This window comes from Myxocyprinus asiaticus, chromosome 1 (assembly GCF_019703515.2).
Source record: "Myxocyprinus asiaticus isolate MX2 ecotype Aquarium Trade chromosome 1, UBuf_Myxa_2, whole genome shotgun sequence".
Taxonomy (NCBI): Eukaryota; Metazoa; Chordata; class Actinopteri; order Cypriniformes; family Catostomidae; genus Myxocyprinus; species Myxocyprinus asiaticus.
In genome coordinates this window covers 39,474,075-39,618,253 of record NC_059344.1, presented here as the reverse complement: position 1 = coordinate 39,618,253, position 144,179 = coordinate 39,474,075, and the positions used below count along the sequence as shown (strand labels likewise).

General features: G+C 37.7%; 3 protein-coding genes and 1 long non-coding RNA gene across 7 annotated transcripts in view; 3 read left to right on the top strand and 1 right to left on the bottom strand.

Annotated features, from left to right (window-relative positions):
* The first annotated feature begins 13,609 nt into the window (after positions 1 to 13,609).
* Positions 13,610 to 18,107, top strand: en2a (engrailed homeobox 2a). The gene is made up of 2 exons (XM_051703846.1): positions 13,610 to 14,425; positions 16,079 to 18,107. The coding sequence occupies exons 1-2, from the start codon at positions 13,945 to 13,947 to the stop codon at positions 16,393 to 16,395; spliced, it is 798 nt and encodes a 265-aa protein (XP_051559806.1). The 5' UTR covers positions 13,610 to 13,944; the 3' UTR covers positions 16,396 to 18,107.
* Positions 18,108 to 48,833: 30,726 nt separating this feature from the next.
* On the top strand, positions 48,834 to 116,407 carry rbm33a (RNA binding motif protein 33a). Of its 4 annotated transcripts, none has more exons than XM_051703581.1 (19): positions 48,834 to 49,015; positions 50,046 to 50,127; positions 50,807 to 50,855; positions 51,062 to 51,135; positions 66,954 to 67,230; positions 80,958 to 81,083; positions 83,163 to 83,349; positions 83,626 to 83,912; positions 87,707 to 88,031; positions 88,523 to 88,584; positions 92,404 to 92,530; positions 93,459 to 93,787; positions 94,591 to 94,884; positions 95,161 to 95,451; positions 97,438 to 98,037; positions 102,845 to 103,012; positions 107,466 to 107,633; positions 110,312 to 110,400; positions 110,893 to 116,407. In XM_051703581.1, the coding sequence occupies exons 1-19, from the start codon at positions 48,997 to 48,999 to the stop codon at positions 110,939 to 110,941; spliced, it is 3,603 nt and encodes a 1,200-aa protein (XP_051559541.1). In that variant the 5' UTR covers positions 48,834 to 48,996; the 3' UTR covers positions 110,942 to 116,407. The 4 variants fall into 4 exon arrangements, with proteins under 4 accessions (XP_051559541.1, XP_051559526.1, XP_051559550.1 ...); XM_051703566.1 differs by having other exon boundaries at positions 93,459 to 93,799; XM_051703574.1 differs by having other exon boundaries at positions 48,835 to 49,015; positions 87,710 to 88,031; positions 93,459 to 93,799.
* A 2,557-nt stretch (positions 116,408 to 118,964) lies between these two features.
* LOC127444417 (sonic hedgehog protein) lies at positions 118,965 to 126,881 on the bottom strand. Its single transcript, XM_051703783.1, has 3 exons — positions 126,295 to 126,881; positions 122,365 to 122,626; positions 118,965 to 120,828 (listed from the first exon to the last, which is right to left on the bottom strand). Exons 1-3 carry the CDS (start codon positions 126,592 to 126,594, stop codon positions 120,134 to 120,136), a joined length of 1,257 nt encoding a protein of 418 aa, XP_051559743.1. The 5' UTR covers positions 126,595 to 126,881; the 3' UTR covers positions 118,965 to 120,133.
* A 6,002-nt stretch (positions 126,882 to 132,883) lies between these two features.
* LOC127444506 (uncharacterized) overlaps positions 132,884 to 144,179 on the top strand; it is a 16,051-nt gene continuing 4,755 nt past the window's right edge. Inside the window, exon 1 of the long non-coding RNA XR_007897835.1 lies at positions 132,884 to 133,024. This is a non-coding gene — a long non-coding RNA (uncharacterized LOC127444506). The remainder of the gene's footprint in view (positions 133,025 to 144,179) is intronic.

Here is a 144,179-nt window from a genome sequence, read left to right as displayed (position 1 = left end):
GACAACATAAATAATGTAGTGGCCTGTTATTAATCATATACTTGGTTCTAAACTGCAAATTGTATAACCTAAGCATAAAAAGTGTTAGGTCAGCTTTTAAAAATGGCCTGTAAAGGCTCACTTTTCACCTTCTAAATCTAGCTCACAGTCAAGCCAAGTTACCTAATAACCTCTGGCTCAGAAGTCTGTTTTCCTTTAAAGGAGAAGTTCACTGAACTTTTTGAATTGTTCCCCACAGCAGTGAGTCAACAACCACCACTGAAAACTGACCATTTTATAGCATTCCAGTTTTTATTTATTTTTAATTTTGGTGATTAATGTTAATGAACGGGAACCTTATTGTAAAGTGTTACCATGATTTTTAATGCCAAAAAGCTTAAAAATAAAATTAAAAAGTCATCTCAATGACAAGCTAATTTTTTTTTTCATCTGTTGAATATTTTTTTCTCCTTCAAAAGGATAAATACTACTGTTTTAAACACATAATTTATATATGCAAAATATTAATTACATTCAAGCAATACTTTTAGCTTTAGCCATATCTAATTACATCAGTATTTACTGTAGATCAGCATATCATGTGTCTTATAAAATATATTGTTTATACTCATTCTTGTATTTATCACACATGTATAAATGCAAATACAAGTGTATACACATATTAAATGATTCATTCCACTTTTGCATAGAACATTTATACAATCAGCACAATTTTTATTACATAGTAGCTTGTTTTATCATGTTTTCTTTCTTCAAAATGTTAAATAATTCCAAGAGATTACTAACATTAAGTTATACAATATTTTGTGTTATGTGAAAATCGTGTCTATTCACATTGCTTTATAAAATAATGTTCACATGAAAAACTTTTTTTTTTTTACAGTGAAAATAGTCTGTGAAAATAAACTGTTTTTATTCTTGTGAGCATTCATTTCTAAAGCAATGTGAGTAGACAAGTTTTTCCCATAACTCAGAATAATGTATAATTTAATGTGTAAGTAATCTCAAAATGGAATTATTTAAATATTTTAAAAAAAGAAAAGAAAAAGAATGATAAAACAAGCTACAATCTAATCAAACTTGTGCTGACTGAATAAATATTCCTTGCAAAAAATGGAATGCATCATTTAATGTGTGTGTGTGTATATATATATATATATATATATATATATATATATATATATATATATATATATATATATATATATACACATACACACAGTTGGCTAAACTTAACATTAATTAACATAAACATTAATCTGAATTTGGTCTCAGATTAAGATTTCAGTCATTGAGGGTACAGCAATAATGACACTGTTCCTCTTTTCTTTTTTTTTTTTTCTTTTTCTTTTTTTGCTTTTGATAACCTCTCGAACAGATTCCTTCCTTCTACTTTTTTTAATCTTCACCCACTTTATCTTTCTGTCTGGACCAACATGAAGGAATCATCTGAGATAACTATTTCCCCTACCCCATTAGGGTTCAACTATATATATACTGTACCGGATTGATGTTGAATATGACCCTGTGTGAATGAGCACTTGGAAAGATGCATGTACTGAAAATCTCAGCCTACTAGATAGTCTGTCAGCAACCCAACTGAATAACTTAAAATCCCTCTTTGAAGAGGCATCTATTCTCTATTGCTATTTAACCTAACACATCAGTGTCACTTTCATCAAAGTCTAGAACAAATATAACCAGTCCTCATGCATGTTAAATAAATGTTAAATAGATTAATCCTAATGGATGACAGAATTAAATGTTTATTCTTGCTGAAGTGTCGTTAACTTGAGAAAAAGGTGTGTCCATCTTTCAGAGCCTGAAAGCTCTGGGTATTAGGTTAAAGTTCTAAATCAGCAACTGTGGTATGTGCTGTTTGGAGAGTTCTCCTTCAGTGGACTCTACAAAATAGCAGAACAAAACACAATTACTTTTCACTCATAAATCAGTAGTGTTACAAATAGTGCATGTTTATTGTAAATTGGTATATGTCTCATCACTGTCATGACTACAATGTTGCTTGGAACTGCACCCAAGACTTTCACCCATTGTTGCACTTGTGTATATGGTTGAGTGACAATAAAGTGATTCGATTTGATTGATTTTGTTTGTTTGGCGTGGATGTGTGGATGACAAATAAATTCATATACCTTTGCATAAACTAGTCAGAGCAGTATTGAGGACAAATGCCCAATACATGTGACTATTTAGAAAAAATTAAGTGTTGCATTGTATCTTGCACTTATTTATTATCTACTGGGTAACTACAATGAGAGGACAGGTTTTGCCCTCCTTTTACCTGGCAAAGAACAGTTTGCTCCAAATTAAATTCAGTAGATGGCAGTATTGCACATTCATTGGGGTACTCCTGGTTTCATGCCTGCTGCTAATCAAACTTCATCAGTGATGGGCATGTCACTGTGCATACAAGCAAACATTATCCTTCAAAGATGAGATGTCCCTCTTCACTTAATATAAAAGGCAGGTAAACATTTCCCTGTGGATGTTTCATAAGTGATCCTGGACTGGGAATCCCCAGTGTTACAGGAAAATGGCTTGTAGCAGTGTTTAACATGCCCCCTGTTTAGGCTTTAAGCATCTGGTGAATGTGCCGCTATTAACCTGGGCTGTCATTGTGCAATTGAGCAAGGCTCTTATAGGTTTCTCTGGGTGGCTGTCCCTGAAAACTGCATATCTGTAAGTTCCTTTACATAAAAGCATTTGCTAAATAACAGGTCACCAATTATTTAGTTAATAGCTCTATAGTACAAAACAAAAACAACAAAATAACAAAATAAATGTTTGTGGATTTTCCATGTGTTTGTATGGCGATGACTTGCAGGGGCTTTAAAAGGCATTGAGGATTTAGATTGCTCTTTGGGCCTGGGTAACGGCCCCCCACTGTTCCTCTAATGGAAGATGATTCAGCCGAACGGACGAGAAGACAGAATCGCAATTACCCAGACTTACTGAACTCACTCCTGACATTTCTTTGGCTTCTGACTGAACTAGCACAGGAGTACAAGAGGACAGGAAAGTAAGGGGGAGAGATGAAGGGGGGATAAAGGAGGAAGAGCAGGAAAGAGAGGGAGAGAAAAGCTAGAATATATTAAAGAAAAAGATATCTGAGACACTAAGAAAATGCAGATTAGAAGTACACAAAAGCTCTTAAAGGTCTTGCACCTGGAAAGATGTAATGTAATGAAATGCAGACAGAGTGAATCACCTTTTCAACAAACAAAATTATCTTAAATTGGACTGCTAAGCTGTGAAATAATTTCTGCCTTAGTCAACACTGTCACTGATTCTAGGGATTGATGTTTGCATGACAAGCTACAATGACAATATCTCTCCACTCAGTATTTCTATCTCTCATTCAAGTCTCTCATCACCATCTCACTCAATCTTTGAGGGTAGCAAGATAATGAATTGAAGAATTTGACCTAATGGGACACAGACCAGCGACAGTGTTACAAGAGGGTGCAAAAAAAAAAAAAAAAAAAACAGAGCACCATTTCAGTCCAAATTGCAAGCAATGCCATTCAAATGCCAGCCTGGCATTTAAACATGTCTTACCCCTCACAACTGACCAGGACTTCCATTCGCCTCAGTCACTCTGATTAAGTCTGTTCTAATTGGTTTATGGATTCCATGGTTAATCACAAGACAAACTCTAACACTTTAAGATGGCACAGGGCTAGTTAGGATGGTCAAGGTCACAGGCCATAGGTGTGGTCACTGTGGTCCAGAAGTACATTTACCCACCTAAATCTGGAGGTTTCACTTTGCAATTTATCAAATTTTGGATTCACATATTAGTCTAAAAATGCCTTGGGTTTGAACTGAAATTTTCTTCCATGCACCACAGGCTACTCACATCTGTTACAATAGACCTTTTGTTCAGTGTAGGACATTTTATGCCAACAACTTGTCAGGTAATGAAGATTAAAACTCCGATATTCCATTGCCACTGTAAAAATGTACAGGTTAAAAATACATCCCTTTCTTGTGAGCAGTGTAATGAATTTTGCAGTTCTGCGACAGCTGCAGTTAGAAAGGAAATATCAGGTAATGATGACACATGAAGCGGCTGATCCCCGCAAATCTTTTACAATGCAAACTAAAAACTCATGGCACTACTGACTTGGATTAACTGTCTGTTTACTGTCGTTTTAGTCCACTATTACAACCTAATCAAGCACGCACTGAGTAAATAGTAGCCTACCCCGTCTGCAAATCCCCGTCGTTCAGTTTGTAAACTCAAGTCTTGGATGTACAACTAACGGATATTGATAAAGACAAAATGAATAGATGAAAGATCAAGAAAATAAACAGGCCTAATCATTTAATCTGTAGGCTGCTATCGACCGTTACGCATTCATGTGAAAACCACAAACGGGACACTAAGTTAGAAGGTTTAAGTTATATATATATATATATATATATATATATATATATATATATATATATATATATATATATATATATATATATATATATATATATATATATATATACAACTTTTCAATTTGGTGACATTACGTTGGTACATTTCCATGTTTTTAAATAAATAATTCCAACTTTTCCGAAATGAGTTGTCCCTGCTGTTGCTTGAAAAAACAGTTATTTGACATTCTTCAGTGTGGGCAATGAAAGTGAGCACTCTGCTACTGAGTCTATTGAGAAATTACGCATGTATCCAAAACAGCCACAATGACGTATGGAGAAGCCGGATAGGCCTACATCTTTTCACATAATTATTAAACGCTGTAATTTAAGGACAGCATACTCTTTCTTCATTATTGGGACTTCAAAATGTTTAAACCTAAAATTAAAGACAAAACTTTCAGCTGGGGGAAAATGAACTAATTGGGTTAGTCTGTTAGTAGGCTATTCACTCTTTTAATTTCCAAAGAAAATGATTCAGAATTAGTAGGCTAACTGATCAGTAGGCTAACTAAAATATTTGTTGAAATCTGAGGTAGCCCTTAGGCCTTTAGCACACGTGCATCGTCCAGACCTATGCTATATTTGATGTATTTTCTTTTTTTAGTGTGTGTTTGCAATACGTTTTCTCTCGGATGTTAAAAGGGCATTTTCTGTAGATGTTTTTGCGACCTTTATCCTGTTATTTAGAATGTATGTAAATCTGCTCTTTTTAAGAAGTTTATCAGATGTTTGTACACAAGAAATAAAATGAGATGCTTTCCAGCTGAAACGCTCTGAAACATCTTGAAGATATGGCCTAACTGTGCTATCTAGGATATTCCCAGCTTTCCAAACTTGGTAAATCAGCCTCCGAAGACCACTTCGAAGGGAAAACAATCATGATAGTCATGTTGTAACATCGCATCAAACTGAATTCCCAATAAATATGACTTAAAAGGTGAGTTCCGAATGACTGTTACTTTGGACAGCTTTCATCCTCAAATGCTCTCCCAGTGCATGGTAAAGACGTTGAAGGGAGCAGGGCATTTTTTTATTAAATTATTGGGAAGCCATTACCGTGTCCATACTCTCTCCAACACATTGCATTTACCTGTAACTTTCACCTTTCATGTGAGTATAGAGGCCACCGAAACAAGAGACACTAGACTCAATGTGTCTATGTGTGACCCATGGGTGCATAACTTAGGCTACCTACCCTTGCTTATAATAGTGCATTATTGAATGTTTATCGGGCCACAGAGTCACACTTCATTGTTGATCCTTCAGTTCAGCTATTCAGAGTAGTCAAAAGATTCATCCTAAAGCAGACCATTCAATTAACGTTATTAGCCTACAATTCTTATGTAAATTTGATGGTGTAAAGTAGCCTAATTCAAAACATTGACATTTGTACAGTGGGCATTTTTCTTCTTTGAATTAACACGTAGTGCTTTGAATTCATCAAAACACTTTATCACTGTCAAAACCCAAAACAGTAACCATCTTACCATAAAATAGAACGAAGAATGGAGAGAAGTGGAAAAACAGGCAACTGGAGATAAAAGATTAGTGAGTGAATCGGTGAAATGACGCATTCCCCATCACAAAGAAGCAGAGCAGCTGTGGATGGAGCAGGTTCTGGTCGAGTACAGACGCACAAAAGAGGACTCAAACTTTCTCAGAGGGGCACTGGAAGGGACACAGGGGTACAGACCATTCTACCCACCCTGAAAATGTCTGAGGTAGAAATTCTGCATTTAAAACTTTAAACTTAATCGAAATAAACGTTCAGTGACCTTTGACCGTATATCTTTGACCAGGTCTAGGCGTTTCACTACGATTGGCAACTGGTAAACGGTCTTTTTCAGTCGGATTTAGGATACCCTCTCAGCTGTGGTCAATACAAATATCTTAGGGGTTAGGTTAAAGGTGGGGCACATGACACACGGAATCAGCCTCTGTGCCAAAACACTCTTCCCTATATATACATTTAAAATCTCAAAATATTAGCTGATGCCACACACGAAGAAAATCCAAGCCCATTTTCTTTCCTCACTTGCATAGAACTACATAATAATAATAATAGTAATAATAATAATAATAATAAACAGGCCAACAAAACAACAAAAACTAAGGACACATAGGCTATATGTTCACATATTGCTGCTTATAAAACTCGTTCAGCTTCTCTTTGATAGCGACGCGTTTTCATCACTGATTAATTGGCCATGTCTGCTCTTTTATGCACAGTGATAATTTTGACAACCTGAACAGTGGCAAATGTGGTCATTATACTCATTTTACAAAACAATATTGCACACTCAAGTGGAAGAAGAAGAAGCAACAAGTGCACAGTAGCGTTGAGGTGGGCAAAGTGTTTAGAGACAAGTGTTTACGGCGCACATGTCATGCGCCACACTTGTCGCGAGAGTCGTTAACAATCACAAGCGCACGAAACAGGTGCTAACGGAATTCAAGGCATCTAAACTCCCGCGAAGTAACTAGTATAGTAAGTACCCTGTAGCCTAAGGACTATGAGCTGTCTAATGATATTTGCTTATATTTGTGAATTTTCAGGGGTGCCAACTGCCAACATCTCAACATCTTATGGATGCTGATTTTCTCTGGGTCCTGTTATGTTCCCATATATGCCCACTCATAACGTCCCCTCCGCTTATGCGGGTGTTTTGGACAGGGACGTAAACCCCTTAAACCTATTGAAGGGTATGGCCATCACGTGGTTTTTATTAGTAGTTGTTACAAGTAAGACGTCTCAAAACGTGAAGTGTCAATTTACCCTCTTATTAGCGGTAGGCTACTTACTATTTGCTGGTGATCTGGCCGTGAAAAATATTCAGGGAGGGACGAATATTCCTAGAGGTCATTCATCGTGCATATGAAAAAAATAAATAAATAGGCTACAATAGCCTAATATATATATATATATATATATATATATATATATATATATATATATATATATATATATATATATATATATAAAGTATTGTACATTGCACAATTAAAGCTAATACTACAAATTTGTAAGGACATTTTAAATGTTATTTAACTTTATTTAGTAAATGATACCTTATTGATTTAAGTTTTTAATAAACACGTCTAATAATTATTGCTAACAGAAATTTAGCAAACATCCAAATATTAGAAAATAAATTAAAAGAAAATAAGTAGGAAGATGATTTCTTTAAAACGACAGCTGTTCAAAATTATCATCTTTGCATTGGTAAAATATGTTGGTCTCGTCAAAGAAACTGGATATGAGAACAGGAAATGGCCCACGTTATTAATAACGAATTATGATCTCAAATGCTGGTTATAGCAATATTATCTCAGCAGAAATTAAATTAAATAAACGATGATTGTTAAATTAATCCCATCAGTAATTTCTAGTGTGAGATAGTATATATATTTCAAAATATTTATTTATTTATTTATTTAAATAAAAATATATATTTAAGTAGGCTAATAATGTTTTCAAATTAGTGGCCGAAAAATTCACTTTTAATATATATTAAAATACCACTTCTAACAAAAACACTTTTACAAATAAAAATACCTTGGTAGAATTTCAACATAATTTATAAAAGGTCATTACAAACCAAAATATGTGATTTGGCGTTTTTCGTTTGAACCCAAAAGGCAAGAGACGCATTCCCGTTAATAACATTTATAATATGATTCCTCATATTTTAGACAAAAAAAATAAAAAAATAAAAAAAATAATAATAATTATGAAGAAGACCGTCAACGAACCTGACGTAAAAGTGTAGAGACCAATTAGACACGGGAATGTTTCACTTTTGCAAAAGTTACTGACAACTGAACAAACCAATTTGAGAAAAATGCGTTTGATCCGTGATGTTAATGAAATATAATTTGGGCTGACGTGTCTGAGAGGCACTCTAAATGCGCGTTTTCACGGTGAGAAAATGCTTGGTATTTGTGAGAGTGAAAATGCACCTGTGGCACTTTATGTCCTCTATTTACAAAGCCAACATTACACCCCTGAAAACATTTTTCAAGCGTCTCCATTATATTTTGTTTAACTTTATAGTAGTTAAAAAGGTCCACTCAACCACGAAAAACCATTTTGTCACTCTGGTTCACTGAAATATGCGAAGTAGGATGCCTGAAGAGAGATACATGGCTAAAGGCTTTGACTGTCAATGAAGGCATTTTCTCCAAAAAGGGTCTCAAGATGGGAGCAGCATTCAATTAGCTTGATCCCATCTAAAGAGCCTTAATTAGGTTTGTGGAAGACGCCGCATGCACGGTGGGTCAGGGACAGCAAGACTGTGTCGACTGAAAGGAGACTTATTTACGCCAGGACGATCAGACGTTTTAGAATTAAGGGCATTTAAACCTATCAACTCTATCCTCCCAGCGTTTTCAAAGTGTCCACTCTGCTAAGACCAGGACCCCGACAGTTCTCTGGCTTTGATGGAGGGATCTGGATTTAAAACAAGACGCATCAGTCAGGCATTTAGACCAATACCCACAGAGGAATTGGTTTCACTTCAAATCGGTCCAAATATTGGGTGGTGGATTATGGATATTGCTAAATGTATTTAGGGGCGGTAATTTTAAGCAATTTTCAGGTAATAAACGACGGCAAATATTGTTAAAAGTGTACATTTAAAGTTCTTTCCAAATCTTTGGGGAAAACATATTTGGATGTCATTTCAAAAGAAGTCCTCCTGTCTGTTATCGCAGATGCAGCTGAATGTTGTAGTTGGCTGTTGGATCCCTGCATGGTGTCAGGACTCATATCACAGGCGTGTTTTGACTGACCGTGTTGGGGGGGGGGGGGGGGGGGCTCCATTCACAAATCGACTCAGCTCCTATTGTTGTGACTGAGCCAATGGCAGATACTGTGACGTGAATCCAAAAGACAGAACCCAAAGACAACACGCCGAGGTTCAAACACTAGGCGTCTCTAGCCTAAACATGTTCATGGCGTCCATTCAAATAAAACTGACCGGTGCAGATCGCATCATTGATATCCTGACTTTATAATTGAAAAGGGAATCATTCATTTTTAAGCAACTCCTGTTAATTTTCCACTAGTTGGTAATAATTTGATTTATTTAAATGAAATAAACTGCAAAAGACCGAGCACTGGACTGTCGAAGTCCATTTTGTGCGTCTGGTTGTTAGATGAACACAGCACAGAGAACACAACAAAAACCGTAAAACACCAAAGCATTTCAACAAGAGTGTAATTGTGATGTGTACCTGTATTTCCTCTGAATCTGTATGTGCATTTGCAGGAATTAAATTGTATGCATTAATTGCGCAATAACCATATTTTAAATTGCCTGTCAAGCAGCCACCACTGATTGCTAGCACATTTGACAGGTTTTGTGTGATCAATATTTCTATTTTCCCTTCAGTAACAAACATGAAAATACTAATTATTCATTTTGCATAACCAAGAGTATATTTTTAATTATGTTAAAAAAAAAATTTAAAAAAAAAATTTTTTTTTTTTTTACAAAGACAGCTTCCATTTATCTAATTTAAATAACATAATGGATGCTGTGTAGTCTACCTTCCAAAGAGATATTTTAATTCGTCTATACAAAAGGAAATAGGGACAACCCTACGCCTGTAAAGAATTTAAATTGAAAATAATAATAATAATAATAATAATAATTATTATTATTATTACATTTACATTTACATTATTATTATTATAAACAAACAAACATTGGTACAACCTTTATTTCAACAACAGCATCAATAACGACAATTAGAATGTAACAAAAAGATGATAATGATGAAAACAAGAATGAACCACTTTGCAACATCTCCACAACATCACTAAGGGTTATAAAAAATAAAAAAATAAGAATGGAATGGAGATGTTGATTAGCTACCCAAAGAACCAAAGCCATTGCTTAACCACAGTCAAGACAACCACAGCGAGAATATCTGCCTCTGGGTTTACAAACAAGTAAAATTGAGTGCCAAATTAATGGACAATCCAACCCAGTCTCATGAAAATTCGTACAGATTTTATGAGTTGGTTATTTCGTATGATTTCGTATGAGTTTTTTGTATAAATTTGTACGATTTTATCACCTGCAAATGCCCGGATGTTTAATGCGGAAGTAAGCGCGAGTTTCTCGGAGGAGGCCTTAAGGACATACTTATTATTATTATGCCCTTACTCAAACCCCTTATCTAAACTTAACCAATCAGTAGAGTGTGTAAACGTGATAGGAGCTGTTGTGTGTGACAGAAGCAAGTAATTGCTGCATATTAGATGGAAACGATGTCCAGCGAGATCATTGGCTGTAGTGAAATTTGTACAAATTCATACGAATTAGCCAAATTTAGAAAGGGTATGATTCCTTAGGATTTCACCGTGAGAGTGTAGCAACAATCTATGCCTGGGTCCTGATCATTTAAACAGCCTGGCTACACTGTTTGAACATTTCGTAGGTGTAAAGCCAATTGAATTTCTTGTAAATGTATAAAATAATAATAATAATAATAATAATAAAAACGTTTTGTACCCAGGAAAAGGAGTAGAACTACCGAGCAGAGCTCATTGTTTTGTTTGTGGGGATCACGGTGCTGTGAAATGCGTCTTTGATGAATAAGGTGAAGTAAATGAAATGTCACCCATGGCACAGTTGAACGCCTACATACAGACAGAAAGCGCACGTGAACATGCCCTAGACAACACAGTAAAAAAAAAAAAAAAAAGGTGACTAATGTCATAATGACAAAACATCAACCTATGGCCCTATAACCCTATCCACAGGGTTGCATTGTTACCAGTGCAATTATGGCTGCATGATAGAGCAGGAACTCATATGGAGTTGCAAAGTGTGAGGTGAACGTGATATAAACGTGAAATGAAAGACTTGCATTCCTTGAGAAACGAAAACCTTCCATAGGCCTGCGTAAATCAGCATCACCAACGGTTGTACCTATTTTAAAGTTAAATACTCAGGATTTATATTATAAGGATATTTTTATTATTTGTTATTTATTGCATGCATTCAATTACTATTTAGACGGCAGTTGACCGGCTGTAGCCTATGTGCTTTCATTATAGCTTAACCTGTGTTTTGAAACAGAGGGTAGGCCTCATATTGGTTGAGTGAAATCATAGGGTAGCCTATACAGAAGAGGAAAAAGAAGCAGAGGTGGGGGTAAAGGAGGAGGGCGCTTCATTTATAGCATCGGTAATAACACTGATCTGTTACATTGTTATAGGCTTACTGTAAATGTATTTTAATAACCTAAATGCTGACTCTCACGATCCGTATTATGCTGGCATGATGCAAGTATTGTGATGTGCACGTTCGAAAATTAATTTAATTGTAAGAAAAATGAAATAACTGCGTAAAATGCACGCGCGAGCTCAATTCCTCGCCTAAACAAGGCGAACGATTCAGCCCTGTGTAGCAGAAGAGAGACGTGGTTAGAGGGTAGATCTCGGCGCTGTCGATCTGTGAACTGCTTTATTGTCTTTCATCTATTTCACGCATCGAGTCGGTGAATATCTTGCGGGTGATTACTAATCGTCCTGTATCATTATAGCCAAGGCATCCTCGAAGACCTTTCCACTCTTAATGGAAAGACCGGTACAACAGGGCACAAGCTACTGTCCCACTATGACTATTCGAAATGCTTGTTGTTGAGAAATCATCAAGCCAAACAAGCACAACAGGCCAAAATGTATGTAGCAATTAAAAGAAAATGACTAAATCTCTATAGCTATAGGCTATTCCTTGACAACAGAATGACTGTGCAACAATTCCTCAGTTATTGTGCTGCAGTCAAATTACAGAAGGCCTCTGAAAAATCTCTTTTGTTAGAAAAGCCACACAGAACTTTCACTGGGACTAACCATCCATATTGGCAACTCCAACAGAGTAATGCCTTTACAGATGTTACAGGGTATAGTGGTGTCTAAGATCTTAATCAGATCTTTTGAACAAACATAAAGGTCTTTGGGTCATTGTAATATGATGTGTTATACACAGTAAAATCACAAACCAATTATAATCGTAGCAGCATTTTATGGATTTACTATAGGCTAGCTGTTATGTGGTTCGTGGCGATAAAATGCAATAAAAGGTTTAGCTGTTGCCACTGTGCCTGCTTGGACTTATAAACAAGTGATAGAGAGGTCCCTCAAAGCTTCTTTGGTGCCTATTATAATAGGCATATGTTTGAAACTTTAGGTTCTTTTTAAAGAGCCGAAGGTATTTGTCCATATAGCGCAATAAGCATCCAAGCAACAGTATAATCCAATCAATGAAGAAATCTCTCTGTATCTGCTTCTTTTTAGTGCTTATAATGTATCCATACATAGTTAGGGTACATATTTATGATTCTGTAACAAGAATGCTAAATAGGCTCTAACTGCGCAGTCAGAATGTAGCTACAGCATGATCTAAATATCACTACATAACCTTTGTGTAGCTACCATTGTTATATTATACAGTATATGGAGCAGCTTGAATTTCTCTTCATTTACATAGCAAAATAGTTATTAAATGACTGGTTTTGTTTAGTTTGGAAGCAAGAACCCCAGTGCAGAAACCATTTCCCCCTCACACATTTTGGCTTGGCGCACAACCATCCTGTTTTAACATTAAGCTAGCCTACCTGTCTTTACAAATTCACCAAAACAGTGATTTAATAATAGAACATTTTCTCTGCTAAACAAACTTGATAGAAGTTAATCGTACTGCAGTTGTATCGTTAGGGCGAACATTTGCCGCTCTTGATTATGATTTTTAAAATTCGCATCTTAAAATCTGTGGTTTCACGAGCTTGGTTTCAAATTGAGGGCGTTGACGAAATCTTGCTCATGAACGAAAAAGCATCTATAGCAGAAATGGCTGAAGTAAGCTACAAGTAGGCTAAACCTCCATTTTTTGTGCAAATGCATTCTTTATGCAGGCTGCGTTTTTGGCAGTGCCTGAATTTGTATTTTGGTGAAGCACTGTGTCTTTAAAAGCGCAAGGATGCGCGTTGTCTGTTACTCTTGAATCAGGGTCATGTGACTTGCTCTAAACTAATCTATTGGTCAAAGGCACGTGTCTAGGATACTGGAGTGTAACGTCACTGGGGGCTCGTATTAAAAATAAGATCAAGAATCCGGAGTGAAAGTATTTCAGGAGCAGTTAGGAGCCCCACTTCTCTGTACTCAGAGTCACAGAAGCCCTATAGTTGCATTGCGCAGGAAACGAATAGCACCAAATTGGCAAATTACTGATCATCCACCTTAAATTGAGTGCATACCGTAATTGGAACCGCAAGGCGAAACTATGTTTCCCCTTTGTCACCACGGTGCGCAAAGGCTGTTTATTGTTCCCAAAACTCATTGAAAGATTTTCTTGATCAGTTTTACATTTTCCTGAGGTGAACAAAGTGGACGGAGACGCCCGTGGAGTGGGGTGCGACTGCCCGAGTGCGGGAGAGCGATAAAGGGTTAAGGACGGAGAGTGAAAAGTGCGTCTCAGCATGGATGAGAATGAGCAGAGCGCGAGAGACGCGGAACAGCGAGGAGCGGAGGACGAGTCCAACAGTGCCATACGACCCCTTCTGCATGCTCCGGGGAATCTGCAGCTCCCGCACCGAATCACTAACTTCTTCATCGACAACATCCTGCGACCGGACTTTGGCCGTAAGAAAGACGCGAACATCAGGCGCGATGAGAGCAATCACGGCGCGCGGGAGAATCACAGCCCTACGGGTCCTAGCACGGGACAGGTGGGAAGTACGGTACCAGCAGAGGGAAGTTCCACAACGCATACGAGCAGCGGGGGAAAGAAGACCGAGATAGTGAGCGAAGAGCCCTTGAAGACTCGTGGAGAGAATGTGGATCAGTTCCTGAGTTCAGAAACGGATAGTTCACAGGCCAATTCAAACGGACACTCTGCCCAGCCTATGCTGTGGCCCGCTTGGGTTTACTGCACACGGTACTCGGACAGGCCATCGTCAGGTAGGCTTTCCTTTGCAGCATGCGCCAGGAAATCTGCTGTTAAATGTATGCAAACCCTAAGCACTACATTGAACGATTTTTTTATCACATAGCCTACATCTCAAATTTAAAGGGCCATTGTAATTTTTAAACAAACCCAAAGTTGAAAAAAGCGCCAAAGTCTGAAAATGTGAACAATTCACAAAATAAATGCTCTAAATTCTTGCACTTACACTGAAAAAATAAAGGTCGGATTATAATCTATAAGCAAAACAAAGTTCCAAAAACGACCAAACACAAGCGTAGGTTGCTTTTAAAATGTTCTGAAAAGCATACAAGTTGTTTATACAGAATTTACGTAAATACGTCCGATACGTATGGTTCCAAAGTAATTCTTTAGATATTTGAAAAGTATTTAATTACCATTCATACCACTGGCTTTTGGTTGCTAGTCCAAATGATAAAGTGGTTTTTCTGTTTTTGAGGAGGGATAGAATCGAGTAGAACAGGGTCGATATGGTTCCACTTTAATAAAGAAGAGCAGAAAAATGTATACAAACGCTATTAAATGCTGAATAGTTGTAAATGAGAGCTTTTGCCCTCTAAGCCTTCCGTCTTAGTTGATATTTCATTAGCATATTTTTGACAATGGAGCAGGCCTCGCATCTGCGATAGTTGCCCATGAGTGTTTCTGTGTAGCCTTAAAGTAGCCTGCATTTTATACCTCGAGTATTTTAGTAAAACTGCATGGTTTCGCTAGGAAATCAATATTTCATAACAGAGCACAATGTGCATATTCATTACAACAGTGGTCATTTACTATTGAAAATGTTTGTGTTGTGTGAATTTGGCTTTTTAATGCAGGCTTTCCATTGGAAATATTCGGATCCGTTTTTGGCACCGCATTCCTCATCTCGCAACTGGTAAACTGCTTGAACTAGTCGAGTGCCAGGGTTGACAGTCTTTTCGCAAGAGTGTATTTCATGCCATAACGTGTATACAATTTTCTTTTCAACCAATCTTTCCATTTCCTATATTGTGAGGTAATAATGAAGTCACCAGCATTCGAATTCGCGTTGAAAATGTGCATTGAAAGTCAACGTCTTTTCGTAATGTTAACGGTGTGATGACGTTTTGTAAAGACACATACTCATGAAATTATAGAGCAAAGATTAGAAAGTGTCTGTGCGTTTTTCAGCTTGGTACAGTTAATTTTGTGTTGCGTTTTTTTATTTTATTTTTTAGAGTGCTCTAAACTAGAGCCTCAAACAGACATGATCCTGAATGAGTTAATACCGCGTATGCTCGCCATATAACTATGCCCATGCCATTTCGAGGCTTGAGAATAGAGAGGAAAAAAAAATGTAACCAAGAAATGTTGAAATTGGAGCTAGCCGTGAATCCCTCATCAATATTCTGCTTCTTTGAGGTTTCCCGCATTACCTAATAGGGGCAAACTAGCGCAGGCCTACTGCTCTCACCCAAATGTGACGCAAAATAATAAATAAATAAATAAATAAAGCATACGTAAAACAGATTCATAAATTACAACATTTCCTTGAACTTGTTTACGCCCCCCTTACTCCAGACCCCTAAACATAAACAGATTACACACTGGGCCTGATTGTGCTTCGTTCTCAAACGAATTCTTGTTGTGTTATTTCTTCCACGCAGGTCCCAGATCTCGTAAACCAAAGAAGAAAAACGACAGTAAAGAGGACAAACGACCACGCACAGCCTTCACTGCGGAGCAGCTTCAGAGGCTCAAGGCCGAGTTCCAAACCAACCGCTACCTGACCGAGCAGCGACGGCAGAGTCTGGCGCAGGAACTCGGCCTCAACGAATCTCAGATCAAAATCTGGTTCCAGAACAAGCGGGCCAAAATTAAAAAAGCCAGCGGCACCAAGAACAGTCTGGCATTGCACCTGATGGCGCAGGGACTGTACAATCACAGCACCACGTCAAAGGAAGACAAATCAGATAGTGACTGAGACACAGAAAGCGGGAGGGGTGGAGGTGGTGATGGTGGGGTGGGACAAGGATATATTTACAATGCAATAAGAATAAAAGAATAAATATACCAGCATTAGCCTACTGAAGTTAAATATAGGCCCTACTGAATTATGTCAAAAATACATTTATTGAATTCTCCTATGAAATAATGGTCGAGTTGTTTCAAACGGCTGTTATCGGTGCCGGTTTTTTATGCACTAAGCAGAGGATTTCTTTTGAGAAACAAACGTTTCTATTGCGCTTCTTTTCATGCCGTTACCAGAACCAAGCGTTACATAGGGTCTATAAGTGGAAAAAATGCGAAAAATCTTGCTTAAGTCCAAAGAGTCTTTCTGCTGCATCCAGGCAACTGTGAATTGTATCAATTGCATTAGAGTCGTTTTATTTCCACCATTGTTGTTTTATTTGATTTGATATTTGATACAAATTGGACGCAGCAGTCGTCGGATCTCAGAATATGATTTTTTAAAAATATTCCTTTTTATTGTAAATAAGTTCAAAGTCTTTGCCTGCCTAATTTCAATGAGTGAATTGGAAAAAAAAATAAAAAATAGCGATGGACTATATAAATCGCAAGAACTTCTTTTACTGTGCATTACAAAATAGGTTATATGCTTGAACTATGTGTAATAGCCTAACATGCGTAATAACAATGGATGAACCTTCATTGCCTGGTCAAAGCATTTCAACTAGGTGCGCTAAATAAATAAATAAATGTACCGACGCGTCTTAAATCGCATTCATAGTTTTTTATAAAAGAGCAATATAATCATGTTTTGTAGCAAAGTATGTTTTAATCATTTTAATGCTGCCTATAAACGTGTAGCACACTGACAATGATTTACTCTTATACGCACTCTTGATAATAGCCAGGGTAAGCGCCACAACACATTACACACTGAAATATAAATATATAACTATATATAAACACAATATCAAACAAACTATCAAGTAAAAAAAATAAGCAAACCAGCTGTTTACTGTATTACAGATGTTAAAATACTGTTTTATTGTTGACTTCATATTTGTTATGTATTTATATAGATTATATTAAGGAAAAACTTTATCCAATGACCGGTGTTGCTTTTTATGTGAGAGTAGATTTCTAAAGTGTTACAATTGCTTATTTATATTGCAATAATTCTTTATGTGAATGAAGCAGTATTGGGGCCTTTGCATGAAAGCTGCAAATTGTCATTTTAGGGCATATTTACGCGTGTTTAGAAAGTAAAAAAAAAAAAAAGTATGATCGAGATTTAAGTTGCAGACTGTCCATATACCAAATTGTGGAGTTTTTACTTTTTTAAAATCTTATTTGTTTTATATCTGAAAAGAGTGTGTGACATAAAGCCACCAAACTTAACACACTTTGCCTTACAAGTTCAAGTGCGAACTTAATAACATAGAACTGTGCCGAATCAGATAACCAGTGTTAGTTCAATTGCATATGAATTATGGCCTTCTATCTGGTATACGACCTAATGAATTTACTCATCAGCGGAGATCTATCTATAAAAAATCTATGTTGAAAGCTAAAATGACAAAAGATGTGTAATACAATGCTATTTTTATTTTGTGTTTACAAGTACTGTTTGTTACTTGTGTAAATAATTTGTATCACGTACGTATTAATTGTGAAATTAACTGCCTCCTGAAATCTTGATAAAAAATAAATAAACAATAAAAATAATCATTTTCAATGTCTTATTAGTTTCCCCTTTTTTGGTTCGTCTCTAAGGTTTAATAACTCTTTAAGGATTATTAAGGTTTTAATATTCTCAAACGGCAGCCTTATCTGCCTCTTAGGTTGAAAAGAACGTGCCACCCTCTCATTAAACCGGAGCTGAGCCCAGCGGATCTGACGTCACGGCGCTGGCACACAAAGCTTTACCAAATCAGGAGTGAGTCGGTAATGCACCATCAGCAATAAGGCATTTGAGGAGCACTGCAGATATCAGATGTTATACAATAAACACCATACCACGCCAAATGCGTGTTTGTTATACTTATGAATCCTCTGTTTAGACTAAATTTGGTTGTAAAGAACTACACTGGTCCCTGACTGGGACGACAGAGACATTACCATATGCGCTGGATAGTTTACAAGTGATTTTAATCCATAACTGAATAGACTCACCAACAGTATCGGTTCCAAATTGATCAGAAATATCAGTGTGGCAATTATATGCTAATGTTTGCTTGTAACTTGCAGAAATGTATGCCTAAGTGTTCACAAACGTACGTTTACGCCAGAAAACAGTAGCTCACGGTCATGCTTATCCGTAAAAATACTTGTAGCTTATAATTATATAATTACAGGCTACTACTAAATAAGTAAATAAATAAATAAATGCATCAATAAACGGAATCTATTAACGAATTCACCACATGTTGAGGACCGGGGTAAACATGACGACTTTTCGAGCAGAAGGATAAAGTGAACCTATTTGTTCGGGGTCTAATTATCTTCATTTGGAATATAAGTCCCAAATAATCACATGCCAATTATAATTACTCGTTGTACAGGCTAAACCAGGGAAGAAACAAATAGCCTAATGACTATGGACCTTAAAAAAAAAAAAAAAAAAAAAAGACTAATGATTTTACAAACATATAAATGATTTAACCATCAGTGATTTCATTGTTTATTTTATGTTTTTTAAATCCCCCCAGAAAAATGTACAACTTCATACTTTCTTATAAACAGTTAAAACTTTAAACAGAATAAATTGTATATCTTAATTCACTTTCTGCTAACAATGTTCAACAAAATTCATAAAATCAATTCATAATCACAAAATTATGCAGATCATCAAAAGTCACAACCATCACCTTAACAGCCTTAAGCTCTGGTCATTCATATTTCGGTCTTCTGTTTATAGCCTAATTACTGCAAGCTTTAGTCAAGAGTTAAGTAGCACTAATATGTATAAATGTGCTATATTGTGCCTATTTATTTCAAACAGAAAAAAGTATTAAGCAGTTAAAAATAGGCATGTAAAATCTGGAAAAATCTACTGGGGTAAAAATGAACACAACAAACTTCATACAAATATTATAGGCAATTTAATACAATGCCTGCAGTATTAATAGGTCAACAGTTATTTATATATAAAGTGTTAATGCTAGCACGAAACATTGTCTGTCTATAAACAGACAAAGTGAGCTAACAAACTTTCAGTTGCATTTTATGTGTAAAACTGTTGGCTGTTGGAAAACTCAGTGAGCCAACAAGACTCAAACTAAATTACATCTTATTACATATCTCAACAGATGTTGTCTTTATTGGTATCAGTTATGTGAGCCACTCAAACAATAACTTGACTTTCCTCAAGAACATAGAAATGATCTTAAGTTAATAAATAAATAAATAAATAATCTACCTGTCCTCTGGGGGAGGTGAAGGGGGGCACAGACAACTGGCGTTTCCCATGCACTGACCTGCTCAATGACAATGGCTCATCTACATTTCTTTTCTAGCACCCCTTGTATGAGGAAGTGATGACCAATGGTTGAGGGGAGAGGTCCCTGACTGGCTCCTTTCTATAGAGCAAAAGTATGTGTGTATGTGTGCAAAGTAATGAGAGAGGCAGACAGAGAGAGATTTAGAGACAGAGAGAGAGGGAAAAAGAAACCCCAAAGAAGGTCAAAACCTCCTGTCATGGCTGCAGGTGGCTCATTTCATTTGCAAGGAGCAGTCCCCAATCCTTCCCACTCCCCATTTAGCTTTCACTCTCTCTATCTTACACCCTCATTTAACTTTTTTACACATCACCCAGCACAAAAGTTTTTCTTTCATAGGGTAAGAGTGCACATTTTCAGCACATGAATCATGCTCAAAGGTCTTGAACAAGAACACTACTGTCTGTGATTGCATAAAATAGTGCAAAAATCCAATATTTAAACTACTGTATGAACCTTCAACATTGAGATTATGCTTTTCTGGTCATTAATTCATTTAGACTGTCCAGTCTATTAAAAACACCTAACATATGTAGTGTAAAAAAAAAGCAGTCTAAAAAAAAATTATCAAATTTAACTTTGTCTGAATCTTCTGAAAGCCACGATACCATTCAAACAAGAGAAAAGCTTGAGGTGGAGGGAAAGTATCAGAATACGGATGTCTACTCATCTGCTATCCACACAAAAGATCCACACTCTCAAACTACACCCCCCCCCCAAACTCCAAACACTCCCACTGTGCTTTTCTGCCTAGAGTTTTCCAAACGCTTCCTATGGACCAGTGAGGAATGCGCCTGCGAGGTTCGGAAGCATCATTAAAAGGAGTGAGGGATGCAAATGGAGGACAATAGGGATGACATCAGGCCGATTTCACACCAGGCCCTTGGATGGCCAGACCCAAGCCAGGGTCCTTACTACGCACGGCAGATCAAAAAGACTCCTGCACATATGTAGACCAGTCCAGCAAAGGAACGAAAAGGATGGTAAAGAATGCAAATCCGCAGGACAAATATATTTTAATCTTGTTAGAATACAAGTTAATGCTGCAGCTAGATGATGGGAATAAGTTGAAGAAAAGGGATGGATGCATTCACCATCTCATACCCTACCTCAACACTATCTATCTACCATCTATCTATCTATCTATCTATCTATCTATCTATCTATCTATCTATCTATCTATCTATCTGTCCGTCCGTCCGTCCGTTCATCCGTCTGTCTATCTATTTATCTGTCTGTCTCTTTACAATTACACTGTTTTCAAACAAGAAAGATACACACAAGTACATACAAACTCAGGGGTTGGTTTTTTCATTTAGGAGAAAGCTCCACTGGTGGTGTCAGTGACCTCTACTGAAATCCCAGCAGGGCTCTGACATGCAAAGGAAATGAGTCTGAGTGAATGTGTCTGTGTCTATCTTCTGAGCACCTTGGTAACTCTTGATCTCTCATGTATGGATCTCCAGCAATGGCTCCTTAGAAGTCAACTCAGAGGACAAAAGGAAGCAGAGGCATTGACACTCCAGTCTTTTGCTTTTTCTCACTCTGTCTCTCTAAGTTTCTCACACACATACCATTGCAACCATGAATTAGTTTAATTTAAAGAAAATCTTAATGACCATGAGCTTAAATGCTAGTACTTGAAACATACACCTGTTAACATGTCAACTCTTACATAGTGTTTTAAAATAATTGGCTTTTGATGCATTGTGAAATCTGTACTCTGAAGACTAAAACCACAAAGACCACAAAATAAATATTTTGGGTGTCTTTAAAAAAGCAGTACAAATTCTTCAAATTCTAACTTATTAAACATTCAAAGACAATTAAGAAAAAAAAATGTTTAAAAAAGTATAAAAGCTCATGGATGATGTCACATTTCATGCATGAGAATATCTAGCATTTAAAGGTGTGAAGTGATATCTGATTGCATGTACTCCTCGAGTTACTTTCACGATAACAAGTTTTCCTGACTGCCAGTGAAATATATATACAGTATATATACCAATTCTTGATTACAATAATAATACAAAAAAACAAACAAAATAACAACACCATCACAATGCAAAAATCTGATCTAACTGTGTCAACATCCAGTACACCAGAAGCTGCTGAATCATCAAAGCGGGTGTTATTGTGGGTTGAAGAGTTGTCTTTACATTCAGAAGTGTGCTCAGTATCAAGTACAACATTCTGAAATTCAAATTAAAATAGCCACACATTAAAACTAATGAACTATCTGCTCGAAAGCTAAAAAAAAAAAAAAAAAAAAATGGAAAAAAAACTACTGTCCATATTTTGAAGTCTTAATGGACAGCCCTCACTGAGAACATTTGGATGAAGTTTCTCATTACACTGGGAGATCTACTACTGGAAACAAACAGAGTGGCTGACCTTTCCAGAATGGTTTGTGTCACCTTTTTATTATAGAACAGCGACTTCTGACCTTATACTGTACAACATTTGCAGACATAATTGGCTGTGGCCCCCACTAACCATGAGCAGGACAAAAATAACCATTTAAAACATTAATTTCAGCTTAAAGGTCTACAAATATTAAGCAAGTGGTGTGTGTATGAGCCAGCTCCTATTTGTTATGAAAACTTGAATATATGTCTATACATATTTAAATTTAGTTTCAATAAACATTAAAGTCTAAAACTAAAAGCAGAGACAGTTTATATTACAGTGTCTGTGTTAAACATTTAACATGTTACTATTATTTGTGTATTATTATTAATTATTATTAAAGTATTACTTTGGTAAAATGGTCAATGTGACACTTTTTTTTTTTTTTTTGTCTGAATCTATAATGTTATTAAAAATCCAAAACAATTACTTGAATACACTTACACTAAAATCTTTTCCATTTTTGTTTTCAAAGTAATTTTGATATTTTTTCTGGGGTTAAAGTGAGAAATGTGGTGTAAACTTCTATAGTAAAATAAACAAATCAATCAATTTAAAAGTATAAAATCTTGAAAAACAAACAAACAAATTTGTCCTTAGTTTGGAATACTCTTTTATTATTGTCTTAAAATAAGCAGTGAAACAATTTTGTAATTAATATTTGAAAACATTTTGTCCACCACATCAAAGTCGGTAGTGTAACCTGCATGCAGGTAGCCATTCCTGCACAAAAAACAGAGAGGACCCCTTTAGACCCTCATGACTGTTAAATAATAAAAAAAATATATAAAATGGAGTAACCCTAAGAAAACTTCTTGATATTCATGACTCAAAAATTCACGATATTTGTAAAGTTTGTAAATAAGTTTGAAAAAATATGTTTGAAAACGTAAAAAAAATTAATGATAAAGTTGTGTACATGTATTCGAAAAGCAAGAAAAGTTTTTAATACCATTTACTTGATGGTTACACCACTTGACATTTTTAAAGAATTTGTTTATTTATTTATTTTTTAGAAAATACTACAAATGTTTTCCAAAAATGTATGAAACCAACACGGACACAAAGATTACATTTATACAAAGTTGATGAATGTGTTTTAAACTAGATTTGAGAAGATTTCTTATTTTTATTACTTATTCACAGTAACGTGAATACTGTAAAATAGAGTGTGACCCTAAAGGTCTGCAGATATCATTTATGAACACACCTGCACTAAAAGCACTACTGTTCAATAAAATCAGTATAAGGTAACTGCATCTTAAATGGCATAAGATTACATGCAGTTGTTGCACACAATGTAATGGTACTTAATGCATCAATATGTGGTTTATGTATAAGTATTTTAAGCTGTTGTCACGTGTGGTGCCATTTTAAAAAGCAGCCATATGGATGAGCCTTCAGGTAATGATGAAAGGACTTGGATAAACTGAATACAAGCTAAATACTAATTTATCTAACTTTAGACTCAATTCGTTTTTGATATGTTTTTTGGATAATGACAACAAATAACAGGTGACATGACATATGCACAATGTGGAATAAACGCATGTAACATGTTAAAAATACTTGAAAGAGCTTACTATATTTTTTAGTAGTTTGTCATCACCCTATGATGTAAGCTATATTTGTATTGATTGTATGAAAGCAGTTAATAACAGTTTTGCATTCACAGGAATTAAGGAAATAGTGACAGAAAGAAAATGAGAGTAGAGTGGAATGCAGTAAAGAGAGATATACAGTACATACAATTACTTGAATAGTATGCCCGTTTTATCTCAGCAGGCACATCATCTCTGTTACATTTTGCTATCCTGTGAAAAAAAAACACAGACAATTTCACAAAGGAAGCATTTTAGTGAAAGCAAGTTAATGTAATATATATATATATATATATATATATATATATATATATATATATATATATATATATATATATATACACACACACACACACATACTGCCTGGCCAAAAAGTTAAGATACTTAAGAGCCTATGATTGGATCATTATTGCAGTGATTAATATGTTTCATCTGGCAACAATTCTTTTAACCCTAACTGATGCAGTGTGTAGCTTCTCATTTCTTAAACAACCATGTTGGAAGACATATCCTGTGGTTGTGGAAAAGATGTTACTGTGTTTCAGAAGGGGCAAATTATTGGCCTGCATCAAGCAAAGAAAACAACTAAGAAGATTTCTGAAATCACTGGAATTGGCATTATTAAAACCTGGAAGGATAGTGGTGAACCGTCAGATTTGCGGAAGAAATGTGGTCAGAAAAAATTCTTGAATGATCCTGATTGGAGATCACTAAAACAATTGGTGAAGTCACATCATAAAAAAATCGACAGTAGAGCTCACAGCTATGTTTAATTGTGAAGTAAGAGCATTTCCACAAGCACAATGTGACAAAAAATTGGGACTAAACAGCTGTGGCCACAAGAAAGCCAATTGTAAGTGAGGCTAATCAGAAAAATACTTCAATTTGCTAGGGAGCATAAAGATTGGACTGTGGAGAATGGTAAAAGGTCATGTGGTCTGACGAGTCCAGATTTACCCTATTCCAAAGTGATGGGCGCCTCAGGGTATGAAGGAAAGCACATGAAGCGATGCACTCATCATGCATAGTGCCCCCTGTACAAGCCTCTGGAGGCAGTGTTATGATCTAGGGTTGCTTCAAATGGTCAGGTCTAGGCTCAGCATCTAGGCAGAAAAAAGTTATGTGGCAGTAAAATGAAGTCAGCTGACTACCTGAATGTACTGAATGACCAGGTTATCTCATCAATGGATTTTTTCTTCCCTGATGACACGGGCATATTCCAGGACGACAATGCCAAGATTCATTGGGCTCAAACTGTGAAAGAGTGGTTCAGGGAGCAGGAATCATTTTCACACATGAATTGGCCACCACGGAGTCCTTACTTGAACCCCACTGAAAGTCTTTGGGATGTGCTGGAGAAGAATTTACAGAGTGGTCCGACTCTCCCGTCATTAATACAAGATCTTGGCCAAAAATTAATGCAACTCTGGATGGAAATAAATGTTGTGACTTTGCATAAGGTGGTCAGAAAAAATGCCACGACAAATGCGTGCCGTAATCAAGGCTAAAGGTGGTCCAACTTTCTTTTTTGGCCAGACAGTGTGTGTGTATATATATATATATATATATATATATATATACTGTATATAAAAATTGCAGGCTTTATATTTAAAGGCACCATCTGAAAGTATGGCATTCAAGAATACAGAGTGTAATTGTGAGTCTGACATGTAATGATCTATTCATTTGAACTGCCGAGCTCAATTTTATGATCAACTCAAACTGGAAAATAGGGAGGGTCACATGTTTTCAATAGAATAACCTTGACATAGTCTCCTTACATGCTCACATACACAAACACATCCAAAGAGAGAGGGCATACGCGCTCCACTGTAATATATTCAGGGAGGGCAATTTTACGTCCTTCGTGGAACTTTGGTGTGTTGGCAAAGCCAAACACAAGATAGGCAAACAAACTGGGTCATTGTTTGACCGTTTCTTGGTAACAATTATTTAATCAGACACTTCAGTATGTTAAACTTGCTATGACTGTCAAAAAAAGCTTACTTTGGACTAGAAATGTAAAAACACATTATTAAGCTGTATCTGGATTTCGGAATCTATAAGCAACTTCATGGAAAAGGCCACACTTGTGCGATTAAGGCAGAAATTCAAAGATTCTGCAAATGTTCATGGTATCAGTAGTGCGAACATCTAGTATTTTATGCAAATTCACAAACTTCACATGTGTATTTTCTATAAATGCTAAATAATATACATGCACTAAATTTGGTAGTACAACAGTCCAGGTTTAAATAGACTCAAAAAAAAAAATCACAATCAGTAAGCTTAAGATGTTCAAAGAATGGAGACTTAGCCCACTGCAAACACCTGAGTGTTTTCCAATCATTTGTCATGTGAGAGTACAGCAGCAACAAACCCTGACAACATCCATTCATCAGAAATGAGATACATATGACAGCATTCATTAAAACATTCATGAGGTTTTGACTGCCATAAAATGAATTTACTGGAGGATACTCCATATGAGGCCAAATTAGTCATAATACATTCTTCATGGTTATGTGCTGCAGAGTATAAATTGAGAAGAAGTGTCTATGTGCAAGGATAGGCATGACCGAGAGATAACAGCTACTTCATTTTCTCTAATAAACTGCTACCTGTGCAGTATGTTCAGTCTTCGTACACAAGTCTCTAGATGGTATTCAAAACATGGGCATGAGATGTGATAGTGGCAAAGAATATTTTGAAGCAGTAGAGTGTTAATAGCATCAATGCGAAAAGGTTGAGACATTCAGACTGCAGAGGACAAAATAATCTAATTCATTTGACCACATAAGTGACAAAATTTTGGAGAAGGAAAGGGGGGGGACGGGACTGGGGAAATGGAGAGGTGGGTGGAGAATCAGTGTTCTCTTGGCAGCTCACTGCAGCTGCCATTTTCTTGGCTCTGAGTGGCTGGTTAGAGGGCGGGGCAGGAGCAGCCACACAGAGTATTCCATAACAACTCCCACCACCCTGCCTGATCTATGAACCACCTTTAAAAAGGCGTTCTCTTAAGACTGTTCCAGGGTCAGATTTATGTAAACCAGTCAGAAACACCATTGACAGAACACTCGACTTTTACAGATTCTAGGTCTGTTGTGGATTCTGCTGCTGCATGACACTGGAAGGAACCGGCAAAGCAGCAGTAGTAGTGCGGGCACCCCCACACACAGGAACAACATCAACGGCACTTCCTGCAGTTTCAGTGAGAAAACGATGCCTACAGCCATTCATAATGAAAGGGAAACCACTGTCTACACAATATTCACAGCAGCATTTCTGAAATATTTTGAAATTGCAATATTCTTGCGACCAAATATTTCACCTGTCATCAGGTTTTGTGTATCTAACTCCCAAAAGGTGCAATCATCATATTTTACCAGAGCCCTTGACTCAGCATAATACAAGCAAGTACAGTGATGTAGTTTTAAGATTCAGTAGCTTCCACATTATGTGTAGCAATTAAAAAACATTACAAGAACATTATTCTATTTTGCTGGGGTTTGTATCTAATGATTACTCTATGCATGTGGAAATTCGTTTAGACTAATAATGAAATTAACATATATGCAATGCAGAAGAAACATAATACTTGATGTTATACCTTACTACCATACTGTATGTCTGTCAATCGATGTATTACACATACAAAATGACATTCCAGAAGTTCATTTAAAACGTCTGCTTGATCATGATTTAGAATCAATACAAAAAGCAAAGAAAGGCTAGAAAGGCTACATAATTAGAGTCATCAATTTGGTTATTAAAAAAAAATACTTACAGTACATGTGGAGTTTTCTGACATGTGAGGTAAATGTCAAGAAAATTCACTGGGAATTAACCCAGTTTAAAAGTTTAGAAGAAAAAAAATCAGAATACTTCTAAACTCCTCAAACTACAGTGTAATTTTTGACCTTTGTTATCTCGAATACAAAAGAGAGAGCAGAGACTCTACATCAGCAACATTAAAAAAGTCGCATTATCCATTTGTTAACAGCAGAGTCTAGACAGGTCAAGGTGCAGGATGTTCCTTGCAAAATGCCCTCTCTCAATATCTCCGTCCCCCTCACATGATACTCTTTGGAAGGAGGGGTCAGCAGTGGCCAAGTGCAGGCTAATCAGGGCAGAGGGTAGTGTGACCCCCCAGTGTCTTCACTTGGCTAATCAAAGCCGCTAGTGCTGGGTGTCAGGCTCTGGGCTGCAGAGGCCAATGGGGACAAAGATGATGGGGGAGTTGTGTCCACTCTTCTTTGTCTCCTTTCAAACACAGAGACAAGCTTCCAATCAAACGGATGACATCGGGGCAGGGTTCTTTCACTAAGGACGCCCCTGATTCCAGAATGAAAGTGTAGACAGATGAACAGACAGACAGAGAGAGGCAGACAAACAGACACACACACACTTACGTATAAACACACGCACACACACAAAGCTGCTTTCACACCCCTACACCATCTGGGGCCTTCGTATCCCAAAAGGGCTGAGGAGGGAAACCAGGGTTTAGCACAACTCCTCTTTTCTCCCTCCCTCCTTCCTTCCTTCCTTCATTCCGTCTTCTGTTCTTCATTACTCGGGCCTGTTTAAACAGACAGCCAGGACAGACACGGCAAACATACTGAAAAGCTCCTCGAAATCCTCATGCAAATCACAAGGCAATCTGTGTAGAGAGAGACAGAGGCATTTTGGATGGAAATAATTAACTCCCTTTTCTTTGCTATTTCCACCAGACAGGGCTCTTCCAGATGAGTCTGTAAGGCCCGTGCTGTGTGGAGGGTACATCCAAGTTTTCTATGCTAAATCTGGTTTTATTAACTTATTACAGGACATGGAAGAAGACTTATATATATATATATATATATATTTTTTTTTTTTGTGGAAAAGCATTACTGAATCACTCTGATGTTAATCTAGGAGTATGCAAACATAAGTTTTAACATAAATTTTCTTGCACACCATCAAAACACTAAACCTATTACTGCATAAGTAGACAGAATTTTCATCACATTACTTTCACTGTAACATTTTGTCACTCTTTTTTCCCATGGCTAACACATTTCTTGCACAAACGTTCAGTTTAAGCTGATACACTTTAAAAAATAAAAAATAATAATCAAAGTCTATATGAACTAGTCACAGATTATAAAACATTGGAATTATTACATCCCTGCTAAAAAGAAAACTTGTAATACGCTAAATTAAACCATTATTATCTTGTTCATTACGTTTCTATGAAAATCATTAATAAATAATGGAAAAATAAAAAACAATTATATTGATATCTAAGCAAATTTGCAGAATTGGATCAGTTTGTATATTCTCTGAATGAAGTGTGTTGTGATGAATTTTAAAAAATGATTATAATTACAAAAACAAGTGTCTGTTTTCTCTGTTTAGTCCAGGACCTGCAAACTTGTACTAATGTAAAAGGGACATTTATTGATATTACAATATTTATTTTATTGATAAGTGTTTAGTTAGCCATTAAAAATGCATTTGCAACCCCTAGTTTTAAAACAAAACGATGCAAAATTAAGACAAAGGACTACAGTTTACTCAAACAACACGAGTTCACATTTTGCACTTTATTGTACTACCAAACCATACAAATAAACACTGAAATGCCCAATTTGATAATTTTTATGACTTTCTTTACACTGATGACTATGAAGTACAGCTGATTAAAAGATGCTTTAGTTTTTTTCCCATCATGTCAAAGCTCTGTCAAGTAAATTACATTGTCTCTTTTGAAGTTTAAAAAAACATTGCAGGGTTTGATGGACATGCACACAGCTAGAAGGCCAGAGACAGTGTGTGTGTGTTTTCTTCCTGCATGTTTGCCTGAAGCACCCAGTTAATGAAAGTCTGCGCAGCATCTTTATTAAAAGGAGTGGAGAGGGAAAATTACTTGCGAACATGAAGAGAAGTAGTGTGCAAAAAACATCATAAAACTACTAACATTATTTTTTAATATGCTATCTGACGTCAGATCTTAAAAAAGAATCTAAGGCTGAAGCATGTAATGTGTATTTGACATTGAGTTACATGTTTCAGCTTCCATAAGTACATATTGTAATAATTCTGAAGAAACTGAACAGCCTTTCATTCTAATATGCTTGCACAAAAATGAAAGGTTCTGTTTGGCTACAAGGGATTGCATCATTTCAAGGGCGGTGCCCTTAAAGTCCTTGAAATATACATCACAGCACTTAAACACTCTCTGACATTACAGAGAGCAAAAACATTTAAAGGAATATTTCACCCAAAAATGAAAATTTGCTGATAATTTACTCACCCTCAGGCCATCCAAGATGTATCTGAGTTTCTTTCTTCATCAAAACAGAATGTAAGATTTTTAGGATTTCATTTCAGGCCTCCTCCTTCAAACAACGCAAGTGAATGTACTCCATTTATTGACGGTCCAAAATACATATTTAGGGTGCATCAAAATAATCCACACGACTCCAGTCGACAAATAAATTTCTTCTGAACCCAAACGATTGATTATTTTTAGAAACAAAATACTACTTATACACTTTTTAACTACAAATGTTCGCTTCCATAAATCTCTGTGACGCGCGCTCATAAGAGGGATTACGTAAGCTCGTTGGTAAGGTCACGCGTCACGTGGAGGAGGAGGCAAGAAACACGTCATTACATTTTTTTATTTTGGTTTGGAATGAAATGAGGAAGAGTAAATGATGATAAAATTCTCATTCACTGGCGAACTATGCCTTTAATATTGGACAACGTTTGTTTTCTCAAAGAGAGGCCCTAAATTCCTTCTTATCTTAATAAACTTTGATAAAATAAGTCAAGCTAAATAAGGTAACTATAAGATGACACAAGAGAGGTGAGGTGTCCAAGTCACATCAGCTACTTACTGGGGTACCTCAGGGATCAGTGCTTGGGCCACTTCTCTTCTCTATATACAACATCACTGGGACCCATCATTCAGGCACATGGTTTCTCTTACCACTGCTACGCCGATGACACACAGCTCTACTTGTCTTTCCAGCCCAACAACACCACGGTGACTGCTCGAATCTCTGCCTGTTTGGCAGACATCTCAGGCTGGAGGAAGAAACACCACCTCCAACTTAACCCAGACAAGACTGAACTCCTTGTCTTTCCAGCCAACCCTGCTCTTGAACACAACATCACTGTGCAGCTGGGTTCAACTACGTCTTCCAAAATGGTCAGAAATCTAGGGGTAACCATCGATAACCAACTAAATTTGAGACCACATCTCAAAGACAGCACAATAATGTAGATTTACACTCTACAATATCAAGAAGATAATACCCTTACACTCTGAACATGCCACACAACTTCTTGTTCAGTCACTTGTCATAACTAGAATGGACTACTGTAACGCTCTCATTGCAGGCCTCACTGCATGCGCAATTAGACCCCTGCAAATGATCCAGAATGCAGCAGCACGTCTGCTCTTTAATGAACCAAAGAGAATGCATGTTACACCACTCCTTGTCTCTCTTCACTGGCTGCCGGTTGATGCACGTATCAAATTCAAGGCTCTGATGCTGGCATACAGAACAGTCACTGGGTCTGCTCCAGCATACTTAAAATAATTTCTGCAGAGCTACGTTCTCACCAGAAGCCTGCGGTCAGCTAAGGAATGGCATCTTGTTGTACCAACACAAAGAGGCACCAAAACACTTTCCCAGACTTTCGGTTTCATCGTACCATGTTAGTGGAATGACCTTCCCAACTCCATCCATGAAGCTGACTCACTTTCTGTCTTCAAAAAACAGCTAAAAACACTTCTTTTCCATGAGCACTTAACCAGTCACTAAATAAAATAATAATAATAATAATAAATAAATAAATAATAATAATAATAAAAACAAATTCTTGTTGCACTTTAATCTGTCTTGAATACTACTATTCTGATGCTAGTGAAACTTTGTAATACTGCACTTTTCGTACCACTGTCTCCTTAAGATGATTCGCTTATAATGTATTCCTCTTTTGTAAGTCGTTTGGGATAAAAGCGTCTGCCAAATGAATAAATGTAAATGACACAAAAATGATCTGATATTATGTACATTGACCTTTTCAGTCAATAAAGTCAATAAGCAATCTTATTATCTTAATCTTAATTAATACTATTAAAAGAATTAAGCTCTATCTTTCACTTAAATAAAAAATAAATAACATTGAGTCTTCCCATTTACATTTTGCAAAAGAGACATCATCACAAAAACACTAGACAATACTGGTATGTTTCATTAATTTTAGATGTGTCAGTTGATAAGTGACTGAGCCCCTAATCCATTGTGGTGCATCCAATAATTAACTTGTTTGGAAAATGTAACAGATAAACTATACCACTGAACTAAAAGCAAACACACACACACACACACACACACACACAAAACCTACAGAATATCAATGTCAGTACCCACCTTAAATAAGGGTTGAATAACTATATATTAGACTTCATTTGTAAAGATTTATAGCTTTCACTGCTAGTAATCTGATGTTGTTATATATTGATCTTCATCAGCTTTAGCTATTATAAACATTTTTGCTGCATTTTCAGTTAGTTCTCGTTGTACCTTTTATAGAAATTATAAAAAGTTAAATGATTTTTCTCAATTGATTTTTTCATTCAATTGAAATTTCCCATGGTAACCCGATAATAGAAAACAATCTTCTGCATTTTTATTCACTTATGAAACACTTCTGATAAATGCTGAATATATTCAATAAACACACACACACACACACACACATTACAAAACGGTCAGAATCACCTACAAAGCATGTCAAAAAGCATGTTGAAAGTTAGAGGTGCATTTTCCTCTCAAATGCAAAGGATAGTTGCAAGCTTATATGTAAGACTACTGATTGTTAGGTAGGACTATAGATTTAGTGGCTGAATTTTGGTAGCATTTTATTCTGAAAAAATAAAAATGCAAAAAATTGAGGTCCAAATATAACACTGTTAATTATTTTATGAGCCATGCGCTGCTGTCAGCACACTAGCACACCAATGAAAGACACAACGTTCTGCTTCATAGAGAGTAAATATTCTGTGCTCTACCAATGTTCCATGAATTCGTCTTCTTGGTCTTTTACAATTTCAGTTAAAAATGGGGAACATCTCTGCTACTCTATTGATAGGGCCATTTGGTATTATAATCTTTCCTGTCAATCAACAATTATTATGTATTCACACTATCTACTCAAAATTAAGGATTTAAATGGAGCTCAATTCCAACCTAATCTTCCTGGTACACAGAAAATAAGAACATATTTCCAACTTGTTGCAGAGAACATCCATGTTAGATACTGTTCTTCTGTTTTAAAAAATACTGACAGCCAAGAGAAATTACAAGTGTTCTTTTCCCCAGGGCGTGCTGAGTGACTCCAGCCAGGTCTCCTAAGCAATCAAATTGGCCCAGTTGCTAGGGAGGGTAGAGTCACATGGGGTAACCTCCTCGTGGTCACTATAATGTGGTTTGTTCTCGGTGGGGCGCATGGTGAATTGAGCGTGGTTGCCGCGGTGGATGGCGTGAAGCCTCCACACGCGCTATGTCTCCGTGGCAATGCGCTCAACAAGCCACGTGATAAGATGCGCGGGTTGACTGTCTCAGACGCGGAGGCAACTGGGATTCGTCCTCCGCCACCCGGACTGAGGCGAATCACTATGCGACCACGAGGACTTAGAGTGCATTGGGAATTGGGCATTCCAAATTGGGAGAAAAAGGGGAAAAATCCCCCCCAAAAAAACAAGTGTTCTTTTCTTTACTGGAACACAAACTTAATGGAGTTTTGCCTGGAACATGTTGTTCTTCATGAACTATTTGCACCCATCTGCCTAGAGGTCAATTCTGAACACACAAATGCATTTTTACAAATAAAGGTTTATAGGAATTGTAATTTAACTACTTGACCAAACTGCTCTTATCCATACAATTAAACAGGATTCCTATTTTTATTGTCAAGCTCCAAAATTTACAAAAAAAGGATGATGTATTCCATGGCTTCCAAGCAACTTATACCTTTGTGTGAGGAAAAGACAGAAATGTAATCTTGCCTTCCAACTGCTCAAATCATGATGATATTGACATACAGCCGGAAGTGAATCGCACTCGACACCATATAAGGAGAATACATTATTAACTTCACTGGCTCTTGTCTTGTGACATGTCAGGTCCGAATGTGTGCAAGTGTGAATGAGATTTGAAAGCTAGGGAAGAAGGCAATGTTTTTGGTGAATAACTTGAACTTCGGTCTGTTTCATACACAAAGTTTAGATGGTTTTACAAGGCTTGGAATATTGCACATTCATCGTATGGACCACTATTATGGTGTTTTTGTTATGTTACGTTTGGCCTTTTTGGAACTTGGCAGTGTAAACAACCATCTGTTTTTATAGTATGGAAATAGCAGCCTGGACGATTTGCTAAATATCTGATTTTTGCATTCCACAGAAGTAAAATATCATGAAGGTGTGCAGATGATATATTTTCTTTTTTGGGGTGAACTATCGCTTTAAAGCTGAAGTGTGTCATTTCTGCACCACTAGCGTCACTAAATGATAAAAAAAAAAATCACTTTTCTAACTGATTCTACAAAACAATTCCCCCGTTTTGCATTGGTTGAACAAACAGATAGACCCACCCCAAACTGAAACCACTGATCGAGTCAGTGGTGCTGTGTGTGGATGGACGGGCCCGCTCATACGAACAGAGGAATGTTTTACTAGCGCTATAGACTCTGCATATGAAGCTGGCATATGAGAAAGAATTTAAACATCGAAGAATCAGCTTTATAGGCCTCTATACAAACTAGCAAACAGTAATGAAGAATTTTTTCTATCTTTACACTTTCTGCAATTGTTCCATTTAAACTGCAGAGGCAAGCCTGTCAAAACTGAAAATTACTTATAGTCAGGCCTTCTTGTCGTTATTGTTATAAAATCTAACTTTTCTTGAGGAATACAGAAGTTTTACTACAAGACCAGTACAAGATCATGAATGTAAAATAAGGTCAGCTGCAGTTTATTCCCTGATTGCCGCTACACACCAGTATTAGTCAGACTCAAACTGTGAGTTTCATTCTGCTGGCCTTGTTTTAAGAGAAATACTGTCAACACTGAACACATTGCTGATTCACTCTCACCTGAACAATGCCAGCATACACCCCACAGCATGACTTATCATCTAATATCTCACCATCCTTCCCAAAGACACTCATGATAACATGTCTACAAAAACTCTCAACATATCAGTCTACTTCCCCTATTAAACAGTGAATACATAAAAAAGACAGACAGAGAGTCAGCGCAAAAGGGAGAGAGAGAGGTCATCACTAATGAGGGAAGCAGGTGACCCCTGCAATTCAGCAGATGCACACATTGATCATATCTACTTCCTCTGTGTTGGAGGGGTTAATCCTCTTTAGGCACTAATTGATAGGAGATAACATGATACTATTGCCAAGGCCCTGTTTGATCTAACCCTTGCACTCTCACACCTAGTGTGTCAGTGGGAGATGAGATGTGAAATTGATATTTGGGAAGTTTGTGTGCTTAAGCACGGCTCTTTCTTATCGAAGAGTCACAGTGTTCATTTAGTACTTATGTCACAGACCCTTTGCTGGGATTAACCACTTGGCCTTTAATCACTGTGACCAGTTCATTTGGTTTTCAACCCATCAACACAAGCTTTAGCAGACTGGCATCAAAAACGAAATTCACTCCCATTATTGTTAATGAGTCAGAAATCTTTGACAGTTTGGCGAGCCCCAACACCTTACAAAATAAACATGGGGCAAAGTTAAATCTGAGTTGTGGATCAATTTAAATCCATTTAGGAAAAATCTACAACAACTGCGGAAGACATGGAAAGAACAAAACAGAACTGCAGTATAATATATCTAAATGAAGATTGGTTATTGCAATTTTTAACAAAATATTGCTAGCATATAAATCAATTGTTGGCATATCTGCAGTCACAGATAGGGATGGAGAGATCATGTTTGAGCACATCAGCGATTTAGTGTCAAATAGTGGCATACGGGAACTTATCCGCACAGTTCAGATTAATTAAAAGGCCATTGGGTGAACAGCAGCTGTGAAAAAGGAAACAGGGCTGAGAAAGAGAAAAGAGACAAGAGTATCAGAAAAAAAGAGATGAGATTTCATTAAAATAAAATGCCTTAAGGGATGGTGGAATGAATAAACCTTCAACAAATCATTGAAAACTTGATGAAATATTCAAACAACTTAGGTAGAATGCCTATAACAAAAAATAAAATATAAAAGAGTGAAACATAACAAACATAACTGGAAAGATGTTTGCAGTCAAAAAAGGAAGCAAAACGTATCCAATTTTTCAGTTCTACAAAATCGGTGCCATGCGTGAACAATACCACAAATACCACCAGCAAATTTGGAAATCAAAGGGAGAACGTTGTTCTCTGTCCACTCTTGATGACTGGCATTTTACCTAATATATATATATATATATATATATATAAACTTAAGAGTTTGAAAAAGAATCAGAGACATTTAGACCTTTACACATCTATTTGAACCGCCTTAAAGAGTTTAATGTAAATACCTGAAAATCACTGAAAATACAAAATCAGTAATAACACTCACTGAAGCTAAATATCTTCGCAGCAAAAAATAAAAATAAAAACATGAATGAAAACAAAGAGTGCTTAGTGGTAATCTATTAAGAGTTGGGAAATTATGCCAAGGGAAACATTCTTTCTATTAATATAAAGAATAGCCAGAAATAAAATAGCCTGGAATCTGCATGAAATGATTAAAAAAAATTCCTGAACAAAAGTGCATGTGCCACTTGCATCGGTCCAACTTTGTGTTTAGAATAACCTGTGCCACATTGACAATTTTCAGTGAAACTTCACATGACTTAGAACTTCTGCAACACTGAAACAAGGTCGTTCTTCTTTTTTTAACCATTCTTTATTTGCCATTCCCTGTCTTTAAATGTAAGCCCCAAAAGCCTTAAGTGTACAATGTTACATAATGTGTAACTGCCAGTCCTATTAAAAAAAAGTAACATTTATACATTTATCTGCTAGGGCTGACAAAAACCATAACTGTCGATCATTTCCCTTGATACTGTAGTCACAATAATTAATTTTGATTAATAGAATTAATTAGAATACTAATGTATTTCTCATTATGTTTGGAGCAAATGCAAACCATGGTCTTTATGTAAGCTACACTTCCAAAAACAAGCTAAGAACTGTTTTCCTAAATTCCTTCATTGCTATTATATTGTTATATTACAATGGGAGTGTTCTAGTTCTGTTGCACTTTGAGGACTCTCCATAGACATAATGATTTTTAAACTGTACAAACTATAGATTCTATCCCCTAACCCTAACCGTACCCCTAAACCTAACCCTCACAAAAAACTTTATGCATTTTTTCATTTAAAAAAAAAAAACAACCTAGTTTAGTAAGCAATTTGAATTATGGGGACACTAGAAATGTCCTCATAAACCACATTTATAGCATAATACCCTTGTAATTACCAGTTTGTAACCTAAAACAAAAGTCCTCGTAAACCACTTAAACCTGCCCACACACACACACACAGTCAATGGCACTGGTTTTAGCAGCTCATACACCATCTACACTCCAAACCAGTCTCACTCATATTTAGCATAGTTTCGACTTACATTGGGCATGTAACACATGAATCCATCTTTTATTTATTTTTTTATCAATACAAGCAGACCCTGTTATATAAAGCAATTTAAAAGATTATTTTATTACAATTACAACTATAATTATTATAATTCTACTCACACAACTATGTTTTACTGTTCGGGTTATTGTAAAATTATGTTAAAAATAACATTAATTTAAGCATATATTGTTTTATCAGAGCAACTTAAAATAGTTTTTAATTGCATTTACACAAACTGATAAAACAATGCCATTTAACATTTATGAATTTCCATGATTTAAAAAAAGAACAAAAAAAGCAACAGTTTTTTGTGTGTGTGTAATTTTTATTTACCTCGATGAACGTTTGATTCAAAATCTGTGCACATTTTCATTGTATTCTATACAACATAAATATTGCAACATAATGAAACACAATTACTGAATAAAGCAATGACATATCTTCTTCAAAATGGCACATGGAATAATGACACAAAAATCAAACGAACAAGTATAAACAAACAATCATAAATAAACGCTTACATGTACAACAAAAGACAGAATCTTTAGAGTGAACTTTGAATTAACGTTGTATTTTTGCTTGAATCTTGCAAAAGAAACGTGCGAGGTAAAACATTTCATCGGTCATGTTATCTGCCAAATGTGCAACTATGGAGGTAAAGCAAAATATACCATAGTTTACTGCTTGGGCAATATAGAATAAAATAAGACAAATAAAATTTCACAGCAGATTAGAAAACATAACTATTTAACTGTGAAATCCTGAGGGCCTGAGGGCACCATTATATGGGCTTTTTGCTTTGTAATATCACTTACAATTTCAATTCCAGAAATATGTTTTAAAAGCCAATTAAAATCTGTCAGTATGTACATCCAAACAAAACAAGCTCTTTAAGAGTGTCGAAGTAGCAGCTGCAGAAAGCAAAAAGAAGTGTAAAGCAAAAAGACAAATTCTTAAACTGGTAAGCTATGCACCAAAAGCATGCTTCGTAGTGTTACAACTGCAAATATTTTAATAACTTTTATTAAACTTTCTTATATAACACCACAAGAGCACCTGAATCGCAATTGGGAGTTAACTGGTTACAATCGAATAACAACTAAACACTACAATTACAATTAAAAAAATGTAAAATCCAGCTTCGGATAAAAGCGTCTCCTGAATGACAAAATGTAAAAACATAGCAAAATAAGCACAGACGTTGCCACAAGTCAGAACTGACTCGTGTTGCAAATTTTGGTACTGTAAAAAGGGTATCCATCTTCCTCTGCAAACTTCCTCCCTAAAATGGAGGCAGCTGTCCTAACACATCCAACGTCTCGCTTCAGCACTTGGGCAAAGCTTTGAGAAGAGTCAGACGTTACACTGCCATTAGCACAAGGACATGAGTAAAAGGAAGAAAGCGAGAAAGCCAGGACAGCCACAGAAAGAGGAGAGGTTAGAGGAAGAAGAGAGGCTGTAGGTTTCTGGCTGCCTGCCAGTGATCCCTTAAAATGCCATTGTGGCTTTGATATTGAATATATGCACGCAAAGCAAGAGAGTGAGAACCTTGTTCTGTCACACAGATACTCCAGAAGTTCACTCCATAAGAGCTTGAGAGAGACCTAGGTGGCGCTGTTGGGCTTAGTGCATCTTGTAATACTAACATTACAACAAACATGGCCACCATCTTCATTTTGCAATAGCTTATTTCTCACCAAAAAAAAAATTCTCTAAATAGATATGGGTTTAAATGCAAGCCAGAAATTACTGCAGCTTTTCAACTGCCTTAATCTCACAAACAATTTGTAAATAATCTTCCTGTAACCTTTTACATTTAAATTCAGCAATAGCCTCTCTTTATGCAAGACTGCCTGAACAATATATTTTTAGTAACTGATCTATCTTTCAAATCATGGTGTTCAATGAAGAAATCAGTAAGATACTCTTATAAGAAGTGAGTACTGGAAAAGATTGGTGCACCAAGCTGAAGATGCGATTACTCAGCAACATTTCAAATGTCACATCTGACAAAGAAAACAGTGACTCATTTCGGTTAGCATTAGCCTCACTGATGCTCACTCATTAGCCTGCAGGCTTTCATAATCGCACCTTTGCACACCTCTCTGCATTCCTGCCATTCCTGCTATCTTTCTCTCCATGACAGGCCTAAATGTGCTTCACAGAGTACAGGGTAGGAAATGCCCATTTAAACCTACCGTCAGTACAGCAGCACAACTCCAGAACATGGATATCACCTTTTAGTGTTGCTGATTCTGTGATAGCACCAAGAGGTCATCACAAGGTACCAGAATGTCATTCTTCTTGCCTGTAAAGAAAGACCAATTACAAAGAATTAAACTGAATAAATACATTTAAAATATATTTTAAAAAGAAACATCAATGGAAGCAGTGCTACTCAATACCACTTGTTGTCCAGATGCATATTTTCATATAATTGCCAATCAACAAACAAAAAATAACTGGAAGTTATAAGAATGCTTCTTCTCCTCATATTGAGATATAGTTAGAGATTTATTATATTTACAGTTTTTTACATTTAATATCACACACAATGAAATAAAAAAATGCTATTAATGTAAAATAAATGTAAAACATTTTGGAAGGCTATAAGACATTTAATAACTTTGTGCAAGCATAAAATGTCAAATAAAATTTCACCTGGATTGCCACCTTGACATTTTTATGAAAGACCAATTTAAAGCAAAGCCACTTGAAGACGAAATTTATTTATTCCACGCCAAACCGAGGAGTATAATTTTACTAACAGGTTGTATTGTAGAGTACTTTTACAAACAAATGTTTTACAGGCCTGTGGGCTGAATAGACATGCACGCACACACACACACACACACCCACGCACACACACAGATGCCTTGACCAGTTGAAACTTGACATGGAGTACTGAGGTTGGACACTTAATAGGCCTGTAAGGTGAACTGATATACAGAGGTGTTCAATGGAGCATTTATAATACCATCAAACATTACAGTAATGAAAACCTTGAGTCAAGAACGAGGGAAAACACACGACTTCTACACTCACTGAGCAGCTCAAATTGGCTGAAAATATCTGTCCATCAGTTTGTGCTGCATGCAACAAAAATGCCCAAACCGACAGATAGCAAATTTCTCTCATTAATTGGCCGACGTACGCCAAAATGTAATGCATTTTGTTTACAAAATACTAAGGCTAGCAATAAAGTAAAAGCTTATTTCAATGTAATAAACAATAGGATACTTTTAATATTAGGGTCATTCAGTGCTCAGTTTAACTAGTTTTGAGCAAAAATACTGCGACATGCAAGAATTTAAATTCTGCATACTTATTAATGTAGCTGGTTGTAATGGAGGTTTGAGAAACATCCACAGCACAGTACGCCTAAAAATAGAATATTTTGCAATTCAACAGTGCACGGGTACACATTTAACTTTTTTGTCTGCCACTACAGAATGGATTGCAAATAAAAAATGTTTTGCTATAACCTTGTGTGACCGTCGCAGATTATAAAAATAGTTCATGTTAATTCCTTGTGCTTATTTCATATAATGTCATGTTTGTTTGTTGTTTTTTTTGGATCACACAACACCTTTGGGTCAAGGCATGATATCACCCTGTGAATGCAGGGTTCCAAACTCTTCTTATGCTAAATGAAAACATTTTAACAAGCAAGGACAATGTATACACTTCTGTTTATACAGTAATTGCTTCCTGTGAAGCAGCCATCTTGTTTTGTGTATGGCTGAAAAGCTGAGTCATATATGACTCTGCTGCCTATATGATAACAAAATCAAAGGCAGATGTCTCTTTAAAACTATAAATGCATACGCTTATACAACGTCAAGACACAATGGATTTATGTTGTCTTCTCAAATCTCAGTAAGGACATAAAATAGTTTAGAAAGAGTACAATTTAGAAAATGTAAAGAGCAGAAAAACAGCACTTCTCTGGCTGGGTTGCAAAGACATTTAAGGAAGGAACAAAGACCTAGTCTGTTGCTCTACACCACACTGGATACATGTAAAGGTGTGGTAATTAATGACAAATTTGAAAGACAGCAAGGATGCCTTTTTTAAAATCTGAAATGTTTTAGTCTGCACACCACAAATGCATCCTGAAAGAATGCAGTGCACAGGGTGCAATGAATAATATTCATGATTGTGAATCAAAGACAATTAATGTAAAAATGCAAAGGGTACATTTTATATTAGGCTAGAAAAAAATAAAATACATAAATACATAGTGTTATTATTATTATTATTATTATTATTATTTATATTCTTCCTTTTGGAAATGCCCTCATTATTTTCAGGCACAGTATATAAAAGGACCAAAAAAGTTTTTTTTCCTCTCTCTCAGATGAATAAAGTAAACCAACATATAATTTGATCACAAAATGTTACTTTATCACAAAAGCTAATCAGTAAATTTATTTAACCATTACTAGGTCTAATGCTTTTAATATTGATGTCTTTTGAGGAACAAACCACTTTTATATGCTACCATCAGCTCCAATGACACCAGTTGCGCACTGATCAGAGTCATCATGACTGCAAACAAGTTACACTGTATTTCAGTCAGACGCACAGACGCTTCACAGAATAGACACGTGAGGAGCTTTTAGGGTTTCATTTTATGTGTTAACGCTCCAGATGCCTCTAACATGTTAAGTTCTCTATTTAGACTAACTACCCCTGGCTTTCAAACTCGACATCGGTGCATTGTGTCTATAAAAAAAAAACACAAAAAATAAAACCCAAACCATGATAAAATACGGTGCGTACGATCATGCACCGCATGTGAAAATCTCAACTGAAAGACCTCAAATGGAAAAAAAGAAGGGCTTAAAATGCACGGATAAACAGCAACTGTTCTGACGCATTGCGATGTGCCAGAGTGTATAGTCTTTGCTGTATATCCTCTCCAGACACACTGTAGTCTGTTTTAACATCACGAGGTCATGGGGGTTAACGAGAGAACGTGCTCACGTGAGCACAGGTGCGTCATCTGTCTGAAGACTTGATCGCGATGCTCTAAAACTCTTTCTTCGGACGACCTGCGGTAACATGTCATGTAATCACATTAAAATGACGAGCTGGCGGCGGTGTACATGCGCAGATTTGTTTGCTATTATTAAGCAACATCGCCCGATTTTCACACAATTGAATATATAGGCTATTCATGAACAACACAGTCACCAGAATAATATTAGACAAAAAAGACTTGCGCCCCACCATGATCGTCTTACCTGTAAAATAACGAACTGTCTGATGAAAACATGGAATAAAACTTTGTAATGCGCTACAACAGGATCTAGTTTTACGAGCTACGAAATAGCTATAGTGTTGGATGACTGCAAAATTCCGGTCTGTCTTTCTAATGCATATGAGCGAGACTCTGGAAACTCCATCACCATTTTTATCAGTTTCAGACAGACTCCAGACACTCTCTGGCCACTTGCGTGTCGTGCACTGTCTGCGCAGCGCGTTCACGAGCGTCGGCGCGCCGCAGACTGACAAGCAACAGACCAATAGCGTCACAAATTTTTGCATGATATCCAATAACAACAGCCAGAAAATGATAACCTCTAAATGGTGGTGAAGAATCGAGTCTATCATGCAGACATGTCCCATATTATTATGTATATAAACTCTTGAGCCATGTGAGGGAACAATAACAATGTTACATTTTATAATGGATTCCTTCTGCACGTGTGGCTTTGAATAAATATTGCGTGTATTGCAATTGCGATTGTTTTACATCACCCTAATAGAACTGAAGTCATAAAACTATTCTTAAAATAGTGGAGGCTACTTCACGATTATGCATTACTTTTGATATGTGGATATTAATTGTATTTTTGTATAAAATACAAAATATATAAATATAAAATAAATATATATAATTGACCAGTATAATACCTGTTCTCTATATATGTAATTCAAAAATCAGTAACACTTTACAATAAGGTTTCATTTGTTAACATTAGTTGATGCATTAGATATCATGAACAAACTATGAACAAAATATTTTTACAGCATTTATTAATCTTAATTAATGTTAGTTAATAAAAATACAATTGTTCAATGTTAGTTCATCGTGCATTAACTAACGTTAACTAATACAATTTTTGATTTTAAAAATGTATTAGTATATGTGTTAATTAACATTAACTAAGATTAATAAATGCTATGTTCATTGTTAGTTCATGTTAACTAATGTTAACAAATGGAAACTTATTGTAAAGTGTTAATCAAAAATCTGATATGTAGCCTACTGTTGTTTAATTGCATCAAATAGATGATCTATTACAGCCTAATAAATAAGCCAATCAACAAATTAATAAATAAATAAATCCATGTTGGCATGTTTTGTTTTGCTTCTTATACTGTACTTGAAATAGCCTAACACCACAGAGCACAGTTAAATTTATCAGTGTGTTTATTAAACACTTTTATGTTTTGTTTTGATGTACAGTGCTAATGCAGACCATGGCTGATGAAAGAACTTTGATATTGGAAACTATTGAAACACACAAACCCATTCCACTGACTTGATCAATATCTTTGCTCATTTCTATAAACATTTCATGAGTTTGTGAATATATAAACCTCATGTATATTCACAAATTCTAAAACCTACCTAAAAATGACATAAATAATAATAAAAATAACTGAAAAAATAAAATTAAATACAAGACCAACTCAAAAAAAAACAAAACAAAAAACAAATTCAGTACAAGTCTAAACATAATGGGTTCATGGGTTCTCAAAACAGTGGAGATGATAGTGGACTTCAGGAGAAATCCCCCCACACTCAGCAGTGTGGCAGCAGTGGAGTCATTGAGGATCCTGGGCTCAACCATCTCTCAGGACATGAAGTGGGTCTCTACGATTTACAGTTTCTGATGCTTTTAGGGCAGAAAAAGAATAAGAAACCCAGTACAAATACAGTAGAGTGTTTGGAACCCTAATGATTCATTCCAGAGATTTGCAGATGTATGTTTTGGAAATCCAAACACTAGATATTCGTATTTGACAAACTGAAGAACCACATGTGTTGCTTATTATTAATAATGGTGTATTATTGGACTCTTAAAAATCAAAATGTTGACATTATTGTTTTAATGTGAATAAATAACTTGTACGTTTCTAGTTTTAACATTATTTGTATTTCAGATCTTTGTTTTGTTGGACAAGAAAAAATAGCTTCATACCATGTGATCCACATTTGTTTTTTTGACCATTGAAATATATTTTTTTATTACTTTATTTTCTTTCTTTTTTTTCTTTCTTTTTTTCTTCATTTTTTTGGACTCACGCCATTGGCATATAATGCAACAAGGGGTGCTGAAGTCAAATGATTTTAGTAACAGACCTTCCTATCTCTGTGTAAAATAAAATCATGACATTGTCACCTTACTGAGATTATTTTTTGACCTGTAGTTTTGCTTCTAAATAATAGGTACTATTACTCAGTAAACATTAATCCATGGCATTTAATATTTGCACTTTCATCCTCATTTATGTTTATCTTTCAATAGTAAAAAAAAAAATTTATAATATTTTATAATTATAATATAATTATAATATTATCTCTTCAGGGATGTAATATTAACAAAGTATATATTAAAATATGAATAGGGATCACTTACCCAACATTTCACCCTTCCATCATTCCAAAAAATGTTCTTCTTCTGAGGAACACAAAAGGAGATATTTAGCTGAATGCCCAAGCTGTTTTTACAATGAAAGTGAATTACTGGGGCTGTCCATCTCTGAGCACTGTAGGCTACTCCATATGGCTCATGTACGATAGGTGTGAAGAACAGACCAAAATTGCAAATGTACTGTAAAAATAGTTAAAAAACAACAACAAAAAAAAAAAAAAACAACAACTGTGACTGTTACATACTGACAAGCGCTGAGAAAAGTAACAGTAACAGATATAACGTGACAGGCTGTCAACTTGCCGCTTTATCACAAAAAGCAAACTTATATTTAATGCGATATAAGGCATTGTTTTTTTTTTTTTTTTTTTTTTAAGTATTAAGTTGCATTATAAGCTCCCTGGACGAGGCACCCCTGGGCATGTGCCCAACTCCCTATATGGTTAATGAACTTTAGTGAAATAAGAACAATAGTATCAAATTGAGATGTTTTTAATATATAAATAAATACATAAAATTAATCATAATTTGTGTTTTTTTTTAAACAATTCATTAGGTTAGGGGAGACCCATTACTGTCAAATTTTGGAGAACACTTTGTACCATTTTCTCAAGTTTATTTTTCCCAACCTCTAACTGTTTGAATTATTTTGCCATACCAGATGTTTGTTGAAACAAATTTCAGGAAGAGGAAGATTAGTGAAGATGCCCTCCTTAAGAACAATGTCCATTCACTTTTAATTTGTTACAGCAATACTAATTCAGATTGAATGATTGAACTTAATTGGTCTATAGATCATAATGAATAGTGAAGATGACTGAAATGTACGTAATGCATGGAATTATTAAACAAAAGCCCATATTTATTATAAATATTACATTTATTAATAATGACACCAGAAACAACATGCCACCGGGGGGCTTCTGGCCCAGTTCTGAGGGACTTTTCACTATAAAATACAAATAAAAATCCCACAAATCTAAATGCATTAGCCTGTCCACAAATCCCCATTAACATATAGACATAAAAACATTTAATATTCAACAAAAAAATAATGTCACAGATCACTTTTTCCAATGTCACAAAATTAGATCAATTAACCTCAAAACTGTTCTGATGGAATAAATCTCACAAATGTTGATGTTCAGATGAAGTGTTCAGATTCAAAATAAGCATACCCATTCAATAAATGTGTTGAGATGAGATTTAGTGCCGTTTAGGGTCATCTTCGTTTACATATGTCAAAAATGCATGGGAAAACTCTTTCCAGAGGGATTTGTCTGGAATATTGTCAACAAAAATGTGATTCTGCTTCTGTCAAGGTACACTCTATATTGTTGTGAAAACATAATTCCAACTTGTGTAGTGCAGACAGTCTACCATGAAATGCAATTACTCATAAAATACATATTTTCAGTTTCACACATACATTAAAAATTTGACACGTTCTGTCAGGCAGGCCATTTTACTGATCAGCACGATAATTTCAGGTAATGTTAATATATAAGTATAATCTATCCCAGCAATTGCAATAAACACTATCCAGAAGTTAAACTGCATGCTTTATTAGGTTACTGTGCTGTGCTCTTGATTGAACCTACTGATACCAGAATTGTTATTTTGACCCCCAAACATGTATGACTCTTAGCTTGAAGATGTGTTTGGGCTGTTTAATGCAAACACATCTTCATGCCAAGAGTCATACATTTTATTAAAACTTAGGCTAGCACTACTATGTATGAAACTAACTACAGTATATGTGTGTGTATGTTTGTGTGTGTGTGTGTGTGTGTGTGTGTGTGTGTGTGTATGTGTGTGTGTGTGTGTATGTATGTATGTATATATACTGTCTATAAACTCATAAAAACGAGAACATACAGTATATTTACACTGGCGGCCATAAGTTTGGAATAATGTACAAATTTTGCTCTTATGGAAAGAAATTGGTACTTTTATTCACCAAAGTGGCATTCAACTGATCACAGTGTATAATCAGGACATTAATAACATGAAAAATTACTATTACAATTTGAATTTTTTTTTCAGAACTTCTTAAACTACTTCAAAGAGTTCTCATCAAAAAATCCTCCATGTGCAGCAATGACAGCTTTGCAGATCCTTGTTATTCTAGCTGTCAGTTTGTCCAGATACTCGTGACATTTCACCCCACGCTTCCTGTAGCACTTGCCATAGATGTGGCTGTCTTGTCGGGCACTTCTCATGCACCTTACAGTCTAGCTGATCCCATAAAAGCTCAATGGGTTTAAGATCCATAACACTCTTTTCCAATTATCTGTTGTCCAATGTCTGTGTTTCTTTGCCCACTCAAACATTTTCTTTTTGTTTTTCTGTTTCAAAAGTGGCTTTTTCTTTGCAATTCTTCCAATAAGGCCTGTGTAATGGTGACCAGCTGATAGATAGCTGTGAAATGTGTATAAACCTCACTCTCCTGACCTCAAGAGGTGCACTAGCAACTGGCGCTAGAGGCTGTAGCCTTTATCCTCCTTGTTAGCGCACCCGCCTCCCATGCCAGAGACGTTGGTTTTAATCCCATAAGGAGCAGGTAGAACAGGAGTGTCACACCTGCACCCCTGAGTCTTCTCTTTACTGTTGTACATGAAACTGGTGTTGAGCAGGTAGAATTCAATGAAGCTGTCAGCTGAGGACATGCGATGCATCTATTTCTCAAACTAGAGACTCTGATGTACTTATCCTCTTGTTTAATTGTATCTGGGACTTCCACATCTCTTTCTGTCCTTGTTAGAGCCAGTTGTCCTTTGACTTTGAAAACTGTAGTGTACACCTTTGTATGCAATCTTCAGCTTTTTTTTTTTTTTTTTTTTTTGGCAATTTTAAGCATTGTATAGCCTAAAACAATGATTGACTGATGGGTTTCTAGAGAAAGCTGTTTCTTTTTTTTTTGTGCCATTTTTGACCTAATATTGACCTTAAAACATGCCAGTCTATTGAATACTGTGGCAACTCAAAAACAAACACAAAGACAATGGTAAGCTTCATTTAACGAACCAAACAGCTTTGAACTGTGTTTGATATAATGGCAAGTGATTTTCTAGTACCAAATTAGCAATTTAGCATGATTACTCAAGGATAAAGTGTCAGAGTGATGGCTGCTGGAAATGGGGCCTATCTAGATTTGATCAAAAATGACTTTTTTCACATAGTGATGGTGCTGTTTTTTACATCAGTAATGTCCTGACTATACTTTGTGATCAGTTGAATGCCACTTTGGTGAATTAAAATTCCAATTTCCTTCCGAAACAGCAAAATCTGTACATTTGTCCAAACTTTTGGCCACTAGTGTATATATAGGCTACCTACTGTATAAACAGCATATTTCCTATTACCATTGTATGTTCCTAATTCGTTTTCTACTACATGTCATTGAAGCACAGTAAAACTTAAAATAAAGACTGTGTTCTCTTTCTTTCGACATACACACGTTACAACACAATAACTCAGTCTGTTCTCCAGTCTGAAGAGCTGCAGCATCCTCCACCTCGTTCGCACATCCTTCCTCTCAGTTTCATACCCATGATGCATCGCTGCTCAGAGCGGCCGCCATGATTCTTCTGCAGATGTTTTCAGTGTTCGGACTGAGGGGATTTCACGCTAAGATAACACCCTGAAGCTCTGCACTTAAACCTGTTTCAATGCACTCATCGACGTTATAGAGATACCAGAGTCTCCAAGATAACACGCAGTCTTGGGTTATGGCGACCAATGCCGGTGGTATGATATATAAGTTATATTAATTGAAATTCAGTTTAGCTCCCAGCTAGTGCTAACGAGTTAGCTGCTTTTGTTCCATAATTTGCTGGGCTTCAGAGACCTGCTGCTGGTTTTACAATTGAAATCAGCTTGTCTTTAGGTTATGCCTAACTGTCTGGCTGTTTTAAACTATAGTGAGCTTGTGTCATATTAACGGCCGTGGAGGATGAGTTATGAGCAGACGTGTATTTACATATTTCTATAACTGCGGATGCGAACTGGCTAACTGAGAGTATCAACTGTTGAAATGAACGCGCTGTCTCTGTGTTTAAACGCATTAATGCAGCTGCACAATTGTGATTATTTGTGTCTTCTGTGATCATGAAATTCATGTGGGTGAGTGAAGAAATGAGGTCGGTCTGTGTTGTTTATGTAAGCATTTAAAGCGCTGTCTGAACAGGCAGCAAGACTGTTGTTTTAACCAGGCCAGAGATACAAAACAGGCAATAACCCGTTTTAGAGAAGATTGTCTTACATCACATCTGCAATGTCATTATCGCTGTCAGCCACACAGATTGGATCTGATTGAAATGAGCTGCTTTTTAAAGGAGAAGCTCAGTGGAAATAATTATGCTGGGAATTGTTTTCGTACATCATCTGTAGATAAATGGTAGTTTAGTAGCTTAGGAGGTAAATATCCATGGAACTGCACTTGATGTAATCGTGCAGTGGCCTCTCCTATTTAAAGATTAAAACTGATTAAACTTAGATTTTTTTTTTTTTCTGGAATATTCACCTGATGATCTGCTTTTCACTGTAGACAGTCGTAGACTGTATTCCGATTAAAGCATTAACTTCTAAGACAAGTAGATTTCCTTCAAAGAAACATTTGTCACTTTCATGACTAGTACACCCAGAAATTGTGGGAGTGTGCAGAAGAAAAGGCCTTGTGGTGTTACATGTAATTAGCAGTTGAACAGATGGGTAGAAATACTTTTTATCTGTTACATAATAGGTGATTAATGTATTCCTGTCTTATGTCTGCATGTAGATGATGAGTTTGATGAATATGATAAGCCTGGTGCTGAAAGGTCAAGAAGACGAAGAGGAGATGACGACGATGACTTGGAGAGGTATGTCTTTATCCAACCTGATCTCATGCTGGCTATTTCGTATGGTCTCGCATGATGTTGTTCGCATAAACTCGTACGACTTCATCACGTGCAAATTCCCGGATGTCTAATGCGGAAGCGTGAGTTCCACGCACAAGGCGTTAAGGACATATTTATTAATATTATGCCCTTACTCAAACCCCTTATCTAAACTTAACCAATCAGTAGAGTATGCAAACATGATAGGAAGCTGTTGTGTGTAACAGAAGCAAGTAATTGTCACGTATTAGATGGAAATGATGTCCAGCGGCGTCATTGGCTGTAGTGAAAGTCATAGGAATTCAAACGAGTGCAGTCGCACGATATCATACGAATTAGCCAAATTTTTAAAAGTCGTACGAATCCTGATGATTTCGCCATGAGAGTGTGTTGCCTTTATCACAGTCCGAATTGTTGGCTTTGTTTTTCTCTATACGTTTCTTGTCACAATGAGGCAGATTGAAAAAAAATCAGAAAAGAACATAATTTCCCCAGAAGCGCTTACAGCATTTTAGGATACTGTCATGCCAGGAATCTAAACAGTATATATATAGATTTAATTGTTACTTTTGCTGCAATGGTATCAGGCCATTTCAGAGAGACTTGGAACTACAGATGGTGATAGTAGCACATTTTTAATCATTATTATATTAATTCACAGTGATCTGGAGGAAGACTTACTTGAAGAAGATTGGCTGTCATCAAAAAAGGTAACATTATTTCCATAACTTCCATTTCATTCCTCTCCATTTAAACTCACGATCCTCTGTTGTGTTTAATAGCAGTGAAGATCGTTTTTGTTCTTTCTATTGCAGACTTTCAGCTGCTTTACTGTTTAACTGATAAGAATACAGAAATTATACTTTTTCCAGAAAAGCTCATTTTGCTCCTTTTTTCTAATTTCCTTTACTCTTAGAACCCATCAGAGCTGTCAGATGAGGAGCTGAACGATGACCTCTTGCAAAGTGATGAAGAGGACCAAATTGAAAGGTACTACAAAAATATAAATGAAACCCTAGGCCTTTAAAAATCAACCAATGTGGCTTTGTGGTGTTGTTCACTTTTTGGCAATTACAGTTCAAAGGCAACGATAATGATAGTGAGTTAAATGTACTGTAAATGTACTGTAGCTTCCAAGACTATATTTGTTACAACAGCTGGACTATTAGTTTTTACTAACAGTAGACCACTATTATTATCATTATGCCCTGATATAGTCCTGTGCTACAGTATAACTTAGAGGTGTGAATCTTCACTGGCCTCACAACTCGATTCGATTATGATTCAAAGGGTAACTTTATTTTGAGGCATGGCACAGTGTTGTTTCTTTTCCTGCTCAATGCTGTTTAGCAAGTCAGGACTGTCTAGCTGTTTGAGAGATTTGTCTTCCTTCATAGTGCTTTAAACTAGCAAATACACTGTAGAATTTAGGGATGTGCGAGACTAGTCGACTAAACTGTTCTGATGCTGCTAGTCGACACTGGAATTACTAGTCGGTTAATATTTCACCCCATTAAACTGATCAACATTTTTACACATTTATGTTTGGCTTTATATTTTTACAGAGGCTGCACTTAAATTACTGTCATATTAATGTTACATATTTTCAATATAATTAATAATACAAATATTATTTTAAAAAGAGGATATCTGGAACAAATAGAAAGTTTGATTTCACCACAGGCTGCTCGTGCTTCTTCCTCTCTCACTCACGGCGTGCGCAGGAAAATGTCCTCTCGTTTGACAAGCAAACTCAGCAAAGTAGTTATAAAATTTCTTCGATTGTGGTGCGGGAATCGGGTATCCAAACGTTTGAAAGTCCCTTTGGATGTTTTCACATTTGAGTCTTCTTTACATCTGTGCTTGCTTGTACGTTATTTTTCTGCTGTTATTTTTCAAGCGCGGGATAGCCGCCTCAGGTGAGTCAAGTCCCGTCTTTCACCGGACCATGTCTACGGGTTAATTTTACTCATCAAAAAATTTATAATTCTGAGTAAGTAGGCTAGAAAATAACTGTTATTTTCAACGAGGTGCCGACTGCTCAACAGGTTAAACTATCTTTTATTTTGTGTGCACATCATGTTTAGAATTCATTAGGTTTATTTTAGGTTACATCACAGGCATATATATATATAAATATATATATATATATATATATATATATATATATATATATTTTTTTTTTTTTACATGGTAACTGTTGGTTAACGTTCTTTACCAAACAGCTGTCATATTAGATCAATGGCTAATGAATGACTTTTCAGCACATTTTTTTTCTCTCTCATAGATTTGGCTTAGTCTACCTGTTAATTATTTTCAACAATGTCCTGACTGTTTTAATATGTTAAGTGACTTTTACTTGGTGATTTCCGTTTAGAACAGGCTTTTAGGGTTGTTCAATTGATCCTACACTATTCATTCAATTGTTTTAAATAAATATGTCTATTAAATATTTGTTAACGTTGATTCAGTGAATGCGTGTCATGTTCTATATTTAATGTACAGTGATCTTAATGCAAGGCGAGCACTTCGCAGATAAATGCCCCTTTTCAGTGGAATTTAGCTTCGGATTTTGAATAGATAAAAGTATTTTAAATAGGTCGCATAAACTTTTTTTTTTATTTTTTATTTTTTTACTGTTTTCTGAAAGTTGGTTTCTTTTTAGACTTGTCAACTTCAAAATTTCCATATAAACGTAAGTGAAATTAGTCATTTAGCACATCCCTAGTAGAATTCTAATGGTTTGCATACATTTTGTGGTCTGCGCCAGGATATTGAGTGAGACCCAAGTGATGCGCGTGGACTCCAGAGATACAGAAGTATAGAGCTGATCGAATCACTTGCCACACTCGCATGAAAACCAAGCTTCAGTCACACCCTGCAAATGTGCATTTCAAATGAGAGGCATATTTAGCGCAGAACACAAGATGAATATTGTTTTTTTTATTTTTTTTTAATTAAAAGTTTTTATTGATTCCATATAATATATATATATATATATATATATATATATATATATATATATATATATATATATATATAAACAGAATATTTGGAATCACATTATATGATTTACAACCCTTCCTCCCGAACATTAACCACCCCACCCCAACACAAACAGATACCCCAGTGGTCAAATACAATTGACAAAGATACACAAACAAACAATAAAACAGAAGAAAATATTTAGAAATACATTTAAAAAAAGTATATGTTAAAAAACAAAAAGGCTACAACATACACATGTAAAACAACACGTCTTCCTCCACTGCCCCTCTCCGAGAGCCCTCCAAAAAGGCCAAATAGCTGCACCTGATGAACATATCCATGTTGCCTAGCCTTCTATATGACAACACTTCCCAAGCTGCCACCCTGCCCATCTCCTCGCACCACTCACGAAACGAAGGGGCTCCAGCTGACTTCCATCCTCTAAGGATAACCTGTCTGCCCACCATAACACCGGCCAGGATCCAATTCTTCATGTACTTATCTCCTACATAAATGACCGCCCCGTCACCCAAAATACAGTGCCTGGGGCAAAAGGAGATCCGAGTACCCAATACGTCGGCCATAAAATTCTGGACCCTCAACCAGAACTCCTGTATCTTATGACACCCCCAAAAAACATGGGTGGTGTCTCCATCTTCTAAATGGCATTGCCAGCAGGTGGGTGTGTCCTTAAGACCAAGCCTGTACAATTTAGAAGGGGTCCAATAAAATCTATGTAGAATCTTAAATTGCATAAGGCGCACCCTTGCATCTCTAGATGCAGACTTGACGTTTTTAAGAATCCTAGCCCACACTCCCTCCTCCAAAACAAATTTAAATCTTCCTCCCATAATCTTTTGAGGGAATTTAAAGCTCCGTCCCCCAGTCTCTGAATTAGCAGGGAGTAATACACTGATGCCTCATGACCTTTTCCAAAAGCAGTAATCACCACTCCCAGAGTATCTGCCGCACTAGGGGGGTGCGTGCCACTCCCAAAAACAGTGCAGAGTAGGTGGTGCAGCTGTAAATACCTATAAAATTGAGATCTGGGAATCCCAAAATTTTGAACCAAATTTTCAAAAGGTCTCAATACTCCACTCTCATATAGGTCACCGAGTGTATTAACCTCCCTCACAATCCAATCTGACCAGCAGAAAGGGGACTTATTAATACATAATTTAGGGTTCTGCCATATGCTTGAGGCTTTGTTTAAATAAATATCCAAATTTAAACACTCTGGACACTTTTGTCCATATCGAGTGTAAATGCAAAATAACGGGGTGTGACTTAACTTCTACGATTAATTTGATTGAAAGGCTGTGCAGAGGCGAGATAGGGGCAAGAGCTTCCTTTTCAATACAAAACCAGGGAGGGGCTCTCTCAGGTGGAAGCGACCAATGAGCCAAATGTCTGAGACCGAATGCATAATAATAAACAAAAATCTTGTGTAGGCCTAACCCACCTTTGTCAATCGGCCTATGTAACTTATTGAAATTTAACCTGGCACGCTTACCATTACAAATGAAGGACTTCGCTATGCTATCAGATTGCTTGAAATAAGAGAGGGGGACATCTATAGGGAGAGATTGTAACAGGTAGTTGAATTTTGGAATACAATTCATTTTAATTACATTAACCTTCCCAGTCATCGATAAGTGTAATGAAGCCCACCTGCCCACATCACTCGAAAACCTTTTTATTAAGGGATCAAAATTAACTCTAAATCAGACAAATTTGCAGGGAATTAATTTTCAAATACTTAATGCCCTGTTTGGGTCACTGGAAGGCGCCCGGCTGGAAGGCCGTTACTGGACAGTACGCTGTCAAAGCCAAAGCTTCGGATTTAGACCAATTAACTCTGTATCCTGAGAAATTGGAAAAGGAATGAATAATTCTGTGGAGGCAAGGCATAGATCTAGTGGGGTCGGAGACAAATAATAAAATATCTGCGTAAAGCAGAATCTTATGCGCCACACCTCCCGCAATCACCCATGGAAAATCATCCTCCTTTCTTATCGCGGCTGCTAATGGTCCCAGGGCAAGACAGAACAATAATGGGGAAAGAGGGCAACCCTGCCGAGTGCCCCTATTCAGAGTAAAATAATCTGAAATTAATCCATTTGTTTGTACCGCTGCTACAGGGTGTCTATAAAGTAACTTAATCCAACCAATAAACGTACTCTCGAACCCATACATTTCCAAAATCCTAAAAAGATAATCCCATTCTACCATATCAAACACCTTTTCAGCGTCAAGTGAGATGACAGCGACCGGAGACTAATCATTCGCTACTGACCACATGATATTGATGAAATGCCTAATGTTATCAGAAGAGCTGCAGCCCCGAATAAACCCCACCTGATCTGTATGTATAAGAGATGTCATAACCTTACTTAATCGGTTAGCCAAAATTTTTGTCAACATTTTTACATCTAGTTGGATCAGAGAGATTGGATGGTAACTTTTACACTCGCTTGGATCTTTGTCCTTTTTAAGAATCAGACTGATCCAGGCTTGTGTCATGGTTGGAGGAAGCTTTCCATTCTTCAATGATTCAGTATAAACTTCTAACAAAAGTGGAGCCAGTTCTGTAGCATAGGATCTAAATAATTCTGCGGCAAAACCATCTGGCCCCGGAGCCTTGCCAGTAGGCAGGGACTTAATTACCTCGTCAAGCTCCTCCAAGGTTATCTCAGAATCAAGAGCATTTTTTTGCTCAGTCTTCAGTTTAGGAAGATCTAATGGTTCCACAAAGTTTCTAATATCTTCATCAGTAGACGAAGACATGGAACTATAAAGATCAAGATAGAATTCTTTAAAAGCATTATTAATATCAATGGCTGAGGTAATAATTTCACCACCAGCAGATTTCACTGAGGGAATGATAGAAAGAGACTCTCTCTGCTTTATATATCTAGCCAAAAGCTTCCCTGCTTTGTCCCCCGACTCAAAGTATGACTGTCTTGCCCTAAATAACCAAAACTCCACTTTCTGCGACAAAATAGTATTATATCTATATTTCAATCGGGTCAATTCTCTGAGGCCATCAGGTGACATAAGGCGGTTCAGCTCTGCCTCTGCACTTTTAATATTTCCTTCCAACTCCACGAGTTCTTGTGCTTTGGATTTTTTGATGAACGAGGCATACTGTATGATCCAACCCCTAAGAACCGCCTTAATTGCCTCCCAAGTCACGCCCACAGAGAATACCGAGGGCTAGTTGATCTCCATATAAACACTGATTTCAGTCTTTAACATTTGTTGGAAATCAGGGTTTTGCAAAAGGGACACATTAAGGCGCCAACTATATGATTTATTTTTCTCTATATGTGGCAACACCTCTAAACTCACCTGGGCGTGATCCAAGACTAAGACATTTCCAATTGAGCAATCAACAACAGATGAAATGAGGGATTTGGATATCAAAAAAAAAAAAGTATTCTAGAATAAATCTTATGGACTGATGAAAAAAATGTATAGTCTCTACCAGATGGGTTCAAAAGTCTCCAAATATCTGTAAGACCAAGATTTTTACACATCCTGTGAAGCGTCAGTGTTGCTCTAGGGGGCTTACACACTTTTGCTTCACTATGATCAAGGACTGAGTCCATCAAAAGATTAAAGTCTCCTCCAAATATTATATCATGAGGGGTGCCAGCGGCTTGTATCATCCCTTCAAGATCTATAAAAAAGCCCTGATCATTAGTGTTAGGTGCGTAAATATTAGCAAAAATCAGACTTTGCCCCAGAATTTCTGCTAAAACAATAATGACTCTTCCTAATTTATCATTAAACTGTTTGAGACATTTGAATTGTAAATGTTTATTTACCAATATAATAACTCCCTTGCTCTTACTTGAGCCAACACTAAAGAAAAAATGTCCACCCCATATCTTCCCAAATTTTTCAGCTTCCTGCGGGGAAAGATGTGTTTCTTGAAGAAACACTATATCATATTTCTTACGTTTAAGAAAAGAAATAACCTTCCTTCTTTTTATGGGGTGCCCCAACCCATTCACATTCCACGTGGAGAGAAATAGTACACTGATACCAACATTTGACATTTTGATATAATAGAAAAAATAAATTGTGTGCCAAAAACCAAATTATGAAGACCACATTTCAACATCAATGCAACAATAAAACCCTGAACTTCCCCCGAACAAAACAGACAGAAAAAGAAAAACGTGCGCATTAACCCCACGCACAACAGCGCCAACCGGCGTCAATCCCTTTAAACTCAAAGAGTCCATGTACGCCTACAAGAGCTCCCGCGACAACTTTGCCATCGGATTGCTCAATTTTGCCTCATAAATTTGTAAGGCAAAATTACATAACATCAAATATTATGTAAAACAAAATTCAGCCAATAGGCAGAATAAACACAAAGAATGTGTAGACTCATTCACAGAACTGTCTCAAAGGTGTGTTCCTTCACAAAACAAATTCCAGCCGATATAAAGCCGTTCAGTTTCCTCGGTCAGACAAACGAATCTTCAGTGAACCAGCTGATGAGTGCAGCAGATGACATAATCATTCCAATGTCCCACGAAAATACTCCACAAATCATACTCCAGCCAACAGGAAGCATAAGCACAAGGAACTGACAGATTCATCCATAACTGTCCCGAAGTAATGTTATTTAACAAAACAAGCTCCAACCGCTAGGCGGAAGAAGCACAAAAGGAAACGAAACGCGCATCCCGGTTCCTCGGATGGTCAAGTGTCAGTTCACTCGGAGGCCGCATAAAATATATCCCATGATTTACACAGTCCACCAACTTTATAAAATCCTTTGTGTGGGCATGTAGATATTTTGCGGTCATCTGTTCTTTGTAAAACTGATCTTCCGTCAATGCAAAAGTTTCTTTAAGGAAAAGTGTTAATCCACAAAACAAAACAAACTCCAGCCGTTCGGCGGAGCCAACGCAAAAGGAAACAAAAATGGCGCCCAGCTTCCTCCGAAAGCCAGAGTATGTAGAGTGAGTCAATCCACTCACAAGAAAAACACCCAATGGTTACTCACCCATTGTTTCAATAAAAGATATTGCCTGATTGGGACATGACAATACTTTGCTGCCGTCCTTAGTGTTAATTCTCAGTCTGGCTGGAAACATCAGAGCAAAAGTGATCTTCCGCTGATGCAAGAGTTTCTTGCATTCCTTAAACCGATCGCGTTTCTCTCTTGTCGAGTTCGCAAAGTCCGGGAACAAGAAAATATTGTAATTCTTCCAAAAATCTTTCCTTTGCTTCTAGCCTGGTGCAACACGAGATCTTTATCGGATGAGCTCAAATTTTGCCAGACTCGATCGGGGCCTTCCTCCCTCAGCAGATCTGTGAGCTGGGACTCTGTGAGCTCGCTCGATTTCCAGCTTGTGGCCTGTTATGTCGAGCAGACTCGGGAAAAGCTCATCTAGGAATTTCACTATATCTCTGCCCTCATCATGCTCAGGAATTTCAACAATTCGAATGTTATTCATGCGGCTTCTTTTCTCAAGATCTTCAAGCTTTTCAAGAACACGTTCCAAATCAACTTTGGTCGCGGGCGGATTAGCGGCTAATTCCCTCTCTGATGACTCCAAATAATCGATTCGTTTTTCAACATCTGTCACTCTTGTGACTAGCTCAGAGAATTTTTTTTCCATCGCCGTAATCGATTGACGTATTACAGCGAGATCCTCCAAGTCCGCAAGTACCTTCGTCAACATCACCGACATGTTGGACAGTTGACGCTGGATTTCTTCTCCCACCGCGCCATCCAAATCGTGTCCCCGGTCCACAGGCCTGTCTGGGCTTTCATCTTGAACCCGTAAGTGTCTTTTAATGTCTCCAGAGCCTGAGGATTTTGACTTCTTTGCCATATTTACCTCAAACAGTAAATGTGTAACTGGGTGTATCGAATTTCACCGGATTATATCATGAAAATAATAAAAAAAAATTAGCAAAGTGCGCAGAGTTGTCTCTCACACGTCTGCCCTTCGCATGGCGTCACCGTACTCCCCAAGATGAATATTGTTAAATTTGTTTCTGCTGCCCAAAACTTTGCTTGGGTGGCTGCCGAAAAATTTTCTAGGGAGAAAAAAACCTTGAAATACAACAAACTAGCAAGCTATTCGAGAGAATCCAGTTCTTTTTGCAGTCACATTAAATCTGTCCACTCTCAGTCTGTCCACTTTTCACTTACACTTATTTTCTGAACCCAGTCAAGATTAATATTATTTAAATATAAAGCCAAATTATATTATAAAATATAAATAATAAAATGTAAATGTCAACACCCATGGGATGTATTTAATATCAATTTAACATTGAAGGAATAGTGCACCTAGAAATGAAAATTCTTTGCTTCATTTATTTCCAAACCTGTATGACTTCGTTTCTTGTACAGTCAAGCAAACAAGTGAAAGCCAGTACTGAAGCATTTTACCAAACAGAAATTAGCATAGTTAATTCTGATTCAAAGTAATCATCCAATCACTGCCAATCATGTTAAAATAAAATTTAGCATTATAAATTCTGAATCTAGTTACTGATTACCATTGTCCCATGTCTGCCAAACATGTTGAGTGATCCAAACATCATCTGCAGCCTGAAACTGAACTTTTGGTCAGATGTTAGGAGTGAATGCACTTGGCTGCTTAGGAAATCTATAGGAAGCTCCCTTGCTCCCTATTTAGTGAATGATTTAACCTCCAGTGTGCTGTCTGTCTGCACTGGTCTCAAAACAGTTTGACACGCACCTTTTTTTTCATTCTCACAATTTAAAGTCTTTGAAAGCAAAATTGTTCAGCTTTTGGATGTACCCATTGATTCCACTATGTAACACAATTTTTGCTCCTGGGTAGTAAGTGTTATTTCCTAATTGCTTATGCCTCAAAAGTATAGAAAATGGCTATTATTCCCCACAAACTTTGCTTTTGTGACCAGGACAGTGATATTTTGAAATTTACCTATTTCCAATGAGAAAACGGGCAAATTTGTGTCTTTTCGTTCACATAAAGTCAGAAAAAAACAACATATGAATCCAAATTAACATGTATTTATACTAAAGTAATACAAAAATGACTACAAAAGATTTAGAAGTGAGTAGTTTTTTGAGATTTACGAATAAACTGTAAATCACTTTCACGAATCAGCCCCCAAATGTAGTCTCCCATCATGTTCTTGTTATACTGTCCTTGGTAGCGGCGTTCAAAGTCCATTATATCCTGATGGAAGCGCTCGCCTTGCTCCTTCGAGTACGCTTCCATGTCGAGGTCTTCACGGTCCACCCTAACCCGGAGACCCGACCCGGGATCCGTACGGGTTTGGATCCACGTTTTATACGGTCAGCTGGGTCCGGGTCGGGTCCCATTCTATTGCTGTGGGTCCCGGGTCTGATTAACATTATGTGTAATACCCGAGTAGATCCGAGAACACCCGGCCGTGATCAGACAGCGCTGATGATGATGGTGCTGTGTGTGTGTGTTGTAACTAAGTTGCAACATTGTAAAATTAGGATGTGAAAGTGCAGGCGGGAAATAAGGTGAAAAACGGAGAGGAGCCACAACGAGCTGAGTGACGTCAGAGGCAGAGCGGAGTTAAGGCACATGATAGCAAATTAGCAATGCTAACGTTAGCAGCTGTGCCAATGAACGAGCAATCGTTATTATAGTTCAAAAGGACAAACAGTCGAAGTTATCTTATGTGATATACAAAAAAACTGCAAAGCTGATTCTAAACAAGTCGCTTTTGTCATCAGTCACCGTGACAGCAAGTGGACTTTTGAAGCTGAAATAATGAGTGGATTAGCTATGTTGTTTCAATCAGCAAGAGAGGAATCACAGAAAACCTGGATGTATTTGACCAACTTTCTTGGCAAAGAGGATGGATTATATGCATCACAGCCAGGCACAAGGGAGAAGACTACTAACGTTACATTAGGTAAGACACAAAGTTTTGTTATCACAACTTTTAAATTAACTTTTTAATAACAATCAGTTGTGAAATCGGTGTCGATCAAGTCGGTGTCTCCCGGCTGGGTCCGGGTCCCAGCTTTCAAATAATAAACGGGTCCGGCTCGGGTTCGGGTAGTACATTTCCGGGTCTTTTTGGGTTCAGGCACAAATTTTTGGACCCGTGAAGACCGCTACTCCCATGTTCTCCTTGAATTTATCAAGATGAGCATCAAGGATATGGACTTTGACGGATTTCAGAGGTGGAGCTGAGGAGAGAAACCCATACTACCCCAACCAAAAAGACCTCAATGACTTGATTAGAGATCTTGGTCTCACCAAGTCCAATGCCGAGCTTTTGACATCCAGGCTCAAGCAGTGGAACTTGTTGGATGAAAGTGTGCAAGTCGCAGATCAGAGGAAGCATCACCAACCTTTTTCCAGCTTCTTCATCTGTCAAAGATGGGCTCTGCTTCTGCCACAATTTGACCAGAAGAAGTCTTGAAGGTACTTGAAGGCTGCCGACTCCTTATCTAGAGCTCTGAGAAATTGTTTCATAAGGCCCAATTTGATGTGCAGTGGTGGCATCAGCACCTTCCGGGGGTCCACCAGTGGCTCCCACTTGACGTTGTTCCTCCCCACAGAGAACTCGGTCTGCTGTGGCCAGTCCCGCCTGTTGTAGAGCGCCTTGGTGTACCTGCTGTCCCAAAGGCAATGATAGCAGGGAAACTTAAAACCGCCTTGGAGACCCATCAGGAATGCCACCATTTTGAAGTCTCCTATGACCTCCCAGCCATACTCATCATACTTCAAGGCGTCCAGCAAGGTCTTGATGCTGTTGTGATCCTCATTGAGGTGCACCGAGTGAGCCAGGGGAAGAGACGAGTACTTTTTACCATTGTGGAGCAGCACGGCTTTGAGGGTCCTGTATGAGCTGTGAATGAAGAGGCCCCACTCATTCTGGTTACAGGGGATTCCGATTGCCTCGAACAGACTGGTCACATTGTGGCAGAAGCAGAGCCCATCTTTGACGGGTGAAGAAGCTGGAAAAAGTTTGATGACACTTCCTCTGATCTGCGACTTGCACACTTTCATCCAACAAGTTCCACTGCTTGAGCCTAGACGTCAAAAGCTCGGCATTGGACTTGGTGAGACCAAGATCAATAATCAAGTCATTGAGGTCTTTTTGGTTGGGGTAGTATGGGTTTCTCTCCTCAGCTCCACCTCTGAAATCCGTCAAAGTCCATATCCTTGATGCTCATGTTGATAAATTCAAGGAGAACATGGGAGCGTATTCGGAGGAGCAAGGCGAACGCTTCCATCAGGATATACTGGACTTTGAACGCCGCTACCAAGGACAGTATAACGAGAACATGATGGGAGACTACATTTGGGGGCTGATTTGTGAAAGTGATTTACAATTAATCGTAAATCTCGAAAAACTACTCACTTCTAAATCTTTTGTAGTCATTTTTGTATTACTTTAGTATAAATACATGTTAATTTGGATTCATATGCTGACTTTATGTGAACGAAAATACACAAATTTGCCTGTTTTCTTATTGGAAATAGGTACATTTCAAAATATAACTGTCCTGGTCACAAAAGCAAAGTTTGTGGGGAATAATAGCCATTTTCTATACTTTGAGGCATAAGCAATTAGGAAATAACACTTACTACCCAGGAACCAAAAAGAAAAAAAAATGTGTTACACACTGTTCTCGGTTTGATAATGCACAGTAAATATAGAGTTTCTAAGAAAAGAATGACGCTATAGTCCACTTTCGTGGTCATTGTGTTTAACAGCTTGATGTTTCGTGATAAACACTCACATTTTCAGAAAGACATATTGGATGAAACTAGAGACTCTATTGTTTTGACTCCAACAATGTAAAAACTTAATGAGGTTTCTTACCAGATCGAGTTTTGTTGGCATTTCTCCCAAAAACAAACTCTGCTGTGATCGGCACCTTGTTGTTTTGTTACATGACTCGATGCGTCAAAAGTTTAACCCTTTACTGACAGCCCAGAGTGCCTGAACTGAGATCAGTTGGTTTAAATGAAATAGCGAAGACAAAATTCAATGTCCGCACAGGAGGACGTGGGGTTGCATGAGGTTAAGCTGTGTGCTTATGATTTTCTATGAAGTGTTTAATACAAAGTGCTGCCATGATTTGGACAAACGGTTGTGCTCCTTCTCCAGAGCAGCTTAAACGTTGGTTTTGTAATTTTTCAAATGCATTTTTTACTACTGGAGGTTTTCTGAGCCACAGAGCACCTATTCGACTGTTTGATAACGAAATGTGTTGACCGTTTTCATCATACATTTTTGATTAGTTGTTGTTACTTAACTAAATTTAACTAAAGTAAACTACTTAAACATAAATGTTACTTTGATAAAGATAAGCTCACAATTGATATTAAATACAGGACTACTGTATGTACACTGTTCATAATCTTTGTTTTAGCAGTGTAGTAAAGTAGCTAATTTATAATCAAAACTGACTTTTCAGATTGTGGGGTCAAAATTGTCTTAATTACCCATAATTTATGCAAAGCCTTCAGTACTATGACAAAATCAATAGAGCAGTTCATCCATAACATAATTAGAGATGACATTGAACTAACTTCGACACCTATGGTAGAGCTCTGAGGTTATAAAAACATCTGGTTTTGTGAGTGTTGGCTGCATTTTTCCTCAGTTAATTGTCATTCTGCATTAGTGAAATTGCTTTCTTTTTTGTAGTAAAAAATGCTTGTTTAAAATGACAATTTTAAGTGATGTGCTTGGAACATTGTTACAGAATTTAAATTATCAGTATTTTACTCACCCTCATGTCATTATAAACCTGTATGTTGTTATTTTTCTGTGTAGCACAAAACGTTTTTAAGAGTCTTCACACAGCTCTATTCCATACAATGACAATGCATAGTGGCCATGACTGTCAAGCTTCAAAAAGGAACCCCGTTGCTCTCAATTCAAACATGGCGTAATAGATGCATTTAGTCAGGTTTGATGTCAATGATGTTTGGACACGAGACGTGAGAACCAATGAAGTTTGATGTACAGTAACTGACGTCTAATTTGCACCATATTTGATTAGAGAGTCAAGGCCGAGAGGAAGATGTTCAAAGAAAGGCCTATTCACCCCAAGTCTGTTTTTCGCTACAAATTTTCATTTCGTATGAGCCTTAGAATAGGAACAATGCATTCCTATGGCTCTACTCACATCGGGTCTGACAAATCGTCCACCGACAATCCAAAGTTTTTGTATGAAGCAGTCTGATTATTTTTTTCTCCTTCAGACTGCGATGAAAACTAACCAATGAGATAAAGCTTTTTGTAATTTTTCCAGAGTCACTACAGATGATAAATCCAGTGTGTTGGTCGCTCAAATCAACTGGTAAACTTCGGCATTGGACGTGCAGTTGATACACACCTCTGAAAAATTTAAACTGCAGTTCATGAACCCTTTGTACTACAAAAATAAACCTGGTCTTATTTTGAAAGTCTGACTAGGCTATAATAATTGTTTGTTTTATAAATTTTTATAAACAAAACATTGGCGTGTATTCTGGTGCTCTTTTACTTGTCTCACGCACAAATACCCTGAATTCAATGCAAATATGCAGTAAATAAATAATGTAGACGCTGTAAACACATTCTTAGTAGAATATTTATGTGATGTGCCGATACCTCATATTTTAGAATATACTGTACCTTGTGTTTTGTCTTAAGTAAGGGATAATGTACAGTCAGCCGGTTGTTATCGCACAAACTCTGACAGGGTGATCAGGACGGGTCTTGCATCAGCCTGAAGGGGTTTATTTTGCGATAACAACCGGCTGACTGTACATTATCCCACTTATTACACGGCTGTGAACCAAATAAATAAATACATGGACATATGATATTGATTTGTGTTGAAATTATTTAATTTGAGAAAAAATAAATCGCTGAACAGCTGAAATCCACATCTGGTTTGATTCGGAGTTCTGTTGTTGTTTATTTTGTGAAAATGACCATCTGACTGCTCATTATTTAACCTATTACAAGACTACATACCAAATAAATAAATAAATGGACATGAAACATTGATTTGAGTTGAAATTATTTTATTAGCTTACTTGTAGAGATTGCACAGTGAGCCGAAAAGCAGGAGAGACTGCTCACAGAACCCGGATGAGCTGTCTGAAACGTCTTAATCCCAGGATGTGTGGTTATTACAGAGCAATATCTGATCGCTGGATGGTGCCATTGACCAATCAGAATCAAGTATTCCAGAGAGCCATGTAATAATGTACATTATTTAATATGTAGCTATATTTCTGTGCCTGTTATATTATTCTGCCATTTAAAATAACAGTGAGATTCAGCAATACGTTTGGACAAAGCTTGTAATAAAATATTGCATAAAAAGACTCTTTACATGCAATATTTTACTACGGGTGAAGAAAAACTTATTGTAGAACCTCATTGCTATTTTGATTGCAAGGATAATATAGCAAAGTATTACTGTAATGGTGCTCTTTTTCTCACCACAGACAAGAAACCCTGAATTCAATACAAATATGCGATAATTTAATAAAGAAAAGCCTTGAGCTTGTGTTTTCTTTTATAACATTTTTAATGTTATGCATCATATTTTCTATATCTGTTTTTCCTTAATGTACATTATTCTACTTGTATTTATATTGAATGAATGAATGAACATTACATTTTATATAGCGCTTTTCTGACACTACACACAAAGCGCTTTACACAGTGAACAGGGGACACTCCTCAACCACCACCAGTGTGCAGCATCCACCTGGATGATGCGACGGCAACCATAGTGCGCCAGTATGCTCACCACACACCGGCTATTGGTGGAGAGGAGAGAGTTGAGTAATAGAGCCAATTAATGGATGGGGATTTTTAGAAAACCATGAATGAGAAGGGCCAATGGGGGGAATTTGGCCAGGACATCAGGGTTACACCCCTACTCTTTTTGAGAAGTGTCCTGGGATTTTTAATGACCACAGAGAGTCAAGACCTCGGTTTAACGTCTTATCCGAAGGATAGTGCCTTTTTACAGTATAGTGTCCCCATCACTATACTGGGGCATTAGGCCTTACACAGTCCGCAGGGTCCCTGCTGGACTCCCTAATACCTCTTCCAGCAGAAACTTTAGTTTTCACAGGAGGTCTCCCATCCAGGTACTGACCAGGCTCAGCCCTGCTTAGCTTCAGAAGCTTGTTGGATGAAAGTGTGCTTCTGCTGGTAAAGAAAATTCCTTAAAATGCATAAAAAACATGGAAATAACAATGAAACAGTTTTGCCAAATCAATGCTGGAGAATGTCAGCATAGGAAAACAATATCAACATGATTGTATAACAGCAACAGCGCCACCTTCTGTACAGGGTGGAAACTGTTATTCATTTTGTTCGTCATGGTCTCAGTGTGAATACACCTTTCATCAGCAGTTTGTCTCACAAATTCCTCAATATTTTGGTGTGGGTAGGCCTTAATGACTTCAATTTCAGTCTGTTCATCACACAAAGTTATTGTATGGCTTGAGAAGACTGTAGCGCAGAAGTCGTATGGACAACTTTTATGGTGTTTATTTATTTTCATAATTTTGGAGCTTGACAGACATGGTCACTATGATCTGTTCTATGAAAAAGAGCTATTTGAAAATTCTTCACAAAATTCTCCTTTTTGTTCCACTGCTATTAATGACAGTAATAATGTCATTCCTTCAACATTGTCATGTTTAACTATTCCTTAAATATATAACATAGTTATTGTGGGCTCTTGGAACCAAAAATCAAACCAAATCTACACTTTATTGTCCAGAACATTAACACATTTTTCTCTGTTTATGTTTGTCTGTCTGTTACAGTGGCCAGGGTGAAGTTTTGAGTTTAAATGCAACTCTGGGTCTGGGGACCTCAGGTCAACTTCAGGATGAAGATGCTGAAGGGGGCCGATATACAGAAGAGGCCTTTGAACAGACAGAGGTTGGGCAAGAGGGTTTCGCTCATGATGAGGAGTATGGGGGTGAGGAGTACCAAGGAGAGGAGGAAGGGATGGAATACACAGGAGAGCAGAATTATGATGGATATCAAGATGAAGTGCTGGACCTACAGATCGATGAGCCACTGGATGATGATTTTCAAGTAAGGAACTGTGTTTCTCTTGCGATCTCTATTGCTTACATTCACACACTCGGCATACTTCCCCCTCCACATTTCCCCCACATCTACACCTTGACACCTCATGCTTTGTGACCCTCAGGCCTCATGGTTTTGTACAGGGTGAGAGTCTTTGTTCAGCAGATGTCCTGCCAATCCATTCTGGCTAATGGGAAGAGCTCTTAGACAGGATCTGATAAAGTTGGCTGTTGGTGAAAAGATTATTGACCTTCTTTAAAGTGGTCTTTAACTAGAGTGACACAAGGGCATGATTGATGAGTTGTGTCCTTTCTGTACATGTTTACTTATTTTTTTGCTTAACTTAAGGGAACAGACCAGAAGGAGCAATTTCAAAACACTTAACAGGGACATCATGAAGAAACTGTCTTGTTTTGTCCTGGCATGATTGAGCCAACAGTGACAGAATATTTTGTAGTGAATACCAAGAAGATAAACCACGTTTGTCAGCTATTTGCAGCATTCTTGAAGAATATTTTTATTGCTTAAATCCCACTATGCGAGTGTTTTGTTTGACCATATGATATCTATGTTTACAAGGTCGCTTAGCTGCTGGGGCTTAGCATTTCCATGTTTGCTGTTATCCAAAGTTAATGTGTGGAATGGTTTAAAGGATTAGCCATGTGCCCTGTAGGTGGTCAGTTTATGTGCTGTGTGTGCAGGATACATGTCATAGTGATTTGGTCCTATCCAACTATCTGTGTTAGGCTGGTTTACAGGCTGTTCTACAGATTTAACCTCCTGGCACCCAGCATTTCATGTTTGTCCTCTGTAGGGGACATTTGTTTTAAGTGAATTTCTCTTAAACCATACTGTACATCCAACAGTGCTAGTGTATTGTAAAGAGGACATTCCGTTTAAAAAAAAATTTTTTTTAAAGGAATGTTCCGGGTTTAATCAGAGATTATTTAGCAGAGATGGGCCATTTCTATTAAAATGAATGGGAGAAATTGGAACGCTCAACCAAGGAGCACTGTGTGCCCAAAGGTCAACGAATGTAGAAAGGAAGTCCTGCCTTAGTGAAAAGAGCCAATCACCTTTTAGATACAGACATCACCTGTCAATCAGCTTTCAAATGCGCATGTGCGTTAGCTATACAAGCTGGGAAAATTGTGGAAAAAAAAATAAATGAAAAAAATGTATCCCCTTTTCTCCCAATTTGGAATGCACAATTCCCACTACTAAGTAGGTCCTCGTGGTGGCGCGGTTACTCACATCAGTCCGGGTGGCAGAGGATGTCTCAGTTGCCTCCGCTTCTGAGACTGTCAATCCGCACTTTTTATCACGTGGCTCGTCATGCATGACACCGCGGAGACTCATGCTACTCTCCGCGATCCACGCACAATTTACCATGCGCCCCATTGAGAGCGAGAACCATTAATCGGGACCACAAGGAGGTTACCCCATGTGACTGTACCCTCCCTAGCAACTGGGCCGATTTGGTTGCTTAGGAGATCTGGCTGGAGTCACTTAGCACACCCTGGATTCGAACTCGCAACTCCAGGGGTGGTAGTCGGCGTCAGCACTCGCTGAGCTACACAGACCCCCCAAAATTGCGGATTTCTTAGTGTAATATGAGGTAATGAATCACAATTTATGATTCTAGTATTGTCAGATTTTGAAATATGTTCTTTGTTATTAACAATTTTTATTGATTACATTCATAAGACATTTACATCTACATTTATGCATTTGGCAGATGCTTTTTATCCAAAGCGACTTATAGTGCCCGTATTACAGGGACAATCCCCCTGGAGCAACCTGGAGTTAAGTGCCTTGCTCAAGGACACAATGGTGGTGGCTGTGGGGATTGAACCAACAACCTTTTGGTTACCAGTTCAGTGCTTTAGCCCACTACACCACCACCACTCCAAGACAAACAAACATAGCATAAAATACAGAATCAATTATACACATTAAACCCCCTGAATATCCCCCCCCCCCCCCACCAAATATCCACCCCACTTCCTATCAAACAAATCCTATTTTCACAGCCTTCTAAACATCACCTCCTCGAATGCTGCCACCCCACCCACCACTCCCGAAATGAGGGTGCCCCAGCCGACTTCCACCCCCTGAGGATGATTTGTCTGCCAACCATAACTCCGGCTAGGACCCAACTTTTTAAATGACTATCCACAATATTAATGACTGCCTCATCGCCTAAGATGCAGAGTCTGGGCAAAATGAAAATTGAGTGTCCAATACGTCACATAAAGCTCTGAACCCTCAACCAAAATTCTTGGATCTTAACACATCCCCAAAAAACATGGGTTATGTCCCCATCTTCTGATTGGCATTGCCAGTAGGTGGGTGTGTCTTTAAGACCAAGCCTATACAATCATGAGGGGGTCCAATAGAATCGGATCAGATACACCCTTGCATCTCTAGATGTAGACTCGACGTTTTTTTAGAATCCTAGCCCACACTCCCTCCTCCAATATCAAGTTTAAATCTTTCTCCATAATCTCTTGAGAGAAGTTGAAGCTCCGTCCCCCAGACTCTGAATTAACAGGGAGTAATACACTGATGCCTCATGACCTTTTCCAAAAGCAGTAATCACCACTTCCAGAGTATCTGCTGCTTTAGGGGGGTGTATGCTACACCCAAAAATAGCAGAGAGCAGGTGGCGCAGCTGTAAATACCTAAAGAACTGAGATCTGGGAATCCTAAAATGTTGGACCATATTTTCAAAAGATTTCAACACTCCACTCTCATATAGGTCACTGAGCATCTTAACTAGGGATGCACCGATACCACTTTTTCTCTTCTGATTCCGATATCGGAAATATCAGTATCGGCAGATACCGATCCCAAGCTGATACCAGTGTTGTTTTTTTGCATAATCAGTTTAGAATATATTTGCATTATTGTGTAGAACTAATTGGGAGTACTCTTAAATATTTAATGAAATACAAACCTCTAACTTCACATTATTTCAATATAAATGTATAGCTTATTAAGAAACACTTTTTATTATTAACTAGTGTACTGGATAAGGTAGCAGCAAAAATAACAGTAATTCCAGTCTTTCAAGTCTTCAGTAGAAAAGAAACCAGTGTTTTATTTTTTCCTTTTTTTTTCCTCCCCCCCTTTTTTTTTTTTTCCTCAAAAACGTTTCAACTCGCATCTGGACTATAAAGGATTCAGATCTCCTTTTTGTTCAATTTATTTGTAAGACATCAGTCCTTTTTTCATTCACACAGTTATTTTTTAGAACCCATTCAACTTAAATATTGTTATAAATTGTAAACAAATACTAATGATGATAATAATAATAATAATAACAGTAAATTGTTATTAATATTATTATTATTGACTTTTAATTTTAATTTGAAATAAAGTTATATACAGTAATATATTTAAATTGGGCACTTTTTAAACCCTCACACTTTTATTTTGACATTCTAAACTCTCCAGGAAGTCCTGTATGTGTCTTTTTGTAGGCAAGTTCACAGTAGTTTAATTAGCTTCTTATTCAAATTCTGGTAATATGCACCTCTGGTGCTGTTCTAAATGTATATTATAAGTGAACCGAACTATTGAGCATCTACATCTGAGATGCTGTTCTTGAGTAGCACTCAAATATTGAGCACCGCTGTGAAGGCTAAAAATAGCCGTGAGTGCATCACCAGCCTGTGCGTGAGTTTGTGTCAACAGAGCAGCACCATTCACTAATGCGCTGGCTCTTCACATACTGTATATTTACTTATTAAACACAGCCTTTTGTGATTCACAGAACTATCGCATGTCTTCAGGTGGCTTGAATAAAATGCACGAGTCATATAAACTGCTTTAATGGTGTTTTTATGGTTCTTTTATGTCATTTTTGGAGCTTGACAGTAACGAACATAACTAACACACAGTATCGGATTTGGATCGGGCTCGTCGGACCGATACCCGATCCGTCTAAAAGCTTCAGTATCGGAGCCGGTACCGATCCAGGTATCGGATCGGTGCATCCCTAGTCTTAACCTCCCTCACAATCCACTCTGACCAGCAGAAAGGGGACTTATTAATACATAATTTTGGGTTCAGCCAATATGCTCGAAGCAACATTTAAATAAATGTCAGAATTAAACACTCTGGACACTTGTCCATACCGCATGCAAATGCAAGATAATGGGGTGTGACTTAACTTCTCCGGTTAGTTTATTAGAAAGGCTTTGCAGTGGTAAAATAGGGCAAAAACTTCCTGTTCAATACAAAACCAGGGAGGGGCTCTCTCAGGTGGAAACAACCAATGAGCCAAATTTCTGAGACCAAATGCATAATAATAAACAAAAATCTTGGGTAGGCCTAACCCACCTTTGTCAATCGGCCTATGTAACTTATTGAAATGTAATCTGGGACCATTCCAAATGAAGGACTTCGCTATGCTATCAAATTGCTTGAAATAAGAGAGGGGGACATCTGCAGGGAGTGACTGTAGCAGGTAGTTGAATTTTGGAATACAATTTTAATAACATTAACCTTCCCAATAAATGTAATGAAGCCCACCTGCCCACATCGCTTTAAAAACTTTTTATTAAGGGGTCAAAATTAAGTTTAACTAAATCACACAAATTGGCTGGGAATAAAATGCCCAAATATTTAATGCCCTGTTTGGGCCACTAGAAGGCGCTCGGCTGAAAAGCTGTTACTGGGCAGTACGCTGTCAGAGCCAAAGCTTCGGATTTAGACCAATTAGCTCTGTATCCTGAAAACTTAAAGGAATTAAAAATTCTGTGGAGACAAGGCATAGATCTAGTAGGGTCGGAGACTAATAATAAAATATCATCTGCGTAAAGCAAAAGCTTATGCGCCATACCACCCGCCAACATCCCTGGAATATCGCAGCTGCTAATGGTTCCAGGGCAAGACAGAACAATAATGGTGAAAGAGCGCAACCCTGCTGGGTGCCCCTATCCAGAGTAAAATAATCTGAAATTAATCCATTTGTTTGTACCGCCGCTACCGGGTGTCTATAAAGTAACTTAATCCATCCAATAAAAGTATTCCTGAACCCATTTATTTCCAAAATCTTAAAAAGATAATCCCATTTTACCATATCAAATGCCTTTACGGCATCAAGTGAGATGGCAGCGACCGGAGTCTGATCATTTGCCACTGACCACATGATATTGATGAAATGCCTAATGTTATCAGAAGAGCTGCAGTCCCAAATAAACCCCACCTGATCTATATGTATAAGAGATGTCATAACTTGACCTAATTGGTTAGCCAAAATTTTTGACAATATTTTTACGTCTAGCTGGATCAGGGAAATTGGACGGTAACTCTTACACTCGCTTGGATCTTTGTCCTTTTTAAGAATCAGACTGATCTGGGCTTGTGTCATGGTTGGCGGAAGCTTTCCATTCTTTAATGATTCCGTATAAATTTCTAGAAAATGTGGAGCCAGTTCTGTAGCATAAGATCTAAAAAATTCAGCAGCAAAGCCATCTGACCCCAGAGCCTTGCCCGTAGGCAAGGCCTTAATTACCTTGCCAAGCTCCTCCAAGTTTATCTCAGAATCAAGAGAATGTTTTTGCTCAGTCATCAGTTTAGGAAGTTCTAATGGTTCCACAAAGTTTCTAATATCTTCATTAGTAGACGAAGATGTGGAATATTAGAGATCAAGATAGAATTCTTTAAAAGCATTATTAATATCAATGGCTGAGGTAAATATTTCACCACCTGCAGATTTCACTGAGGGAATGGTAGAAAGAGACTCTCTCTGTTTTATATATCTAGCCAGAAACTTCCCTGCTTTGTCCCACGACTCAAAGTATGACTGTCATGCCCTGAATAGCCAAAACCCCACCTTCCGCGACAAAGTAGTATTATATCTGTACTTCAATCGGGTTAATTCTCTGAGGCCATTAGATGACATTCGGCGCTTCAGCTCTGCCTCTGCACTTTTAATATTCCCTTCCAATTCCACGAGTTCTCGTGCTTTGGATTTTTTGGTGAATGAGGCATACTGATCTGACCCCTAAGAATCGCCTTAAATGCCTCCCAAGCCACGCCCACAGAGAATACTGAGAACCAGTTGGTCTCCATATAAACATTGATTTCAGCCTTTAACATTTGTTGGAATTCAGGATTTTGCAAAAGGGATACATTAAAGCACCAACTAAATGATGTCTTTTTCTCCGAATGTGGCAACACCTCTAAACTCACCAGGGCATGATCTGAGACTAAAATGTTTCCAATTGAGCAATCAACAACAGATGAAATTAGGTACTTGTATATAAAAAAAAATCTATTCTAGAATAAATCTTATAGACTGGTGAAAAAAATGTATAGTCTCTACCATATGGGTTCAAAAGTCTCCAAATATCTGTAAGACCAAGATTTTTACACATCCTGTGAAGCGTCAGTGTTGCTCTAGGGGGCTTACACACTTTTGCTTCACTATGATCAAGGACTGAATCCATCAATAGATTAAAGTCTCCTCCAAATATTATATCATGAGGGGTGCTAGCAGCTTGCAACATCCCTTCAAGATCTATAAAAAAGCCCTGATCATCAGCGTTAAGTGAGTAAATATTAGCCAATATCAACCTTTGCCCCAGAATTTCTGCTAAAACAATAATGACTCTTCCTAATTTATCTTTAATCTGTTTGAGAAATTTGAATTGTAGATGTTTATTTATCAATATAATGACTCTCCTGCTCTTACTTGAGCCAGCACTAAAGAAAACATGTCCACCCCATATCTTACCAAATTTTTCAGCTTCCTGCAGGGACAGATGCGTTTCTTGAAGAAACACTATATCATATTTCTTTCGTTTAAGTAGAGAAATAACCTTCCTTCTTTTTATGGGGTGCCCCAACCCATTCACATTCCATGTGAAGAGAGACAATCCACTCATATTAACATTTGACATTTTGACATATTAGAAAAAATCGATTGTGTGTCAAAAATAAAATTATAATGACCACATTCCAAGGTTAGTGCAACAGTCAAACCCCGAACATCCCCCAGAAAAAAAGAAAGAAAAAAAAGAAAAACGTGCACATTAACCCTGCGCACAGCGTCCATCCCTCTAAACTCAAACAGTCCATGTATGCCTACGAAAGCCCCCGTGACAACTAGTGCCCAACCGATAAATCTAGTTAACTAGTTTATGAAATACATACTGGAAACTTAATAAAGAATGACCCCATCATTTTCCCTTTCAATATAACTAATATAACATTAACCTTGTCCCTGACAACCATGTCACTCATGTCTGTTTGCTGTTAGCCAGCTATAGTTTGTCAGTGCAGTCAGTAATGTAGCAGATTGAAAGGTAAACATAAGAGCATCTGTTTGCAGCTCCGTAGACAAGTTGCGGTGGTGGATCGTGTCTGCTGAGTGTTGATTTCATGCTATGTTGTTAACTAGTTGGTAAACAACGTCCGTCTTTTACTCTCCGAGGCAACGAGCTTATAGCTAACTAGCTAATCATGTAGCTACTTTCATTGTTGTCAGCTGAGTGGAAGCTAATGTGTAAACATGTGTTCACCAAACTGTTTTGTTCAGGATTCACAGTTTGGTACCTCCTTCAACCGAACAATTCCAGTCGTTGCATTTATAAAATGTAATATTTAGAAGTCTGTTTTTCCACCGTTGAGAGTTTCCCCTGAACTTGTATAGCAGAATACGGTGTAACACCGCTGCTTATCTTGACTCGGCAGTATTAATATAGTCAGCATTTTACTGATACTAAACAGTAATACTGATGTTTATTTAGCTATTTATTTTATTTTTATTTATTCTTTATTTTAATGGTCAGCAATTGACTGATATTAAACAGTACTGATTTTTATTTAGCTATTTTTTTTTTTTTTAATTTATAATTTATTTTAATGGTCAGCATTTGACTGATACTAAATATACAGTACTGATGTTTATTTAGCTATATATTTTATTTTTATTTATTCTTTATTTTAATGGTCAGCAATTGACTGATACTAAACATACAGTACTGATGTTTATTAAGCCATTTATTGTATTTTTATTTGTTCTTTGTTCATTTCTAGAATTTGTTGACAGTGTATAATAATAATGCCAAATATTCTTTGATAAATATATTTGTTTAAGAAAGCAGCCTTCTGAGAACCTTTGCATAGTCATATCGGTGAGAAATCCACATAGAAAGGTCTGTTTTCATTCCAGCTCAAAAATTAAATATATCAGCCACCGTATTGGTAATTGGTGAATTTTCCCTTTCTAAAATCTATATCGTTCTCAAAAATCCCATATCGGTCAGGCTCTAGTGAAAACTTTGCCGTCAGATTGCTCACGTCTGGTGCTTCTATACATATTTTGTGAGACAGACTTACACAACAGAACTCCAGCCAATAAGAGGCATAAGCACAAATAGCATGTAGATTCATCCACATAACTGTCCTGAAGGTGTGTTCCTCCACAAAACAAACTCCAGTTGCTAGCGGAACCAGCAAAAAAAAAAAAAAAAAAAAAAGCTGTTCATTTTCTTCGGGCAGTCAAACGAATGTTCAGTGAGCCAGCTCATTCAGCTGTTGCATGGGTGCAACAAATGACCTAATCACTCCAGTGTCCTGCAAGAAATATTCCACAAAACAAACTCTAGCAAATAGGAGGCATAAGCACAAAGAACGTGCAGATTCAACCACAAACTGTTCCAAAGGAGTGTTATTCCACAAAACAAACTCCAGCTGCTAGGGGGAACCAGCACAAAAAGAAACAAAAAAGGCGCTCGGACAGTCAAGTGAATGTTCAGTGAGTCAGGCCGACTCGGTTGCAACGTGAGAATCACACAATGACTTACTCACTCCGTTGACTTTATGAAGGACAGTGCTTGCTGTGGGCATGTAAATATTTTGCGGCCATCCTTAGTATCTATTCTCAATTTGGCCGGGAACATCAGTGCAGATACGATTTTCTGTTGATGTAGGAGTTTCTTGCATTCCTTGAATCAATCACGTTTCTCTCCTTGTCGAATTCGCAAAGTCTGGAAAAAAGAAAATGCAGTGGTTCTTCCAAGAATACCTTCCTTTACTCCTCGCCTCACTTAACACAATATCTTTATCGGATGATCTCAGAAATTTGGCCAGAATTGATCGGGTCCTGTCTCCCTCCGCGGATCTCTGAGCCGAAACTATGTGAGCAACGAATTTCCTTCATTTCACCATCCAAATTGACTCCCGGGCTTTTGGCCTGCTGCTCAGGAGCTTCAGCTTGAGCACGTAAGTGTCTTTTAATATCTCCAAAGTCCGAGGATTTTGAATTCTTTGACATATTGTCTTCCTAGAACAGTTAAAAATCAGGGTGTATCAAATCTCACCGGTTTATGACATACAAAGTATTAAAACTAGTTAAGTGCACAGAGCTCGCCATTCACACATCCGAACCTCACATGGTGCCATGCAACTCTCTGAAATAAGTTCTTTGATCGTAATCTTGACCAACCATTTTTGAGATTTTGGTCTTTCCCCATTCAAGTAGATGGGAGCTGCACTGGCTTGACTGGATATAGCCTACCAAGAGCATTCCAAAGATGGCCGACTGTGGTCTGACTTGCTAGAAAGACTTTGGTTCAATACAAGCTCAGTCGACAGCATTTGTAGCAGAATGTTGAGTACCACAAAAAAAAATTTTGACTCGTCCCTCCTTTTGCTTGTATTGAACCCGGAACATTCCTTTAAGAGATACCAAATCTTTATGGGTTTGGTCACGACCATTTCGCCTCATTGGTTTTAAAAATGACTGACATCACAACTTAGCAAATATTATTGGAAAGGTATGTTATTAAGGCAGGGCTCCAGACTAAAAAAAATACTTAGGAGCTATTGGCTCCTAAACTGAAACATTAAGGAGCCCAATGGCTGTTTTTAGTCGCCAAATCACAGAATTGCTCAATTTAGATTGCTGTTCAGGAACAAGTTAGAAAGCCGAAGAAAAGTACGACAGCTGATAACCCATTAATCTGAGGTTTAATAAACCGTATATATAGTTGAGAAAATAAGTTTGCATTCCCTTTTGTGTCATACATTTTCACACCCCTTTCATAATTTATATAAATATAAGAGCTTTTTTTATTTAGTACTGCTCCTCAGAATCTACATTAGATATTTACATAAATTATAGTATGCATATAGTAGTGTGTTGTCTTCTTGAGCATCAATGAATGTTTGCAACTTGTGTAATGGTTGTGTACAAGTACCTCAATAGACCTTTTTCACACTCCAGGTTTTGGAACGTGGAAGTGAACTTTTGCAGGGTAGACTTAGACAGCAGTGAATGGCAGACCACAGCAAATCTTATTTTCACTTAACCATTTGCTACAAGAGCAAAAGAAAAAAATCCACTATTACATTTGAATGACTTTCCAGAAGAGGAAAAAATAGAGTGGTGGATTAAGACAGTAAAGAGAAGATGCCAAATTTACTGTCACTCTCTCAGCAGCTGTAATAGAAACCCCCTCGTAGCTGTGGTAATTAATTTTTTAAAATTAATTCCAGGGTTATATAACATAAAGCATAATGTTATAAACTTGCGCTCAATATATATATATAAAAAAAAAATCATATAAAAACAAAAAATTGGCTAGATTTACGCTGCTAAATAAAGCAGAAACGTGTCATCGGTCTGTGAAAAAGGTCTATTGTCCTAAGTGTCAAAAGCTTGATATGATATATATAAACTACCGGTCAAAATTTTTGAAACACTCATTATTTATTTATAATTTTTTTTCTTCACATTTTAGAATAATAGTAAAGTCATTAAAACTATGGAATAAAATAAATGGAACTATGGGAATTATGTTGTGACTAAACAAAATCCAAAATAAATCAAAACTGTTTTATATTTTAGCATCTTCAAAGTAGGCACCCTTTGCCTAGAATTTGCAGACATGTACTCTTGACATTTTCTCAACCATCTTCTTGAGGTATCACCCTGGGATGCTTTTTAAACAGTATTGAAGGAGTTCCCAGTTGGGCACTTATTGGCTGCTTTTCTTTATTATTTGGTCCAAGTCATCAATTAAAAAAAAAAATTATAATTTAATTACATTTTAGTTTTATAATGAAACAAATGAATATGGTGGCACAATTATATTTTGTCTATAAAACTAATTTCAAACATTTAAGCATACACCTTCAGATCAAAATATTTTTAAGATCATGAGAAACATTTCAGTCAAGTGTTTCAAAACTTTTGACCGGTAGTGTGTGTGTGTGTGTGTGTGTGTGATATATATATATATATATATATATATATATATATAATATAATATAATATATAATATATTACACATACATATACATACACACACACATAATATGTATGTATGTGTGTGTGTGTATGTGAGTCAGGTTGGATGGGGACCGTTAGTGGGCAGCCATTTTCAGGTCTCTCCAGAGATGTTTGATTGGGTTCAAGTCCGGGTTCTGGCTGGGCCACTCAAGACATTCACAGAGTTGTCCCTAAGCCACTCTTGCGTTGTCTTGGCTGTGTGCTTCAGGTCATTGTCCTGTTGAAAGGTGAACCTTCAGCCCAGTCTGAGGTCCTGAGAGCTCTGGACCAGGTTTTCATTAAGGATATCATTGTATTTTGCTGCATTCAGCTTTCTTTCAACCCTGACCAGTACCCCAGTCCCTGTCTGGGGGAGCACTTAAATTAATGTTAATGTTACACATTTTAAATATAGTCAATCCTACAAATATTATAAAAAAAATGATGTCTGGAGCAGATGAATACAAAATTTAATTTAACCTCCGGCTGCAGCACTTCTTCCCTCTCTCACTCGTGGCATGCACAGAAAAATGTCCTCTCGCAAGATGAATAAAGTTATGGAAATCACTTTGGGAAGCGGATTTACGTAACGTTGGCTTGCAAGTTGCAATGGACGTTTTCACATTTGAGTCTTTAAATCTGTGTGTTCTTGCAAGTTATTTTCCTGCCGAGCTGGCTTTTTCAAGTGCAGGATTATTGCCTCAGGTGCGTCACGTCCCGTCTTTCACCGGATCACGTTGACATGTTAATTTTGTTCATCAAAATGAATGCTTTTGAGTAAGTAGCCTAAATGACTGTTTTAGGCTAGATATGCAATTGTTTTTACCCTACTGATCAAGAATGCTGTTTTCAACTGTGCCGACTACACACTTTTTTTATTTTGTGTGCACGTCATGTTTAAGACAATATATGTTTTTTTCTATCCTATATGTTTTTTGTTTTCTTTTGTTTTTTACACCGTAACTGTTATTGGTTAACGTTCTTAACAGCTGTGAAATTAGAGCTAATGCATGTCGTGTAGTACACGCACAACTTTTCAGCAAAAAATGTTTTCTCTCTTGGAGATTTGACTCGCCTGTTAATTATTTTCAACAATGTCCTGACTGTTTTAAAATGTAATGTAACTTTTACTTGGTGAATTCTGTTTAGAAGAGGCTATTAGTGTTGTTATATTGGTCCTGCACTATTCATTTAGTTGTTTTCAATAAATATGCACGAATTTGTTTGATTCCGTGAATGCATGTTTTCCTATATATTTAATGTACAATGATCATAACGCAAGGCAGGATTAAGATTAGATTAAGTATTTTAAATGGTTTACATAAACACAGAATGTTTTTGGACCGTTTACTGAACGTTTCATACTTTAGACTAGTTGACTTTTTGTTTAAACGTCAGTGAAAGTAGTCGTTCTGCACATCCCTAATATTTATATATTTCTATAATTTTTTTCCCCTTAAAATCATAAAATCTTGTGGTAATCAACAACAGCCCATGTTGAACCTGATGACATATATTTAACTTTATTCTTACTTTAAAAATGGTTCTGTTTTGTGTTGTGTGCGCGGTTTCTGTAAACCAATAAGACCAGAAAAGGGAAAACGGGCAAACGAAAGTGGGGAACTGTCATGGTGCTGTCCATCGGCTGATCAGGAAAGTCATAGCAGGGGGACGCATGCAGGCCTTGTGGTGTACTATTACAGTGTAATGGGCACAGGACCTGTAAGCTATGGCGAGGAGACCCGTCAAGACTTGTGGTGGAGGGCATGTGTGGTTCAGCAAGGTAGTCAGCAGAAGTCATCTGTGCCTGTCTCTCTGGGTGCTTTTGTGCTTTCTGTGCACAAGTGTGTGTGAGAATTTGCTCTGAGTCAGATGATGATATTTTCCCTTCCACTGATCTATGTGCGCTGGAGCTTTCTTTGTGTCTGTTTGTGTGTGTGCAAGGACGACATAGTCAATGATATTTTCACCACCACTGAGCCGTGTGCATGTTTATCTCCCATTCTCTGTGTATCATGTCAAACATTTACATCTCATTGAATTTCAAATATCAGCAGGAATGGTAATAGGGCATAGTAATGAGGCTGGGCTCCCACTGTTATGCTAATTTAGGAAGACTCCCCTTCAGCACCCACCCTCCTCAACATCAGATCGCTGCACTGGGCCTTTCTGGATTCTCTCTCAGATGTGGCATTAACATTTTCATTCAGAAGTGATTTTCCTTCAATCTAATGTTTTATCTTCATCATCAATGTCTCTTTCTGTGTTGAACAGGCCTTGGTAGTGCTGAACAACTACACACCCCCACAACAGGTGTTTTATGAGATATAGAAGATCAACTTAGCCCTGATGTTCAGATCCAGCATGAATTTCCATTGAAGCATCTTGAATTTAGTATTAATTTGAGACGTTTTGGGAGTAAAAATGTGGTTGTTCTACGCAGGTGGATGACTATCCGGCTGAGTATAGTGAAGAGCAGCAGGAACAGCAGACTGACCAACAGGAAGTTGATGAAGAGGAACATGAGGAGGAAACTGAGTATGGCTCTCAGGTCCCAGAATTAGAAGAGGTAAACCATGGCTGCCTCGGTGGATGTGTTTAACATAAAATTATGTGCTTGATATTTTTAGGGCTGGGTAGTGATACAGATTCCCCGATATACAACCTTTCTATTCTAATTTTGGGCTGGCAAAGCAAATTTCATGATATTCATCTTGCTTTTGCTGCTTTATAAAGCTAAATATGTTTGCTCAACATGCTAATGTGTGCAGGGTGATTGAAGACTGGTTTCATGTGCGTGTTGCGCGATCTACTGAGAATCACTCACGCAAGTGACGCACTCTGCTCTATCCTAATTTATCTGGAGCACGCAGGTGTGCGAACGTCAACCAGGCTTCCCTTGATTTGTGAGCTCCGGTGAAAGGATAGCGCTGGGTGGGATCACATGCGCGATTAAACTGGGCTTCCCTTGATACCATGGTGCAGACAATAAAACGTATGCGACAGTCTATCAGTGTATGAGTCAAACTCACTCAGACTGCTGACAGTTTCTTTTCCATGCTTTATTTTTGTAATATGTCCATGTATGTGGTTACAGACAAATCATATTAGAAGTAGGGTTGCACAGTAGACTGGTGCTATGGTAGTATCCCAGTACTAAAGCTTCAGAATACTGGCAGTGCCACAGTATTTTTTAAACAGCAGTATCGTCAATGTGGTAGTACCGTAAGTAATGTTGAATGTGCGGTAGTAAATATTATTTTCCAAAAAAAAAAAACAGAATGTGCCCCTTACATGGTATTGTTTATTTTTCAATGAGTTGTCTTCCCATGCTTCAAACACACGTCCGAATCTCAACGTGTTAATTTGGCGGTCGCGGCACCTAATGGATAATATGGATTTAAGTAAAACTTTTTAGAGTGAGAAGCTTTTTAAAAAACACAATTCACATAAGGAGATTTGAAATTATTTTGGGTTTTGCCTGATGAGACCGGAAAAACCCATCTGCCGTGAATGCCAACAGAGATTTCAAGCCAAAGGAGAAAACACCAGCAACCTTAATAAACACCTTTGCACACATTCCACTTCCTTTGCAGAATACACATGGGTTAATGCCACTTCATTTAACCTAAATGCTTTATCTTAACATTTACAGATTTACCGTTTCTCTGAAAAATCGAAAGCTGTCCTCCTTTAATTTTTTTTTTTCCAGTTGCAAATGCATGGTGGCAGTAACGTCGCGAAGTTCGCACTTATTATTATATCATGTCCCTGAGCTGTGCGATCAAACCAGTGTGTGTGTAATCGTCACTCGTGCTGCTGTTTACCAGGCTGAAGCGGTTGTAATAATGAAACAGCTGCTCAAAACAGTCTTTTCAGCGTTACAATATCTTTATTTTTATTTTACCAACATTCAAATAATCACAGAAATAATGGAATAATGTTTAAAACCGTTGCTGTTTTGATGCGACTAATTTTTTTTTACATTTTTTTTTTTACATCAAACTAAGAATGTATTAGGTAACAAGCTAGTCCATTTGAGCCTTTTCACTGTTCATCCATCAGTTATTAACACCACTTCCAGAGCAACAAGTGGAATGGCTAGTTTCTAAGAACAGCCTTTGTTATGACAAACTGTGTTAAGAATTAACACTATCGTGTGGTATTATGATACTACTTATCATACTACTTACTATTATACCACTTGTGATACTTTAGCTGGTATAGTATCATAAGATATGATTATGGTATCGTGACATCCCTAATAAGAAGAGTGGAATCATTCATAGAAACTTTAACTTCTCCATCTTGCCTGCACTCGACAACATTATTTCACTGAAGACGGATGACATGCACTCCACTGACAGTCTTCAATCCAAATGGTAGTCGCTGCTGAATGTTGCACCCTATTTGCATAAAGTTAAACTTTTCTAAACACTCTGAAGTTGATGGAAACGACCACATCTAGTTGCCAACGGTTGCTGTCGCACATGTCAATGAAAGTGGCCAACTCCCATTGAAAATGAATTAGATCATTTTGCTTTGTCACTGCATGTGTAAACGTGATTTTGGTCTTGGTTCTCAGTTTTTAGACACAGTGTTGCTTTTAACTGTCAGTTTGATGATTTATCTGTCCTGTGTCCTTCAGGCAGAGAATGACCCTGTAGCTGAAGCTGAGCCTGACCAGGGCGTGGATGTGAAGGAGGAGTCTGATGAGGAAGAGGAAGATGATGAGGAATCTGGTCGCCTGCGATTTAAGACAGAGCGTAAAGATGCCACTGTAGTTAGGCTGTCGGATGCCACTACTAAAAGAAGGAACATCCCAGAGACATTAGGTTTGACACTATCAAATGAAATGCCTTCTCTTACTGTTATGAGTGTAAAATCTGATAAGGTCTTATTTTGAATCAACTGAATCAATTTTGAGCGTGACCAAAACAACAAAAAAAATACATTTTTCCTCCAAGACCATTTATTGAACGAAGGTTTAGATAATGCTGCTTTTATGAATTATTGGCATAATGAATGGCATCTCATTTGTCAATATCAAACAAATAATACCATGTGTATAATCTCTCTCTCTTTTTTTTTTTCTTTTTTTTTTTTATAAGAGCTCTCTGAGGAAGCTAAAGCAGACCTGCAAGAGTTTGAAGAAAAGGAACGTCAGAGGAAGCAGGGCCGTTTTGGAGGGCAAGGGAGAGGTGGACTGCGAGCAGATGGAGGGAGAGGAGGAATGGCAGGTAGAGGAGGGGTCAGGGGAAGAGGAGGACAAGGAGGCGGTGGAAGATGCGAATTCCCTCCTTTTGGAATGGGGAATTTCCGTGGAGATGGAGTTGGAGGGCGAGGGAGAATAAATGAGCAAAGGCCTCCATTGATGCAAATGAACTTGGGGATGCAGGTGAGAGAATGGACGTTCTCTGAAATTACACCAAATATGAATGCCCCTTACCTGTTCTTTGAGGGGATCAGAGTAATTATTTGCAATGTTAAAATATTTTCTCTCTATGACTTTCTGTAACTGTTTAAGTTTATAGAGACAGCTAAAGATAAGCTTCCAGATAAGTGTAAACACTGGCTCTATGTTGCTTTTAATACAAATCTTTTGTTTGGTGTAAGTGGTCAGACAAATCAACTTTGGACTTAACCAGTGCCTTGAGGCGCAGAAATTATCACTGTTTTCATACAGATTCCAGCAGATTCCCTTTGTCTTCCATTGGTTGTACAAACAGATAAACCTGTTCCACACAATTGGTTGAGCCAATGTTTCTGTGATGGGCTGGTAGGGCCACTCAAACAAACTCTTTGATAACACAGTTAGTGCCACAGTGTTATGCTCTTAGGTGAAAACAGCTTAAAAATGGTGTACTTAAACTTAGCATGTTAGGCTGGGATCTAAGAAAGAATTTCAACACTGGAGAGTTCCACGCATCAGGACCACTGAGTCCTGAGATAGGAGTCCCAAATTGGGATCTAGACAATGTTGGTGGAGTGAAGCTGCAACAATTTTTCCTCTGTGCTCAAAGCATTCTATAATCACTCCACTTTGGGTTATCCATATCCCGCTCCCCCCTCACTGATAAGAGCAACCCACTCTGCGTTTGCACCGTGGACAAATTTACACCTAACTACCGCTCTACTGTGAAGTTATTACAGTATGCTTTTAAATATCACAAACCTCTGTGCACAAGATGTTATTAAATGAGAAATAAATAAACAACACTAGGAGAAGAGCTTCAATGTGCTGTATTGTTATTATACATATAATAGTCTTTATTAAAGTCTATATTAAATTATTGTTTAGCTTGCTTTTGAAACATCCTCTGGATTAAATTAATTACTTAATGAAATTAAACATTACATATAATAAATCACTAAATGGAAAATAAATAAACTTTTTAATGTTCAAATATTAAATTAAATCAATAAATAAATTACTAAGAAAAATAAATATGTATATCATTAGACCAATGTATTAACTTTTCTTTACACAAACTTGAATGAACCTTGCCCAATAATTCTGTGAAGAAGAAAAAAAAAGGTTGGTTGAATAAAATTCTCAGAATGTTATACACTTTTTTTCAACCAAGACTAGATAAGACTATCAAAACTATATGTCCAATGCTGAGTTCACTTTTAGAAATAGGCTACTAGCTTTTGAATCTTTTAAATCTACCCCTCTCTACCATGGCTCGTGTTTGCTGAGCTACTTCATTCGAACATGTAAATTGCATTAATTACTGCACTCAAATTATTTTTAGATGGCAGTTAAAGTCAATATTAGCAAATTGAAAAGTTAAATTGGTGTTTTAGATTGTTAAAAGTTCAATTCTATATAATGCAGAGCATAATACAGTTGATTCTCTTTCGTCGTAATTCATTTTCACTGTACTTTTTTTTTATCACATTCTTTTTGATAATATTCAGAAATGCCATCTTCCTTTCATGCCAATATAGTGTTTAACACACTACATTTTAAGACACTGTGTCAAATGTAAAAGTAGGTACACTTTAAAAATGTGGCTCGTGACCCCTTCATTCTGTTCCATTCCGATTTTTGCAGTGTGGTGCATTTTGCTGCAGCATATAGTGTAATATGTGTTTAAGTGTGGTAAAAGGGGCTCTTTGAAAATATCATTGATTGGTTATCAGTATCAATCTCAAAATGTCCTGATCGGTGCACCACGCATTCTTCAAAATATTTGGACACTTCAATGACAGCTTTTTGCTCATTTTTTTATTTTTATATAATGTATATATATATATATATATATATACACACACACACACACTACCAGTCAAAAGTTTTGAAACACTTTTTTTATGTTGTGACTAAACAAAATCCAAAATAAATCAAAACTGTTTTATATTTTAGCATCTTCAAAGTAGTCACCCTTTGCCTAGAATTTGCAGACATGTACTCTTGACATTTTCTCAACCATCTTCTTGAGGTATCACCCTGGGATGCTTTTTAAACAGTATTGAAGGAGTTCCCATCTATGTTGGGCACTTATTGACTGCTTTTCTTTATTATTTGGTCCAAGTCATCAATTTCAGAAACTTATTTTTTTTTATTATTAAATTTTAGTTTTATAATGAAATAAATTAATATGGTGGCACAATTATATTTTCATCTACAAAACTAATTTAAAACATTTAAGCATACACCTTCAGATCAAAATATTTTTAAGATCATGAGAAACATTTCAGTCAAGTGTTTCAAAACTTTTGACCAGTAGAGTGTGTGTGTGTATTATTTTTTTATTTATTTTTTTATTACTTTGGTCAGGCAGTACTCTAGCAGTGAATAAATCGTACCTTTTTGAGATTTTTTTTCATCCTCTTTTCTCCCAATTTGGAATATCCAATACCCACTACTTAGTAGGTCCTCGTGGTGGCGCGGTTACTCACCTCAATCCGGATGGCGGAGGTCAAGTCTCTGTTGCCTCTGCTTCTGAGACAGTCAATCCGCGCATCTTATCACGTGGCTCACTGTGCGTGACACCGTGGAGACTCATAGCACAGGAGGCTCATGCTATTTTCCGCGATCCACGCTCAATTTTCCATGCGCCCCATTGAGAGCGAGAACCCCTAATCACGATCAGGAGGAGGTTACCCCATGTGATTCTACCCTCCCTAGCAACCGGGCCAATTTGGTTGCTTAGGAGACCTGACTGGAGTCACTCAGCATGCCCTGGATTCTAACTCATGACTCCAGGGGTGGTAGTCAGCGTCAGTACTCGCTGAGCTACCCAGGCCCCACCTTTTGAGATTGTTAAAATGTTTTGCAGTAGTTTTAAATGATGGTGCATGTATTTGTGTTTTGTTAGATTGTCTCACTGTTGTTGAGTGGAGTCGGTTTGCTTTTGAGAAAGTCAATTATCACCATTCTTACTCCCCTTCTTATCTGTGTTGATATATGGATTACGGAAATAACTTGGCAGGAGTCCAATGAGGAAGCATTACACCAAATTAAATTTGTACTTCGCTGAAGGATTTAGCTTCCTCTGCTTATTTTATTAATAAATATCTGTCGAGGGTTGTAATCCCTTTGCGCTTGAGCTGTTCGTTCGTTTACACTGCACATTTTTCCCTTTTTTTTGATGGAAATTTTCTTTATAGAGAAGGCAAGCCTTTTCAGTCTTTTGACATAACTTGTCATTCCTTGACATTGATATGTTCTTTTACTGTAAGCTTTAGGCAGCAGCAGCATATAGTGCACTGCCGTAGTGATTAAATGTAATTTCCCTGCACTGCTGTCAATGAGTTGTTTTATGGATTACAGGTTGGCTTTATCTGCTGATGCGTTAATGAGCATAGTATCTGTGCATGTCCAGGCCTTTCTAGAAGAGAGTGCAGTATGTGTCTGTGAGGTAGAAATCTTTATTTGATATGAGATAGTGTCCTTTAGTCCTTGGCGTGATTGTTTTTTGAGGGTGCATTATCATTTTGTATTCCTCTTGGCAACTCTTTATTTAATTCAGATTCAGTTCCAGTCACATGGCTTTTATGATTGATTACTTGATTAAGGGGTCGTCTTTAGTCCCAAGGTCATAACCCAACAAGAGACCGGTAATGATTTTTTTATTTTAATTTTTTTTGGTGAAAGAGCAAGCTTAGGATATTGATTGATGGTCTGTCCAACCCTTTCTGTTTCTCCTATCTACCTCCTTTCTCCTCTGCCTCTCAAACAAGCAGCTCAGAATGACTCCTCCACTCCAGCATCATCAACAGTCTCGTCTGACAGGCCATAGAGGTGCTGGAGGTCCAGGGCTTTTTCCAGAACCAGGCGCCTCACTCCCTCAGCAGCCACTGCAGCTGTTGATGCCACACCTGGCCCACCGTTCGCCTGGGCCATCTCCCAGAGCCCAACACGACACACACGGGCTGCGCATATTGAGCTCTCTGCCACGGCACGCACCCCCACACCCCAACCAGCAACAGCAGCATCAACAGCACCACTCCAAGAACATTCACATCAACCCTCACTTCAGAGGACCTTCGTCCTCACCTGTGCAAGGTACAGCCACAGAGACAAAACCTCCAGCCTGTTTTTATATATATTTTTAAGTAATGAGTGCAGGCGATAGATTAAGTGTACATTTCTCCCTCAAAGTGTATTTGGCATCATAAAGTGCCCATTTCCTTTCGTTTTACTCTTTACACTTTTGACGGATTTTTATTTTGCCATGTTCGTCACTCTGTTGGCAGCACATCAGTACTAAACCAGCTTTCTGAAATACACACATTTCTGGAGGTGCAGTGATTCACAGTGAAATTCCTTCTTTTGACTGTTAGTTTATCTCATTAGTTGGACCAGTTTGCTGAAGAGAGAGGCACACAGTTTAATCAGAAGAGTAGCCCTCTCTCTGTTACCAGCTGTGACAAACCATGATTTAGACATGTGGCAAGAAGAGACTTCTATCGTGTCTGTTACACAATCTTTCTCTTGCTCCGCATTCCTTTTTCTGTCTGTCTAACTTGTCCTCTTTTATTTCCATTTAATCTCAGTTCCCTCAATGCCTCCTGTGCAGAACCAACCAAGGACTAACATCGCTCCACAGAGACTCCCAGTATGTAACCTCACTTTTCTTTAAGTTAGAATTAAGTTTTTCACTCTGCATAAAACTGTGGTGTGTTACAAACAAAATGTCTAAAATAAAATCATGGCTTGTCCTGATTTTTGGATAACTAATTTGACTGGCTCTTACCCACCGAAAGCACCATTGCTCTTGCTGTGTGGAAGGTGTGTCTCTAAAAATGTCCTCATGTGGGAGATAACTGAATGATTGAAATTGAAATGGAGACTGTGAAAGCACTGAACAAGATGTAAAAGCCCTTTACTACCTGGTGAAGATAAGCACTAGTAAGGATGTAGAGGAACCATTAGGCAGCTGCTCTGTGGCTAAAGTGATTACTGCTGTGGAGGAGACCATCTCAGTCCCCCACACTCTCTGTCTCTGTCCCCTGTTCCCTTCCCTTTCCTCTCTGATATGATACTTCAGTGTTTTTCCTTCTACTGTTGATGTAACACAGTGTTATAACCAGGTACTGTGTGACAACCAGCAACTGTCTGCAATTTGTGAAACTGCTGCATGACATGACACAATCAAGAGATATTTAATGTTAAATGTAAATTTATTTGGAGCGGGATTTTGGACTGATGAGATTTCACAATGTGCATGGCTACCCAGCACAACACCACAGAGAAACGAAGGGATTGACAAAATGTAATTTTCTTGATATGATGGCTGCTGGATAGGTCAAATAGCAGATTTACATAAAAAGCGTTTATTATCTCTTTATTGCCTTGCGTCTCATTAGGAAATAGTCTGAGGGCTGCACAGTTCAGTATTTCAAACTGGCATATACCGAGTTCCCTGAAGTTCTCCCTTTAGTTTTGGGACATTAGTGAGCTGACTTATGATGATTGGTTGTCCCTCATCTTGCTGAGGAGGTTCCACACATGTTCATGACACATTTCCAGCTGTCTGTCTCCCATAGCTAGTTTGGTAAAGACAGGGCACCATTTAAAATGCCAATGACTAAACAGGCAGCAGCGTCCATTAGCCCTCTGGGTGCTTGATTATCATACATTAGCATGCGATCACATCTCATCCTACAATAGGCTGATCCACAATTTCTCTATGAATATTTACTACTGCAGATTTTTGGAATATTAATCTCCATGTTACATATTTATGTTTGATACTGGTAGTAGTACAAAAAAATCATAACACTTTTGTATTTTTGTAATTGGGAAATTAAGCCCTGGCTTCATATGGCAAGTTAGTAAGAGTTTGCTTTAATATGACAGCTTTTTCCTATTCTAGTAACATTTATTGCAAAATACTGTATGCTCTTATTCCTGTTAAATAGGCTTTCAGTATATTACAAAATGGTATCAGTAGCATGAGTGACTTGCTTTTCAAACACTTTCTATATTGGACTTATTATCTGTACTGAAACTATGTTTATATGTATACTAGGGCTGTCAATCGATTCAAATTGTTAATTGAAATAAGTACATCATGTGTCGATGTATCAAATTAAAGGAATAGTTCACCCAAAAATGAAAATTTGCTGATAATTTACTCACCCTCAGGCCATCCAAGATGTATCTGAGTTTCTTTCTTCGTCTTAAATTTCTTTCAGAATTTAAGACTTTTAGGATTTCATTTCAGGCCTCCTCCTCTAAACAATGCAAGTGAATGTCCTCCATTTTTTGACGGTCCAAAATGCATATTTAGGGTGCATCAAAATAATCCACACGACTCCAGTCGACAAATAAAGTTCTTCTGAATGCAAACGATTGATTATTTTTAGAAACAAAACAATACTTATATACTTTTTAACTACAAATGTTCGCTTCCGTACATCTCTGTGACGCGTGCTCATGAGAGGGATGATGTAAGCTTGTTGGTAAGGTCACACGTCACGTGGAGGTGTCTGGAAGCGCGTCATTGTTTACATCGGTTTTTTATTATTATTATTATTATTTGGAAATGATTTTTATTTTATTTTATATTGTTTTTAAATTGTTTTGGACTGTTATGGTTTGTGAACAGCACAAGTGTCTCTTGTAAACAATGATGCGCGGAAGGCTGTGCTGCCAGCTCTCATCGGTTTGATGTACAGCTGGGGCGCCTAGCCAAAAAAAATTCAAAGTGGTACATCAAGCTTGAATTGCTCCAATGGTAGGAACATTCCTTATTATGGAATTTACGTACAGGTTGGAGGCATGATTAACTGTTAATTTTTGGTGTGTTATTTTTCATTTAATAATGAAACTGTTAAATTGACAACCCTAATGCATACACATACTTTAAGTACACACACGTGCAGGTTGGGTATGGAATAGGTTAAGAAACAGATGTGGGGCCTGGGTAGCTCAGCAAGTAAAGTCGCTGACTACCGCACCTGGAGACGCAAGTTAGAATCCAGGGTGTGCTGAGTGACACCAGTCAGGCTTCCCAAGCAACCAATTGGCCCGGTTGCTAGGGTGGGTAGAGTCATGTTGGGTTAACCTCCTCATGGTTGCTATAATGTGGGGCGCGTGGTGAGTTGTGCATGGACGCACCTCCACATGCACTAGGTCTCCACGGTAAAGCGCTCAACAAGCAAGCCACGTGATAAAATGCGTGGATTGACTGTCTCAGATGTGGAGGCAACTGAGATTCATCCTCCGCCATCCGGATTGAGGCAGGTCATTACGCCACCACGAGGACTTAGAGCACATTGGGAATTGGGCATGCCAAATTGGGAAGAAAATGGGAGAAAATGTTCGTGGTGGCGTAATGACTCGCCCGGATTGAGACGAGTCATTACGCCACCACGAGGACTTAGAGCACATTGGGAATTGGGCATGCCAAATTGGGAAGAAAATGGGAGAAAATGTTTGTTTTGCGTATTTTTTTTCCCTTGAATTTTGAGCCTTGATGAGTCAACAGCAGAAATTTACTTAAGTTAGAAAGTGAATTTTAGCACACAAGAGGCTTTTCTCTAAAATGGCAGCTGCCTGGGTTTAGCATTTGTCTTTTCCACTCCCTCTCTATCTTCTGGGCTGATCATAACCGGTTACATATTGAACAAATCCATGGGTATTTACGGAAGATTAGCCCCACGAAAGGACATGTGTCTTTTATCAAACTAATGCAAACTAGCAAAGGTATTGTGAAGTACTTAAGCTCTCATTGTGTTATAGGAGCTGACCTTTTGAATAGAGCAATGAAGTCCACAGTAACAATGCGATTCTCTCTCGCTCTCTCCTGTCCATTGCTAAGATAAGCTGGCTGATTGTCTTTCTGTTAAGCAACTTGGCTGGCCTTGGTGACACTTATTGGCCATCTGAAGATCAGAGCTGAAAACGTGGATTAAAAGTTTGATTGTATCTTAAGTCATTTATAATGAGTAAAGAGCTGCTCAGCATCACAATTTGCTAGAGTGCGGCCCCTTTGAACGAAGGCTAATTTCTTAAGAGCTAAGGATATTTTAAAAGAATAAAGGAGAGGGGATTCGTATTCAGCTGCAGGATTAGTGAGGATTGTTATCTTTTTGTCTCTGGAAAGGTAGAGTAGGGATTTTAAGTTTCATGAGCAATGGGTTAGGTAAGCACTGAGAACAGATAAACCAAAATCAGAAGTCAAAATCAAGGACGTATGCAAATTGTTTTCTTTGTGGCTAAAAGATTTTGCAATCGTATAAGCTGATATTTATGATCTTAATATGAGAATTTACATACTGTCATGAAGATAAGCTGCCAAAATAAGCTTTTTGACTTCTGAACTTGTGCGTCAACAAAATTGATATTCTTTTTCTGGCACAGTCATTGTCTTTTCTCTTAAGTTATTTTTGTCTGTTTTCAGTGATTTTTTTTTTCTGTCCTCCTACAGGCTCCTCCTGATTTTCAGCGACATCTCCAAGGGAATTTTGGCCCACCTCAGCGGCCCCTGCCCCCCCAGGAGCAATGGAGAGGACCACTACCTTCTCATCAGGATCGAGAACACTTCTACACTGGTGGTAAAGTGAAATCATTAGCAGTTTTGATGCCAATCTTATCATAAAAAATAATCACAGTGGATAGACTTGCAGAGATTGTGTTCCAGCACATCAATAGTAAATTAAAAGGTGCGTTCAGTCTTTTTTTTTCCATTAAAAATTTTAACACTGAGAAATAAATAGTACTTTTTTTTAAAAATGTGTAGAATACAGTCAATTTAGATGAAGACTGCAGACATATCAGTAACCCGTTGAAAGCTGTTTTAAAAGCATTAAAGTTGTTTTCACATAGAGCAGGCCTTCTCATGGGGCTTTCATCACATAACCAACCAAATAATTACTCACATTATCTTGGTAACCCCCCTGTTGGACCCTGTTGAATAGCGCATTTCTACAATAGGCATTGGTAAATATTCTTTTTTGTGTAAGTGATTCTGCATCCACTCCTCAGTGTAAGTCCAGCATGACTGCCATATTGACGAGTGCAACATAATCAAAAAATTACAGCGAGTACCTTAAGTCTTTGTACACTGTTTTATTAAAGTAATAGCACACCCTAAAAATGAAAATTCTGTCAATATATGCACAGCCTCATGTCGTTTCAAACCCTCTGCTGATGTTCTTTCCATGGAACACAAAAGAAAAAATATCTTTTTGCAGCTCTTTTCCATACAATGACAGTAAAATGAGAATGGCTGTCAAGCTTAGTTTTGACGTCAGTAGCAAGTTGCATTGATGTCATGATGTCAGTGACGTCAAACCTGACACGGTGCATCTTAAACTACCATATTTGAATGAACACAGATGCATACAAGATTTCAGAGCTACAGTGGAAGGCAAGTTTGTCTAGCAACTGCAGCCTGCAACATCAGTACTGCCCTTAGAAGTGATGCTGTAGGTTCCCGGCTTCTCATTTACACTGTTTCTCCCCTTCTGTTCTTCTTTTTAGAACCACATTTTCCAGGCCAGCACCAGTTTGATCAGACAGGCCCTCCCCCCCTCATGAATAGCAATGTTCTTCCGATGTCGGGACAAGGCCCTCTGCCTTTCCCCCCACAAGGGGGGCTAGGAGGTTCTGTATTTGGTCCTCTAGGACTTGGGCAGAGCCAAGGGCCTCAGGGAGGTGGTGTTTTCCAGAGAGAGTCCCCACGTCAGAGTCTGGCCCCACAGCATGCAGGCCCCCCTGGACCACGTGGCTTTGTGGGTCACAGACAACCCTTCTCTCCCCAGCAGCTGGGACCCCCCTTTAGCCCTCAGAACATGCCGTTTGGTATGCAGGTACGGCAGAGAGTAAGTTGGTTTACCAGAATCTGCATGGCTTTGCTTGGGTGATTGACGTTTTATCTGTATTTACAGCCTGGCATGGAATCAGCATGAAAGAAATTGTTCTGTTTTGTTGGCATGAGGGTCTGTATAAATGCTGAACAAATATTTATTTTCTATTTTCCCATTTTTTTGTCATTGTGATATGGATAAAATCACAGGCCTGAAATTTAGGTTCAGGAATGCTGTCTGTGGTATGGGGAATACAGACATATTGTGTTTTTGCTCTGATTAAAACTTGACATAAATGATCTATACATGGGTACATAGAAATTATTTAGAAATTGGTATAGTGATTGGCTGTGGAGGGAGAACCCTACATTTCTTCAATCCAAGCAGCAGACAAGACTGCCCTCTTGTGTTAGCACCGTTTGCTATTTGAGGTTATTTGAGGTCACTGGGTCACTTTGATAAAAATACTTCATTGTGATAAATTGATGTCATCAAACACAAATTGGTGTTTTTTTTTTTCTAAAGCTATGTAGTAAACAAGAATTCAGCTAATAATGACAAGGATCACCAAACTTATTGTTTGGAAGACCATCCATTTGTGGTCAAATCTAGTGAGCATTGTTCAGCTGCACAAGGGCTGATTTCCAGGGTAAGCCCATTCTCAATTGTGCCTGGTCCATTTTTCTGGTTCATTGATAAATTTTTTTAAGGTTGCAATTTTGATCAATTTATTTTCTGCATGACTGAATGTGTAGTTGTATGTATTTTTGTATGTGAAGGATGCCTTTATTTCATGGTTTACACAGGGTCTAATGCAGCAGCACTCTCAACCCCTGCACCATGATCCTTCACTATCCCATCAGCACTTACACCAGCAGCAGCACCAGCAACACAGACAGGACTTGCCCCCCCAGGGCCTGCCTCACTCCCAGCCACTGCCCCAACACCATCAGCACTACCAACACCACCCAAGGGACCAACATCCCACTGTGCACGTCTCCCAGCCTAATTTCTGCCAACCTGTTCAAAGTGGGCATAGACCAATGCAGCCCCGCCCACAGGGAATCCAGCAGCGAAACAACCCTCCCAGACCCAGAATGGTAAGTCTTCCAAATGTGTCTGTAAGTACAAAGGTATATGGTGGATTGCATTTACAGTAGATTTGGAGGTATTGCAAGCTTCATGGTATCTCAGGGGTCATTTGGTATTTTGATGTGTTTTGAGGCAATGCCAGACAGCAGTCTATGTTCTCTGACACCTTTGAGTATACTTTAAATGGGTGTGGTGTTGCAAAAAGTGCATTCAATGGAGTAATTTTCAGTCATGGCAATAGTTCTACAAATGGTAATGCATTCTTCTGCCCCCCTCTTCTTCAGACATCTCCTTCTCCCCTGCAGAAGATCCCGCCTCAGCGCAACAGCAACCTTCGTGAGCTGCCCATTGCTACTGGCAACAATAATGTCAACTTGTCAGTGCCTAGTGGGCAAGCAAAGCCAGTTACCAGGGCAACACAGAATGTTAGGTCAGGACAACCTGCTCGTGCTGGACCTGCAGGAAGAGGAGGACCTGTGGCACAAAGGCAGGTTGCTGCCAAAGTACTGCAGCAGCCCAGTGCACCTCAAATGAAGAAAGAGCGGCCAGCTGCACAGTCAAGCACCACTCCAGAGGTAGTACTGCATGACTGTACAGACATACCCCTCATTATAACGTTCGTCATTTCTGCCACCCATGGACAATTCTAAACATTGCGTTACATTATTGTTTCTTTAAACTCTTATTTAAAACTGTTGTAGAATTAGGCTGTTCATTAGCAGTAGGGGTGGGTGATATGACCAAAATCTTATATCACAATATGACTAATTTTATATCATGATAACAATATGTATCATGATATAGTTACATTTTTGAAAAAAAAATCTACACAAATTGGTTTATATATTAAATAACCATATTGTAATGTCTATTTTTGAATAATCCAGTCATTGAATTAAATACTTTATAAATGAAAACTTCTTTTATATCATTTTCTCTTTATTTTAAACTTGAAAAACATAGTCGTAGTAAAAAAAACAAAAACAATCAATTTTGTTTTTAATCAAGCTTACCACAATGCTAAATTAATTATTATAAAATTTCCTCAAAAACTTAACATCTTCTGAAGGTAATGCAACAAAGAAAATAATCCATAAGTAAAAACAAAAAACACTTCATGTGGCTCTAAATGATTTAAGTTATCTCTGTAGAGAATATTTGAATATCTGAAAGCAAAGCCGGTTTTGAAACTGAATTTTATTAGGGATAATGAGGTGTAGTTTAAAAAAATCTGCATGAGAGATGACACATTGTTGGTGCATGACACATTATTTTAGCCGAAGTCCATGTTGGTTAGAATGTCAGGCTCTCTTGCCATTTGAGATGTTAGATTTACTCCATACCACTTTAAGGTTAAGCTCAAAACTCGGTAGAATTCGAATGGGTCACGCAAGTTTTTAAATTTGTGTTGCGATAGAGAGAAAAATGTTTCGGTTTTCAAAGTTGACCAGTAACATCGTTGGAAATCACCTTCAGGTCATGGGTAGTCAAACATGGTTGGTCTTTTTTTTATATTTTTGGTTTAAGTGTTTCTAAACTTAATGGTTCAAAGTCCCTGACAATTGCATGGAAACTATGAAGACTGTAGTAGATATTTTATTTAAAAACATGTTTTAGCATTTAGCGCTTTGGAGATTGCATTAAGACTACAGGAGAAGCATGGCTTCCCCTAAAATTTCATAAGAAATTAATAAGCGAATGAGCTCAAATGGCTGGGACTTTGCAATAAAAGGACAGTAATAGAAACAGTGATGTACATGATTGACAGCTTAGGAAATGTAAAAGAAGAGTTGTCAAGCACAGAGTGTTCAGCGGTTCATAGATACACCTGCAGTTTTATGAAACCATTTATTTCGGCTTTAATAATTGGATGTTTTGCCTATTTTGTTGTAAAAATGGTTTTGACCTTAAAGGTGGAGTAAGTCATTTTAATCCAATGCACTTTTTGTCAAATTCCACGAATATCTCTTCACGGTCTGTTAGCTGTCCGTACTGTGTGTGCACACTGAAAAAATCCAGGTGTTTGTACACAGCCCTGGCTCTGTAAATGGGAAAATAAACAAAGTGGATCAGACCGATCCACACACACTATTGCACGTGCATGAATTAGGGGGGCGGAGCTTCTGAAGGAGCACTGAAGGGAGGGGTATGTTTTTTTGGCTGTTGAGTTCAAATATCAACAGTCTTTCTCAGGAATCGCTTAGTCCACCTTTAAGAAAGTATTACAGTATTTTGTAAACATTTTTTTACTGTTTAAGAAGTTTGAGCAGCTTTTGGGAGCAACATTAGATACCATAAACAATAGTCTGTGCTTCCCCACTTTTAAAAAGCCCCGGCCGCCACTGGTGAAAAGTAATACTGCTGTTGTTGCGACCAATAAGCTTTCCTTATCCTGACTGTTCTTCTGCTGATATTCTTTTACATTCAGCAGTACTAGCTCCAACAACATTGCTAAAAATGATCTGCCTCTGTCCTTTTAGAATTTTATATAGTTGTATTTCATCTAACAAACTCTAGTGCTTGTTTTGCTCCTCTTGAAAAATGTATTCCTTTTGGTTTAGGACCCAGATGAAGATGAGGAGACACGTCAGTACCGGCTAAAGATCGAGGAACAGAAGCGTCTGCGAGAAGAGATCCTCAAGCACAAAGAGCTGCGCAGGCAGCAGCAGGCTGGTGTTCGCAAAAAAGAACTGATGGAAAGAATCAGTGGTCGGAGCCAAAACCAGACCTCACAAACACAAAACCCAACACAGCCCCCCACAGCCCAACGCCCTTCTCAACCCCCGCAACAGGTATCTTTACTGTCCTCTAATGGTACAACCCAGAACCCTTCTTCGGGTCTGAGCACCCCTCGTGAGAATGTTAAAGCCCGTCTACAGAACACTAAACCTCAGACACCGACTTCAGGTTGGTCTGGGGCACAGCAGCAACAGAAAACTGGTCCTCCTGTCAGCCAGCAGGGCCAATGGCAGCCACAACAGAAGAAGACCGTGAATCCACAGAACACTCAAGGACAGGGCACAGTTCAGAGTAACCCAGCTGGGGGGCAAATCCTGGGTCAGCCTCAACCCGGGGGAAAGAGAACAGTGATGCAGCGAACAAACAGTGTGGAATCATCACAGGTTCCACAGAAAGTGCGAGTGGTTAAGCTTTTAGGGGAGGTGAGTAAATGTGTTAGCCGTTTAAGACTTTAGACATGATCTTTAAAGTTCATATGCCAGTGATTCTTTTATTCTTTCTTTTCATCTTTGTCCTTTGGTAATTTTCTTGAAGTGGTTGTCACCAGAACTCTTGATAGAATAAGAACCTCAAAGACAAGGATTTCCAATTACTCTAAAAGTCAAGGAGTCTACTTTTTTCAAACGACAAAGTTTTTAGCGTTTAAAGCTGTTTAAAATATAAAGTAAATTTCTCTTTTTGAAAGAATCGATACATAAAGTGGTCCCTATACTGTGATTTGTGACACCTTGCTTAATCGACGGAACACTTTTACCTTTTAAGTCTATAAATGGCACCATCCTCTTGTCATTAAAGTGAGTCGTTTGGCATTTGCGCCACATTGAGTGACAACAGATCCTGCCATTCGAAAGGTTTGTGTCTTCTTTAAGTCAAGGTGCTGTTCTAAGTGCTCAGTCGAGCCAGATCTAGAGTTTAGGTAGAGATTGACGCTAAAGGTTTCAGCAGTCATTTAGCATTAAAAAAGACTAGTTTTTGATGTGATTATTTACAAATCTGACAGGGAATTTCATGCATCTCAACCAAGAAATGCATGGCCAAAGGATGATTTATGTGGTTTAAGAGATGATTTGCAGTGTTGAATGAGGAGAACATCCTTTTCTGCTCTCCTGCCTGAAGCAAAGCTAAATATCTCTTTTGAGCGCCGGATTTCTGTGGATGAAGATAACTGTGTGTCAACTTAGTTAATAGAAAGCTACACACAGCTATCTGAAGTGCCATGGCTCCGACTGACAAAGAGGAAGAAGGGGGAGGAGATGTAAGACTGAGAGATGCTGATCCTCTATGTGCTTCTCTTCTGCTGTCAACCTTAGCTGTCTGACAGTTTTATCTCTCTTTCTTGTTCTGCCTTCTAACTTTGCTCTCTTTCTCTCTTCATCTGTGTCCTCTCCCACTCCCCTCACCTATTGCTTTATCCATCCATCAGTTCATCATTGAAGTATGTTAGAATAGGTGTCAATCTGGGGACGTCTGCAATTAATCTTCCTCGTCTATGCTGATATCAGTCTAATAATACCTGCGAGAGTCGGGAAGAAAGAGAGATGTCAGTTTGGGTGGATTTGTATTTTTCTGAGCTTAGCCGCACAGATAAGAGCAAATTAAATTTTCATCAGGAAGAATACAAAGCCTGCACCATACAAAAGCAGCCAGGGGGGAGGGCGGTGACAAAGTGGGTGGGGGGAGGGGAGGTGCTTGTCAAGTGTTGTCACCCTGCCCTGGTGTATTGCAGTGGAGTATCTGATAGGTGTAATCTGAAAGTGTGGATTTTGTATTGAGTTGGATTCATTCCTTAACCCCCTCAGATAGCGTCAGACAGAAGAGAGATTCTTTAGAATAAGAAATATGTGGAGAAAGGGATGGAGGTTTTCAGTGTAAGCAATTGTGTCTTTGTCATAGACTGAAGGAATGTGTTTACAAGAAGCATAATTAAGATGTGTCATACGAGCCAAAGGGTTGTTGTTGATAGATTAACAACATATGACCAGCTCTGGCCTGTCACTGAAACGAAAATTGTTTCAGAAAGAAGCCAAAGCAGTATCAACCATTCGCCGAGAAACGCACAGATTGACAGTAGGGGTGGGCGATATGACCAAAATCTTATATTACGATATTACTAATTTTATATCGTGTTAACGATATATATCACGATATAGTTAAAAAAAATAAATTAAAAAAATGGGTTTATATATTAAATCAGCTGATTCAGCGCCAGCCGCGCACCATCACGGCCTGGGCACGCCCTCCTCCTCGTCACAATGGTTTAAGTAATCTCGGTAGACAATATTTGAATATCTGAAAGCAAAGCCAGTTTGTTTTCTAATATCTAACATCATTCGAACTGAATTTTATTAAGGGTGATGATATGTAGTTCAAAAAGTCTACATGACAGATGACACAATTGTTTTAGCTGTTTTCCTCATCAGTGTTGGTTAGAATGTCAGGCTCTCTTGCCGTTTGAGATGTTTGACTTCCTTCATAGTGCTTTATGTTAAAAAACTCAAAACTCAGTAGAATTCAAATAGGTCATGCAAGTTTTGAAGTTTGTGCCACAATAGAGAGAAACCGGGTTGAGTAGCGCAAGTGTCTATGGAAGCCTGCTGGACTCGCGAAAGTCACGTGAAACACAGCTGCGCGTTTCTGATGAGAAGCATATTCAGAATGCGAGATTAATGTCATTGAATTTGCTTCGGTGGCACCAAATTTCGCTTGGGCGGCTGACAAAAATTTTCAGTACCTGAAGAACCCCGCTTCTTGAATTCTCTCCATCTCAACTGAAGCTGCTCCACCTTCCTCCATTTCTCTGACAGAATGTGTACCGCCACGTACTTGTTACGTGAATAGAATGAGGTGCACATTTCTTGCTACGAGGTGGTGGTTTTGCATAACCGCGATACAGACGATAATCCAGAATGTATACCGGTTGCCAAATTTCTACCGGTTCATCATGTCTACCGGTATATCGCCCACCCCTAATTGACAGCATGTCTCAAGCGGTGCAAACATACAAGCAGAGTGATACAAACAGCTAAATGTTTCAGTATTGTTTTATATAATATAAGCACTCTTGGAATGCTGCTTGACCAATCAGATTAGAGGACAAAAACAAACTGCTGTATAATTTATATTTGACCTACTATCTTTCTGCCAGTAAAGTTTGGAATATATGCAAATGTTTGTATCACTTTACAGGGCTTAGCAAAGATTTTTGTCAGGCTGGCCCTGTCAGGCCTGTAGTTCTAATATTTACATGCTCTGGTGACATTCTGGAATTTTGCTGTATTTAGCATCATAATTTTTAATGAAGTGTCAGAAGCATGTTTTTTATTTTATTTTTATTTTATTTTTATTAAATATTAAAATTCCATTACATGAAAAATTTACAACATATAACTTTTGAAAGGGTTTGTAATTTGCAATAAAAGATGTAAATAAAACCAATATGTAATGCAGAATACTTGATAGCATAGATTCATCAATGTATGGCATGAACTCTTGTCCTCCTCGCATAGGCCCAAAGTAATAAAAATATTAAATCAATAAATATGATTTCAAAAAATAAACATTTAAAGCGTTTTAAAATGACAGAAGGCTGCATATTTTTATTTTATTGTAAAAAGAAAACAATGCATCACATGCTTGAATTTGACATTTTTGACTAAGTTGCCTTTTGTGTTGATTCTCATGATATCTCTCATATTTTCCTGTTCATTACTGTTTGGTGATGCAGCGGGAAGCTTCTGTCTGTTGCTCCATGTTTGTGGCTGCTGCAAATCAGCTCCCTCTGCGACCTACTTTTGCACACATGAACACATCTCTAGATTTTGGATGTTTTTTTGATTGAAAAAAATTTCCCTCTGGTAAATCATACAACAAATCTACTTTTTTAAATATAAGTCCAGGTTTATCCACAATTTACTAAATTTGCTGAAATGGTGGAGTGGCTGAAGAATTCAACATCTGAAATGACTTAATCTGATGACTACATCTCTGGGAATTTATGAAACAAAATGGTACCATTAAACATTTTATGGAAATGTACCGTTTAGGCCAGAAAATACAATCAATATCTGAAGTCACAGTTGGCATATTTATAGAAGCAGTCATATCATAAAATAAATTAAACATTAAAAATCGCTTGCAGGAAAAGAAATTGCTCTGAAAAGACTTCCTTAGGACATTCTTAAGGCATTTTTACCACTAGAAAGCAAAGCTCAACAGTAAGGATGTCAATGTCGGTGCTGCATTTTTGCCATAAATTAAGTTTGCTTCCCCATAGAGCTTCTGTTGTGCAGTCAGATAACAGCCAAGTAGCAAACCTTAGTTTGTTACCTTCAAACATCTGTGCCATTAAACCAGATGCCACATCTGAAATGTGTTATATCTATCTACCTGAATACTGTTTAGAACGTCTTGCTCAGCAAAATTGTCTTCAAACTATTGCTTCTCTATGATAGTAGTTGATCTGAAAGAGAACACTGACCATAGAAGAGGACAGTCTATATATATACCACTATAGCAGACATCAGATGGAAGAGATCTCCATAAGAGGAGTAAACACAATTTGAGGATTTCCTGCAAGAGCCAGAAGCAGTTTGTGCAGTCTCAGACAGGTCCTCATCCGTGACATTTAATGTTGTCCTGGAAGTTGTATAATGGAAGTTTTATAATGAAATTTTCAGCCCCTCCATCAATTCAGCAATACCTTGCCCTCTGATAAACGGATCACACTGTCATCCCCAAGAACCATCTCAGATATTTACACTGGAAAGAGATGAATTATGCCATGAGGAAATATTTTCAGACGAAATTGGAACCATTCACCATTATCTCAGGTTATTTAATAAGAGACACATTCAGTGAATTTGCTATTTCTGGCTTGGGCAGGAAGTGTCTATAATATTTAACAGGTATTGTTTATGTGTTAATAACATAATTCATTATGCATAATTCATATCCGTTTACACATGCAGGTACTCTGTGCAAGTACAAAGCTAAAGACAAATTTGTGTGAATTTGATGAACTCTGAAGCTGGATAAAATTCATGAGTTTTGATATGAGCTCTTATACTTTGATTATGTGTGATACAATTGATCTCATTCCAGCAAGAATGAGTGTAATATTTAATTTTGTATTTGATGATAATCAATAAGCTCAGCTTGGCCAAGTATACCCAGCGTGTTTGTGATTTTCTGTTTGTGGGTCATAAGATGTGTCTGCTCTGTATTCTGCAGGCAGATGCTGGTCCCAACCCTGTTGCCCCACCTCAGCAGCAACATCAGCAGCCAATTGGTCGGCCTGCCCCCCAACAGAGGCTCAGTCCCAACAGGAAAGTTACCGTGGCAACTGGAACTGTACAAAATCAACAGGCTGGCCGTGGCATGGCAAACCAAACAAACCGGGTATGACACTGAATCTGGATTAATCTTCAAAACCCTTAATTGGACAGATGCACAGTACCATTTTTCCACAGTTGACACCAAGCATTGACCAAGACTTGGTCAAAAGTGTAGCTTTAGTATACTACGCAGAAAACCAAAACTATACACTTGGCAGTGTTTCGAGAAGCACTTTAAAGAGTAAAGCAAGCCATATTGAAGCTAGTTATTACATCTACATGTGCAGTTCTAATCAAGCCACATCAGGTTTTTGCGTAGTTGAGCAACAGTCTTCATCTTTCTGTCTAAGTATACATGACAATGCAGAATCGAATATTTGATGGAAGGATGTGAGGAAGTGGCGTAATACATGTTGCGTGTCATGTTCTGTCTTTTGAAGCGAGCACACAAAAGCGGATTTGATTGTGGTTTGATTAACATTTATACATGCTGAATGAAGCCAATCGCATTATCTATGTCTGTTAGTCCGGCAAAAATTGGATTGGTTTGAATTAAGTTGGACTAAAGCGTTTACATGTAATTAAATATATATATATATCGTTTTAGTCCCACTGAAATCAAACTTTTTCAAATGTATGCAAACGTACTGAATATAGCTGTGACGAACTGTTAAGTGTTTGGTTGGTTGTAAAGTCATCTTAATTGTTTTTTTGATTTTTTTGTACTTCGATGAACTATGGACTACAAATTTTTTGTTGGGTGGTATTGCATATTTATATAATTCCTCCATACTTTGATATCCCTGATTTATTTTCGATATTCCTCATAGTCTTGTGTAGTGCTGTCCAGAATATAGAATTCACATCCTCACTCTTTTCTCGACTTATCATATTTGTTTTTACCCATCATAAATAGCTGTTCTAAGCATTTCTCTCCCTCACACATCAGCACTGGTAAAGATGGTAGATTTGGTTTCCTGCTATGGCTCAGTTGTGCCACTTCTCCCAGGGGACTGGAAGCTGTTTTGGAAGAGAGCTGGAGCAGTAATGATATGGAACATAGTGACAGATGTGATGATATTGACAGGCTGAAATAGGAGATATGAAGATCCCTTGGCCTTTACACACACTGCCGTCTCTGTACAGTAGTCCATTCTCTTGGGACAAATGCGGTGCTTACATGTGTCAGTCAGTCACAGCAGAGTGCCTTCCTGCCCAACCACTCACCAACTCTCGCATTCACCCTGTCTTACTGCATCAGCCTGGGCACTCATGTTGAGTCAAATATTGAAAACGTGCATACAAACACGTCCTGCTGTTTACTGATATACCCATGCCCTTGTAAATCACTCGCTGACATTGTACCTAGTGTCTTGCTTGGAACAAAAGTAGATTGTATGCTCGATGATAAGTGTTGTGAGCATGTCTAGCTTGTTGCATTGGGAATTCGAAAGGTTTTAATTTGTATTTTGTTTGACAGCCAACCCGTCCCTCTTGATGCTTTACTTTCATTTGAAAAGATGGACTAGAAGTCTTTGCATTGACACGCATTATACTACACCTGCAAATTTAAACACATTCAACATTTTCCCTTCTGGAACACAATATGTCAACACATTTATTAATAAGGCTATTCCTTTGTTGTGGATGAAAGACTTGTTTCCCATTTACAGAGTACACTTTTAATGCTGACCATTTTTGTTTGATGCTGATGATGCATGATGGTGTTAACTGTGTGTGCTGTCTATGGTTTGCACCTAGCATAGAGCTTTGCTTACAAGGCCAAAGAGCTCAGCTTCAGTCTCAACAGACCACAACATTTTCATTCATCATGTTTTGTCACGTGGCCTCTAGCAATCTCCAGGCGTTACTTGATGATGGCCTTTTTCAGAAGCGTCTTCCCTCGAGCCACTTAACAGGCTTAATCATTAAAGTGCTGAAGTGATTGGTGGACAGTCTCTCCCATTTCAGACAAAAAGCACTGTACCTTTGTCAGTGCTTTAGCTGGCCTCTTGGCTACAAATAAACATTTTATTTCAAGAGTGCACAAATACCATTTTACATAGCTGTACGTTTTGAACAGAAGGTTTTAAAGTTAAGAACTGTAAGTTAAATGTATGCAAAGTGTGTGGACTTAGTGATAATAATATTTAATATTATTTAAATTGATTGGCAATAGCCTCACTCCTTTGGTGTAGTGTTTTCTGATACAACTACAAACACTGAGGCAGCAAACCATTTCACACACTTATACTCACTCCGAATGCTTCAAATATGGATTTTTAATGTTGTATACATTTATCAGAAAGTTCAACTTTTGTTGATCTAATCTGCTGATAAAATGTTTTTTCCAGTATTGCATTAATGCACTGGTTTCCTCTGTGGTGACCTCCCCGAATACCACTCTTGTTCAGAACCTTTTTCACATTTCCAGGTTATAGAATATGATGGGTAAATGTTGCAGCTGGCTTATAGAGGTGCATAGGAGACTATGACAAATATTTTTGCATTTAAAAAAATCATAAATATGTGAAAATGGTCTATAGCAATGTTCTGAATGACTACCATTTGTAAACAATCTGCTAGACTGAGTGACGGACGCCCAATGCCTTGTTTTACATACAAGAGAATATGCAATTCCAGTTCTCCTAATCATGCTTATTATTTTCTAATTTAGATCTTACAATATCTGGACTGAGTTCCAAATTGTTATATCATCAACAATTGACCCTTCATTAAGCCCTTGGCCCTCTTGGCTACTGTTGCTCGCTCTGACAAGCTTTGCAGAACTTCCCATAGGAATTAATGTGAGATTGCCGTGAACAGCGCGGTTTTGGCTGATATTCTCATAAGCGGAATTGATAATATTCTTACGAGGGCTGGAACGAAGAGTGACATTTTAAAGCATATTTTACTGACTTATTTTGTGAAAGAAATTGATCAATTACACAGAAATTTGATTGAAAACTGTGAATCAGAATTGAGGCAAACGATAATCGCAGTCACTTGAAAAGAAAAAAAAAGCGTAATTTAATGGCGAATACACACCTGATAACATTAATGTAAGTGAACAGAACTGCTCATAACATCTCACAACAAACTCACTGTGATGCTGTGAACTCTTTATTCACTATTGCCTTTACTAAGACCTGAATCAATACATGAATGAATTTTCATTAATTTGCTGATGTTAACATATTCATTTGGGAATGAGGTCAGACACAGTTGAATCCATAGCATGTGTTTCTCTGGATTTTTTTTCATTGGAAAAAAGCAAACAGCTGTCAGAGAAATGGTGGACAGCAACAGTTGCTAAGATAGGATTGATTAGAAATGCTTTTAAGGTGGGGCGTAGTGTAGGGTCAGTTAAATCAAGCTAACTGCGTAATCCACATATGAGGCCCGCATCTCTATATTCTTTCTTCATGGTCTACACTGGCATTAACACCTGACTCATACCCGAGAGCACCTGACCCGACAGGTATCTTCAAATTTTTATCCTTCAGCTGAAATTGCTCACTCTCTCTATTTTCCTCTCCAGGCAAATAAGATCAATGCAGTATACTGTTTTTTTTTTTTTTTTTTTTTTTTTTTTTTTAGCATCATAGGCAACATTTATAAAATTGGAACTGTCAACAAACAGTTATAACAAGGCACGGCAGCCTCTCAGCACACCTGAGCAAAAGGGCAAAAACATTAGCTTACCTGTTATGAAGCGTTGAAACTTTGCTGATTAAAGAACAAACTGGAGTCTTGTGGAACGGTATAACAGTCATCCTTCAGGATGTAGAATCCACTTTTCTTGCACAACCATTTTCACTCATAACACCTCTCAGTCAATAAGAGTTGTGAAGGAAGAGTTAAGTCATAAATTAAAACAGGAAGCTAAGCCCTGCGCTGCACATAAATTGTGAGCTGTTAATCAGTTGGAACCCCACCCTCCCCCCAAAAAATCATTGTTTTTCCACAAAAAAACTTTCCCTGCTCCTTTTGCAATAGTAATGAGTTTTCCCTTACCATTTTTTTATTTTTTATTTTTTCAGTTTCACTCAATGTGCAAAGCTCACTTAACTCTGACACTAAACTCAAAGATTGTCTGTTTCACTACAGTATGAGTGAGGGCATGTACACGAAACAAGTTGTTATAAATGAAAACAAAATATTTCTAATATAATATTTTTTTATTAATTATAAACCCAAACCAAATCCAAAGATATACTTTAATAACTGACCCCAAAGTAGCCTGAAACCCAACAGTTTGTCGGTCCCATCGAGCTCGGGTCAGGTAGCAGAACTCCAACCCTTTTGTAGCCCTTTCTGGTGTTATGAAGAGCAAGAAGCCAAAATTATATTTGTCCTTGTGTTTTATATAAATCTTTATATCACGCTTGATTTAGATAAAATATATGTCTAATTACCTCTTTTGAAGTGGCCAATATCATAGATGATGTTATTAAGTGTAGCATATATTTTTCTTTCCATTTTAATTTCATTTTGTTCTTTCTTAATGTCCACAGGTGGTAGTTCGGGGACGAGGACGAGGCCGTGGTGTGGGGCGTGCAATGATGCAACAGAACCCAAGAGCTCAGGATGGTCAGCGCAGCACCGTCTGCATTGAGGGTTTGTCCACCACCACCACCAACAAACAGCTCATGAACCTGCTCAACTCTATTGGTCCTATTGAGGTAAGGCCACCTTAACCTTCTGTTTGGCAACTATCAATAATGTATATATAATGTGTGTAAATCCAGCCTCAGTTTTAATTTTCACAGTGTTTTTATTTTAGTCAAAGTGTTTGTCTTCTGATAAAAATGTCCTTTAAATTCATATAAATTTTACATATACATAGTTTAGTTCATTTTACTGACTGAAATGGCATATCATTTTAGTCAAACAAAAATAACTTATTAGCAAAACATGTAGGCCTATCAAACTGTAATGGACCAAACAAATATTAAAATATAGTTTTTAAAATTATAAACTGCTTACAATTATTTAAACATCAAACATACAACCCCACTTCTGAAAAAAATTGGAACAGTATGGAAAATGCTAATAAAAATAAAAAGGACTGATGAGTAAATACTATTGACCCTGTGCTATGTTGAAAGAACAAGAACAACATTATTTGATGTTTTGAAAATATACACACTTAAAATCAGATGATTGCAACACTGTCCAAAAAAGTTTGAACGGTTGAGTTTTTACCACACTGTGTGACATAATTTCTTCTAGAAACACTTTTGAACATTTGGTCACAGAAGACACAAGTTTGTTAAGTTTAGAAAGGGGAATTTTCCCCCATTCATCCATCCACTTCAGGCCTCCGCCGTTTTGGATGGCAGTATGTGTTACCCCAAAATTTGTACATATCTTTCTGTAATTTTAGTGCCCTCACTGATGTGGAAGTTATCCATGACGGGGGCAGTGACACACCCCCATATGACAGACACTGGCTTTTGGACCTGACGCTGATAACAGCTTGGATGGTCCTTTTCCTCTTTGGCCGGGAGAATACAACGGCTGTTTTTTTCCCAAATCCTTTGGAAATGTAGGGCTTCTGCTTTGCATAGTAAAGCCTTAACTTGCATCTGTGGATGCAGTGGCGAATGATGTTGACTGACAAAGGTTTACAGATGTATTACCAAACCCATGTCATGACATCCATTACAGACAAATGATGCTTTTTAAAACAGTGATGTCTGAGGGATCAGAGATCACATACATTCAGAAGTGGTTTTCCAGAAGGACAACACCAAACCAGATACTACCCGGATTACAAGTGCATGGCTGTGTAAGCAAGGAGTGCGGGTGCACGATTGGCCTGCTTGCAGTTCCGACCTGTCTCCAATTGAGAATGTGTGGTGCATTATGATGTGCACAATATGGCAACGAAGGCCCTGTACAATTGTGTTACTGAAGACATACATAATGGATGGGGGAAAATTCTGCTTGCTAAACTTAAACTAGTGTCTTCAGTGCCCAAACACTTAATAAGTGTTATTAGAAGAAATGGTGATGTTAAAAAGTGGTAAATAATCAGATATGAAATGAGTGTATATTAAAAAAAAATTATACAATTTACAGAGTAAAATATCAAATAATGTGTTCTTGTAGTGCTTTCAATATAGCACAGGGTGAATCGAATTTACAAATCACTCCTTTTTGTTGTTATTAGCATTTTCCATACTGTCTCAAGTTTTTCGGAATTAGGGTTGTATTAAAGATAAATATGTTTAATATGTAAAATTAAACATGAGTAAACTGTCCTGAAAAGCAGAGTTCCTGATATAATAGCATATAACAGATATACTGAAGTATTAGCTACTTTTTAGAAGTTACTCTGTTGTGAATTCCTCATGTTTAGACAGTTTAGGTTTGCGTTGCATATAGCACGTTTTTAAGGAAACCGCGTGTTCACAACGCAAGTTACACATTCCGACTAGATGTAACTTGAAGTTCAACTGTTTATTCGCTTCATTGTCTGCTGAGATAAATTGTGAAATATTGCATTTATGTTGTGGATAAAGCTGATTAATCTTATCTTATATATAGGATGTGTTTGAGTGTGGTAAATTAACCCATTAGTAAAGTTCATTGTAAAGGTGTTCAGCTCTCGCAGCTCAAGCGGGGAAATCCTTAGCATACTATGACTGGATAATTTTGAATCAGTGCTTACTAGATTTTTCTTTCTTTTAAAAAAGGGAGAAATAAATAAAACGATGTTAGTGCATTGTTAATATCTTGCAGTATTATTATAATTTTTTTCGTCATATTTTCGTCAACAGGATGTTCTAATTAAACTCTTAATTATCGTCATGATGTCTTTCTCATCTCGTCTTCGTTATCGTAGACAAAATTAAAAAAAACCTTAAAGAACATTTTCAACAGTAATTTCGTTGGTGAGATATACACTGTCTAGTCTAAGACCTCTTTTTATTATTTGAATTTTATTTTATTTTATTAAAGACCCATTGACAATATGGTCCCTTCTGTGTCCGCTTAGTGACTAGTAGGACATATTTGGCTGTTCTTCAAGCATATCTTGTACTACTACTGTATCTATCAACTAACAGCTCAGTTAACCATTTTAAACACCATTATAATAACATAAATGTGATGTGGATGATAATACTAGTTCTCACTGGGGCTCTGAGTAGTAAGGTGTCTTAAAACTATTACAATAGCGCCATCTAGCGAAGGCATTTGGTGCTGCTCTTAAATATTTTTGACTTTTTCCTGCAGCTTAGGTATCACCCACTTTTCCAATGTTATGGAACAGAGGTCATCCCTTAATGAAAATGTACACAGAATTAAGACAATCTACATCTAATAAATGTCTATTTGTGTGCTTCATTTTTAGAGGTTTACAATGTTTCCCGAGCAGCAGAAAGCCATCGCCAAATTTGTGAACCCACAGCATGCAGTGAGTTTTCAGCACAGCTTTCACAGGTAATCTTTTTGCGTTCATTCTAAAATTCATTATGCTTTTATCTGCCCAAAACTTGAATATGAATAGAGTCACTTAGATTTTATGAGTACTTTGGATTTGGGGCCTTTTTTGTGGCTTTCCTGTTATTTTATAGAATGAGCAGAACTACTGGGAAGCAAGTAAAAACTCTTGAGCTACAGCAGAATAAGTTACATGAATGTTGTTCTTCGTAGTGGTGTCTTTTCCTTTGGTGTTATTGACTGAAGCAGATCAGAATAATTGTGCCTTAGGGGTTCTGTTGACGAAGGGTAAATTATATGTGCCAACATGCAGCAACAGCAAGTATTGAAACTCATTCAAACAGAGATGCCTTTGTAACACAGAACAAGATCTCTACTGTGATGCCTAGCTGTCATGTACTGATGGAGATGTGTGACTTTAATAAGATACATCCCACTTTGTCTTACACCGCTGAGTGTCTCCTTCTATCACATGTTCCCTTGATTACATAGGCACATGATAGATTTGTCTCACATCGATGTTTCCATTATTGATGGCTGAGGAACAAGTCAGTTCAACAGAAGAGAAGAAAAGACAAGTGAGCAAGAAGCTTTTCTGAACAATGGATGCACAAGCAGGAGGCCAAAGCTGAGGAAGCTGTGAGGAAAGTGATGTCAACAAACTCAAGCCACTTGCCTGAGAACCAAAAACAAAGAGCCGAAACACTAGCAGTGTCCTGCTGAACATGGCAGCAGTGGAACCGATGTTGAGAATTACTTTGGCATGAAGTCTCGCTCTTCTTTTTGTATCTTCATTGGTAATGGGAAATTAGTAAATAGATGGGGAAAACTCTTGAAGTGAAAAGAGACATGAGGTATGAAGCCAGGACTTTTTATATGACAGTTGATAATAGTTGCTCCCATCCTATTTCTTGTGAGACAAACAATAACAAATTTGAATGGCTTATTTTGGTCAAAGGATTTAAGAATTCTTGCTGCTTTGGATTTTCCTCAGTCATTGATTTGACAAAGTGGCCTCACTTTTATAGTTCTGCAGTTGTTTTGTGCCACCTGTAGAGGGCAGCGTTTGAATGAAAATGTGTGCTGTATGGAGCTCTTTGGATTGGGGCAGTTGGACATCGCCTTGAAAAGCACTGCTTTGCCTTGCAGAGAAATTGAAGTGAGCCTGTTGTGGGACTTCAGGGTCGTGTTTGGTTGCAGTTTCATTAGTTACATAACTTTCGGAAGCCACTGTGAGATTGCAAGCCACTCATATTTGTGCATTTGTTCCATGACCGTTAATGCTAAGTTTATTCATTTTCCATTTCACCATTATATTTCTGTTCCAGTTTTGCTTTAGGTTGGTTTTTGTTCTGTAGAGCTGGAGTGGTGTTGCATGGCTTGTGAGTCTTTCTTTCCTAGAGACATGGTATTTTCAGTGTTCAAAATTGTTTGTCAGTAAATGGCTTTTATACTTTGATTTTAAGTTTAGATGCTAGAGTAGCATATTCAGATTGTTTTAATTGTTGACATTGGCTTCTAAGAAAATATTAAAGGCTGGCATCAGTCATAAAGCATTTCATGCCCCCTACTCCCTTTTAAAGTGTTCGTTTTTCATTCCTCAACATTTGGCACATATTGTGTATGAAAGAGAATGATAGAATCATGGCCCATATAATGATTTCATAGGATTTTATTGTGGCGTTCCATTTGCTTGCATGATCTGGATTATCTAGTGCACGAGCACTAGATGTAACTATCCTGTTTACAAAAGCGACTTTTGGATATTTGGGCTATTCATAATGAGTGTATGTTAGAACATTGTTTCTAATCAAGTGGTCTGTTGTTTTGAAGTTTGTCAGACGGGGTAATACAGGTTACTAATTGAAATATAGATAAAGAGATTGCCCATCATCAATTGCCAGGTGACCTTCAAGAACCCTTAATCTTGAAATTTGTTACCCAAGGCTTAGATTTTTGGAAGATGGATTTTTGGAACACATGCTTTATGCAGAAATCTTACTCATAAGTTAACATATTGCATCATACTAATAATCAGAACTCACTCAGGATTTCCAAGCTTAAATTATGATTCAATTTATTATTATTATTATTATTATTATTATTATTATTATTGATAGTCCATCCCTACTGTGTAAGCATTCTACTTTGTCTAGTCTAATGGCACAGCTTAACCTAAACATTCACACCTTTCTTCGGTGTAGTTCATTATAGTGTACATATTTGTGATAATAAATTCAATCTCTCCACTTACATTATACGTTACTTGTGTACAAAAAACAAAATCTTGTTATATTATATGGAATGTCTTGTAGAAGTCTCATACATATAAACCACCTCAAAGAGTACAAGACAGAGTAAGGGTTCTTGTAGCTATTTGCACATGCTACAATTTCAAAGGATTATGGAGCAACTATTATCAGTGGTCTCTTTCATGTATATAATGAGGAACAAAATGTTTGTATGAAGCTGTCAAGTCCATTGTTTTCTCATCTTGAAATCTTTCCATGTTTGAAAGTAGTTTGAAAATACCTCCTGGTATGTGACAGGTAAATATATTTTCTCAGTTTGTTTTTATATAGAACTATAGAAAAAAAACTATTCCTTGGTCATTTTACAACAGTTTTGTTTTTGAAAAACTTAGAGCTTATTATTTGAGGACATTTTAAAGAAGAAAAATAAAAGATGGTCATGTATATACCATGTAAATACGGGTATGTGAAGCCAACTAACTTTATCACCCTTAACTGTTGTCTGATGTGGATTTGTGTTTAAAGATTCCCCCTTGCAATTTAAAAAGTGCTTTTTATTATCTGAACACAGTATTCTCATTTTCCTAATTCTCCATCCCCCTAAATGTTTCTCTCTATTCTGCCAATTGTTGAAATGGATTTTTCTGGGGAAATGATATTGTTCTTCGTAAGGTGCAACCATTGATCTCAAGTCAGGTTAATTCTAATGTTTTGGTTACTATGCTCAGACATAATAGCCCAAGGTTTTGGCCACACTGAGTGTATTTAGTTCATTTTGTAAAGCTGCTACCCTTAACTACCCACTTGTTTTAAGAAGTACTTTTAATTTGCTAATATACCCTCTTCTATTATAGCATGGTTAATACCAGTGTCCTTTTTTGTCTTTTTGTTTATTTTGATAATTTGCATCTTGAGTTTCCAGGAATCATAGAAATATACACAACGGGTAAGATTGTGAAATATGTTAAAGAAGCAAAGTGTATGGATCTACTTAAAACCATTTTCCTTTTTTTTCTTTTTTTTTACTTTGTTGCTGAAAGGTGCATAACGCACAGTTGATTTGTTTGCCCAGTTGCACAAGTTTATCCATTTTATTGGATTTGTTTACATTTTTTACAATATATATAAAGAGAGTGAATCTTGTGGATTTAAAGAGTTTCAGCTAGGCTGAATAATGTTTCTTAAGACACCTTTTCTAAGTCTTATAAGACGTGACATTTATAAATTGTTTGTCTTATAAGAGAGAAAAACTGATTCACATTGAACTTTTTACTAGTAACTTCATTGTAAGTATAGCATTTTAAAAAAGTGTAGAGTTGGGAAAACTGTCTTTTTCCAAAGTAATTACTCAAGTGATGTAAATTTAGGTTTTTAGAGGTTCTCTATTCTTAAATTGGTTTTTAGAAAATGTATTGCTCAGAGACTTTAGACACTAATTATGGAATTGGTATTATGTAATATAGATAAAAAATAGGCTGCATTTTTACTTTTTTATTAATGTGTTTTTATTTAGTTTTTTATTTAGTTTTGTTTTGTTTTATGTCTGTCAATGAAGTGTCTGGCACACTCCGAAATATTTTTTACATGGATCCTGCTGCTATTGTTAAGCAATTGGCCAGTATATTTAAAGGACCAGTGTAGCCTATTGTTTCAGATTAAAAAAAGGTTATTTATATAATGGTAGCCTAAGTGTAAGACCAGAGATGTAGCATTTTCTCCCATAAAAATGGGAAGAAATGGTGACTCTTTCAAATTCTGGTGCTCTTTTTGCTTAACCATTTTTGCCTTTTTTACTCTATTATTATTATTATTATTATTTATTTTTTTAGCATCAACACAAGCTTCCCATTGGCAGCAGCATATTTATTCATTTGTAATTTGAAATTAAACCAATCTTCTTTCTATTCCAGGACAGAGCTTCCAGAAACACAGGAAGGAGGGTTTTTCCATAAAAGAAATGTACTGTAGCCCTTTTTACATTTTAAGATGTAATATGCATTGGTTCTCAAACGGACGTTTTAGCTGTGTCGATTGTTAATACTTTCATTACATTATTTGTTAGTAAATCTTTGGATTTATAGTTTCATTTGTGCTGCAAAGTAACTGAAAAGTTGTTGAAAACTATTTTGTGGCTAACATGCAGGCATTCCATTTGTAGGGCAATAATTATCACAGTAAGGTTGAATCATGCCCAAGTTCTGATTAGTTGTAATGAAATTCTGCATTGCTGCTGTGTAGCTAGTTTTAAACATTAAAATTTGAACATGTTGGACATGTGATGGAGTCATCCTGTGGCATGATTGAGAAAGATGATTGGCAAAGTAAACCTTGCATATGTACATTATAACATGGTGTGAGTGGACATGACCTGACGAGACCATGTTTTGAGAATAGACAGACTTACAAACAACCATTTCTGGTGCCATGGATATCTATGGCACATGGTGGGATAATGCACTAGAACTTCATGTTCTTATGTCTACGGACTGGCAAGTTAATTTTGAATCTGGTCTTGTTTGGCTGTTTTGAACTAGTGCAGAATTAATTTTAGTTTGGTGGCTGTCAGGTTTTTTGCTTCTAAGCAAATTTGAACTGCTTTGTTTTTGTGCCTTGTTTATCATCTTAGTGTAATGATTGACTGTAGAAGAGATGCATACATGATACCTTCCCATACCTTCATTCAGATGTTTCAGCCAACTATATTCAAGTTGTGGCTTCTGTTGTTTTCAGGGGCCTTTTTACAGTTGATCTGGTGTTTAGCTTTATGCTTTTGCAGATAGTATCAGAGATGGGAAATGAATTAAAATAATACAAATAACATCTACGTAAACTGCACGCTATAGAGAATTGTTTCTTGAACAAGAAAACATTAGGTTGTAGGTATCTCTCTCCTTGAAAGGAAGATTGTTTGTGAAAACCATTGCATATCACCTATAAAGACTGAATTCCTTTGATTTTGTGGTGTGATGCATATCAAAAGACAGAAGTAATACACTAATACATTAATGGTATGAAAAACCCTCCTTTTGGTAATAATGTTGCATCTCTCTCTCCAGATGATTCTTATTTGTGTTAATTTTTCAACAGGTGCTCTTCAGTTTGTGGTACCAGATACCAGATGTATTCCTTCTGTCATACCTTTCTTTTCTTTCTTTCTTTCTGTCTTTCTGTTTGTCTGACTGTCTGTGTCTGTCTGTCTGTCTGTCTGTCTTTTTCAACTCACTTTGTCTCGCTCTCTCTTTCACACTGTCTTTGCTCTTTTCATTGGGGAATAAGGGTTGATGGGAAGCTTTTAATGTGTTGTGTGAACATAATCCTTCTGTATCCAAGCAGGGGGACCTTGCCTCTGGATTTCCTTTCAGTATTATCCCACGTCCGTGGAAGTTTTACGTCTCTGGGACCACTCCCTACTGAGTTCCAAAGTTCAAAAACTTGCACAAAGCCACAAGAATGACCTGTACACTCTTACCAATTGTACACATGTTGGATGAAAAGAACACATTACTTGAAAATTATTGTATGAGGGGAAGTGATTTATGCATTGCACTGTTTTAATCACTGTTTTTGTTGTCCCTCAGTCTTGTGTTAATGAAATTGTTTTGATGTGTCTGAAATGTTTACTCCAGACTTGCACCTTGAATTATGTGGAATAGAAATGGTGTTTGTTTTCTAGCCTTTATTGTGCTTGTCAAATGAAAACCAATAATATGCCTTGTTCATACTTGAAGAATAAATTGTATGAATGAATACTTAAATTCCTGTGCCTGGGTTTTATATCCTTGACTTGTTCATGTCCTTGTCATTGTGTGATAATGACATTAGACATGTTATGATTGACAGCTGGTACAGTTACAAACTGATGTTTGGCCCCATTTGAAAGCATCCCTTGATTTTTTTAGACTGCAAAAATATACCTCTCCAAGAAGTATAGTATTTAACACATCAGATTTTGAGAACGCAATAAAAGTAATGGTCCACACTAAACTTTATGGTCAAAATCTGTAGTCTGTTCTGTGTTAAATTAAGCTTTTGAATGCCCTCATTTTTTACCTGGAAATTTGAGTCTTGTATAAGTGATTGAAATTGGGTAAATATTTCTGCAATCAAGATGAATGATTGGAATTTATGCAGCCTTTATACCCATCACACTTCATAACAGTTGCTAGCCCAGTTTTGTTTGCAAATGCCAGCAAGCAGTTTGTTGAAACAGTTGTTTTCTGTGCGGACGCAACGCCCCTCTGAAGGATTAGTTGGTTTTATTTACCTGCTTCGAGGAATGCTTTCGCCTGGTCGCTTTTGTGTCTGTGTAAATGTTCAAGGTCAGGGCTGAGAGTGAGCCTTACCAACAGTTTGCAAAGCAGCAAAACCCGTGGCACAATGAAGTCTTCTCAAGAGATGCTCATGGAATTTCTATTCGTGTTGCGACAGAGTTCAAAAGCTCAAACTTCCATTCACTCACTAGTTAACACCCTTCAAAGTGTGCATGCACGCACACACATGCACCTATTCATCATAAAAGACAAAAAGGGATATATTTGTATATTTAGGTTTATATAGTTGGTAAAGCAAAGAGAGCCTACTAAAGACACCTGTCCCATCTCTTATATTTGTTGATCGTTCATGTTGGATGGCAACATTTAAAAAAATGTCTGCCTCAGTTTTGCCTTCTTAAATATATCAATTCATGAAGTCAAGCAAGAAAATTCTATTTAGACTAGTGTTCTCAACACTCATTTTATCAGCTGAGCTCAGATTGACTCTTGGCGATTGTTCCTCTCAGTGATAATATTGTTCAATGACCGCTGCAGAGACTTCACATATGAATAATATCACATTTAGGGAGGTGCATGTGAAAGTTTAAAATGTTCTCAATTGGCAAAGATGACACCTGCCTATTAAGCTTTACAAATCAGAACAATTTCACTTTGTCATTGCTGTGCTATGGTGCCATTACTGTGCTCAACATTTTAAAGAGACTTTTGCTTATTCATTTCAGACACATTGTGTCCACTGGGAATGTCTGCTAAGCTTGTAAATGGATTTTGGCCTCATTAAAAAAAAAGGAAGATTGCTTGTTCTACACAAGTTAAGCTCATTGGACAGCATGTGTGGCATAATGTTGATTAATGCAAAAAAGAATTTTCTTGCTTATTTAAAAAAAGCAGTAAGGCATTTACTGTGGAAACGATTGGGGCCAGTCGGTGACCACTAAAATACACACTTTCAAAAGTAGCCACATGATGTAAACACTATGTGTTAACTAGATTTTAGTTATATTGGTTAGTGTGGTAAATCCCTGATTTTATCACACTAAAATCATACTAAAACGTATGTTTACGTCTTGTGGCTATACTTTTGAAATGGTTAAGTCAAGTGTGTATTGAAACGTTTATGGACTAGCCCATTTTAAGTACCTTACTGTAACCGCGAATTTTTTCCTCTCCATAAATGAGGGACTAGTCAAAATTACTTTATGAGGTTATCATGCAAAAAAAAAAATGCTGTCGATTGAGCTCAACTTATATTTGGCAGCACAAGGTCCGTTGAGTCTTCCTTGTTTAGACGTAGAAACAACATGTTACATCTCAGACTTAACTAAAGGAAATAAAGATCCTTCAAGTTTGGGGCGTACAAAACAGACGCATTTTCTCGTGTTGTAGAAGTGAAGAGCTCCCTCACTTCCCCTCGTCGCACCTGATGGTAAGAGCAATGCAAATATGACGTGTTTCGAGTCTTGTTCAACGTCACAGTTTCCACAGCGTCGAATTTTCCTCGTCGATTAACGAATCAACAACCACTAAAGATCCTAACTTGGGAAATCCAATGGCTACAGCGAATAGCTGTTTCCTGTAAATGGGGTCTGTGCGTTTTAAGCACATATGCACTGGCCTTTTTAATCTGCTTGAGAGATTCTCAGATGTTATTTGGGAAAGGCAATCCTCTTCATATTTAACATGGGATGACAATTTTTCGCAAGCACACTCAATCCAGATCAAAGACTTTTTCGCATATTACCGATGGCCGTTTTCAAAAGTCCGATTTACTTTCATTTCACATTTTCACTCGTTTGTTAGAATGCGCTTCTTTCTCCTGCCCGAGCTTTATAATATTACTAAGATAAATTAAACAGCTCGATGTATGTGGAATAATGGGAAACTATACTACGCATCAGATACAGTTAAATATTTACTGCACTTCTACTGTGAGCCAACCTGTTGACTATCATTTTTCTTTTGTCATTATTTAATGTGCTAGAGTTTTAAACACGACACATATAACACAATCATATTTTAATAAACAGCCACTGAGACAGCCATTTAAATAACATAAATAATAAAATAATATTTATAAGCATTATTAATAACCTGCCATTCTTGGTTATTGAGATATTGAGAATACAGGCAGGCCAGCATTCAGTTTCTGCGTTATCAAAGGATATTCTTGAAACAAAAACATACCAGTGAGCAGTTTGAATATTTTCTTTATCTCGTTTGATAATAAACATATAAATTATAAATTATATACATTTCCTGACACCTTGCCTTAATGAAAGGTAGGCTAAATAGTATGGCCACTCAATCATATGCTATCCAAACTGTGCATCAGTTGCATTTTATTTCTATAAAACTATTTACCTATTACAAAATATGGAGAGAAAAAAATAATAATAATACATTTTTAGTAAATGTACAGTAGATACTTAAGTTATTTAACGGAACAGTTTGCTCTGTACTATGGGACTATTGTCGTCACTGAATTGTCAGAATGTGCATTTCGTATTTTCTCAAAAACAAAAATAACATCAGGAAACAATGAAAACAGAAAAGACTGGGAACTTGTCTGTCCAACTCTGACAACAAAACCAATGACAAAATAATAGAGAATTCTAAAACAGAAAACAGCACAAGACTCTGCATCTATTTAAATTAAAATATATTCTCGTATCTTACACTATTTCAAATAACGAAAAGTGATTAGGTAACGATCAGACAAAATCTAATGTACAATTCTGTGTATAAAAATATAATTTCTGGAGCCCCACGGCGTTTGCTTACCCCTAAAATATAACAGTCAGTTGCACATATGCACAGAATGTTACAGCCGGTCATGAAAGTTTTTTTTTTTTTTCCCTCTCTTTTTTTCTTTCAGTATCACTTTTTTTTTTTTTTTTTTCCTGTGTACATGAGATATACAAAAATAGATTCTGCACCATCGACTGGTCACACTGCATTAGAATCCGTATGTGTGCCACCAGCCTGAGTTCACGCGAGAATAAATTATGCAAAGAAAACTTTTAAGGCTCCATTTATTCTTTGAAAATGACACATTTTCAAGTCATTGTAATAAATATCGCACCCTTGCTCGGGAACTTTCTCTCTCTCTCTCTCTCTCTCTCTCTCTCTCTCTCTCTCTCTCTCTCTCTCTCTCTCTCTCTCTCTCACTAAAATTGTCTTATATCCTACATTCCCATATGAGGGTTTTCAGCTCGAGTTTACTGACATCCCCAAAGGATGAAGCATGTGACCATCCAAAAGCCACGTTCCCATTTGATAAAGGAGCTTAGAGTACCAGTGGACTCCCTCCTGTTGTAAAGTCGCATCGGACTGATTGATGAAGTATTTTGGAAATATGACTGATGACACGTCATAATAGAGTCTGACTGGCGCGAAGGCCAAATGCGCGAGACTGTGGTCCTCTATTACCGCGTAACAAGACGCCAGTACTCGGTCGACCACAATGGTTCCATGAGCAGTCACTGGTGCGAACGAGCCCTGGTGCTCCTCCGTGTATATCCGGTCGACGATGACAGATTTAAGTTGACCGCTATCATCAACAACCATCACCTTTTGTCCAGGTTTGACACTGCTGGCAAACGCGGCGGTCATGGTGTGGAGATCATCCGTTGAGTTGTCGAGGACAAACAGGAGGTGAGCTGCGGTGAGGGTGATCTTTTCAACGGGTTCTTTAGTTTCTATGACGTAAAACACACGTCGCGTCGTCGAGTCTCGGTCCGTGAACACGATGAAGTCGCTGTACACGAGGTTTCCCGCGCTGTCCGCCGCCAGCACCTTGTCACCGGGGTTCAGGTCCTTCAGGGGCTTCTGTCCTCCGTCTTTCAGCGTGACCAAAGCCGAACCCGGGAAGCAGCCTCCAGATTTAGCGGCAACCGAGTTTTCTGTCGAGATAAATAGCATGCAGTGAACAAATCCATTTGAATGCAACTATATTGCATTCTACATTTTCTATATCAAGAAATGAACGTATTAAACTATAAATCAACTATGCTCAAAAATATTTTGAGAGTTCAAGATAAGTTTGAGGGAAATGAGTCGAAAAGCTCCAAAGAGTCTGAATCAACAAAAGAAAACGTGGAGACGGGAATTGGGTTGTAAATCAAAAGGTTAAAAAAAATGTCTTTGTGTGAGATGGAGGAAAGAGCTTGGACTGCTCTAATTAAAAACCAATAAAGCCTGGACTTTGTCATTCTAATGCAGCTTGTGTACAGAACACTCTTGGAAAAGGACATTTCTGCCTTCCCTTGCGCCTCTTTCATATTTGCTCAGGTGCAGACACTTCTGTGTGACAATTCACACTTATACCCTTCTTTCTCAAAGAAAGAGAAAACCCCAAGCAGGCTCAAAAAGTATTTACTCAGCCCAGACACTTTTCTGAGGCTCTAATGGTGTAGATTTGAATGTAAATGAGAAATGCTAGCGGTAGTCAATCAATGCCCTCCTCTTCTTTCCTTTCATTTTTAAACCATCATGCTCTCCGTTGTCAGGCTTAATGACAATAATTCCAGCCTTGTGGGAACTCTTCACATTCCAAACTCGTGGATGGGTAAACAGACCTATAGAATGGACTTTTTAAGTCTAATCCTCTCATAATGTTCTTGGGCATGAAATAAGACGCTGACCAGTGAGAAACAGATTTGGGTCCTGTTCAAAGCCTATAATGTATTTGTAAATGTGTTTAGAATTTAAAATGAAAGACTTTGCATGAGGAGGATAATATATAGGCCTTTGCTAATAATTTCCCGCAAAATCGGACAATATTGCATTTCATCACTCACCTTCAACCAAAGATAAGCTTGAGTAGACTACCAACAAGTGGAAAGTTCAAGTAGAATAAACACGATTCATGATACCAGGAATTACAGGGTATTTGCGCACGTGATGTCACAAAGCCTTCACAGGCATCACCACTTATTTTTATAAGCCCGTGTGTAATAACATCCTCAATTTGACCACATAAATCTCCAGTAAATTGTCTGCACTTGTCTTCTGTTGCAGTGAGTGATCTTTGATAAGCGATTCCTTCACTGAAACAGAGTGGGGCGATATAAGATCAGTATATAGCTGGCAAGTCTTACTATGTTAGTTACAACTCACAGAAGGATCTATCCTATCAAGGCTAATTCATATGGTGTAAACATATAAAGCAGGTGTACTAAAATGGAATAGCCTTGAGATAATTTTGCTTCACAATAATTGAAATATAAGTGATTTATTTTAGAATTAGTTTTACAAACAGAGTTAGTTATATGTAAAATACTTATAATTTAGAAGACTTCCAATATTAAATTAAGAGCACTACTCTAGTTTGTGTTTTTAAACTTGTTACATTTAAAAATGAAATGTGAAGTGTTATGGGCACTTTTTTATTCAAACATGGTTTTGGTATTGCAGTCAAGCCACCGTGGTCTTCTTACCTGCTTTGACAGAGCAATGGATGTGGGCTTTGGACTCGTAATAGACCCAGTCAAATCCAGCCTCCACAGCTAACCGAGAGAGCGTCCCATATTTGCTCTTGTCTCGATCAGACGTGGTGATATCAACAGCTCTTCCCTCGTAATGGAGTGATTCTTCAAAATGATGACCATCCTCATCCCAGCCCTCTGTTACACGCAGCTTAACCCCTGGCCACTGGTTCATTACAGAGATGGCCAGTGAGTTCAGCTTGTCTTTGCATCTCTGATGGAGAGACAGAGAAAGGAAGGAGAGGTAATCTAACTGATTTGTTGGAATGAAATTATCTATAGAATGTTTCACATTTACAACTGAAACAAACCTACATATCTATTTATAGACAATGATGTCATAAACTAGTCCAACAGTTCTGAGCAAACTGCAATTATTTATTTGGCAATAATTCTTTAATTAACCAGATCAATATGTCCAGACAAATCCACAACGAGAAACCTGTGTTTACACAGAAAATATTTCAGCCTTGCATGCAAGGATATTCTGTTCAAAGAGCTCAATGAAAAATTGATAAGTTATTGCATTCGCTTCACTGATCTAAAACATATAGATCCAACTGGGGAAAGTTGTGACTGCATCAATGCCTCTTCTCTTTAAATGCACTCAAAGGAAATATTACATAAAATGAGAAGCTTAGCTAAGAAGGCAAGAAATACTGATATGATGTGTTTGAATTAGTGATTTGTAGTTTTTTCTTTTGTAGTAGCAGTAGTAGTAGTAGTAGTAGCAACCCAGCTGAGGTGCAGGTATATCAGGCCATGTTTGGGTGGTGCACCCATTAACCTTTCCCAGGACCTAGTGTGGAGATGCTTGGCCTTCTCCCGGACAACTCTTCCCAACACTTAACCAATATGTCAAATAAAACACCACAAAAGACTCTTTCACTGCTTCCAAGGGTAGAAGCAACTACTCATTATTCTTGCAGCACAGGTTTGCTCAAGGGACGTGATGCGATTGCTTAACCAACACTCTTTCAGAGGTTATATAAAATCTATTCAAAATATGCTTGCAAATTGTGACACTAAGCCAAATTAATACCTGTAATAATTCACACATGTATACACTCCTGGCTTTTACTCTGTTGTCCTTTCTTACTATCTCTCTCCCCTGTGTCACAAGCATACACACACCACCCTTAGCCTATAACATCCACATTCATTTCTGCAGGCAACAATTCCCCCACTCTCTTTCACCAGTTGACTTGACCCTCTCATTTTCATGTCTGCAGTTAAGGATCTTCATCCTATGCACATTGGACTATATAGATAATATACCAATTAAAAGATGATGTACTGTATATTCAATTAATATTTTTTACCTAACACTTCATTGTGTCTCAAGTGTCTATAATGAAAACAGTATACCACCTGTAATGTATGTTTTTCAATCTGTCAAATCTCCAACAAGGTAGGTCTTTCTCCCTTTCTCTATACATACATACTGTATACCCTCCTGTAGCCAGCATTAATCATTTCCGAACAAAGATACTGGTACATCTGTGGAATATCTAAGACTAAATGAAAAATGATAGAAGTGTACTTAATCCTAACACATATAAAACATATTTCCTAGTCATATCTTTAGATACTGATTTTACCTGTAATCTGCACACTGTAAAAAGTGGTAACATGCACTATTTACCTTAAAGAGCTATGTTTACATTACCTAATTGTTAGTGTAACCTAATGTAGACTCAGACATATTATTATTATTATTATTATTATTTACTTGAACCAGTAAATAAAACAAGTTTATTTAGTTGTTACCACATTTGTATGATTAGTATTTTTTTAGTGCAACCTATCAGCTCAGCACTTGTGGCACACGAACGAGAGAGGAAAATACAAACAAGGGGCCAAATATATCTGGCACATTCTGAGCAAAACTGCCGGGGACACAAGAACCGTGAAGCCTAAACTCTTTATTAATTCATTGGGTCGTGTGCCGCAAATCAAGCCAAATTCTGTTCAACCACCATGAAGCGCAGCGGGAACCCCCTGCGCCGCCGCTTTGTGCTCCACACGAGGTTTGTTCAACAAGCCGCCTAGTCACAGTCGGCTCCTAATCTCCCTCAAAACGAACTGTTTTAGAGGAAACATTGATCAGCTACCTGTCAGAGCAATAATTTGCGTGGTTACGCATAATTTCGCGAGCAGAAGCGTTAAGTGTAATTCACTATACGGCGCGTTTAACCAACAAACCATCTCTTAAACTCGGATGGGCTTCTCAGAAACATTTGTTAGCAGGACACCTCGTAAACTTCCATGAAAGCCTGAAGCATCAATGTTTGAAGTTACAAGATTTCCTATTTTAATGGCAGCGTGTGTGCCCGCGGGTCATCGCACACTTTTAATCATATTCACCTTAAGTAGAGTTTGATATAGATCTGAGGAAAACCACACCAGACATGAGTTTCATCTTTTCAAGGACCAAAAAGGGAAACTTTATAATGCACCTGCGCGCCATGTGTAAATTCACTTTGGGTGACAGCGCATATACACACTAATGCTTCAGCAAACCTCGTCCTTGCGACTTTGAATTGAGTATTTAACAGATACCTTTAAAATAGTATTATAAAATATAATAGCTACTCAGGGTAATAACCATCATGCAGATTACACCGAAGCAAACTTAATTACACGCGGTATAGCAAATATATTTCCAAAACGTAGGCTACTGTTATAACTGTTCCTTTTCAGTGGTTAAGGGTCAGAAGTTCACATGATCTCTGCTAATGCGACGAGAGTGGAAATCCATGTTGGGGACAGACAGCCTATTCCCGAAGCTGTCTGATTTTTCAGAGGCCAAAGAAAAAGAAAGAAAAAAGATAAAGGGTGGCGTTGTGTGAAGGGGTGTCGCCCTAAATGTTATAGACAGACAACTCGTGGGGGGGGGGGGGACGCAACTGTCCAGCAATAACCATGAAATAAATATTTAAGTCTGACCAGTCAGATTATATAGTTTCAATAAGGAACGAGCGGCTCTGCATCATCTGGCAGCCTACTATGTGAATAGCCTATATGAAGTCCTCTGATGGCCATAATAGTAACAGAGCCTACTGCAATTAAAATCATGCTGTGCTCCCTGAGGTATAGCTACGACCACCTGGAGTGTACCACATAAAAACTCGATGCCGTATAGATAGCCTATCGGTCAGTTGTACAACAAATATAGGTTATGCAGCATCGCATGCGGTGTAAAGTATTTGTCAGCAGATGAGCAAACTCCTGCACACAAGAGGGACTATTGTGTGTGATTCGAATCTGCCACTATATTAGTGGTACCTTCCCGGACCATTAATAAGTAGTAATAATTTTCAGAGCATCCTTCCAGAAATGTCAATATTTTCATGCCCTGATAAGCAGTCGCTGCGAGCGGGTGGGCTGCGGTCTGACTAAACGATCCAATGGACATGCATGCTTAATTTGTTCTACATTTAGCTGTCATGATATTGACATATTCACAGTTCCTTAAAACCAGGTGCCGTATCTATCTATCTAGCAGATAGCAGGGCACGAATATCCGCATTTTATACAACACACAGGCCTATAGCCTAAATAAAGCGCGTATGCTGCTATGCATCTAAACGCGGATGGATTTATAGATATGAACAGAGAGGCATAAATATTTCAAGCAACCTTCCACAATGAGGGTGAGCAAGGAGGCAACCAGCCGGTCCTGTCTTGATGGCATTTCTCTCGCACAGCTTCACTGGATAAAGCCTTTCCATAAGACTACAGCATAACCAAGCCCACAAGGTGTAATTCACAATCCTTTAACCAACTGTATAGCTACTTTTTGAAGCTCTCACATCGAGTGCAAGCAGAAAGATGCGGTCCGGGGAAGTGTGCTATAGTATCTGAAGGGAAAGGGATTACCTGTGTCATGAGTCTGTCCGCGCCTGTGTTCTCCTCATCCTTAAAGATAATGTCGGGATTGTAATTTGGAGTAAGTTCTTTAAATCTCTCCGAATTGCGCGTGATCTTGCCCTCGTATCTGCCGCTGGCTCCTAAGGTCTTTTCCGCGACATTAGGTATGAACTGCTTGTAAGAGAGAGGTGTCAGTTTCTTCGGATGTCTTCTTCTGCCGTAGCCTCTGCCAGGACCGCAGGCCAGTCCGGACACCACCAAGGACAGACTGACAAGAGACACCAGCGCCACTCTCGTCAAAAGCCGCATTCTGGCCCGGTGAATGTCGCACGAATCCTGGGCTGCGGTGATCTACGGAGCGTCCGTCTCGCGCTGCGTTCTCACTGCGCGGATCTCCTGCGATGTGTCCTTGCCGTCTCCTCCTCGTTCAGTTCACGCGCGTCCCTCAGAGCGAGCCCCTACCGTGACAGGTGCGGAAATGCACGTGCGATAACGGAACGCATCGGAGGTTTGCGGCGCGAATGTGGGAAAGGTAAGACTGACCTCGAAATCACAACGTTAGTTGAAGCCACAGTCACTTATGCGAGAAGCCTCTTTACTCCTATGTATTATAGCTGCGATCTGAGGTAGGGAGGAACCTGATTGGCTCGACAGGACGAACCCTTATGATGTTAACCCACAAAACAGACGCGCAAAAATCTTTAAAGAAGGTGGGCTTCGGGGAGGGACACGGTGAGACGTGAACGCATCAGTTTGCCATGCGACATGCATGTGTGGCTCAATATAACTGTGATGCAGATGCCCCATCCACGTGTGACCTGCTAATGGACTATATTTTTTTATTTGAACAATTTTGCCTACTTGAGGTGCATATCAGGGTAAATAAATAATGCAACTCTGAAAAGTCGTTCAAGTCCAAGATTATTCCTTTTTTTCAGTTAAAACCATTAATATATGTAAATAAAGAAAAATAAATGGGATAAAACATTTATTTACATTTTGTTTAATACAGTAGCCATTTTTCTATTATATTTATCTCTTTAATCCTATAACTGTCAGGTTTATAACCTGTAAACTGAGTTGTGATTTACAGAAGCCAGAACAAGTAGTATTGTTTATAATGATTTAAAATAATAATAATAAAAACAATTCCATATTATTTATTATGTTTTGTGCATTACCATAAGTATGAACATAATTTTTTGCCTACTTTCTTAAAGTTTTAAAGTAAAAGTTCAACCGTTTCTGAACAATTTATGGGCCATATTTCTAAATATTGTCCTATTTCAAACACAAGGATTTCACTTCCAATAAATAAAAACAGGAATGTTCTGATTCAGTTAGGATATAATTAAATTTCCCTCCATCTCTATCAGCTGCTATTCCACTGGCATAAGAGAGAGAGAGAGAGAGAGAGAGAGAGAGAGAGAGAGAGAGAGAGAGAGAGCTTCAGTTGGCTCTACTGCCCATCACAACTTATTGGAGATATTGGAATGGGCTTTTCCTGTGCACACAAATGCTAAGCTGACTGTTTGAAAGAAAGATCAGCCTGCAAAAACCCTGTCACCCCTCAAAGTCCACTTCAGTGACAGATTAAGCCATGGTAACCACTGTGTTCCCTGGCCCATAGCAGCGGGTAAGGTATGTGTCTCATTGTCTTATTTTCTCTTGTTTTCACATGTTTTCCAGACTGCTCTATCAAAGATGGTGGTTGCTTGTCTTGGGAAATACATTAAGGAGAGTAGGCCCCCTGCTAAAGCATTTTGTTCAATTGGGAATGACATGGATGATTTGTTGTGCTGTTTGTTTTCGTATTTAGGAGTGGAAATTTTTGTCTGTTTTTCATAAATGCCACAAAGTAATGATGATATATGAGGAGCAAATCAATTATATCACATTTAGCAGTGAGAGTAAAGATGCATAACATGGGAGAAGTGGGTCTATTACTCTTTCCCAAAGCCACAAGCACATAAATATATGTATACTGGCATATTCTATTTTGACATAAGTTTTGTTTTAGTTTAATTGGAAATTGATTCTGGTGCAAATATATTATTGCTTAAATTTGAATAAAATGAAATTATTTGTGTTAAACAAAGACAGTATGTAGTCCTTTCTTATGCTAGTATCAAAGATTATATTGGACAAAGCCTATGTCACACATCTGCATACACCATGCATGAAGAAGTCGTTTTATAAAACGCTTCAGGCTCCCTCTGGTAGCCCTATAGGCCTACTAAGTTTATATCACGCAACTTCTCTCAGAATGTTATACAACCAGGGCTGGCCCGTGGGTTTGTGGGGCCCTAGGCAAAATCATGAAAATGGGCCCCCCAGGTGTGAAAATTATCATAACTTTAAAACATCCATAGAATCACTGCAAACATGATTTCTATTATATTTTTTAAATAGTAGTATTTTTTAAATAGAAAGCACTAAAAAAGAAGCACTATAATGTATAGCTCAATATATGCCAAATAACGTGTCCAGTAGCTTTTTTTCCCAACATGAAGATGTTAGGTTAAAATGTACATGCGTGCATAAGGGAATATGTGTATTTTAGGTGCTGTAACAAGTCTCCATTTTATCGCCTTATTTTGATCAACTTTCAGGTTTTTTTCTAGAAGTACAAATAAACCAATGTCTCAATGAATATGAGGTCATGGAAAATGCAAGTACGATAATTACTGGGTAATATTTTATAATAAAGTTTGCATTAGGTATCATTAACAATGTGTAATACAGTTTTCCAGCATTTATGTCAATTTATAAAAATACAATTGTTTATTGTTTGTTCATATTGTATTAACTAATGTTAACTTAGACATTTTTTAATGTTAAAAAAAGTATATGTAGAAATTATTATAAATAAAATTACATATTTTAAATAGGACCTATAAACACAACACCTCGAAATATATATTTGTAAACAAATGTAAAGAATAAACACATACCTCTTAGAGAGCAGAGCTCTTTGTAGATTAATTGTTCATATTTTCACTCTATATGAGTTTTTTGCATCTTTATATCGACAGTGTCTGAATTCCTTCCCCAGCAGATTATTCTTGAAAAAACATGAAAAGCCCTAATGATTTGTCAAGTGCTGTTTCTGCTATCCTTTACACAAAATAAGCCTCAAAGGCTCAAATAGACACAAAGTGTCTAATAATACTGTTATAAGAAGTCACTCCAATTCCCAGCAATGCTTTGTGTTATGAATAACTAATGCAGATTTGTGTGTAGCCTACTGCTTAGCTTTACTTCTTGCCAGTTTTAGATGCACTGCTGTTATTTTATTTGATGTAACTTTCAGTTATTTGTCTTTTAGTGATTATTCAGAGCTCATTTTATACTTAATATGTTGTTTTTAATTTTCACCATCTTTGTGATTTGTATGTTAAATGATCAGGTCCTCGCACCTTGCACGTTCTTCTGTGTGTGTGTGATTGAAACCATAGGACTGCGGAGAATTTCAAAATAAAAGACATCAATGTTTTCAATCTTATAACTTGTTCATTAACTATGCACTTGTTCGCTCCTTCGCAGGCCCTCCCAGTCACATTGGGGACCTAGGCGGCCACCTGTTTCACATGTAGGACGGGCTGGCCCTGAATACAACACCTGGCCATGGAGGTTTAAGTGGAGGGCATGCTATACTAATTAATAGTTTTCTATAGGATGCCACACTCTGATAAACAATTTATGTACTGTATGTAAACTTTTTTCATGTTAACTGATTAAAAAAATTGGCAATTGTGTAAATGATACTATAAATGTAATTCTGCTACAGATATTATACCTGCAGTTAATTTGAAAGTTAATCAGTAAGTGCTGGTGGAGCAGTTGTGATTTCCCTGGTCCTTTCATCTTTCTGTGGCTGTATTACTAGAATTACATCTCTGTAACTGCAAACATTAGAATTAATGAGAACATTGATTTAGTTATCCTTGCAATACTGCAACTATGTTTTTTCCCCTCTTTCTATATGAGACCACACTAATTATGTAGACATTACATTTCTTGTTGAGAGCAATGAGTGTCATCAGGGCAAAGTTTAAGCCTGGGGTCAGAATGGGTCAGAATCTGTCCGTGTTCTGCATGTATGTGTATGTAACTGTATGTGCAGCATGAATAAGCTCTACAAACAAACAATGATATTTAACTGTGGAACTCATACAAGATTATGTGCTGCCCCAAATGACTAATCCTTTGAGAATGACACTAAGCAGCCAGTGTACAGCGAAACAGTCTTAAGGACAAGCATTCTGTGGGGGAACACTTAGCTTTGAATTTGTGCAGCTCTGTGTTGTTGTGGACTGCAGGGAGCGGAACGTGGGGAATTTCACAATCGCGTACCTGAGGTTTCAGCTCAGCTCCGTCTCAGAGTGTGTAAAGAGTTTTTATTTGCCTCGCTCAGCCGCTCCCTCTACTTAAACACACTCTCAGTCCTCTCAAGGCCAAGGCAAGACAGCCAAACCCCAGGTCAACCTAACGTGGCAGGAGGGAGAAGAGAGTCTTAGGGATGTGCAAATAAGTGCTGTTTCCAATTCTAACAGAGATTTAAGGGGCAAAAAGGGTCCTGGTAAAAGGTAACAGTAATTCATAAACCTGAGACTGATGAAAAAATTGACTTATCACATTCCACCCAGTGGCATGATAAAGACTACAAATTCCTCTGTGGAGGCTGAGAAATCCGATACACTCATCATCAACCTCCAAATAATTACATAATAATATTATTACAATGACAATGCGTGTTAGAATGGCATTACAAAACTGTATGTGGTCCAGTAAGGCAAATCAAGAGAGCATTTAATGCTTTAAACAACTCCTGTGACAGCTGGGAGATAGAGGGAAGGAGATGTCAAAGCCAATGTCAGAGCGGTACAATGGCAATGGACAGCAGAGGAAAATATAATTGCAATTATATGGGATAAGTTGTGGATGCAAATATGTGAGCACATGAAAAGCTCTTATGGTAAACCATCTGAAGCAGCTTGCTTTGTTCAATTGCCATTTGACCTGAGGACACAGATTGTATCTATTTAATGAACTTGGGGTGCTTGTGGCCTGTGCCATATTACCTAGAGCAACAGTAATTCCTCTGAAAATTGACTGTAATGTCTACGTAGAACATAACAAACACCCAACGCTGACCACAGCAGATGACAACCAAAGTGTTAAAAAAAACATTCCTCAGAAATAGTGAACATAAAGGTTTCAAAATGTTCCCATACCAAGTAGTCTGCTGGACAAGTTCCAGGATATTGCTCATACATGAACAACATTACATCCAATATTTTGTATATTGATTGTAAAATTAATTGTTAACTACATGTGTCTGCACGCTTCAGCTGAGGTGATAGATAAGGATTAGTGTTGAAATAAGTGTTGAGTCATGTCATCAAAGATCTGACTTTATTCTTCCTACGCCCCAGACAAAGATTCTTGCTGCTGAAGAAGAGGGAGAGCGAATGCAGCAATTCTTCCTCACAACCTCAGATAATGACCTCATTCCGGTCACTGGAGTTTTATGATTGAGGGCAGCATGAATGAAAGAGAAACAAGTGAAGTTGAAAAGAGGAAAATATATGAAAATAAAGAAAGGGCAGGACCTGGGTAACTCAGCGAGTATTGACGCTGACTACCAACCCTGGAGTCGTGAGTTCGAATCCAGGGTGTGCTGAGTGACTCCAACCAGCTCTCCTAAGCAACCAAATTGGCCTGGTTGCTAGGGAGGGTAGAGTCACATGGGGTAACTTCCTCATGGTGACGATTAGTGATTCCCACTCTCAGTGGGGCATGTGGTAAGTTGTGCGTGGATCGAGGAGAACAGCATAAGCCTCCACATGCTGTGAGTCTCCGCGGTGTCATACACAGCGAGCTACGTGATAAGATGCGTGGATTGACTATCTCAGAAGCGGAGGCTACTGAGACTTGTCCTCTGCCACCTGGATTGAGGTGAGTAACCGCGCCACCATGAGGACCTAGTAAGTAGTGGGAATTGGGCATTCCAAATTGGGGAAATTAAAAATAAAAATAAAAAAAAATAAAGAAAGGGCTTTGGGAGCAAAAGGTGAGAATAATGTGGAAATAGGAACTGATGCTCTGGTCAACTACTGGTTGTCTTGCATTCCCATCTCTCCAGAGTAGAGACTCAAGACACTGCTTTAAGAGTCACCTCCTTCAGTGATATGATCCAAATGATTTAAAGCACATAAAGCCTAACTTTTTCCACGATTTGTTTTCATAACCACCTGTTGTAGTTATTCTGATTTATCACATATCTTTCTAGAATGCTTGATTCTGATGGGTCAGTCATGACATGACAGTGTAAAGGGGACCAACTTGACTGCAACATGGAAGTGGGCGGTCGCTACTGAGCTCGTTTGGCATGTATTGTTGGCCGTGATTCTCTGACTGGTGGATTTTTCTCCTCATGATCATGAGAATTGTAGTTCACCAGGAATTATACTATTTAACTCTATATTTTAAAAATGAAGTTGAAATAATGCATATTGATGCCTTCAATAGATGCATACACCATAGAAGCATCTCTGTGTACTGTACATTATTTGTTTAGGGGATCAGATGGTAATTACCAACCAATAACCATACAGAGCAAAGGTGTTTTTCAGGTTGATGAAGTCTCTGTAGTCATCATCGTTCAGCATTCACAACCATCCTGAAGAAAGAGAGAAATGGAAGAGGACTTCTGGATATTGCAACAAAACGAATTGTAAGTAATACAATAAAAAATATTAGTTTTGTTAGACACAATACTTTTCCTAACTAAAATTGGAAACTTTTTAAGCTACAGTCTGTATAAATAATAGTTTTCTGTAGATAAGTATTGTATTAGAAGCATATGAAAGGAGTGGTTCAGATTTGTGGAATTTTCCCAGAACAAGCATGGGGATTACTGTATAGACAGATAGACAAACTTGCACAAGCCCTACCAGGTGTATAATTTTGCTAGAGAAAAAAATCCACCATAGACTTGTTAAACAACAGCAGTAAAGAATCTATTGCTTGTTACACTATCTAATGCTTGCGCTATACAACTCTAAACTTTACTTCTCTGAGTGTTTTGCCTTTTCTCTTTTCATTGCTCCAAAATCTCTCTTCTTACATACTACTGTATCTTTTCAACACCTAGACCTTTCACCCTGTTCCTTTTTTCATAACCCCCTAATAAAGGCATTTGGTTTAGTCTAAAGCAGAAGCTCAGTAGACAGACACATGGCACATGCTTGCAAAGCTTGCACTAGGTTGAGAGGTGATACTGTATACAGTGATCTTTTGAAAGGATAGGTTTTTGCTGTTTTCTGTTTGATTGGTTTGGTCTATAGCCTTAGCAGACGGATCTACTTTAGATAGTACCAAATAAAATGGTCACACATCTGGAGACTTTTGAGGATTTTTATTTATATAAAGGATAAAACACCAGTTGTTTTTAAATATTCTTGTCTTGGTTTTAATCCTGTGTTGTGTTCTTTTAAGATGATTTTTCACACTAATTAATCTCAGCTAAAATCATGTTAATATGTAGATTATCACAAACCTAATTAAAAATAAGCTCAGCCATTTGTAATAGCAAAATTATTAACATGACATGGCTAAGCAGTCTTCTAAACCCTCTTGCTTTGAATTACTTCCTATCTACATAACAATATGGAATATGTTAGAGGATAGTTTGGTCTGTATGTCTGCACAGGTGGGAAAGCACCTCAGCCTTTTTTTTATGACTGTAACTCAGTCAAACTGAAAGGGGGTGGGGCAATTTAAAGCATTTTAAAGCACTTCAGCTGTAGACTAATGTGAGCTGTAAATGTGAAAGCCAGCATCACAGAGCCAAAGATCACAAAGAAAATAGACAGGTGTGTGTATGTATATGAAAGACATAGAAGGGGTAAAAACATGTAAGGGTTATTCCTCAGTTAGGGGAACTTTTGACTTAAAAAACAACAACAAAAAAAAAAAAAATCTTTTTGGATAAAAAGTTGGATAAACCTTGGATTGTTTTTGAAATAAAATTCTCAAATACTAACTGGTTTGGTAATGATACTTAATCAGCCTACTCTCAGACCAAAATACATATCTGATCTACAAACTATGACTTTGCTATGCTGTCAGAAATGTGCTTACCTGTCACTTCTTGTAAGCCCGAGCCCAGCGCCACACCATCCAACTGAAGGGAGAAGAGCAAATTTCCCTGTACCTTAAAAATGTCAACTAGCAATGCCAACTAGCCAACAAGGTAATAAAAAGGAATTGCTATAACCACACCTTCATATTGAAAAACAGGAAGGAAAGTGAAAAAACAAAAAGCCATATGGCTCAATGCCAAGACAGAGACACTAGCCATACCAGGAAATGGTCTAATGTCTTAACATATCTTCCCACTTAGTGGGAAGGAGGGGGGCAGGATGGTCAAGCACCTGTCCGAGGGCTTTGGTGCAATGACACTAGCCAATAGGGTGGTGAAACACTGTTAATCAACTGGTTAGAGATATATGGAAAATCAACCCTCTTTCTCTGTGAAAATCTGGGGAGAGAGGGAAGATACATGCAAGTTATAAAAAGGTATTATGTATTAAGGGAAGCCCAACCTGCATCCAGACATATGTCCTAGTGACAAGCGCTTTGCCCATGCCCAGGAGGAGGCCAAACGTCTCGTAGAATGAGCCTTAACACCCATGGGACACTGAATGCCTTGCAAATCAAAAGCAATCAATGACTGAGTGGGAAATTCTTTGCTTGAAGATGGAAAAAATGGCTTCCAATGCAAACAAAGAGTTGTTCAGACACCCAGAATTGACTCAGTGTACATGCAAAATGCCCTCACATGGCACAGCATGTGCTGTCTCTTACCTTGTACAACTCAAAGGGAGGAGGAGAGAACGCCTGCAGGGTAACAACCTGAGCCCTGCTGGGTTGCCGGCACTTTGGGCACATAAGCCTCTCTGGGCTTGAGAATGGACTTGGACAGGCCTGGTCTGAACTCTAAACAAGAGTCGCTAACCGAAAAGGCTTGAAGGCCACCTACACGTTTGACTGATGCCAAGCAAGTAGCAGCACAGTTATCAAAGAGAGTATACGCAAGTTTACTGTCTCTAGTGGTGCAACCGGGGAACCTTTAAGTGCATTCAACACCTGTGGCAAGTCTCAAATGGGGTCAGTAGCGGGGTGAGCAGGTCTCAGCTGTCACACACCACAAAAAAAATTGACTGACCAGAGAGTGTTTGCCTACAGACAAGAGTAGGGGTGTAACCCTGGTGTCCTGGCCAAATTCCCCCCATTGACCCTTATCAATCATGGCTTCCTAATAATCCCCATCCATTAACTGGCTCTATCATGCCACTCTCTCCTCTCCACCAATAGCTGCTGTGTGGTGAGTGTACTGGCGCACTATGGCTGCCGTCGCATCATCCAGGTGGATGCTGCACACTGGTGGTGGTCGAGGAGAGTCCCCTGTTCACTGTGTAAAACGCATTGTGTGTAGTGTCAGAAAAGCACTATATAAATGTAACGTTCATTCATTCATTCATTCATTCAAGCCCTCAAAGAGGTCAGGAGTGGCCACTATGTCAGCGACGTATACTTTGAGTGTGGATGGAGTGAGTCCTGCATCCAAATGCTCTTTCAGAAAGGAATGCACAGGGCAATGCGTTGGGACTTCACCCTGGGGGGAACACCAGTCAACAAAAAGTCACCATTTTAAAGCTCATTGAGGGGGCCCTGGCCTGTAGTATGTGGTCTAGCACCAGTTGCGACAACCCTATTGTATCACACAAGCCCCTTACAGAGGCCAGACATACAGTCTCCACAGCTCTGGCTGAAGATACCAGATCATGATCAAATCCACTGAACTAACTGAGGGTGGAGTCTAAATTCCTCCAACCTGGCACCCTGATGTGAGAGTAAATCTACTATGCTGTTCAGGTGGCAGGATAAATGCTTTGCATGTATCGATAGGAAACATGACACGCTCCATAGACAAATTTGGCCAGGTTCAGCATTGGGCCGTGATGTACTCCTCCTAGGCAGTGCTTTCCAAATGTGAGACCCTAGTATGTCTGATCGAAAGGCTTTCAGAGCCAAAAGGACTGCAAGCAGTTCCAGGTGATTTATGTGCCCCACAGTTTGTGCACATGTCTAGGTGCCAAACGCTGGATTTCCATCGCACAGGGCTCCCCAGCGTGTGTTGGACGGGTCTGTGTTGACAACTTTGTGTCTGACCATCTTGGCGGGTGTCACACCTTTCCGATAAAACTCAGCTCTCCTTTAAATAGCTAGCAGATTTCTCCCCAGATTGAACCTTGTCAATTGTAGAAGAATGGACTGAACACATTCGCCTGTCTGGTGTGCTGACATGGCTACCGAGTCAAGTTTAATTCCTAGGAAGGTAACTTGCTGAGTGGACACCAACATGCTCTTTGTCCAGATGACCCTGAGGCCCAATTGCTCCAAATGTGCAAGCAACAGATCTCTGTGCTTGAACGCCTTTGCCTCTGACTGAGCTAGCAGCAGCCAATCGTTTAGGTAATTCAATACACGGATGCCACTCAGCTTCACCAGAGCGAGCGCCGTATCGACACAAGCCAGGGACAATGAGAGGAAACTTGAACTGGAATATAGTCCTCTCAAAGGCAAATCTTAAAAACATCCTGTGTCTAGGGGTATTCTGCACATGAAAGTATGCATCTTTCAGGTTGATTTATACAAACCAGTCCAGAGTGCATGAGACATGATCTGTCTCTGAGTCACCATTTTGAATGGTGACTTCCTAAATGTTCAATTCAAGGGTCTCAAGTCCAGTATGGATCACAACCCAATGCTCTTATTAGTGATCAGAAAATAATTACTTTAAAAGCCTTTCTGTTCTTCACCTGACAGTATGCTCTCTATCGAATCTTTGGAAAAGAGTCTGTACTTCTGTGCATAGAATTGGTGCATCCTTTCTACACTGTATTCAGTACCCAGCTAGAGACCCCCGGAAGATCATGCCACGCACCCAAGCATCGGGTCAGAGGATACAGGGGCTGCTCTGACTACAAGGGTTTGCACGCTGCCCCACACCTCGCTCAGCATAACCAAGTTGGTTAAAGCTGTCAATTAAAGCAGTCTCAAGCAACTGCATCGATGTTTGCAAACGTTATTTATAAACGTTATTTGGTCGCTCAGTCCCGGCACAAAACTTGGAGCAAAGCAAGAGGAATGTTGTGGGGATACAGAGAAGGGTTCAGGACCTTTTCTGGAGCTGGAGTAGACTGGTCCATGTGCATTCTACTCTGCTTCGTAGGTGCCAAACCATCAGGCATGCTTGGCCCATCCAGAAGGGACTTGCTGAACTTACTGCTGGGACAAGGTCCAGGAAGCACTACCTCACGCTTGGGTCTTGGCCGCTTGGGTTGCTTCCTCACCGGTGGCTTTGTCTCCACTCCTGTTAGCAATGGCAGCACTCTTGTTTGGCTGGACGCTGTCCTGAGGAAGAGCGTGAGTGAACCGACTGGGCTGCAGAGCTACCCCACCTTGGCAGGATATGTCTGTAGGCCAGCAAATGCTTCTTAGCCGATTGAAACCTCTCACTGAAAGCATCAATAGCATCAATGAAGAGGCTCTGCTGACATATAATGGCATCAAGCAAGACGGCTTTGTCCTTGTCGCTCAGATCTGACAGATTGAGCCAGATATGGCGCTCAGCAGACATCCGGCTACCCGTAGATCTGCCGATGGCCTGGGTAGTGATCTTGGTAGCCCGGAGTGTCAAATCTGTTGCAAGATGCAGTTCTTGGAAGGAATTCAGAGTCTGGACCATTCTCATCCAAGTCCTTTAGCAGATCCGACTGGTTGGCCTGTAACAACTCCATGGTGTGCAAAGCTGCACCAGCCTGACCCACTGAAGTGCAGGCCTTACCCAATAACATAGATGTGAGCCTACATGACTTGGATGGATGCACCGGCTTAGATCTCCACAGAAATACAGATGAGGAGGGCCAGGGATGGGCTGCTTCTGCCTCTCCGACTGTGGGAAGCCGTGTATAGGCGCTAAGCTTAGCGCGATCCAGAGATGTGAAGGCCACTGCACTGGAGACATGAGTTTTCGTCGAGTACAGCACAGAGAGATATATCGCTCACAAGGTGGAACACACTTGCGAAACATTCCCGTCTTTTTTGCTGGAGCACGCAGGAAGGAGTTCTTGTTGCTGACCAGGTGCAGATTAGAACAGCTATGTGTTTTTTTATTGTTCCTTTAGGGTTGCTTTACCTTGAAATATCGACTTGTTGAAGATCAAAATCTAAATCAAATGTTGTTTAATAATGTTAAGTGTTGTTGATGAACCCCAGGAAGGAGAAGAAGGGAAAGCTATGGTGAAATAACTTTTTACATTCATAAACAGAACTATATGCCATTTACATGTTTTCACAGAACTAAAAATAAATAAAATACATGCTTGATAATAATAATAATGTTAAAAGTCACAGTAAGTTTCAAGTTGTACATAGGTTTGTAGCAGAAATGTTTTAAAGTGCCTACACCTACGCTACTGTATGCATAATCCAATGCTGTATGCCCCTTGTAAAATAAGAACGAAAAAGTAAATATGGGAAACATAACATTTTATTCAGTTCAGCACAACAGAGAGCCAAAACTTTCTGACGTAAAATTTTTCAGCATACAATACATACAATGTCTTATCACCTACCCTTGTCTTTTTATTTCAAAACTATTTTTATGTCTGGCTTGTCAGGACCAAGTTGTTTGATGGCAAATTTGTCCTGAATTTGCAATAAAAATGACACGCTGTCACACACACATTCATCGATAGTGCTCGCCATGTTTGCAGTCTGTCATACTGCTAGCGCGCACTAATATTAAAGTTACATTTGCTTTGGCTCTACTTTTATGGGAAGATTAATTTCTGCCCCGCTATGGAGTTTGGGAGGGCAGCAGATTCTCTGCCCCACATGCCTTAGATCTATATTATAAATTATTAAAAAAAGCTAAATTATGACTTAAAATAGAATAAAAACTTATTCTAGACCTGCCTTTAAATACATAGGTCAGAATTTTGAACACATTACAGGTTAACAAATTACATATTGGCAATTTATAGTACGAATCTATGTTTTCAAATGGATGAATATTTAGGCGGGGCTCTGCCCTACCTGCCCATATAGATGGGCCATCCCTGGTTTCAAGGTCACTGCCCCTAGGAGAAGCTCCCACAGTGTCAGCTACTTACACAGTGTCAAAGTGACTGACTTGAAAGGGAACCCAATATATGAGAAAAAAAAAACCCTCAATTGTTCTCTGAACTTCTTTGTGTGATGGCAATGACAGTATTGATGACAGCCATTTTTAATTGTAAAAAAAATAATAATAATTGTACACATACTTAAATTAATTGAAAAAAGTATTATAGAATTAAATTATATAATTAAAAATGTGTTAATTGACAAATTAACAAAAAATGTTAATTGAAATAATAATTATAAATTATAAAATTATTATTTGTTTTATATTCTTAGGGAAAAAAAATGCCAAATAGATTTTTTTTTCAGATTCTCACACCTTTTATAAATGTATTACAGCTGGAAAGTTACAAAGTCTGGGTAGGGCACTGAGAAACTAAATGTAACCTTTCAACACAAAAATGAGGAAGAAGTAATTAAAGTGACACAATAAAAAGTAATGTCATATGTAAAAAATAAATAAATAAATAAATAAATCAGGTAAATTACATTATGTCTGAATCAACCTGATTATTTTGGGTTAGACCAACAAAAGTCATTTTTAGGGTCAGATCGTGTAGAAGTAATTGTTTAAGGCAACAATTTCAAGTTTTCACTTTTTACACAGTAGAAATGTTCTCCTAATTCAATTAAAATACTCAGAACTGGCAAAAAGATTGGCAGACTCTCAGCTCGGTTCATCTGGCACAACATAAATCACATATAACAGGATAATTATCTGAGGAAACTAAGTGCAAAAACAATCAGAGATCTTTTTACTTTAGTTGAAGCAATTTAAAGCATTTTACACTTTATTTACATTGCATATACAAACTATTCACTAGGTTTTTCTAACTTGATAACTTGACCAACATGAAGCCAAACTGATCCACAATTCAACCATGTGAGACTCCACATCCACAGCCTGTGTCACTCCAGAATAAATGACAGGAGGGTGCATAAAACCTCACCCACTTGCCACATTAGAAATGCAGACCCAGCGTAGACTGACACTCGCCACTCACAAATGTGTTGAATTTTCCTTCCCCTCAGTGCTGTTGTAATATACATCTATAGTGCAGAGCAACTCAACTCAGCTTTTGAATGCATTTTGAATTGCATTCACACACACAAACACACAAAGAAAAGGCTAAGGATGTTTATAAAAGTCGATACGGGGTGAAAAATATATTTAAATATATTGCTTTTCAGTCACACATTTTCCACTTACAATGGGCCGGCTGAAGTGGAGGACACCGTCACTTTGGCCTTGTTGATCCAAAATTAGAATAATTTGCAAGGATTATTGCATTAGCCATCTATGGTTAACCTTTAACTGCCTGTATGCAGAGAATAAGAGTGGTGAAAGATGACCTCTGTAATAGTTTAAAAAATGTTATAAAAAAAAAAAAAAATTACATTATTAGTATTTATGAACTGTTTATTTCCTGATTGCTTCAAGTTCAACATGGAAAGAAAATGAAAGGAAAAGGGAAAAGAAAGACTGAAATTATAGTGTAATTTTGTCAAGTTCCATATTGGAACTTCAGGACATTGTTATGAAGAGGTGGAAGCTAAAAGCCTCATATATTAGCACTCTTCAAAAAGCTGCTTCATTATACATTGCAACAATTTGATAAAGTGCTCTCATATAAAATCATAAATTTTTAATGTTGCTTATTCATATTGTTTATTTATAAAAAAATCTGTAATTTCTCCAACATTTCACTTGTGACAAAGTAAACTTAGATAGCTTAGCTCATTCACTTGTTACAGATATTACTTTCTACCCTATAGCAACAGCTGCAAACTAATGATTAATGATTAAAAATTAATGTATTATGGTCATAATTCATCCATTTGAGTCTGGAGGTAACTCACAGATTTACACAGCAGACCCCAGTACTATATAAATATCTGCCAGTCATGTTGTTATGGATTTGACTGCTTTTCTAAAAAAAAAAAAATATGTGGATTTCATGGTCCAATGAATTCTCCATCAATCCCCAGAATAGTTGCATGTTTTAAAGGATTTCACTTTCTTACTAAATTCTTACTAGCTTCAAAAATATACCTGTTAGAGATTCATTATTTTTTGTGTTTTAAAGCATATTACTGTATTTCAAAATGCTTTCAGTTTTATGCTGTAAGTTGTAAATTATAAGCGTAGGTCCTTCTTGCAGATATTGATATATAAACTATACAATAAAATTCTCACTAGCAACAACAAACCCTGTGAATTTTTATCATTTCATTATAAGATAATTTGATGGACTTGTTTGGAGAAATGGGGGTCGAGGACATGCAACTTCCCACAATAAAAATTTTGCAGATAATTGTGGAAAAATAAAATAATTCAAATGGGGCATTAACTCATCAAGAGAGAACATGAGAAAGTATTAAATAAAAGAAGAGAAGCCCAATATTCAAGCCCAATATTTCTATACTACCTCCCGCAAGTCCCTATGTTGCCTCCACTCCCTCCACCTTACAAACTTCTACCATCCACACCCTTTGCCATTCTGCTCTCCAGAGCAGAGGGTCATGCAGATATTTTGGTGTCAGGAAGAAATAACGTGTGCTGTGATGCAGGACAGGACACCGACAAACAGCATCAGACAGATAGACAGCCCAATTAGAATCAAGAGTTTCCTGTCTCTAGGCAACCCTGGCATTGAGCATGACCTGAACTGGCCAATTACAATTTATCTCCCTGTCCCACTGACATTTTGATGTCCAAGAAATATATAATGACTTCCTCTGAAAGACATTTACCTTAAAAAAAAAAAAGCTTCCACATCTCAACACCATTAGTATTAAAGAAAAATAACCATCTTGAGTTACTTGGATTATGATGAAGGTTACTAAGCAAGTTTCTGATCCCAAAACTATTTTAAGAGTCTTATTTAACAGCGAAAGCCTTGCCAACCAATGGGCAATGATGTTTAGGGCTTAATCTTTGAGGTTAGGCAAAAGCATTCAGTCCATCTGAGATCCATAATCGAGACTAAACCTAAATGTTTATATCAAATAACTGTTACCTTATCGTGCACCACCCACCTGCTTTACATTTTAGTAGATGTCTGAATGTGAAGATCTGACATTAATTTCCCTGAGAGAGCGACACTGTTAAGTAATGACTCTCTTGAGAGCATAAAATCATTGAGTCTGAATTATAAGTATACAATATGGATGATTGCTCACAGCATGTCTCAGAGAAAGAGAGAAAAGTAAGAGCAAATAAGACAAGGAAAGGCCAGAATATGAGAATTGGGAGAGAGAAGGGGGATGTTAACTAGGAACTAAACAAAAAGGGACACCACATAAGGACACAAATGCACTTCATGAAGGTGGGGGTGGGGGTGGGGCAGGATTTTGGATGGGGTGGATAAGCTGTTTACAGTCTCCTTAAACAAGAAAAGGTGATTGAGTCTGACTTTCAACTTGCAGAAAATGGCTTAGTGCACCATGCTTTGTTGGAAATAATTATTATGAATGATAGATAAATGGTCAACAAAAATTAGAGCTTTATACCATTTTTTTGTGCTCTGACTACTAAAAAGTAGCCAACAGGGGGCGATATGGAGGTGTTCACTAACTGTAGCAAGAGAGCATTCCTGTACTCTTGTTGACATTAATGTCATCAGTGATGACACTGATGAGTGGATGAAGTGGCTGTATGAGAGTCTCAGAGAGATTTCAGTGTCAACTTCAGTGTGCTGCAAGTAAGGGGGTTAAAAAATAAAATATTTAAGAGTTAAAGGGATGGTTCACCCAAAAAGGAAAATGTCTCATTTATTTACTCACCCTCATGTTGTTCCAAACCTGCATGACTTTGTTTCTTCAGTGGAATGCAAAAGGAGTTGTTCGGCAGTATGTTAGTCAAGTCTCCATGCACTTTCATTGCATAATTTTTTCCATACAATTCAAGTGAATGGTGACTGAGACTAACATACTGCTTAACATCTTTTGTGTTCCACGTTTCTGTTTCTGTTCCTTTAAGTCACATGAACAAACTGTTGGTTTTAGACTGTAAAAGACCTATTCATGAAAAACAAAAGCTTTTCAATGTTAAGAAAATAGGGTGAGTTAAAGAATTTAACTTATAAATGTATGAGACAGTGTGAGTCAGAAAGTAAAGCATTACATTCCTTTTGCATTATTTTTGCATTACTTTTTTCTCACAGCCACTTTCTCTTCTGCTATGCTATGCATTTCATACAAATAAGCCATGCATTGCATACAAGAGACATTACAGGTCATGCTAGCTAGGCTACTGTACAACACTCATGTCAAAACAACATAGTAAACAAACAGATATTTAGACAGTAGGTATTCACCTCTTATTTATAATAAAGCAGGTGCGAAGCCACATAAGGGCCAGAGTGGCACTGGTCCACCCAGATTGACGGCTGGTCCACCCAATCAAAACTGCAGGAATATAAGAACAGTTTGCAAATAAAAAGTAACTGCATTTTGTTGCATGCAAAATAGCTCATATGCAAGATAATCATCATATTCCTGTTATAAATATAGTTAGAAAAATTTGTTTTTATTTCAATAGATAGTTTGATATGATTATGGTAAACTGAAATGGGTTGCGGTGCGCTTTTTACTGAGTCGCTCATTTTCTCTTCAGCTCTCTATAGTCATGC

Bases quoted from the DNA above. Each gene is read 5' to 3' on its own strand.
- en2a (XM_051703846.1), top strand. From the start codon at position 13,945: ATGGATGAGAATGAGCAGAGCGCGAGAGACGCGGAACAGCGAGGAGCG. The intron at 14,426-16,078 runs GTAGGCTTTCCT...TCTTCCACGCAG, and splicing joins CTCGGACAGGCCATCGTCAG to GTCCCAGATCTCGTAAACCA.
- rbm33a (XM_051703566.1), top strand. The intron at 51,136-66,953 runs GTACTACAAAAA...TGTCTGTTACAG, and splicing joins GAAGAGGACCAAATTGAAAG to TGGCCAGGGTGAAGTTTTGA. The intron at 103,013-107,465 runs GTATGACACTGA...TAATGTCCACAG, and splicing joins TGGCAAACCAAACAAACCGG to GTGGTAGTTCGGGGACGAGG.
- LOC127444417 (XM_051703783.1), bottom strand. From the start codon at position 126,594: ATGCGGCTTTTGACGAGAGTGGCGCTGGTGTCTCTTGTCAGTCTGTCC. The intron at 122,627-126,294 runs GTAATCCCTTTC...TCTCTCCATCAG, and splicing joins CGGACAGACTCATGACACAG to AGATGCAAAGACAAGCTGAA. The intron at 120,829-122,364 runs GTAAGAAGACCA...TTATCTCGACAG, and splicing joins CCATTGCTCTGTCAAAGCAG to AAAACTCGGTTGCCGCTAAA.